The sequence below is a fragment of the Carya illinoinensis genome, chromosome 9, assembly GCF_018687715.1.
Source record: "Carya illinoinensis cultivar Pawnee chromosome 9, C.illinoinensisPawnee_v1, whole genome shotgun sequence".
In the NCBI taxonomy this organism is placed as follows: Eukaryota; Viridiplantae; Streptophyta; class Magnoliopsida; order Fagales; family Juglandaceae; genus Carya; species Carya illinoinensis.
In genome coordinates this window covers 4,255,060-4,369,678 of record NC_056760.1, presented here as the reverse complement: position 1 = coordinate 4,369,678, position 114,619 = coordinate 4,255,060, and the positions used below count along the sequence as shown (strand labels likewise).

Genomic DNA, 114,619 nt, shown 5'->3' with positions numbered 1-114,619 from the left:
AACTCAAACGGTGTGTTTTCACTTTTCATTTTATGGTAACAAGTGAGAGGTGGAGCTGTGGATTCTAATTTTTATAGGTACCTCTCTCTTTGTAATAAGAAAAAGAAAAAAAATTGCATCACGACATCTACAGTTGATTGCAATTTGTAGTCATTTAAATGTGGCTTGCAGTATTCTTAAGGGTTCTTTCATTGACGCTGGAGTTGAAATGGTATCCAAATCGAACTCAATCACGTACATTGTTGCATAAGTAAATCTACAAATTAATATAATTTGATATGTTGTATTAGATTATAAAATTACTTTTCTTGTAAAGTAGATCCATTGTATCATACGAAATTATGTCAATTTATAAGTTTATTTTTGTATGATCTTTGTGTCTACAGCATTTCTCTTCTATGAAATATTCACAACATTCTCAACATTAGGATAGTCATTCTTGAGGGTATAATAAAAGCTATTTTCTTTAGTTTACCGTTTTACCCTTTTTCTCTCAAAAAACCCTACGTTAGTTTTGCTCTGTTTTTGACCCATGGCTGCCGCCGTGGCCCCTCCTGGGTCATCGGCGCCGTCTGGGCGACAGAAATCCCTTGCTGAGCTGGTCGCGCAGACGCCGCAATCTCTTTCGAAGGTGGACCTCCCTTTTCGTCTTGCTAAATTGGTTGATGGGGAATATTCTGTGGTGTTCTCTAAGGATTAGATTGAACGATCGGCTGCCCCTTTCAGATTCTCCATGGCTTTAAAATTTCTCAAGCAAAGACGTTCTCTTGATGTTATTCGGGCTTTCATAAGAAGTAGATGGGGGCTGGATGCTCAGCCTGTGGTTTTGGCCATGCGAAAGCCAAGAAACGTGTTCGTTCGGTTCTCAAACGAATTCGATTTCGTGAAGGCACTGTCTAGAGAAGCTACTGACATTGAAGGAGTGCCTTACCGTGGGTTCCATTGGAAGCCTGATTTTGATGAAGATGCTGAGCCGGAAATGGTACCGATATGGGTTTTTCTCCCTGGATTGCCTCTAAATTTCTTCCATGAATCTTGCTTGAAAAATATTGTTGCTCCCGTTGGACGGTTTTTACGGCGTGATAATGCTACACGGGGTGCTACTAAAACTGATGGGGCTAGATTGTGTTTGGAAGTGGATGCTGGAAAAATGCCTGTTCGTGGAATCTGGATAGGCACCCTGAATCATGAATGGGGAGCTGGTATATTGAAATTGTTTATGAAACTCTACCTGCCTATTGTACTAAGTGTAAAATGCAGGGGCACAATCTGAAGTTATGTAAATGGAAGGATGAGGCACAAATAAAGATGGAGCGGAAATTAAATACGGATGAGAAGCAGCTGCAGGTCTGGAAGCCGAAGCCTCATAGTGTTTCGAAAAATCAGATGAAGACCGTTGGGCCGGTTGTTGAGAGTGTTGAGAAGGCAGGGGAGGATGGTCCAAGTGGTTCGGCAGGGGAGATTGGGAAAGTAGTGACACCAGAAATTGAACCAATCTTGGAGGTGGGGATTATTGGGAGTGTTGACATGAAAGACTCGATGAAGTCGGCTAGTGCGCAGGGGCCTGATGAGCAATCTGTAGGCTTGGAAATAGAAAAGATGAAAGTAGTTTTGTTGGATGTAGGGAACGTGGGGAGGTCTGAAAATCTTGAGCATGTGTCACGGCCAGTTGGAAGCATTGGAAATTCTGAGGAGATTTTGCCTGATTCAGGGACCAGAAACAATGATGTTGGGTTGTCTGAAAATATGGAGGTGGTCTCACCGATAGCTGCAAATATGGGAGCTGAAAATTTGTCAAATATTCAGGTTTTGAATGGTGATACTGGTGCTACTAAGACTGTTGATGATGTTGAGGTTGGGTTCGGTTTGTCAATGATGGAGGTTAGTAATCAACAAAGTGACCAACGTAGGTTGTCTATGAATTATGGTAAGGGGATTGAGGAAGGGCTTGATGAGGTGGAGAATGAAAATGGTTTAGTAGAAAATTCTATGGATGATCATAATGTTGACATGTCAGTGCAAGAGGCTGTGGGAATGCATAGTAAAGATGTTTGTGGGTCTGAACCAGAAAAGGAGGATGGAGAACACCTTGGAAAAAATAAAATTGATCTCTCGGACAGTGATGCTAAAAATGGGAAGAAATTGCCTAAAGGGGGACGCTTACTTAGAAGTTCGACCCGGGTTCCTAGCAAACCCGTTCGCATGAACCTATGATCTGTAATCCTATGTTCTGGAATATCCGGGGCCTCAGAACGTCTCGGAGAAGGGTGTGTAAGTTGGTAAGGAAATTACAGTTGAATTTTATAATGTTAGCTGAGCCTTTTGCTGATGATTACAGGATGGTTAGCTTGCAACATTTGTTGAAGTTTGATTGTTGTTTCTCTAATTCTTGTGTTGGTGGAAAGCTTTGGTTACTCTGGAAAGAAGAATTGCATTTATCGATTATTAGTCATAGTGCCCAACATGTGACTGTTTCTATGAGCATGGATTCTCGGCAAGTTATTATTTTTGTGGTGTATGCTAAATGTAACCATGTTGAACGACGGGAGCTTTGGAGGTTGTTACAACTTGATGCGGTCCAAGATGCACCTTGGTTATGCTTAGGTGATTTTAATATTATTCGTGAGGAGGAGGAACATCGTGGTGGTAGACCGAGATTGCGGGTTGATATAGATGAATTTAATGATTTTATTGACAATGGTGGTTTCGTTGACATGAAAGCTGTGGGGAGTAAGTTCTCATGGTGTAATGGTCAGAGGGGTCTTGCACGGAGTTGGTCGAAATTAGATAGATGTTTAATGAATGTTGTGGTTGCAGGTGTTTTTCCGGACGCCTTATGCAAATATATGGCGCGGACAACTTCAGATCATGCACCTTTGTCGTTTGTGTTTAAGAATGTGGGGAATCACTATGGTCCTTCCCCTTTCAAATTTCAGCAAATGTGGGTGTCTCATAGTAATTTTTGGAAGGTGGTTAATGATACTTGGAGTACTTCGATTAATACTATGGGTCTTCAGGGTCTTACTACCAAGTTAAAAAAAGTGAAAATAGTCTTAAAGGATTGGAATCGTCGTGTTTTTGGACATACGGAGACGAAGATCCAGGAATTTGAGAATAAAATTGAACAGTTAGATAGCCAACTGCAGGAGGGTTTCTCAGAAGACACAGAGCAAGCTTTATTGGAAGCTAAGGAAGAACTTGCAGTTTGGATGAAAAGAGAAGAAACAAGGCTTTCACAGCAGGTGAAGCTTAGGTGGATGGAGACAGGAAAGGCCTCGGCTCAGTTTTTTAAAACTTTTGTTTCTCTTAATAAACCTTTTTGTGCAAGAAATGAGGTGTCCAGATGGGACGTGTTTAAATTCTTCGGAAGATATTCATTCAGGTGCTGTGGACTATTTCAGTTCTTTTTTACAGGCACGTACTCCTAGAGATCTTCTTGATTTGTCAGATTTGGTGCAACATTCTATTTTGGAGGAGGAAAATGCTAACCTCCTTCAGCTCCTTCAATCCAAGAGGTTAAAGAGGCTATGTTTTCCATTCTTGTGGATAGTAGCCCGGGTCCAGATGGCTTTGGTTCTGGTTTTTATAAGGCATGTTGGGATATTGTTGAAGCTGACGTGGTGGTAGCGGTTCGGGAACTTTTTCTTGGTATTCCAATACCGAGGTTCTACTCAGTGTCCTACATTGTGCTCATTCTGAAAATGCAGAGGCCTACTGGTTTTGATAAGTTCCCCCCCATCAGTTTATGTCCAATGGTGTATAAAGCTTTTTCCAAGATTTTGATTCGAAGATTATCGCCTATCCTTAACAGAATCATCTCTTCAGAACAAGGTGCTTTTCTTCTTGGGCGAAGTATATTTGAAAATATTTCTTTGGCCCAAGAAATGATACACATGATTAATAAGAAGGTTAGGGGTGGTAATATTGTTATTAAAGTGGACATGGCTAAGGCCTATGACAGCATAGACTGGGATTTTTTAATCCATGTTATGGCTTCATTTGGTTTTTCTGGGAGGTTCTGCAGTTTGATCAGAAGTTGTATATCGACTCCTTGGTTCTCGGTGGTTATGAATGGGTCGGCTAAAGGATTTTTCTCCAGTGGGCGAGGTTTGCGCCAAGGTGATCCTCTCTCACCATACATGTTCATTCTCGTTGAGGAAGTGCTTTCTAGGCTTTTAAAGCATAAGTTTATGAGTGGGCATATTGTTTCGTTCACTCATCCCTAAGGTACGCCTCTTGTTTCTCATTTATTATATGCTGATGATATTATGTTGTTTGTTAATGTGTTAGGATGCTACGTGTGGAGGAGATCGGAAAAAATGGAAATGGGTATTCTGGTTTCAGGAAGAAGAAGACTAAAGGCAGTATACGGGTTGAAGTGGAAGCTTCGGACTTGTGTTATGTCTTTAAGCTGGAACTCTAAACGACGTAGCTTCATTGGGTCAAACTACAACACCTAGATGTTAGAAGGGAAACGACGCAGCTTTAATAGAAGCAGGGGTTCAATTGTAATAAGGATCCGTTAGTATAAAACGGTGGCGTTGGGTAGTAATTCCAGAATTTGTTAACAGGGACTTTTATGTGTTTTCCTTTTAAGAGTCAGTTAAGTATCATGCCGGAAGGGATGAATATTCATTCTCGAGCTTTTCATCTAGTATCTGAGTAGTTTTATGGAGGAATTGGGGACCTCGAATACCCCAAGGCGTATGAACACTTGAGGTATTTTTCATCAATATCCTACTGTCGTTCCATTGTTCCTGCACTCTATTTCTTATACAATCTGGAAATTCAAGAATAACGTAACAATTGGTATCAAGTCACCGATCCTATCCAAACAGACCCACTCATTTCCTTACCGGCCATTACAAGCTCACAATTACATTCAGCCTAATTTCATTATACAGATTCATCCATTCAGCCTTCACTACATATTTTCCAGGCCAAACTCTAACCCAAACAGACCTATACACAGCCAAACAGCACCATTACCAAACCAAACAGCACCATCTTCAATGGCGGACAACACCAGATCCAAGCAACAGCAGCTCGAGCATTTATAGCATCACGTAGACCTTCATCAACATGAACTCCTGGAAGTAAAAGCAGATGTCAGTGTTTTAAAAGTTGATGTTGCCACGGTGAAAGTGGATATACAAGAAATTAAAGACATGTTACGCACTTTTTTTGCCCAACCACACAATCAGAACCCCCCTTTACCCCCAGTCAACCATGAAATTCCTCAAGACCATGACAATCAAGATCCTAGACGGTTCAACCCCAGAGGGGTCAAACTGGATTTTCCCCACTTTCAAGGGGTTAATCCTGCTGCATGGCTTTTTAAGGCCAACCATTACTTTGACTTCCACCAAACCCAACTACCCCACCGATTATTGATGGCCTCTTATCACATGGAAGGAGACGCGCTTGTGTGGTTCGACAATTCAGCAGCTGCAGGCTTATTCCGAGATTAGGATGCCTTTTCTAGATCCCTACTCTTCCGTTTTGGTCCTACAGCTTATGACGACCCCATGGAGGCTTTGACTAGGCTCAAGCAAACCACCTTAGTGGCTGGTTACATGGCGCAGTTTGAAACATTAACTAACCGTTTAAGAGGGCTGTCGGATACTCATAAGCTAAGTTGTTTTCTCAGGGGGTTGAAGGATGAGATCCGCATTCCGGTTCGGATGTTAAACCCGATGAATTTAAATGCTGCATATGCATTGGCAAAGATGCAAGAGGAATACCTCCCAAGTATAAGGCGGGTTGCTAAATCTATGGGGGACAGGCCAACTACCACGGGAGGAGGGAATTTTTCTGCAGGGTCCTTTTCTAATGACTCTACCAACAAGTGGAAGCCACCTATGGTGGGTGCTAAACACATTTCCTCCGAGCAAATCAATGAAAAGCGCCGCAAAGGCCTATGTTTTAATTGTGATGAGAAGTGGAACCCGTTACACAAATGTAAAACTCCTCGCATTTATCTTTTGGATGTGAGTGAGGAATTTAGTGAGGAAGAAGAATCACTGCAGGTGGTATAAATTGAAGAAAAACCACCACTGAAAATTTCAGATCCTCCTACCAGCAACAAGGAAGAGCTGGAAATTTCTTTGGCAGCTATTGCTGGTACTCCTACCGTAAGAACTATGCGGTTAATGGGAAGTATCCACGGGGCACAAGTGGTGATTTTGGTGGACTCGGGCAGCTCGCACAACTTTATCGATTCAGCCTTGGCCTCTAAGTTGTAGCTGCAAGTGGATTATTCAGTTAATTTGAAGGTGCGGGTAGCTAATGGACAAGGCTTAAGCGGTGATGGGTTATGTAGAACTGTACAGCTGAAAGTACAAGGTAACTTACTACAACCCCCTCTTCATTTACTAGACCTGGCTGGTTGTGATATTGTATTAGGAGTCCAATGGTTAGAAACTTTGGGTCCTATCACGTGGGACTTTGCAAAGTTGCTGATGAGTTTTGTATGAGAAGAGAAATCCATTGAGTTGAAAGGGCTGAAACTAAACCCTTCAGTTGTAGAGGAGGGTGAGAAGGTTTGTAAGGCCTCTGTAGCAAAAGGGAAAGGAGTTCTTTTACAAATTATGTGTGTTGGGGAGATGGAACATGCAGATGGAAATGTGGCTGAACCTTTTTCAAAACTTTTAGACGATTTTAAAAAGGTATTTGCTGAACCTCAAGGGTTACCACCACCGCGTTCCCATGACCACCAAATAGTCCTCAAGGAGGTCACTCAACCCGTGGCAATTGCACCATATCGATACCCGTATTACCGGAAAACAGAAATTGAAAAAATGGTGGCTGAGTTATTGAGATCTGGAGTGATTAGACCTAGTTCTAGTCCTTTTTCAGCCCCTGTTTTACTAGTTCGTAAGGCCGATGGAAGTTGGCGACTGTGCGTGGATTATAAGGCACTTAATAAGGAAACTGTGAAGGCTAAGTTTTCTATTCCAGTCATTGATGAATAATTGGATGAACTCTTTGGAGCAGTGATTTTCTCTAAGCTTGACCTACGGTCGGGCTATCACCAAGTCAGAGTGGTGTCTAGTGACATTCCTAAGACGGCTTTCCGGACCCATGAGGGCCATTACGAGTTTTTGGTGATGCCTTTTGGCCTCACCAACGTTCCCGCCACTTTCCTAGGGTTAATGAATGATGTATTCAAACCTTTTTTGAGGAAATTTGTTCTTTTTTTTTTTTTTTTTTTTTTTATGACATACTGATCTATAGTAAGTCCCAAGAGGAACACGAAATTCACTTAAGAGGGGTTTTGAAAATGCTGAGACAACATTGCTTGTATGCAAAAAAATCTAAGCGTCGGTTTGTGGTGGAAGAGGTAGATTATTTGGGCCACATTATTTCTAGGCAGGGAGTGAAAGCAGACCCAACAAAAATTCAGTCGATGTTGGATTGGCCAATTTCAAAGACAACTAAGGCTTTGAGGGGGTTCTTGGGGTTGACAGGTTATTACAAAAAATTTATAAAACATTATGGGCTGATAGCAGCCCCACTTACTCAGCTATTGACAAAAAATGGGTTTGTATGGACCCAAGAAGCAGAGTTGGCCTTCAAGAAGTTAAAGGAAGCAGTGGCGAACCCACTTGTCCTTGCACTACCAGATTTCTCAAAGCCCTTCATAATAGAGAGTGATGTCAGTGGGAAGGAAATAAGTGCTGTCCTTATGCAAGCAGGGCAGCCTATTACTTTTTTGAGTAAAATGTTGAAGGGGAGGGCTCTACTACTATCTACATATGAGAAGGAATTTTTGGCCATTGTGACAGCAGTACAAAAATGGTGACCCTACCTTTTGGGGCAATCATTCATCATTAAAACAAACCAACAAGCGCTGAAATTTCTGCTTGAGCAGAAAATTGGGACGGAAGCTCAACACAAATAGTTGAGCAAGCTTATGGGCTATGATTTCAGGATTGAATTTAAAAGAAGAAGAGAGAATGTCGTGGCTGACGCATTGTCAAGAAAAGGGGAAGTTGACAATGAAGAGGTTGGGGTGTTTGCCCAGATTTCATTTCCCACTTCAGATTGGGTAGAAGAACTGAAGCTCAGCTATAAGAACAGTATAGAAATGGCCGGGTTAATGGAGAAATTGTTGAGTCAGCAAGAGGTTCCTAAAGGGACAACATTACAACAAGGAATAATTTTGAGAAAGGGACGCATCTTCATAGTTCCAGATTCACCCTTCAAACTGAAAATACTGCAGTTCATTCATACTGACCCTATGGCAGGACATTCAGGGTACTTAAAGACCTATCAAAGGGCCAAAAGGGGCTTCTATTGGCCAGGAATGAAGAAAGACATTAAAAGGTGGGTGAGGGAGTGTGCAATATGTCAAACTTCGAAGTATGAAACGCTGGCTCCAGCGGGTCTCTTACAGCCTCTTCCCATACCCCAACAAGTTTGGGTCGACATTTCAATGGACTTCGTGGAAGGGCTACCAAAGTTTAAAGGATATTCTGTAATTTTTGTTGTAGTGGACCGTTTCACTAAATATGGGCATTTCATGGCCCTCTCACATCCCTACACAGCTCAGGAAGTGGCCAAGGTATTTTTCGGGTCAGTGTTCAAATTGCATGGTTTTCCAAAAACCATAGTATTCGACAGGGACCTGGTGTTCCTGAGTTCCTTCTGGAAGGAGTTATTTGCCCTCCAGGACATGTCCCTAAACTATAGCTCGGCTTATCACCCGCAAAGTGACGGTCAAACGGAAGCAATGAACAAGGTGGTGGAAGGTTATCTGAGGTGCTACGCGGGGTCTAAACCCGCTGGTTGGAGTCAGTGGCTACCACTAGCCGAATGGTGGTACAAAAGTACCTACCACAGTTCAACCAAATTGACCCCTTTCGAGGCCCTATACGGATATCCCCCTCCTAAACTACTCGACTATATTCCAGGTACATCAAACAACCCAACAGTTGACCAACTCTTACATAGCAGAAAACAAAATTTGCAGCTCTTAAAAAGTAACCTTACGGCAGCTCAAGTAAGGATGAAACATCAGGCTGACAAAAAGAGAATAGAAAGACAATTTAATGTGGGAGATTGGGTATACCTTCGTCTACAACCGTACCGACAGAAGACGGTGGCACTACGGCGAAACATGAAACTGGCCCCGCGTTTTTATGGGCCGTTCAAGGTGCTCCAGAAGCTCGGATCGGTGGCCTACCGGCTTGAGCTACCTTCCTCCTCTCAAATACACCCCATTTTCCATGTTTCATGCTTAAAGAGAAAGCTGGGGGAGCGGATCCAGCCACTTGCTACACTTCCACCCACCAACAGCGACAGCGAGGTGATTCCCGAACCAGAAATGGTGCGGGATCGGTGCATTAGGCAGCAGGGAGGAAGGGCAGCAATTGAGGTGCTAATAAAATGGGTAGGGCTCGGGGAGGAAGACAATTCGTGGGAAAACCTTTGGAAGCTTAGGGCTTTATATCCACACCTTGTGGACAAGGTTTTGTAAGGGTGGAGGAATGTTAGGATGCTACGTGTGGAGGAGATTGGGAAAAATGGAAATGGGTATTCTGGTTTCAGGAAGAAGAAGACTAAAGGCAGCATACGGGTTGAAGTGGAAGCTTCGAACTTGTGTTTTGTCTTTAAGCTGGAACTCTAAATGGCGTAGCTTCATTGGGTCAAACTACAGCACCTAGATGTTAGAAGGGAAATGACGCAGCTTTAATAAAAGCAGGGGTTCAATTGTAATAAGGATCCGTTAGTATAAAACGGTGGCGTTGGGTAGTAATTCCAGAATTTGTTAACAGGGACTTTTATGTATTTTCCTTTTAAGAGTCAGTTAAGTATCATGCCGGAAAGGATGAATATTCATTCTGGAGCTTTTCATCTAGTATCTGAGTAGTTTTATGGAGGAATTGGGGACCTCAAATACCCCAAGGCGTATGAACACTTGAGGTATTTTTCATCAATATCCTACTATCGTTCCATTGTTCCTGCACTCTATTTCTTATACAATCTGGAAATTCAAGAGTAACGTAACATAATGGTGGAAGATCTTCCCTTCAAGAAGTAAGAGATACCTTTGAGTTATATGAAGCCTGGTCTGGTCAAGTGGTGAATAGAGAGAAGTCCTCAATCTTTTTTTCTAAGCATTCTACTAATGCTCGGAAAAGGAGATCTCTTCTTTTGACATCGTTCTCTGAAGGTTTCTTCCCGGTCCAGTACTTGGGAGTCCCGCTTATGGTAGGTCGTATGAAAATCTCGTATTTTGATGATTTATTATGCGGCATTCGACGGAAATTGGAAGGATGGCAGAATAGGTTTCTATCTTCTGGTACCCGGCTTCTTTTATTGAGACATGTTCTGGCTAGTATTCCTATTCATTTGCTCTCTGTTTTGCATGCTCCTAAAGCTGTCATGGTAGCCTTAAAGCGGCTTATGAGTAATTTTTTCTGGGGTTCCTGGAATGGTAAAAAGAAGCGTTATTGGGTAAGTTGGAGTAATATTTGTTCCCCTATTCGAGAAGGAGGTTTGGGTCTTCGAAAATTAGAGGAAGTCCAAGAATCTTTATTTATGAAGCTTGCTTGGAATGTCTTGACAGGTGATTCTTTATGGGCCAATTTTTTCAAGCAAAGTATGTGAAAAACTAGCATGTGATATTGGTAGATCAACAGAAAGGAACTTTATTTTGGAAGCAAATTGTGGGTATGTTTCCAAAAGGTTTTAGGCAATTCTTGGTGGAAGGTGCGGGATGGAAATGTGTCCTTTTGGAGAGATCCTTGGCTTAAATCAGGAGCTCTTGTAAACTCTTGTGATATATCTGATCTTCCTTTATTAAAAGTCCGGGAATGTCGGCTTCAAAATGGTTGGGATGTGGACTTGTTACATAGATTGGTGGGGGCAACTAAAATGGAAGAAATTCTGAATTGTCTCGGTGAACAAAAAGAGGGTGGAGACTTATTGATTTGGAAGCCAACTCTGAATGGGGTTTTCTCCTCAAAATCGGCTTGAGATTGTGTTCGTGTTCGTGCACCAAAATCTGAATGGGTTGCCTGGATTTGGCATTCAGCTCTTCCAAAAAAGTATTCGGTTACCATTTGGAAGGCTTTGCACTATAGCCTTACTGTGGATAGTCGGATTAGTTCGTTGGGCATTCCTTTGGTCTCAAGATGTGAATGTTGTACACAGTGGTGTGTGGAAAATCAAGATCATGTCCTCGTGTATGGGAGGATTGCTGCAGATATTTGGAGGTGGGTATCTCTACAGTTAGGGATGCCTTATGACTCGCAGAGGTCTTGGAGAGTAACTATGGAGTTGTGGTTTAGACGTGCTACTCATTCGACTCAAAAAGGTACTCTGCTTGCTCTTATTCCTATTATTGTGACTTGGTCCCTTTGGGTGTGGAGGTGTAAGGCACGTATGGAAGGTAAGCGCGTGGCTGTGAGTTCTCTCTGGGGTTCTATTAAGGCAGCTATTGCATGGGTGGGTGTCAGGTTACGTGCTAGTAAGAAGATAACTGATGGAGATGAAAAAGTGTTAAATTTTTTCACTATTCCAATTAAACATGTGAAGAGGAAAAACTTTCTGTTGGTGAAATGGATGAAACCAAGTCCAGGTTGGTTTAAATTAAATGTGGATGGGAGTTCCTTGGGAAATCCAGGTCGTATGGGTGCAGGGGGCATTATTAGAGATGAGAAGGGGAATCTTATTTGGGCTTTTGCGAAGGAGTTGGGATATGGTTCTAATAATGAAGCTAAGCTCATTGCTCTTTATTATGGCCTTCAATTTTGCAAGGATTTAGATATTGGAAGAGTGGAGATTGAATTGGATTTGCTGTTAGTATTGGTTGCAAAAAGGGCGTTGTGGTATATGGTATCTTGAAGATTATTGGGAAAAGATACAAGTTATAGTTGCAACCTTGGAGGTTAAGTTCCAATATATATACAGAGAAGGCAATGCAGGAGCAGATTTCTTAACCCGTTTGGCGTCTGATCAAAAGAATGGTACATGGAGTTCATACAATGATGTGCCTCGCTTAAAAGGATTTTAAAAGTAGATAAAATTGGTTTCCCGACTATTCGGGTATAGGTTGGTTTTTTGGTGGTTTCTTTTTGGTTGTGTTAGTGTGGGTTTTTGCAGGTTGGTTTTGTTTTTGTAGTCTTGTGTTTTGGCTTGTTGGTTTTGTTTGGTTTTTTTAGCACTTGGTTTGGGCTAGTTTATAGCGAGTTATTGTATGCCCCCAAGTATCTTTTTGTTACCATAGTATTCCTCTGCCACAAGTAAGAGTTTATTGATAAACTTGAGACAGAGCTGCTATATGGGTAGCTACTGGCTCTTTACCAAAAAAAAAAAAAAAAAAAGGATAGTCATTCTCAATACACTCTCAAATATTCTCAACATTTTCATTACTTAACATTTTCAGAACTTCCATCAACTTCAAAATTTTCTCACCATCGAAGACATTATCCTCAACACTAGCAATAGGATTCTTACATACACCGCAACGCATTTATAAGACCCCAAGTTGATCGAACTAACATAGTAATAATGCATGTCCCAACGGCACGGGCCATGTTCAAAATGTGCAATATCTTCCCGAACAGACTACAAAATGCAGCTTAAACCCAGCATGGAGGACTTGGCTGAGAATATATCACGCTATTACACGCTATCCTTCATGCAGATAACCAAGAATATAACAAACTCAACATCCATATTATATTATATATACTCCAAAGCTTCACAAAATTAACTTCTCCCAACTCCATGGATTTCCAGCTCTGCTGAATCCGTAAGCAAAAGCTCAGCTTTGATTGCCTAGAGGCAGTTTTTTTTTTTTTTTGGTTCTTCTTCTGAGTAGTCATTCATAAGCAAAATTTATCATCCTCCTTCCCCTACCATTTTTCCACTCACGACCCATTTGATAGTCATTTCCATGAAACCTTGAAGTTTTATACCTTGACATGTACCGATCAGAGACTTCTTTCTTCTTGCTATTGTCATCCCACATTCCCCAATATCCACCGGCTCTTTCGCCATTCACATTATCTGACTCATTATAACTTTTTTCCCACTCATTACACTTATTTTTCCACTGATTCCATCCCATTGAATCATTCTGATTACTTCCCCATCCATTATCTTCCATGGCCTCCTTACTCTGACCGTAGTTATGTTCCCAAGGATTATAGTTGTTATCCACGACTTGGTTACAATCCCCATATACGGGATGCTGAGCTAAGTCAGTGGCTTCTCTTAAGTCCTCTTCAGCTTCTCCCCATCCAGTGCAAGGAAATGACTGGTTCAAGAGCAGGGAATCACCAAGAACCACAGCCTTCTCATCTTCATCTTCATCTTCCTCAAAAGGAGCCTTGGGTTCCTGTTCCAAGTCCAAAAGCAATTTAGGATCTATGCTAGAGTTCCAATCTACTTCTTCGATATACATATCTGGGTCAGGCAATGATATGTCACAGGGAAGGCCATTAATCTCTGCCCAAAATCTGGATTTTGCATTGTGAAATGCCTCTTTACCAGCAGAGTCATTCCATTGAACCACATTGTCATAGAGGTACATACACTTCTTGGTTTCCAGGAGCTTTCCCCATGGAACCGAACCAATAAATGTGCAGAATTTCTTCTCCCATGGAGGCACAGATGACTGCCAAGTATCTGAAAAAAAGAGGAGCAAAAGGAAAGTTCAAAAATGCATGCAAGGATACTCCATTAATTCATTAATTTCAAGTAAGAAAAAGAATCAGCAGTATGCAGCTCCTAGAAGATAATATCAGAGTTGACAAGAATAGAAAGAGATTCGACAAATACAGAAAAGATCTCCCCATGTCATTGGAACCTTATAGTAAATCACCATATGCAGGGGGGCCGACCCCTTGAACCATTGTAAAGCATCCTGCGTGTAAGTTCACCATTCACAGATTCCATATTCACACCAGCATCATTTGCCAATTTTTGGAGCACTTTCCACATCATTGAATCACTTTTTTCAAAATGACAGCCAATATATATATCCCTACTTTTCTATCATCTTATGCTCCCCAAATGAGGCAACTCTTTGTGTGTGTGTGCAGGAGAGCAAGAAACTAGCAGAAAATGACCATACAAGGATTAGGTAAAATATTAGAAAAGGCAATGTGAGGAAACTCCTTTTGTACAACTTTTTTCCCCTTAGAAATAACACCTTTAATACAATTAACAAAAACACTTCACAGATTCCATGTTCACCAGCATCATTTGCCATTTTTGGAGCACTTTTCCAGAATCACTTATGTCAAAATCAACATGCAATGTGCATATCCATACTTGTTAATCTTAAATTCCGTATATGAGGCAACCCCTTTTATACAACCAGCATAACTAATAGATGCAATATCATGGTGAGCCACAAACTCAAACAAGGTACCAAGTAACCCATCCAAAATCTGAACATCCCTTCAACACATCTCGAATCAAGATTCATCACTAATGGATGCAACTTTTGTTATATACCAATTAGAATATAAAATACTTCAGTCGCATCTGAAATTGTGTTTATATAGATTATAAAATACTTCAGATCATAAAAAAATACAGTCTCACAGCCAAAAACTTCAACAACACCCCCAACTTCAAGAAGGGAGCATCACGATACATGCGATGTAACAACACCTCCAACATCCAATATCCAATCTCCATAATCAAGAAGCAAACGAGACGAAAAGCTCACTACTTAATGATCATAGAAACCGCCTTGATCATAAATCGTCCCAAATTCTGCAAGAAAGACGTTATATGATGACCCAAAACCTGACAACTACACATTTCTGACACACGGAGGCGGCAATTTAAGTTCTGAGAAGAAGACCAAGAAAGCCCACTTTCTCGAAGCAAAATTCATTAGAGAAGAACCATTTATAAAGAAAACAAAAAACTAAATTTTCCTCTAATATCCAGGAAAAATACATATTGAAGAATTATAAGAACCTACATAGGAAACATACCCACGGGTGGCTTCCAGTTCTGTGATCTTGTGCCCGGAGTTTCTTTATGATGAACTCCACCTTGCTGTTTTCTCCAACGACCCATACTTAAAACAGGTAAACCCCAAAGACAAACACGCTCAAAGACCAAATAAAAGAACCCAGAAAAGTGAAGCAAGAGAAAAAGAAAAAGAAAACAGAGTCAGAAACTGGGTTACGGAATCTGCAATTCTCAGATTTTGCAGGGAAAATAGCAGGTGGGTTTGGGGCTAAAACCGCAGGCGTGGTCTGATCGGGCAAGGAGTCGCAGACTTTAAGCAATTGAGAAATTCCCATAAAAGTGATGAGGGATAGGGAACCGTCCGAGGTTTATTGATACGTGTGATGCAAGCATGTTAGTTCCAATAAAAAATTATTATTATTATTATTACTTTTTACCTTTTCTTTTAAAAATGCTTATCCTTTGATTTCATCATTTCAAATTTCAATTACGTCAATTAATTTCAAATCTTCAAGTGATTTTATCAATCATTTATTTAATTAGCAGAAGCAACGGATCCTTTAGACAAATAACATTTAGAATAAAAATAATTATTTTCTTTTTAGACAAATCAAGATTATAATTTATTGCATCTACTGCTTATCGCGTTAGAATTTTGACACTATGTTAAAAAAAAAAATTTGACACATTTGAATTATAGAAGAAGGCACGTCCCTTGTAATCTTTAAGAAATTTATTTTCGACAACAGAAAATTTATATAACAGTCTCACATTTTTTTATATTATCAAAAAATATAAATTTATTATTTTATTTTTTATTATTTTATAATAATGTATTAAATGTGAAACTGTTATATAGCAATGCTCTTTCGACAAACCTTTACTTTTTCAGATTTTTTAAGTTCAAACAAAAGCACAAAAGGTTGGTAGGACAAGACAACCAATTTTTTTAAGGTGTCGTCTCCCGAGGAATTAAAAACACTCTCGTGGGGGAGCGTTTAAGATAAAGGTCTTACAATAATGACATGAAGATGGTCAAAGCATGAGATAGTTCCCCTTTTTTTATTCTCAAAATAGTAACAGACGTGCACGCGGATTCAAGCCCATCATGGCTAAGAATCGAAAGGTACAAGTCCAAATTTAAAGCATTCATTAATTTTCATTAAAAAGAAAAGAGAGACAACATTTATAAAAACTAAAACCTAGAAAAATATAGATGGTATGTTAAGATGGTACGGTTTAAAAAAAAAAAAAGATTTGTATAGTCTCTAACATGTACAAGTGATATATATATATTTTTTAATAAAATATATAAATGCGTTTTTGCATGAAAAAATTTATTTTTTAATTATATGTCTTATTCTTATTAAAAAAATATTTAAATTACAAAATTTATATATTTTAAGATTGTATCTAATATTATTTTAAAAAATATATTTCAAATAATATTGGAATGACTAATAAATTGATAATGCATTCTTGACTAGAGTTTCATCTTATTATCTAACGGTAACCCTCACCTTTTTCCGTATTAGATTTTAAATAAAAATTAAAAAAATTATAATAATAAAACGAGATCAAATGAGTTTTGCTCTAACGAGATACTAATCAACTCTAGCTAATGTTCTATTTTTCACATCATCTGATGCGTTATCTGCCTACAAACTTAAGCAATGGCTGCAGCAGACAAATAATAGCATAACCTATGATATTTATTTTTTCGGAAAAAGAAAAATAAAGGTAGGGGAAAGTGTTTGGATGTGACTGATTTAACAGATACATACCAAACCCCTTGAAACGGCCCCGTAAGGTTCCTACCCCGTCATTCCGTTCGCGGATACCCCCGTCGTGCAACCTCTCTCTGTTCTATCGAGTACGAGAGGCTACGTACGACGACGTTCGTGAGGTTCCCAATTAAGTCCGTTGAAGATGATATTCTCCATCGCTCGCTTCTCTCTCTACTTCCAGTTCGTCTTCCTTACCTTGCAGGGATTCGACGATCACCGAGTGCTCGCCCTACCAAAGACGTCTGAAAATTACTCTCTTCAAATGCGCCCGGGCGCACCATTCAAGATCGCTCTCTTCGCGGACCTGCATTTCGGGGAAGCCGAGACCACCGACTGGGGACCGGGCCAGGATGTGAACTCTAAAAGAGTCATGAATACTGTACTGGACGATGAAACTCCAGGTAAAATCTTGATCTTTTATCCATTCTACCACCTCTGTAGACAAATGGACAATTGAATAACTCTGTTTCCGATGAGGTCTAAGACTCGAGTCATAAAACGCGCAACGCTTTTTTCTAGTTTCGGCTAGATTTATTTTACAGTTGATCATATATAGCTGTGAGTAATGAATCTTAATGGCGGCCATGGAGTTCATGTTCCTTATCGACGCTAATAGTCAGCCACAAGTCTGCTTTAAAGCCTGGTTTCGGACGCAAATTTGGTTATGTTTGGATAGAAAATTGATGATTAAATATTATTAAAATTATATATTTTTAATATTATTATTATTTTAAAATTTTAAAAAAATTAAATTATTTATTATATTTTATCTAAAAATTATAATAATAATATGAAATAATATTAATTAATAATTTTTCACAATTCGAGCTGTTCAATTCTTCGAGTACTTTGTAATAAGGCCGACAGTTTTATGACATCATCCATAAAATCAATATCAAGCCGACAACATAAAACTAATGGATTGAAGTTAGTTTTAATAATATTTTAAGAGAATAAGTTCTGTTTAATATTTTTCCTTGAAATTAAGAGGATATGTTCTGTTTAAGATTCAATTCGAATTGACAAGAGACATTAAAAGTTAAAATATTATCCTGAACAAATCGGGGGATTAAATGAAAGAGAAAAAGATATTTATAATTATGAATTATATAATTATTGTGTAATTATTTTAAGAAAAAATATATATAAAATTTAGATAAAAATTAATTTTTTAATAATAATATATATATATTTTTTTCAAAAAGTAAAATTCACGCACTTTTTAATTATACGTAGGATGAGATTGATTCGTAGAAGGCACGATTCTCCCCTCAAGACGAGCACATGAAAACACGAATTATTGACCGTAATTGCAACCTAATTGGTACCCCAAAAAAATACCAAAGACTATACCCAAATCCTCCCGTTTCATTTCAGCGTTCTTCCGGTTCCCACCCACATGCAATTCCTAGCGCAACCGTCATCTGGTCGACATCAACAACCCATCCGGCATCCGTGCTCTTTTCTCTGCTCTCCGACTATGGAGTTCAGCTTCCCAACCACAGCCAAGTTCACGATCTTCCTCTTCGCCTGCTTCTCTCTCTGCTTCCACCTCATCATGGCCGTCGGACTCGAACACCAAGAAGTGCTTGCCCTACCGACGAGGCCGAATAATTACAAGCACCTCCAAATGCGGGCGGGGGCACCCTTCAAAATCGCTATCTTTGCTGACCTGCATTTTGGGGAGAACGCCTGGACGGACTGGGGCCCTCGCCAGGACGTCAACTCTGTAAAGGTCATGAATACTGTTCTGGACGATGAAAATCCAGGTAATTTTTTTTTGAGTAATGCTACATAGTTATTTTTGCACATTTTTTGTGCACTCCATTTATATGATTGACTGGATTAATTTTTTTTAATATACAACCAATCATATCACTGAAGTGTACAAAGGAGTCTGCAAAAATGACTGCACATAAAATTTTTTTTTTTTTTTTTATCATTTCTACTGCCTCTGATGACCGAGAGTCGCGTATTAGAAATAACAGTTGCAGCCATGAAAATGCAACAGTCGATCAATTATTTTGAAAAAAAGAAAATACTAGCTATTAATTAAAAAGAAAATTAATTTTGAAAATACTTCACATTTTATTTTATTTTTAACAAGTACCATTTGATCACCCCTTCAGCCAATTTTTTGTTTTCTATTAATAATTATAATGCCATGTGGTTTATTAATTTACTTTCAAAAATTTACTTTTGCTCGCTCACAAGAGCAGACAGCAGTGTATCTTTTGGGTTAAGGGGGGCGGTTGTCTGGCATCACAATTCTGGGACAACTGAACTTAAAAACTTGTTCATATGCGTCATAGTGCGGTGCCCATGCCAGAATTAGGGAGTAAAAATGGTTATATTGTTCCTTTCACAATTAGTCTATTCAACATTTCATTTCTAAGTTGAGGATGGAGAGGAGAGAAAAAAAAAAAAAAAAAAAAAACGAAATTTCTTTTTAGGGAACTCGAGAGAAAATGGATAGTCACAGAAAAGAAAAAGAGAAAAAAGAAAAGACTTTTATATGTTATGTAAAATGGTCTCGAGAGAGAATAGAAAAATGTTATATGTGTTTTTTGCTAGATAATTTTTTTTTGTTTAAAAAATTTTCGAGCTCAAAGTTTTATTTTTTTTAAGAAAAAATGAAATTTTTATAAGATTTTGGGGCTAAAATTTTGATTTTAGGAGAAATCTAAATATATGGATTTTTAATTTTATAAAAAATATGTTACTATAAATTTTTAAACAATCCCTGATTATTTTTCTGGGATTGATCCACTCTTGCAACCAGGACATTCTGTAAAGATGATTAGCTCTTAAGAGGAGCACCCTTTTTAGTTCCCTTTGGAGGGATTTCAATATGTATTGTTACACCTCCTTATTTCTGCTCCCACGACTCTTAGTATGGGTTAGCTCTTCAACATGTTGTTAGTGTCAAAGAAGCATCTTGTTCTTTCTAAGTTGGCTCGCTTTCCTGGTGTACCATTTCGTGCGCCCGCAGGAGCAGAAGGCATGCTGGTGTCCCTTAGACACAAAGGATTTTCATTTCCCATTTCTTACAACTTGCCTTTGGAATAGACTCTTGAATTTTGCAGAAAAAAATAAGAATCATCCAAAGGCATGAGAACTCTATGAATTTGTTATTGACCTTTTTCAGTTAATGTATTTCTTTCTCTAAATGTTACATGAAGGAATCTTAATACACCGTCTTAATCTTCCATCTAACACTGTGCTAGCATGCTGCTATCAGGTTATCACCTGTGGTAGATCTCAAGTTCATTCTGGTCGTGTTATTAATATTTCTATTCCTTCATTTTGTTTGTACGTTTGTTTCTTTTTTTTCTTTTGGTTGGTTTAAAATTCTAATGAATTGATTGTAGAGCAGATTTTGTTATATACCTTGGAGATGTCATTACGGCAAATAATATACTAATTGCAAATGCCAGCTTGTATTGGGATCAGGCAATCTCTCCAACAAAATCCAGGGGTATTCCATGGGCCAGTGTGTTTGGAAACCATGACGATGCACTATTTGAATGGCCAATGGAATGGTTTTCAGCCCCTGGAATTCCTCGACTTATTTGCCCAGAAGCGAACTCAACACATTCAGGTTAGCATGAAGTTTGAAATATTGAGTAAATAAGATTGGCAACCAGTCATCACTAGTAACAGAAATCAAACCTTGGGTCGTCTGTGTTTCCTAGAATTATGGTTTGTTTTCATTGTTTCAGGCATCTGCCTCTCAGTGCTGGCCTATTCATGCAGACAATTATAAAGAATATGGAAAGTACAGAAGCAAATGATCTGTCATTAAACCCCCTTTAAGTTGGATATACATTCCACTTTTTAAGTTGTTTTATATAATCCATGATCATAGCCGCAAAACACTGTAGCTTTTTCTAGTCTAAGTAATTAATATAAAAAGTGATATCATGTTAATGTGCAGCAATGTCAATATTATCTCACGGGAGATTTTACAAACTTTTTTGAGGGGTGAGGGGAGGGATTAAAAGAATTTGATCTTATCTTGTCTGTAATGTGATCATAATATTTGGCAGGAGCAGAAGCATGTAGCTTCAGAGGCACTCATCGTCTGGAGTTGATGAAACACGAGATTGACCATAATGCACTATCTTTTTCCAAAAATGGTCCTAAAGAACTTTGGCCTAGCGTATCAAACTATGTTCTCCAAGTCTCATCATCAGACGGTCCAAAGTCACCAGTGGTATACCTGTACTTTTTAGATTCTGGCGGTGGTTCTTACCCAGAAGTTATATCAACTGCCCAAGCAGATTGGTTCCGGCATAAATCTGATCAGATCAACCCTGACTTACGGTACGTGGAAGAATATAAACAAAGTTACAAACACGACTTTCTTTTGAACTTGCTTTAGTGCACCTTATTACCGTAGAACACAATATTTTGGAAAAAAAGGTTTAAATATATAAATTATACATCATTGGTTTCCAAAGAAAAGGAAACAAATCATAGAAAACGAGGAACCTTGGTGTAGATGTTTTTGATTCAAGAGAGAGTGAAAAGGAAAAAAAAGGTTTATTGTGGCAAACAGTTGTAATTGATTAAGCTTAGGTTCACCTATTAGATAGAGTATATTGTGATTTTCTTGATATGTTTTCTCCATTTCCTTGTCCATCGAATTAAGTATCATCTGACAGGGTGCCTGAGCTAATATTCTGGCACATTCCAAGTCGAGCATACAAGAAGGTTGCTCCACGGTTTGGGATACACCGGCCTTGCGTGGGCTTAATTAACAAGGAGGGTGTTGCTGCTCAAAAAGCTGAATTGGGTATCATGAAACTTCTTACTAAAAGGCCTTCTGTCAAGGTAAATTGGTTGTTTATGCATAGATGGTAACGTAATCATTCATTTGAGTTGCACCTAAATCATCAAAACGTTTGACCAACTGAAGTTTGATAATTGTATTTATTTCTCAAAAGCATAAAAGAAGCATTAAAGAATATGTTAATGTCATGGGAAGAAGGTTTAATCCTGATCTGTGGCTTTGGACTGATGGACATAAACGGGTTCATGCGGAGTTGTTTCCCTTTTCATTGTGGCAGGCAATATTTGTTGGACACAACCATGGATTGGACTGGTGTTGCCCCAATGAGAAACTCTGGCTGTGCTTTGCAAGACATACTGGTTATGGGGGCTATGGAGACTGGGCTAGAGGAGCTAGAATTCTAGAAATCACCCAGAAGCCCTTCTCGGTTAAATCTTGGATAAGGATGGAGGACAATGTTGTACACAGTAGAGTCGTATTAAGTCCTTAAGTCCTGTATTACCCTGTGTACAAACATACTAAGGAAGATAAGCCAGTTTGTGTGCTTGTGTATATGCATTTTAGAGTGATGTGACATTTTCAACTATTCCATTGTATCTTTAGTTAAAAATTAATCTTTTAAAGCCACATTATAACCCCTCATTTCTGTCACTATGAAATAAAAATTAAATATTGTTATTAGGTTAAAGTTTAAATCATTAAGTGAAAAATTAATATTTTTATTAAATTACTACACAATTAAAATTAGAAGGTAATATATAATATATTTAATCAAGCTACTGATTTTGATAAAATTACTAGTGTTCTTGTTTTGTCAAATGTTACTTTTTTTCCCAACTTCAGAAGCTCTCTTAAGTGCATCTCTATGCCCTTGTTTCTCTCTGTAATAGGTGTCTTTCTTTCTGTGTATACTTTTATCATCTTAAAGACTTCATGCACCGACCATGGCCTATAGCATCATGCCTCCGCCGTTCTCCATACTTAGAGATAAGATTAATAAAAGAAAAAAATATGAAAGAATACTAAATGAGCATTCTAGAAGTAAGCATCATAATACTACTCCAAATTTTCTAATGAATATCTAAATGAGGTGAAGCTATGCATTAATTTTGGCAAATGAGGGTGTGCGTGCAATCATAATGACAGTGAGGCTATATTACTATGAAATGCTTCTTTTCCCTTTTGATAATCTATAAGAGCCTCTTTGTTATGACAAGTTGGTATTCTGTTTTTACATAATCAAACCAAAGCATATGCAGTTTGATTTTTATATTGTGCATGCTCAGACAGTCATCTTGTTAAAAATTTCTGAGTAATGAAAAAAAGTTGCCCACTATCCCCAATTTCTTTCATAAAAATTTTGCATGGTATAAACCATTTCATATTTAGATTGGAAAAGGTTTAATCTATAACTCTTGATTGAATCCAATGGAGCAGAAATGCTTTTCCAATTCTCCTAGGCTTGCCAAATTGATCTATTCGGTCCCCTTCACAAAAATCACTCACTATTAACAGAATAACGACCATTTACATATATAGCTTGAGCAAAGTTTGAACAATTTTCTTGACATCAGTAGTTCTTTTGCTTACTAAAGTATCCCTTTTACTCTATCATAAAGGGAGAGAATTTTGCAGTCTACTCATGAGAATGGAGGGCTTGAAACGTTGCCCCATTGATAGCCTGCCATTATTGCCACTTGATAGAAAAACGCTTTCTACCAAAAGAAAGAGAGAAGGAGGAAGAACTCTTCTGCATGGGCAATTAACAACTCAAAAGGCACTTTATTCTATTCTCACAAGGACAGCTCATGGTCGCCCAATTTTGTTAGTCAAGTTCCTAGCCCCAAGTTCCTTAATTTTCACGTTAAATTTCTCTACATTAATAGCTCTGTGTCGGGACATTCAGCAGCTCAAAAGCCATTTTGCCCTCTAAGCTGGGCCACAATGGGAAGCTAAAGTTCCATTATCTTGGACAAGTCAAGAACTGTTCACATGGTTAATGATCGAAAAGAAGGGGACCAATGGTGCCATGACTTTGGATATCAGTGATTGTCCCATTATTTTTATCATGTCTTTAACCTAATCTACCTAAAAATTTGGTAAGCTTAACAGATTTTGACTTATTTTAAGAGCTGTTTGAGCTTTTAAAATGTGATCCAAAAAACATTACTTTCTAGTGCAGCATCGCAAAACCACCGCAGAAGAACGGAGAATTCATACCAAATTCCTAATATGCTCACAACATCCTACAAACAGTGTTCCCTTTTCTTCTTCTTCTTTTGATGTGGCTCAACAAGATGGGAGTGAACCCCAACCTGACCCCACCACTTTACCCATCCTCAAACATGTGTTGAGGTCTTATTTCATTTTTTGTTCCTTTTTTTTCCTCCTTTATTCTTCTTTGGTTGGTGCGTTGGTTGGTTGGTGGGGAAGAAACTAAAGAGGCCAATCCAGTAATTTGACATAAACGAACGTTTGAACTGGTCAGGAGCAGGTTATGAAATCGACAGTTGAAACGAGAGAGGGAGGCAAAGGGGACCCTCAAGAAGTTTACAGAATTTGCTCTTAAGTCACCATGCAGCAGTCATCACAATTCACAAAGTATCTGCATAAGCCTCTTCACACCTCACTCCAAAGAGTACTGGGTATGCTTTTCCCTGAACTGATCTTGCTTCCATTCTCACTTCCTGAGCACATATCATTTGGTCTAGAAAACAAGACCAAGCACAGGCTATAGGAAAACGCCCTTCTGGGGTTATCTTCGATAACAATGTCATTAGGATTTATGTACTATCAAGGCCGTGAAGTGGGTCAATTCTGAATTTAGATGCTTTGACATTTACTTTCTTCGATTAATTTATGTTCTTCTTTTAGGTAAATTCAATGGTGCTCTTCTGTGGCTGATACTTGATAGTGTAAAAGGTGAGACTCTGGGCTGCTCCGAAATCAAATTATTGTACTTGATATGTTTCCTATTATTGTTGTACTCCCTTTGTTTGATAAAACACTGACCTTTATGATTCTTTTCCTTGGTTAGATTGAGTCAAATATGTGATTTTAAGGATACCAGTAAGTAATCGTTTTATAATGCATAATTGTCAACTGTGAGTCTCAGACAGAAACATTACTGGTATTAACATTTTCAATTTTGGCACTTCCAAATTTGGTCAGGCCAAAAATAGGTTTAATCGAATGGGCTTGGCAAACTGAAATAGTGTGATAAACAGAACTAATTATCTGTTGGTTTTGTTTTCCGCTGGGAAAAACTTCTATGGATTAAAATGTAATACGGTTGTTTATGGGTTTTTTTTTTTTTTCTCTCTCTCAAATGAAGGGTCAGTTGAAGTGCACATACTTTGATCAAATACGATCTTATGAATCTTCAATGGCCAAGACCAAGTGCTGGTTTGGTTGGGTAACCAGGCTCCTAACTTCCGAGGCAAGAACGAAACTTGAAAAGGTTGATTTACACTCTTCTACTTTCAATAATTGGAAAGATGATTTCCAGTAAGCTTTTTGGTTATCTTCGTATTCCTTGCACTTTTCAGAAATCGAAGAGGTGGAGATGGTTTTTTGGAAAGGTTAAACATAAGCAGTACCCTGCACTCTTAGCACCACGGAGAACACTGAGGGAAGCAACAGAAGAGCAGAGAAAGCATGCTTTGACTGTTGCCATAGCAACAGCAGCTGCAGCAGAGGTTGCAGTGGCTGCTGCACGAGCAGCAGCCGAGGTTGTCCGGCTCACAGGTGCTTCTCAATCTTGCCAGCGCTTCATGAAGCAAGAAAGAAATTTGGCTGCCATCAAGATTCAAAGTGCTTACCGGGCACATCTTGTGAGATTTTTCAAATCTTTGCTCCATCTTTCTCCATAACCAACTTTTGTCTCTAATTTATTTGGATATAGACTTGTGGATCTTCTGCATTCCATTGGAACTTGGTTGATATTGTTGTTGCTCTAGCTTCTAAAAAAGTATATTTCTTTTACCTTCAAATTAATCATGTTTATTTTTTATCACTTCAACTGATATACTAATTAAGTTGGTAAACTCTAGTGAGAATTGGAAGTCATTCAACTGTAAAGATCTCCAGATACTTCAACGCGTTCAAATGCTTCTTAAAATATCGAGTCTTATATTGTGAATTTAAGCGCAATACCAATTTGATTACTCAAACAATCCAGACCGAGTAACATGGTTTTAGAGTTGCCCCATTAGTCCGCCTGCCATGCTCTATTCAAACACAGCATAACACAATGGACCACTCATTGGAGAAGAAGGACATGTACATGCCCTTTGCTCCCCTTTATTTTTTGTGGGATTTGGAGAAAAAGATGCAGGATTATGAGAACGGTTGTTATCTTTTATTGGTTATATTGAACTAAAAGCGCTTCTCATGCCTGACTTGAATTTCAAATGGGAGTGAAACAGGCAAGGAAAGCATTGAGAGCATTGAAGGGACTGGTGAGACTTCAAGCCATTGCTCGTGGACGAGCTGTGAGATGCCAAACAGTCACATTGAAGTGTTTGCCACCCAGTGCAAAAAGACAGGCAGAGGTACAGGAAAAGAGCATCCCTTCTGCAGATGCAAGCCGCAGAGGTTGTTATAAGAAACAATTTGACGGGGCAAAAGATGAGCTTGGAGAAGAGGACACAAAGGTAATGAGATGATTCAAATAAAATATTAATGCCTTTTAAGGTGCTTTCAAAAGAACCATTTAGTAAGAATGAGTGCTGATAACCCAAGAAGAATCATAGAGACCCTTTTATGTCTTTGTTAATGAAGGAACTTACCTAGAAAAAGGAAAAATGTACTACAACTAAGGGGATCCCAAGTAATATTTCTCTGTTTTTTTTGGTATGTATATAAGTTGCATGCGAGTGTTAGTAGATGTTTGTCTTTCAAACTTCAGAGAATTTCTTAACCCATAGGAGGGTACCATTTGTATAGGGGAATGATTGCGAAATAGACCTCCGATCAGTTTGCATGGTGAAGACCTAATGCCTGTGGACTTCTTCACTTTGAAGTTTCTCCTGAATAATTCGGTTATTTGATGATGCTGCAAATCAAAATTGTGCTGATGTTTATTGATTTTGCTGATCTGGTTTACTGAAGATTTGGTTATGGGCAGCTTGAATGCAGCAGTCAGAGAAGTTGGGACCGGAGCATGGTTTTGAAGGAAGACATGGATGCTATATGGTTAAGAAAGCAAGAGGCCATTACCAAAAGAGAGCGCATGAAGAAATATTCATTTTCACACAGGGTAATTATATCTGCTATGAAATTTCCTCTTATGCTTCGGTGGCTGATGACTAGAACCGAGTCATAGAAATCCGAATCCTATATGTAACTTACTACCACGTCATTACCAATGTTGCTTGGTTCCTAGTTTCCTGTTTTACTGACACCTAAAAAGGTAACAAAACAAGTGTCTGGCCTCTTCTCTCGTATCTAATTTTCTCATGACAATTATATGTTTCTTAGGAGAGGAGAAATGCTCAAATGCTGGAGGAATCAGTGGACAACAAGAAATTCGGAAAGAGGAGCTTCCGGCTAGAAGAACTGTTAGACAAAGAGCAGGCATGTAATATGGAAGGAGTGGGTGAAAGGAATGAGCGAAAACAAATTAAACCCAAAAATGAACGGAAGCAAGTTTCTCTAGGACTGGATTCACAGTGGTCATTCCCTAGGAGATCTTTCTGTCATGTGAAACAGAACTCAGCTGGTAATGACAATTTGATGCCAAATTCTCCCATTTTTCGAACTTACATGAGTGCAACAGAATCTGCCAAGGCAAAACAAAGGTCGTTAATGTTGGGAGCTGGTTGGAGACAGAGATGATTCTAAATAAAGGAGAGACGAAATTTAACGTGGTTCGACAATTGCCTACGTCCATAGCTGCTGTAACTTCACTATGAAATGATTTTTACAAAAAATCTCTCTGTAAACTCTCTCTGCTCATCCACTCTCACTTATTTCTCTGCACAGCACTACACGCAGTACACACTACCTATTTTCTCTCTACACTTGTCTGCACACACCTCAACTGAGCTCTCTCCTATTTATAGGAGAGAGCATCCTACAATTTTTTCGGTGCAGTGATTTAGGCAAGAGTTTGAGACGTCATTTGCTGCAGACACTGTGCGTGTCTGCAAGTAGCCCCTAATATGCCAAAGAAAGAAACGGTGGATGACTCACCTATTTTCTCTCTTTTTTTTTTATCTTTTCTTTTGTCTCCATCCGTAACAATCTCCCACTTGGAGACAAATGAGTCTAAATATCTTAATAGCAACCATCATAGCAACTTCAAGTCATGCCTTTAAGTACAGAGGCCAACTGAAGCTACACACAGCTTCAGTTTGTCAGCAGTAACTACTTTTGTGAACATGTCTGCTGGGTTCTCTGTTCCTCGAATCTTCTAAAGTATCAACTGTTCACTATCAAGAAGAGATCGGATAAAATGGTATCGCAACTGTATGTGTTTTGTTTTGGAATGAAAGGCTGGATTCTTTGCAAGAAAAATAGCACTCTGACTATCACTGTGCAGAATACCTTTTTCATTTTTCTTTCCCAATTCTTCTAAGAATGACTGCAACCAAACTATTTCCTTCCCCGCTTTAGTTATAGCAACATATTCTGCTTCTGTAGTTAAGAGAGCAACAATCTTCTGTAACTTAGAAGCCCATGATACAGCTGTACCACCTAGCGTATACACAAATCCAGTAGTACTTTTTCTGCTGTCAACGTCACCTGCTAAATCAGCATCTACATATTCCTGTAGTTTTAAACCTACTTTTGTAAAGCATAGTGACGTATCTGAAGAGCCTTGTAGATATCTTAAAATCCACTTGACTACTTCCCAATGCTGCTTTCCTGGATTACTCGTGTACCTGCTCACAGCTCCCACTGCTTGTGCAATATCTGGCCTTGTACAGACCATGGCATACATAAGACTACCAATAGCAGATGCATAAGGTATTCTGTTCATGCATTCTTGCTCTTCCTCCGTCTTTGGCGACTGATCCTTAGTTAGTTGAAAGTGACTAGCTAAGGGTGTGCTCACTAGTTTCGCCTTGTCCATATTAAAACTTATGAGCACCTTCCTCACATACTCCTCCTGCGAGAGCTTAAGAGTATCATTAGCCCTGTCTTAATAATTCTCATACCAAGGATTTGTTTTGCAGCACCCAAATCCTTAATCTCAAACTGCTTTGACAATTGCTTCTTCAGTTTATTGATCTCCTCGATGCTTGGCCCTGCAACGAGTATATCATCCACATACAATAGTAGGATAATATAAGAGTTGTCAAAATTCTTCATATAGCAACAATGGTCAGCTTGTAGTCTTGTAAATCCATTACTACACATGAAGTTGTCAAACTTTCGGTACCATTGTCGTGGAGCTTGTTTTAGGCCATACAAGCTCTTCTTCAGTTTGCAAACTAGATTCTCTTTTCGCTTCACTGAGAATCCTTGTGGCTAGTGCATATAGATGTCTTCCTCCAAATCACCATGAAGGAATGCAGTCTTCACATCTAACTGCTCAAAATGTAGATTCTCTACAGCCACAATTGCCAACACTAGCCTGATCGTGGTCAATTTTACAACTGGGGAGAAAATGTCTGTGTAGTCGACACATTCCTTTTGTTGAAACCCCTTCACGACCATTTTGGCTTTGTAGCGCTTGCTATCATTGTGCTCTTCCTTAATTCTGTACACCCATTTGTTGTACAAAGCCTTCTTGCCTTTTGGAAACTTAGTTAGCTCCCATGTCTGATTTGACATCAGTGACTCAATCTCATCTTGCATGGCTTTCTCCCACTTGATCGAATCTTCAATTCGTAGAGTTTCATCATAACTTTCGGGTTCACCACTATCTGTTAGCAGGATGTAGTGTAAAGATGGTGAGAACCGCTGTGGTGGCCTGATCGTCCTTGAAGATCTTCGAATAACAGTGAGTGGTGTACTTTGTTCGATCTGTGTATCAACATTCTCTTGATCCTCGTTTTGATCAGTGTTGACTCGAGTAACATCAAAATCAACGACCTCAGGTTTCTTTGTCTGCTCCTCAGGTTCAGCTTGTGACTTAGTTTTGTACAAAATCTGCTCATTGAATATCACATTTCTACTTCTGATGATTTTGCGATTTTTATCATCCCAAAATCGATAGCCAAATTCTTCATCACCATAACCGATGAAAAAATATTTTCTAGATTTGGCTTCTAACTTGTTACGATCAGTAGAATCTATGTGAACATATGATACACAGCCAAAAACTTTCAAATGAGAAAGATTTACCTTCTTTCCGCTCCAGACTTCCTCTGGTAGATCGAACTTTAAGGGAACTGAAAGTTCTCGGTTAATCAGATAGGCTGCAGTGTTAACCGCATCAGCCCAAAAACATTCAGGCAATCCTGAATTTAGTCTCATGCTTCTGGCACGTTTGTTGAGAGTTCTGTTTATGCGTTCAGCTACGCCATTCTGCTGCGGTGTCTCAGGAATAGTCTTCTGAAATCTAATCCCATTTGCAGCACAGAATTCTTTGAACCTGCCATCGATGTACTCTTCGCCATTGTCTAATCTCAGACATTTCAACTTTAAGTCTGTTTCATTTTCAACCATGGCTCTCCACTTCTTGAAAGTGTCAAATGTGTCAGATTTATTTTTCAAAAAATAAACCCATACTTTCTTGCTTGAGTCATCAATAAAGGAAACATAGTATCGCGATCCTCCAAGAGAAGCGACTGGGGATGGCCCCCACAAATCTGTGTGCACCAACTCCAACTTTGTAAACTTTAGAGATCTGTCATTTTTCAAGAAACTAACTTTTTCTTGCTTCCCAAAAATGCAACTTTCACATATGTTGAAATCAGTTGATTCCAACTTTGGTAACTTCCCCTTGGATAATAGTACTTTCATTCATTTCTCACTCATGTGACCAAGCCTTTGATGCCATAGTGATGGGAACCAAGGTGGAGCTACCCTTAAAGATCCATTGCAAATTCCAGATGGGCCAATTACAAGATCAAGAGCCAAGAAGATCAAGGAAGCAATGCAAGGATTGGTGCAATCCACTTGGGATGAAGCTAGGAAGAGCCCAACACTCAAGATGGGCTTCAAGGAAAAAGAACCAGTTTTGATCCACTTGATACAAGCTATGGAAGACATGACTTAGAGATTGGGCCTATTGTTGTTAAGGCTTTCAATTTGTTTAACGGTATTTTATTATTAGTTTAGAAGAAGTGGGCTTGAGGATGCTTGGCCCATGTATGTCTTATTTCTAATGGACTAGGGTTATTTTTGGGAAGGCCTTGTATTTTTGGCCAAGGGTTTATTTGGAAAGTTAAAATTTTATGTCTTACTAGGGTTTCAGAAGTAACTGTAGCGCGGCGTATGACACTGTTCACGCTACAGTACCCGACGCATTGTTTACTTAGGGTTTTTTGGGGATTGTCTATTTAAACCACTTGTAACCTCATTTGAGAGGCAGACTATATGGAATTGTGATTGAGAGTTGAGTGACCTCCTCTTGTTCTTCTTGAACTTCTGAACTTATCAAGGGTAAATCAAAACCTTTGTGGCGTTCTTCCTTTGTAATCTAGGTTCTTGAGACGGGTTCTTCAATGGGTCTAGATTTTGATATAATCTAGGTTCTTTGAACGGGTTCTTATTGGGTCTAGATTCTCCATCCATATACCTGAGTTTGGCTTTCTTGGGGTTGTTTTTCCAGTATTGTTGTTGGGTCTCAAAGCAAGTCTATTGGGGTTCACATCATTTGGTAATCAGAACAAGTTTTCCAATCAGGTGTAATTCTATCTTTTATCTATTGCATCTTTAATTCTAGGGTTTTATTGTTCTAGGGTTGCAAAAAAAAAAAAAAAAAAAAGTGCAGAAATTCGTTTTTCCTAGGGCTGCCAGATTATTCTATCATTTTGGTTTCATGTTTATCAACATTAGGTGGCTAAATTGCTTGTTTGTGGGCTGCCAAAATTTGCAGCATCTGTAGGGTTTGAAAGTTCTGGGTTTCTTGCATCTTTAAGTTTGTCAATTCCTTGGAATGTCGTTTAATTGATTCTCTTCTATTTCCTTGCCAATTTTTATGTGTTTGAATTCAGTTGTTTGATTGTTGCAATTGAATATTGCTATTTTTGACTGAACTAGTGAGAAAAGAAAAGAAAAGAAAAGAAAAGAAAAGAAAAGAAAGGAAAGGAAAAAAAAAAAATCGAAAAAAAAAAAAATCCGAATTTTTATTTTATTTCAAAGGGGCTGCATATATCATTATAGTTGATATATTGTCTTGTGATTACTCTTTCCCTTGTATCATTTCCTTGAGTCTTGTGTCATTTTATTCTTTCAGTGTTTTCTCTTGTTCTTGTTTCTTGGACCTAATTACTAGTTGGAATAAGACAAGGTTGTATTGTCTTGATTTAGTTCAATTAGTTCTGAAAGAACTTGAGTGGGAAAACTCTTGAGGTAAAAGGCAAGAGAGTGTGAGATCATTAACGAAAAAAAAAAGCCAATTAAGAGTGAAACACGAGTGGAGTGCTATTATTCGAGTGTAAACACGTAAGGGAGCGTGTGAGGTCTTTTCCACTAATAGTTTTTTTTGTATGCAGCGTGTACGATGTCTCATAAAAGTGACTCATCACCAAAGGGGATGGCAGATAACTCCTTTATATTGCAGGCTATGCAACAACAGTTTGAACGATTGAACATGATGTTAGGGGAAGTGAGAGATAGGATGGATCAACAAGATGAAGTAATTAAAAATTTACATGGTGGGAGAGATAGGAGGAGACGTGAACCTAGAAGAGAACATGAGTATGAAGATGAAGGAGATGGTGAGGATGAGGAAGATCTAATTTCTGAAGTTGGGATGGGTAGGCATAGAGGAGTCAGGCGTGAAAGAGGATTTAGGGGAAACCCACGGGGTCGTGATGGAGTAGATAGGGACCTTGAGAGCATCAAAATGAAAATACCATCTTTCCAAGGTAGAACTGACCCTGAAGCTTATTTAGAGTGGGAGAAGAAGATAGAGTTGATCTTTGAGTGTCATAACTATTCAGAGGAGAAGAAAGTGAAGTTGGCAGTAATTGAGTTCACTGATTATGCTATTATTTGGTGGGATCAATTAGTGACCAATAGGAGGAGTCATTATGAGAGGTCTGTCGAGACATGGGGAGAGTTGAAAGCTCTCATGAGGCGGAGATTTGTACCTAACCTCTACTACAGGGACCTCTACCAGAAATTACAAAATCTTACACAAGGGTCTAGGAGTGTGGAGGACTACCATAAGGAGATGGAGGTGGCTATGATACGGGCGAATGTAGAGGAGGATAGGGAGGCCACTATGGCTAGATTTTTGTGTGGTTTGAATAGGGAGATAGCTAATGTGGTTGAGTTACAACATTATGTAGAAATAGAAGACATGGTGCACATGGCTATGAAGGTGGAGAGACAATTAAAGAGGAAAGGGACATCAAGGTACACTTCAGTTTCTAGCACTTCTTGGAAACTAAAGTGGGAGAAAGATCATCGAGCTGTAACAAAGGCAAAGACAGAACCACCTAAAGGAAACGATGAAGGAACTAGCAACAAACCCAAGTTGGCATCCCAACCTTCTAGAAATAGAGATATTAAATGCTTTAAGTGTTTGGGTTCAGGCCACATCGCTTCTCAATGTCCAAACAAATGTGTGATGATTATGCGTGACAATGGGGAGGTGATGACTGCAAGTGAGGATGATCGTGATGAGATACCTGAGTTGGAGGATGCTAGTGATGATGATGGAGTAGAATACCCCGTAACAGGTGAGTCCCTTGTTGCCAGGCGTGCTCTCAACACACAAATTAAGATGGATGAAGCAGAGCAACAAAGGGAGAACATTTTCCATACTAGATGCCACATCAATGGCAAGGTATGTAGTATGATAATTGATGGGGGAAGTTGTACTAATGTTGCTAGCACTACATTAGTTGAAAAATTGAATTTACCTACCTTGAAACACTCCCGACCATACAAGCTGCAGTGGTTGAATGATTGTGGGGAGGTTAGGGTGGATAGACAAGTGTTGGTTACTTTTTCCATTGGGAAGTATCAAGATGAAGTGCTTTGTAATGTTGTGCCTATGCATGCTGGCCATATATTGTTGGGGAGACCATGGCAATATGATAGGAGAGTGATACATGATGGATTCAAAAACATGTACAACTTTGTAAAGGAGGGCAAAACAACCAAGCTTGCTCCTTTAACTCCAAGACAGGTCTATGAGGACCAACTGAAACTGAAAAGTGAGGTTGCTCAAAAGAGAAAGAGTGAAAATGAGAGTGATAAAAAAAGAAAGAGTGAAAAAGAGATTGAGCAAAAAAGAAAGAGTGAAAAAGAAAAAGAGTCTGCTGAGAGAAAAGGAAAGGCAAAAGTGAGTTTCTATGCAAGAGAGAGTGAGGTTAAGAGAGCTTTCTTAGCAGATCGCCCTATAATTTTTCTTGTCTATAAAGAGTCTTATCTTAATCTTGATGAAACTAACCAACCTCTTCCTAGTTTGGCTGTTTCTTTGTTGCAGGAGTTTGAGGATGTATTCCCAGAGGAAATGCCTAATGAGTTGCCACCCATTAGAGGCATTGAGCACCAGATTGATTTCGTGCCCGGGGCTGCTATTCCAAACCGACCAGCTTATAGAAGTAATCCAGATGAGACAAAGGAGCTTCAGAGGCAAGTTGAGGATTTGATGAGCAAGGGGTACGTGAGGGAGAGCATGAGCCCATGTGCAGTACCAGTGCTTCTAGTGCCTAAGAAGGATGGGACGTGGAGGATGTGCATTGATTGCAGGGCGGTTAATAATATCACGGTAAAGTATCGCCATCCCATTCCTAGATTAGATGATATGCTCGATGAATTGCATGGCTCATGTATTTTTAGTAAAATTGATCTTAAAAGTGGGTACCATCAAATTAGAATGAAATAGGGTGATGAATGGAAAACTGCTTTTAAGACTAAGTATGGGCTTTATGAATGGTTGGTTATGCCATTTGGACTTACAAATGCGCCCAGTACTTTCATGAGATTAATGAATCATGTCCTACGTGCGTTCATAGGCAAGTTTGTGGTTGTGTACTTTGATGATATCCTAGTGTACAGCAAGGACTTAAATGAGCATATTGAGCATTTGAGATATGTGTTTAATGTGTTGAGATGTGAAAAGTTGTATGCTAACTTCAAGAAATGTACCTTTTGTATGGAGGAAGTTGTTTTTCTTGGTTATGTTGTTAGTACAAAGGGTATTGAAGTGGATGAAGAGAAAGTCAAGGCCATTAAGGAGTGGCCAACACCAAAGAGTGTCACTGAGGTAAGAAGCTTTCATGGTTTAGCTAGCTTTTATCGGCGTTTTGTTAAAGATTTTAGCACCATTGCTGCACCACTCACTGAAGTCATTAAAAAGAATGTTGGGTTTCATTGGGGGGCTAATCAAGAGAATGCATTTGCCACTATTAAGGAAAGGTTGTGCTCTGCACCCGTGTTAGCATTACCAGATTTTAACAAAGCTTTTGAGATTGAATGTGATGCCTCAGGAATAGGGATTGGAGCCGTTTTGATGCAGGATAGGCGGCCGATTGCCTTCTTCAGTGAGAAGCTAAGTGGGGCATCCCTGAAGTACCCTACTTATGACAAAGAACTTTATGCTCTTGTTCGTGCATTAGAGACTTGGCAGCACTACTTGTGGCCTAGGGAATTTGCGATCCACACCGATCATGAATCGTTGAAGCATCTCAAGGGTCAAGGTAAGTTGAATAAGAGGCATGCTAGATGGATGGAATACATTGAGACCTTTCCATATGTCATCCGTTACAAGCAAGATAAGGAGAATATTGTTGCTGATGCTTTATCACGGAGGTATGTGCTTCTTACTTCTATGAGTGCTAAAATGCTTGGGTTTGAATATGTGAAAGATATGTATGCCGATGATGTTGACTTTTCTGATGTGTATATGGCATGTGATAAGGCGGCATTTGGTAAGTTTTACAAGCATGATGGTTACTTGTTTAAAGAAGATAAACTGTGTGTACCTAGTTGTTCTATGCGTGAGTTATTGGTGCGTGAGGCACATGGCGGGGGATTAATGGGACACTTTGGTGTCAAGAAAACCTTAGACATATTGCATGAACATTTCTTTTGGCCTAAGATGAAAAGAGACATCAATCGCATTTGTAGCAGGTGCATCACATGTAGAAAGGCCAAATCTAAGGTTTTGCCACATGGGTTATATACACCCTTACCCGTTCCTAGTGAGCCATGGGTAGACATATCTATGGACTTTGTTTTGGGGCTGCCTAGGACAAAAAGGGGTAGAGATTCTATTTTTGTGGTTGTGGATAGATTTAGCAAGATGGCACATTTCATTCCATGCCATAAAACAGATGATGCCACAAGCATAGCTGACTTGTTTTTCAAAGAGATAGTGCGACTCCATGGTGTACCCAGGAGCATTGTTTCTGATAGGGATGTTAAATTTCTTAGCTACTTTTGGAAGGTGTTGTGGGGAAAATTAGGTACTAAACTCTTATTTTCCACTACTTGTCACCCACAGACTGATGGTCAGACTGAAGTAGTTAATAGGACTTTAACTCAGCTTTTACGCACTGTTGTTCAAAAGAATTTAAAGAGTTGGGAGGATTGTTTGCCATTTATAGAGTTTGCATATAATAGGACCATGCATACTACTACTTCATACTCTCCTTTTGAAATTGTTTATGGTTTTAATCCACTTACTCCTTTAGATTTGATGCCTTTGCCTATTGATGGCAGGAGTAGCTTAGATGGACAAAAGAAGGCAGAGTTGGTGAAGTCACTTCATGAGAGGGTACGGCTTCAAATTGCCCAAAAGAATGAAAGGTTTGCTTCCCAAGCCAATAAAGGGCGACGGCGTGTCACCTTTGAACCAGGAGATTGGGTTTGGGTTCACATGCGCAAAGAAAGATTCCCAGCCCATAGACGGACTAAGTTGCATCCTCGAGGAGATGGACCTTTCCAAATTCTTGAGAAAATTAATGACAATGCATATAAAGTGGATCTTCCAAGTGAATATAATGTTTCTGCTACCTTCAATGTTTCTGATCTTTCTCCTTTTGATGTAGGTGAAGATTCGAGGTCGAATGCTTTTGAGGAGAGGGGGAATGATGGGAACCAAGGTGGAGCTACCCTTAAAGATCCCTTGCAAATTCTAGATGGGCCAATTACAAGATCAAGAGCCAAGAAGATCAAGGAAGCAATGCAAGGATTGGTGCAATCCACTTGGGATGAAGCTAGGAAGAGCCCAACACTCAAGATGGGCTTCAAGGAAAAAGAACCAGTTTTGATCCACTTGATACAAGCTATGGAAGACATGACTTAGAGATTGGGCCTATTGTTGTTAAGGCTTTCAATTTGTTTAACGGTATTTTATTATTAGTTTAGAAGAAGTGGGCTTGAGGATGCTTGGCCCACGTATGTCTTATTTCTAATGGACTAGGGTTATTTTTGGGAAGGCCTTGTATTTTTGGCCAAGGGTTTATTTGGAAAGTTAAAATTTTATGTCTTACTAGGGTTTCAGAAGTAACTGTAGCGCGGCGTATGGCACTGTTCACGCTACAGTACCCGACGCATTGTTTACTTAGGGTTTTTGGGGATTGTCTATTTAAACCACTTGTAACCTCATTTGAGAGGCAGACTATATGGAATTGTGATTGAGAGTTGAGTGACCTCCTCTTGTTCTTCTTGAACTTCTGAACTTATCAAGGGTAAATCAAAACCTTTGTGACGTTCTTCTTTTGTAATCTAGGTTCTTGAGACGGGTTCTTCAATGGGTCTAGATTTTGATATAATCTAGGTTCTTTGAACGGGTTCTTATTGGGTCTAGATTCTCCATCCATATACCTGAGTTTGGCTTTCTTGGGGTTGTTTTTCCAGTATTGTTGTTGGGTCTCAAAGCAAGTCTATTGGGGTTCACATCACATAGGTTGGCATTTGCGTCAACAATTGCAACAGTATCTCTAATGCTTGAAGTCATGTATAGAGTACCTATTTTTGTGCCTCGAGCTACTACCATAGCTTCTTTGGTTATCTTTCACGTGCCACTGGTAAATAGTACCGAATTCCCATCAGCATCAAGTTGTCTTACAGAAATCAGGTTTTTCATGAGCTTGGGAACATGTCGCACCTTCTGTAGCAACCATGCACTTCCATTGGGCAGATTGATTCGTACATCTCCCATGCCTTCGATTTCCAACACTTCACCATCTACAAAGTACACCTTCCCGAAATCACCAGTGACATAATTCTGCATGATTTCTCGGTGTGCTGTAGTGTGGAATGAGGCTTCTGAATCTAACACCCAAGATTCAATTTGGTTGTCGATTGAAAGGAGTAAGGCATCTTGGAGATCTTCGGTTGTGGCATTAGCAGAGTCATGCTCATTCTTTTTCTTTGCTTCATTGCAATTATTTCTGAAGTGGCCAATCTTGCCACAATTCCAGCACTGTACTTGTTTTCTGGACCTAGATTTACTTCTGCCTCTTCGGGACTTTGACCTACCCCGATTTGAACTTCTACTAGCTCCTTTACCTCTCGTCTCGAGATTTAAGGCAGAACTGGAAGTTGATGCTTCTCCTATATCTCTTCTGCAAACTTCCTCGCTAAGAATATGGTCCCGGTTATCTTGATACTTCATCTTTGTTTTGCCATAAGAATTGCTAACAGCTGTTCTCATGGCCTCCCAGCTTTTTGGCAATTAAGCCAGAGCAATCAGTGCACGTACTTCATCATCAAATTCAATCCCCACTGAAGCTAATTGATTAATTATGGTGTTGAACTCATTCAGATGCTGAATAACTGGAGTTCCTTCTGCCATTCTCAAGTAGAATAGCTTGTACATCAAATGCACTTTGTTATTGGCTGATGACTGCTCGTACATGTCTGATAGAGCTTTCATCAAATCCGCTGTGGTCTTTTCCTTTCCCACATTGTGTGCAACTGATCTTGACAGTGTTAGTCGAATGACTCCCAACACTTGTCTATCAAGGAAAATCCAATCTTCGTTGCTCATGTTATCTGGCTTTCTTTCTAGGAGTGGAAGATGTAGTTTCTTTCCATAAAGATAATCCTCTATCTGCATTCTCCAGTAGGCAAAGTCTGTACCATCAAATTTCTCAATATCGACACCTTTAGCTTCTTCTCCAGCCATAACTTTACAAATGAGTTCAAATTTGAATAAACAAAGATCATCGTTGCGTCCGAAACACTTGAATTAGCTGGAAACGAGTCCGGAATCGTCAAAATTGGATCAAAATTGAGTTTAAACAGGCCAAAACAATTTCGGCCAACCAGAGTGCGACAAGTGGCAAGATGATGTTGGCTCGGCTCAGTAACACGACTCAGCTTGGCTCGGCTCAGTCACGGCTCGGCTTAAGAATGCGGCTTGGCTCGGCTCGGCGAGTGCAGTACACGCGCGGGTTCCTCTAGGGCGTGTGGGGAGCGAGTGGGAGTGTGGATTTCACACGTCTTCCTCCTCTAGGGCGTGTGGGCGTGTGAGTTTCAGTCGTCTTCAACCTCGGGTGCGCGTGGGGGCGCGTGAGTTGCAGTAGATACACGCGCCGATCTTCTCGGGGCGTATGTGGGCTCCTCCGTTTCTGATTCCGTTTGCGACAACTGACTCGTCTCGACGCGAGGAACACTATGGAGTTGTCAAAAATTGATTTCGACCAACTTGAATTTTCAGGCAGCTCGAACCAGAGCTCTGATACCAGTTGTTAGGAGCTGGTCGGAGACAGAGATGATTCTAAATAAAGGAGAGACGAAATTTAACGTGGTTCGGCAATTGCCTACGTCCACAGCTGCTGTAACTTCATTATGAAATGATTTTTACAAAAAATCTCTCTGTAAACTCTCTCTGCTCATCCACTCTCACTTATTTCTTTGCACAGCATTACACGCAGCACACACTACCTATTTTCTCTCTACACTTGTCTGCACACACCTCAACTGAGCTCTCTCCTATTTATAGGAGAGAGCAGCCTATAATTTTTTCAGTGCAGTAATTTACGCAAGAGTCTGAGGCGTCACTTGCTGCAGACACTGTGCATGTCTGCAAGTGGTGCCTAATATGCCAAAGAAAGAAACGATGGACGACTCACCTATTTTCTCTTTTATTTTTCTTTTCTTTTGTCTCCATCCGTAACAGTTAAGCACACCAAAGCAACAGATCATAGGGTATTTGGATGGATGCTTTGACCACAACTTTGCAAACAAGAATGAGCAGTATGACTCGTTTTGGTCTTCTTTTAATACTGGTACCAATGACAGTAGAGGTGTTTCTCAGTAGGCATGCATCTTCCTACAGCAGCATGGATCATCCTTGCTGATCAGTCTAAAAACAAGTTCACTCCAATGGCTTTTTCAGAAAAAAAATAATAACAATGTCGCAATTATTACACAAACCTGTTTACGTTCTTAAGACAAATAATCATCTCAAAGTTTATTTCGACTTGGTTTTTGACAGGGAGAGGAATTCAAGTACCTTCATGCCATATTCATCTCACAGCTACTAGCCTACTTTTATATATACATACAATTTATAGTGAACTACATACGAATCTTAGGGTGTAAAAAGAAACGGAAAACCGGTTGAACTGAACTGGTCCGGTGCGGACCAATTCTTAAAAATTGAAATCGGTGCGGTACCGATTTTTATATTTTGAAAATCGATTAAGTGCATATTTAGAATTGCGGTAGGAAATATAACTTATAACTTTAAGATTTATAACTTATAACTTAAATAACAAGCTATGCTATTTAAAAGTTATTTACTGTTTGGTAACTATGTCTCTAAAGTACTTTTAAAGTTAGTTATATTAATTTTTTAAAAATATACAATTAACTGCAGGAGATTTTCAATAAAAGCTTCAATTTGGTGCTTTTTAAAAAAAATAGATTTTTAGCTTTTTTAAGTGATTAAATCACTTTTTATAAATTTACCAAACATATTATTTTTTCTTTAAAAGAGCTTTTAAACAATTAAAAGCACTTTTCAAGCTTTCAAACTCAATTCTAAACATGCTCTAAATCGAACTAGAACCGGTATATATATTATAATTTTTTATATTGTATTATATATATATTATATGTTAAATTGCTAATTAATATAACTTATAAATTTTAATCTTATAATATAAAACTAATATAACATAAAATTTTAATTTTAAACATAAACATTAATATCAAGTTATTAATACAAACTTACTTTATATATATATCAATGATAAATATATCTTTGACATAATAAATTATAATATATATATTTTTGTAAATATTTTTTTACACATTCCATTATACATACTCATATAAAAAAGTCTATAACTTATATAGACTATAATTAAATTCAATATTATACTAGTATGTGTTAATTATTATAAAATAATATATTTATACTATAATATAAATAGACTAATAGTTTAATATATATATATATATATATAAAGATCATATTATTACTAATATAGATAATTTGTGAAACCAGAAAAATTGCACTGGACAGGACCAAAATTGAAAAAATCAAAAGTTTCGATTTCAGTTAAGTTGACTTGGATTCAACGTTCAAGGCCAAAAGAAAAATGAGGAAAGCGATTGATGAATGTTCGATCAAAGTCATCAAAATACAAATTAAATAATACACCAGGGAGAAGGTGTGAATAGTGGTATTTATGGGTCTCATTGAAATGAGTTAAACTTTTTTAAATTGAAATGAATTTAACTTTTTAAATTGAAATGTATGAAATAGGCTGAGATAAGTTTAACATTTTTATAGGAAGTTGATAAGTAATGAGTCTTATCAATAATTGGTTTGAGATGAGTTGATCAGATGAGTTGAGTTTGGTTCAACCTGAGTCTTTCGTCTAAGTGTGGATTTTGTTTAGTCAAGTAATGCTATATATAGTCATGGAGTGCGCAATTGTTTTGAAAAATAGTAGGATCTATTATTAAAAAATTAATTTTTTCATGTAGGTCTTATATTTACTTATTTTTTTTTAAAAAATTGCACGAGATTTGCACGCTCTATGATTGCAAATATCATTTATCACGCGCTAATTACTTTATTATCTCCTCTCCCACCTACCCACCATCTCTCTCAGATAAGGGTGAGCACCATCTAGTCCAAGTGATGGACCGAAATTTAAAATTAAGTGATTTATTAAATGAGAATTACATAATAAATTGTACAATTATTAATATATTCTAGTACTATATATTATAATTATATATTAAAGAATATAATAATACATTGATCTAAATATATATAGTTATAGATTAAGTACCAATACTATAACTAATAACTATACTAGTAGTATTATTAATATACTATATGCTAGTGATAAATCGGTAATACTATATTAAATAATACTCTATGTAGTTATAGTGATTTAATAGTAACTTATTAAGTTAACTATACTAATACTATTATAAATTTATACATATACTATAATTTATACTATAACTCTTATAATATGTTAATATATTAATATATAGTAGTACTATATATTATAGTTATACATTAAAGAATATAATACTTATGTAATATTGTGATATATATAATTAATTTATACAATTATTTATATAAATAATATATATAAATTATTTTTTTATTTTATTTTTAATTTGGTCTGGTTCTAGATGAAAAACTCTTAGACCGCAGGCCAGACCGAATAAATTCGATCATCCCAAAATTAGACCTAGACCGGACAGGACCGATCCGGTCTAAAAATAACCAGTTTGGACTGACTGAATCTCATCCTTAATAGTCTTAGATCCTGATTCGATGTCTCGTTTCTTGTTTAGAACTATTTTGACTCAATTTTCACAATTGACCGATATCAAAATTAATTTAAATCGTATTACTAAACTAAAAGTTTCTTCCCCTTCTGTGATGTCTCATGATTTGCTTATATAAATTTCATGGTCCGGTTTCCAAGTTTACTGTTACGATCTTTATCTTGTGTAATCATCAAGAATTATCCAATTAAGTTGGTGTTCATGACTTCTTAAAGAAGAATTTATTCCTTGGCATGGAAAGCTTGCTCTTTCCAGAAGGGTATACTGTTGTGAATCATATAATTAATTTGCGAGTGGGAGGAAAAGTGATCCAAGTTCTTAATTATGGGGCTTGCTTTACTTATTCTACAATTCCTATTATTGTAGGATAAGTAAAGCTTCTGGCTTTTTGTAAGTAATTAGTATGGAAAGGAAAATATACTAATTTTATCACGATCGAAGACAACATTTATGGGTACAAACACAGAAACTCGAGTTCCTGACATTAGATAGCTATATATAGTAGTAATGCAACCCAAAGCTGTTCTTATAGTGATTCCGAAGGAAAAGTCCAGGTTTGACTTCTCTTATTCACAATATCATAAAACATGAGTACTACTGCGTGGAAGAGTCTCGTCCTAGTCTTATAGTTTATTCGACTGATCTGACTACTTCCTAAACATGTTATTCTTAACTGAAATCAATACCGTATTTAGGCGTTTTATTCGGTAAAAACAGCCCCCAATATTTCTCATAATCTGGAGTCTTCTGGTTCTCATCAAACATGGCAAACACGTAAGTTTCTATAGGGCTACCGGGCTTCTTTGGAGTTCCTCCCTTCACGTGCTTAGCCAGGTTGCTGTTGTAAGTTCTTGCATTATCCAGGTTTGTCGCCTGCCCTCCACCGGACGGCCAACCGGTCTCGGAAACGACGATCCGCAAAGAACCCCCGCCGGCCCTTTCTAGTGCCGAATAGAAGGCATCCAAAATGGCATCGAAAAGGTTACGGTACCCGTACTGGCCATCCTGCACGACAACTTGTGGAGAAGTGAAAAGAGCATATTCAAGACGAATGCTAGCAGGGTTGCCAATGTAACTGAAATATGGGTAGATGTTAACGAGTAATGGGGAGTTGTTGTTCACTAAGAAACGGATGATGGGACCAAGAAGTGCTTGGTATTCGGAATTGAAGGAGCCTCTTGATGGAGGGTAGGACTCTCCGAGAGCAGCTGCAAAAGTAGCAGTGGAAACCTTGATTTTGTTCCCCAGGCCAGCATTAGAAATTGCAGTTTGAATGTTTTGCATGGCGGGGTGAAGATACCGTGCATATGGACCGTTTGGCTTTATTTCATTACCAACCGCAATGTACTTGAAATTCACATTCCCATAATTTTGCACATTGTTTCGGACCCATGCATTTGCAGTGGCTTGATTTGAAGCAATGCCTTGAAGCTCTTCATCCGGGACACCCAGCATGAGTTCGATGTTGGTGCCTCCGAGGGCTTGTTGAGCAGCTCCGTTTTGGCCATATAGTCGCATTCTTCGGATGTTGTATTGTTTATAGAGCCCTACAACTTCTCCTGGGGGTGGTAAGTTGTTTCCCAGCATTCCATAACAAACACCAATCTGCGCAGCTGCGTTAGATTGAAAAAACATGTTAAATTTTAATTATGTCCTCATCCCCAGATCATAAGGCCGGTCATGTTGAAAATGAGATTTTGTTCATGTGAATGAGAAATATGGTATATAACTATATATCGAATAGTATTAATTTGGTACATGGGTGACCGGACATTCCGCACATGATAAGATGCATGCATGCATATTATATGGGACATCGTAAGTACGTTTGTCGATTGAGATCCACATGAAATGTCTATCGAGATCAACATGAAATTCAACAGGTTAATTTAGATCAGATATACAAATAGAAAAATTCTATTCATAAACCCCATACATCATACACTATTTTTTTTGTTATTTTTTTAATTTTTTCCTCTTACCAAATGTGTGGTATATGGATGATTAATAAAAGAATTCAATTATTTTAAGAAGAATAAAACTAAATAAAATTAAAAAAAATATTTAAAAAATAAAAAATTGTGTGTTGTGTGAGGCTTATAATATATCGAGGTTTATATTATAAGATCAGTAATTACAGGTAAGGTGGTCATTTAGTTGGCAAAAGGTTAGGAATCATTCTTTCTTCTTTTCCCTAATTGAGGTCACAAGTTCAAAACGGCTTGTAAGTCTTAAAAGACTTTACATGTTGGTACTTTAGTGGGGTTGCGGCAACGGGCAGCTTCACATGAGGTTGATATAGCTATAACTCAAATCGAATATATCTCAACAAATTGGGCCTTTATGGTCACACTTAGAGAGAATTAAAAACTATACTGGTTGCCCCTCCCCCTAGGCGAGAGGATACTCTTTTAAAAAAAAAAATTAAAAAAAAAAACTACAATTTGATCTTATATTGAGAGAGAGAGAGAGAGAGAGAGAGACCTGTAATGTCCAGGCCAGCCATTAGCATCCCAAAGAGTAGTAGCATTATGGACACCATGGAAGGGCATTTCCTGATTGAATGAGATGTAGCCATATATGGAGGAAATCTTTGAGGAGAAAGGAAAAGTAAAGGAGCTGGCGAGGAAGGAAAGCAATTACTATGCTTCGAAACGCTACTTAGCTCATGCCCTTTTATAGAGAATAGATCAGGCCAGGAAGGGCATATGGCTACATATGCTGAAGATTAGAGTACTGTAACTAGTCAAGCACTTCATGGAACCCAATTAATTTGCACACCATGGACCATTGGAAGGAAGACTAAGCGAGGTAGGCTAGGAAGGAATTTTTAGCAACGCACTAAAAAAAATAAAAAAGAGGAGAGAAAGAGACTTTTCATCGAACATATTTTGTCGCAAAAAAGCTCGTAATTTGGCGGTACCATTCCTCCAAAATTTTAGCCCATCAATCACTCTGCGGAAATTAATTAAGCCATCAACACGCGTTGAGATATATATATATATATAGCCTACGTACGGAACAGGGTTGGCAAATTATGTTTTTAAGTCGTGTTAACAGGTCAATTTATTTTCATACGAATACGTTAATATTAAATTTAAATTTATTAAATAATTTTATATAATATTCGTGTTAAGTTTATAAGTCGTGTTATATATTATATATCACTAGAGAGGATATATCTATTATTTACAAAGTCAATATTGAGGACCTCAAGTCTTTCTATATTTAGTCTCAATAATATTTATTGCTTGTTTAATACTGTTCAAAATATTTATAATTAATGTTATATTATTCACTCGAAAATACATATGAACAAAGGCAAGCAGGTTGCTAGCTAGCTAGGGTTCCATCAATAATATTAAGATCTGGAGAAATATAATTAAATATATATATATATATTTATATGTATAGAGACCTTTCTGGTCAAGCGATCATGTATTTATTCAACAAAAGATATTAGAGTCTTAGACCATATATGAATATTTTTAATATTCGTAAATGCGCAATTAATATTGCATAAGAAACTCTCTTTTTTTCTTCTCCTTGGACTAATCGATCATTTTCTTCCATTCATGTAGAATGTATTGGTTGATCATGGCTAGCTAGCTAGGAGTCTTGATATACAGTACTGGAAACCAATCCAAAATATTCTGAGTGCTACGTCCATTATATAAATATGGAATATTACTAGAAATCATAGATCAAGCACACAATTTAAGGTCCATTTTCGTAATCATGAAATTTCAATTAGATCCAATATATATGCTTCAAGGCAGGCATGGCATGCTTCTTTTATTGGACTTGTTTTAAGTTAGTTTTATTCTGTTGTAGGCCTTGTCCTAAGCCTTAATATTTGTATTTGCATAAATAATAGTTTTAGCTAAGTTATTATTATTAACCATTATTCTACTACAACTAAATTAAGTAATTAATGATAATAAGAAATTAAAATTTTTTTTGAATGTATTAGTCTATTTTGTTAAATGAGATCTTTATTGTATATTTTAATGAAATTTGATATAATTATTTACTACGTTGTTAATTAAAAATGAAGATATATTATTTTCTTGAAAATAATCATTTCATCTAATTAGACAGACGTATTTTGCACGTTGATTATGTCCTAATATATATATATACACGTACGTATATATGTATGAACTATTTCTCTTAAATTTGTCATCGAATTATGCCGTTTCTCTTGAAGACTATTTGAGATGAAAAATTTCCATCCTCATTTTGTTCTAAATTAAAAGTTCATGCCAAAAAAAAATATTGTGAGGCGAAATTATGCTCTAGCTAGACACATGATGGGAAAGGATTTGAACTTTTGGGACAAGAACATGTGAATTTCACAGTAATATTTAATGCCAAGGACGTTGGTCCAAGCTGTCACAAGCAATTAATATTATTAAATACCGTGGGGTACGACGTTGCACAAGACATTGAACGTATCTGTTTCTTTCTTAATTGCAAAAAAATATTCAAGGCAGATCGATCATTGTAAACTCGGATATATCTTATTCATATGATTCTAGACAGCAATATTTCATGCATATATGGTATGGGATTACAAGCAGAGTGTAATTTATTGTCATATTGTGCACCAAAGTTACACTTATTCCACACATATATATATATGATCGATGATCTAATACCATTCTTAACCGAAATTAACTGGGAACTTGGGCTGTTTATTGGGAAGAAAGAGCCCCCAGTGTTTCTCAAACGCTGGTTCTTTCCGATTCTCATCAAACATGGCAAACAAATAAGTTTCTATCGGCTTTCCAGGTCTCTTTGGAGTGCTTTCACCCTTCACATGCTGAACCAAATTCGTGATGTAAGTTTTTTCATTTTCAAGCGATGTGGCTACCCCACCGTCTGAAGGCCAACCCGACTCCGATACAACGACCTCCAATGACCCCCCGCCGGCCTTCTCCAATGCCGAGTAAACTGCATCTAGTATGGCATCGAAAAGATAACGATAACTGAGCGGAGGGTCGCTCACTACAACTGAAGGAGCCGTGAAAAGGGCATAGTCCAGATGAACATTTTGGGGGTCATACATGTGACTGAAATATGGATACAAGTTAACGAGTAATGGAGACCGGTTGTTCACTAGGAAGCTGATGATAGGATCAAGAAGTGGCCTGTATTCGGGCTTGAAAGAGCCTCTTGATGGGGGGTAGGACTCTCCAAGTACTCCATTGTCAACGGCAGTGGAAACTTTGATCTGGTTTGCGAGGCCAGCTGCAGAAACTGCGTTTTGAATGTTTCGCATGGCTGGGACAAGGAACTGTGCATGTCGATCCGAAGGCTTTACTTCGTTTCCAACTGCAATATACTTGAACCTGACATTACCGAAGTTTTTCACGTTGTTTTGAACCCAAGCGTCTGCATTGGCTTGGCTTGAAGCGATGTTTTCAATGTTGTCGTTCGGAAGGCCGAGCATGAGCTCAATGTCGGAGCCTCCGAGGGCTCGAAGAATAGCTTGGTTTGGATCATAGATTCTCATTCTTCGGATGTTGTTTTGTTTACTGAGGGCTATAACTTCTGTCGGCTGTGGCAGATTATCACAAGTGTTCCATAACAAACACCAACTTGCGCACCTGCATGCGTCAATTAAACAACAAATGACCAATGGTTTTACTACATATACATAAAAATGCCAATGCATGCTTTGCCCCCACTTCTTTTGGCACAAACTTTGTGCAGCTTGATCTCCTATAGATAAAGCCTATACGGCATATGGTTTAGTTCCAATTGAAATATGCGCTCAATTTCCTCCTTAATCGTCATCGAATTACTCGTAAAAAATAAACCTGAAAAAAAGTTCTGCTGGTAGAAACACATGATCGAGCTGTGTCCTTAACTTGGCCGATCAATTAATATCCTAAAACACGAAACTAGTGCACATTCTAGTGATCTATATATAGGAAAAATACCCAGTGCCGTGCAGAATGGTAACTGGTTTTTGGGTGTACAGTAGAAAAGGTCCTCGTCTCATCCTGCATAGAGTTGTGAGAGGACAGATCATGATCTTACACTACATTGGGCGAAGTATAGTGTTCCTAACGAGCTATATCCTGAACCTTGGTCAGGCCAGTACTGAGCATTCGAGTTGGGGCGGGCTGTGACGGGTCTTTTGGTTTGAATTATATGTAAGAAATTAAAGAGAGCGAAATAGAAATTAAAAGAAGATCTAGACCTGTTGTGCCTAGAGTAGCCATTAGCAGTCCAAGAACGAGCATTGTGGAAATTATGGAAGGGCTTTTCCCGGCCGAATCGGACTTAGCCATTAAGGAAAATATAGAAGAAAAGGGAAGAATAAGCAAAGAAGGGTAGCAACTATAGATGCATTTTAAAGGGGGCCGGGTGTAAAGGCTTGTGTTTGTTTCTGAGTACGTATTGAGTGATCCTCAGAACTACACGTTAAATTTTAACAGGTCAATCTCAGTTTATGGAAATATTGGTTGCTTAGAAAGTTATCCATTCAATGCACCAAATTGCATCATTGAAATTTGAAGCGGCTACATCTAATTGCTCGTTCTTTTGTGGAACTACCTTTTTTTTTTCCTTGTTGAATAGTCTTCGGTTTTTCGTTTCTTTGTAATGAAAGGTACATTTTCTCCAAATAACCAAGTTCATTACTTGCCTCTCTTCTAGGATAGTGATCGTGTTTCTTTGTGTTGTCCAGATGATATATAACGTCTGGACAACACTTATAATAACTCAATCTTGTTCCAACTTAATCTGTAATTTTCCAGATTTTTATGCTGTTTTATGAACCATTAATGTAGCTAGCCACACGATCACTCCATTACTAAGCGGTGGCAATTTGCAATCATGAAAAAAATTTCCGAACGATCATTTGTCCCTTTGGCTTATAATTTATTCATGCGTTTCGAAATCGAGTAGATCGAACGCATACATCACACACAGTGGACGACACAGTGAAAGTAAATGATGTTAAGATAAGAAATGGAGGGGTACAAATGCTTGACAAAATGCCGTGTGGAAAATTCAAAGATCCAACTGATTTTGTCATACTAGTGGAGTACTTGGGTGTGGACTAGGTCTGCCTGCAGACCTGGCAGGAGTCTTTGATCAATAGGCGACAAGCGCAAATCATGCTGCATGCATGTGATTCAGAGAATAGAAAGGCGGGCTAAAATCAAGCTCCTTTACGGAATGGGAACAGCCTGCTAGAAGATGGGACGAGGAGAACGGAAGATGCCAAGTAGGAGGTGGGTAGGCCTGTTCATATGGGCCGGATTTTATCCGGCCCAGCCCGGAACCCGGATAACCGGGTTTCCGGTTATGGTTTTCGGCCCGGATAAATCCGGGCCGGAACCCATATTTATAAAAACCGGAAGCATCCGGTCCGGACCCGGGTATAAAACCGGGTTCCGTATTATACCCGGTTGCTAACCGGGTTTCTTTATAATGTAAATGTGAATCGTGACTTCAGTCTTCTCTCTCTCTCTCTCTCTCTCTCTCTCTCGTTATGAACTTAGCAGAACTTAGAAACCCTAAGCTCCCTCCGTGAAATCTTGCTGCCGTCTCTCTCTCGCCGTCGTCGCTGGCCGGACTTCGATCAGTAAGTCTCTTTCTCTCTCTCTCTCTCTCACTTCGATAATCCTCTATCTCTCACTTTGATAATCCTTTCTCTCTCACTTCGATCAGACTATTTTGCTAGATCTGCTGTTTTTCTCCGTCTCTCTCTATTTTGTTAGATATGCTATTTTTCTGGTTGTGAAAAAATAGCCTTTTGCTAGATCTGTTCTCTTTGCTTTTAAACGTGGGTTTTTTTTTTTGGGTCTGATTTGTTCTATGATCAATGCCTTTGAAGAAATCTGATGTGGGTTTATTTTGCTAGATCTGATGTTTTTTCTCCGTCTCTCTCTATTTTGTTAGATATGCTATTTTTTGGGTTGTGAAAAAATAGTCTATTGCTAGATCTGTTCTCTTTGCGTTTAAACGTGTGGGTTTTTTTTGGGTCTGTTTTGTTCTATTATCAATGCCTTTGAATAAATCTGATGTGGGTTTATTTTGAATAAATCAAATGTTAAACAAGGTGATTCAGTGTTGGTGACAACCTGGTCAATTCATTTCCTTCTAAAAGGATTCAAGAGTTCTGTTTGAATAATTACTGTGCTCTTTAGATGTTAGGGCTAATACCTGGAGGATAGGCCAGTGTTATTCTTGTCGGAATATCAGTTTTTATTGCCCCTAATTTCTGGAACTTTTGTATGCTAATGGCACTTGTTGGCACTTACCTTAGATGTTAGAATTGATAAAAAGAGGATGGTACATTGTTATTTTTGTCTAGTCATATTGAATCTTCTATCCTGTGTAGTTGGGTTGCGCCCCTCTGCTTGTTTGATAAAATTGCATTACTTGCAAAAAAATAATGATTTGATCCCCCTGCATTCGGTAGCTTTATACTCATGGCATTCTTGGGCAACAACTAGTTATATCTGAAAACTGTATTGTGTTTGCCGTTGCTGAGAGGGTTTTGGTGTTGAACAGGATTATGAATTCACTGACCCAAGCGCTGCAATCTTCTGGAGTTGATTTGTCACAAGCCTGCATCTCAGTGCAGATTAATGCCGGTAAACCTGCAAATAGCAGACTGAATGGTGTAGCAGACTGAATTTCATATATTGTAATTTGTGTTTTGTAATATGTATAAATACAAAATAATGAAATATGTAGTGATTGTATAATGTATTATGTTTTTTTAGATGCATTTAGTTAAAAAAGCAATTAGTTTTATATATGAAAGAATATGCTTTACAACATTTTTTCTTAAAAAATTTATAATAGAATATAGGCTCTTAGATTTAAAAGAAAAATGCTTCTTGAAAGAAACTAAATAATATAGGTTTTTGTTTAAAAAAAAAAAAAAAAAAAAAAAAAAAAAAAAAAAACCAACCCGGGTACCATCCGGAACCCGGATTCCGGGTTTCAAAAAATCCGGATTCACCCGGGTTCCGGCCCAAGTTGTAACCCGTCTATATTGGGCCGAAAACCGGCCCGGATTTGAAACCCGGGTTTCGGGCCGGGTATATCCGGATACCCGGTCCGAAACCCGGATGAACAGCCCTAGAGGTGGGGTGCTTTAATTTGATTGACAGAAACATTTGTTTTCAAATTCATTCAAACGCTACCAGTAGAAAATATCACTCTTCTTCGAAAGTCTGGTAACTTAGATAAAACTAGTTCTCACCCACTCTTTGCAGACCAGTGCCATTGGAACACTATTTCCCAAATGAATTACACGAGGAAACAGAGCTTAAACATTGGATTAGATATATACGATTCCAAATATTTACGAATGATGTTTTTATTGTTCTTTGCTTGTACAATAACTTTACAAGATTTTGTAACTAATAAAAATCACAAAAAGATTAACAAGTTAAAGAGTCAAACGCGAATTAACCCACATCAGAGTTGACTCAGAAGGCAAGCAAAAGAAATCCCACTCAACCGGCTGTCTTCTGAAGTAACAGAAGGTGTCTTTGTTAGAAATATTTTCAAAATAATTAGTTATATATTAAATTTATTAATAATATTTTTGGGTTGTTTTTGGAAGTTGTGAATTATTTTGGAAAGAGAGAAAATATGGAAAGTTTGTGAGGTTTATTATATTTTGGGTCTATAATTGTTCAGAAAACAATAGTTGGCCTGGTGGTGTTGTTGCCTTTGGGTTGCCATGAGGGCTTGATTCCGAGTCACTCTCATTTGTAACATGCCTTGAAACACACTTTCTCTCACTATTTTGATTTGGAGCCCCTTTTGTTCCAACAGTCTGCCGATTATGTCAACTTCAGATGTTGGTGTCCCTGTACGCTCATGAATTCAAATCTAGTGCAACCCTTTTACCTTAACACTTGTAATCTCAAATCCAAACACCCTTCGGGTCTCTCCGTGTCTCCGAAGGTGGCTGGCTCCTTTGACGTCCAGGCTTTTACTATATTTGAATACTACTCATCCACTGAGGACCTAAACTGTTTCTCTTTCTTTCAAACAACTCTCTTCGTAAGATCATGACTATCTTATCGAGGATTCCATTGTTTTCAGCCAAATACTGTTCAGCTTGATGTTTATCACTGAAAAATTCTCCCTTTATTAGGAATTTGCTTCCTTCTTTAATGATGATTCCATGTTCACAAGCCAAGTCCAAGACCTCAGACTCCCAGCAAAAGCCTCTCCCAAATTGTATTCCCAGTTCAGCCATTTTCATCGAAGGTGCCAGGTTATTTTTCACAACTTGTACGCGAACCCCAAGACCAGTTACCTAAAAAGTAAGATATTTTCCAGGAAAAAATTATTTAAATAATACAATACAACCTCAAACGGCTGGAGAGGAAACAGGTCTACGAGATAATAATAGAAACATGAAATGGAAAAAATATAAAAAAAGTAAAAAGAACATAAAAGATGAGATTGACCTTATCCTCCGTCTTGAGCAATGCTTTTCTTATCATCTTCAGTCGTACAGATGCATAGAATTTCAATGCATTTCCACCACATGTGACCTCATCCACTCGTCCAAAACCTTGCCCTGATCTCGGACTTAACCGAACCTGAACATACAAGATAATAACGAAAGGAAAGAGGCATCACTCCTTGCCATAACTGGAAAGATACATGTTATAACATATAAAAAGAAATGTTAAAAATGACTTAGTATACCGACAACCACCTGATTAAGAAAAACAATAAGAGTTCGAGATTGGCTTAATGAGTAATGAATTTTTCTAAGTGCTTGAGTCATTATTCTCGATTGTTCATCTTTGAAGGTGCCGCCTATCGTTTGATCAGGCTCACATTGGGGGATAAGGGCAGCTACCTGAAAGGCCAAACATGCAGAACAGTATATAGGTTAACAGGATGAAATAGAACGTTGTAATGGTATAGGCTGCAATAACAGAGTAACAGAAGATATTGCCACCTGGAGCTGTTAACTTGTTTTCCTAAAACAACAAAAAGGTAATAATAAGTACAACAATGGGTAGAAATTCTCATTCATAACGAAAATGACTTCTACTGAAAAGAGAATTGGTTAAGGACAGTGAAAGTACTCAAAGTTGAACTCCCCCCCTTCCCCCAAAACCCAAATTGTCCCCAGGAAAAAATCATAAAATCCCCCCTCCCCTCCGCCCGTATCGCAAGTCCATAAGGGATCTCAGAGGAGTGAATTAGAGAACCCGACCAAAGCCCAGCGACCCTCCTCTAAAAAGAGTCAGTGGGCCTCTGATTCAAGAACACTTGGCCCATAAGCAAAGCACGCCCAAGAAGCAACCCACAGGTAGGAAAAGCAGACCATAGAGGTCAGATGGGACTACTGCCCTGACAGCCCCCATTGACACCCGACCCTCGAGAACCTGCGTAGGCAAGTGGACGGGAGATACATGAACCCTCGATAGCAATGTCAGTAGGATTTATGTACTATCAAGGCCGTGAAGTGGGTCAATTCTCAATTTAGATGCTTTGACATTTTCTTTCTTCGATTAATTTATGTTCTTCTTTTAGGTAAATTCAATGGTGCTCTTTTGGCTGATACTTGATAGTATAAACGGTGAGACTCTTTGGGCTGCTCCGAAATCAATTTATTGTACTTGATATGTTTCCTATTATTGTTGCACTCCCTTTGTTTGATAAAACACTGACCTTTGTGATTCTTTTCCTTGGTTAGATTGAGTAATATATGTGCTTTTAAGGTTACCAGTAAGTAATCGTAGTTCTCTGAATTTGCAATTAATATAAAAAGTGATATTATGTTAATATGCAGCTATGTCGATATCATCTCATCGGAGATTTTACAAACTTTTTTGGGGAAAAGAATTTGATCTTATCTTGTCTCTAATGTGACCATAATATTTGGCAGGAGCAGAAGCATGTAGCTTCAGAGGCACACATCGTCTGGAGTTGATGAAACACGAGATTGACCATAAGGCACTATCTTTTTCCAAAAATGGTCCTAAAGAACTTTGGCCTAGTGTATCAAACTATGTTCTCCAAGTCTCATCATCAGACGGTCCAAAGTCACCAGTGGTATACTGTACTTTTTAGATTCTGGCGGTGGGTCTTACCCTGAAGTTATATCAACTGCCCAAGCAGATTGGTTCCGGCATAAATCTGAAGAGATCAACCCTGACGTAAGGTACGTGGAAGAATACAAAACAAGTTACAAACACGATTCTCTTTTGAACTTGCTTTAGTGCACCTTATTACCGTAGAACACAATATTTCGTAAAAAAGGTTTAAATATATAAAATATACATCATTGTGTTAAATGGTTTCCAAAGAACGAAACAAATGATAGAAAACGAGGAACCTTGGTGGAGATGTTTTTGATTCGAGAGAGTGAAAAGGAAAAAAAGGTTTATTGTGGCAAACGGTTGTAACTGATTATGCTTAGGTTCACCCATTAGATATAGAGTATATTGTGATTCTCTTGATATGTTTTCTCCATTTTCTTGTCCATCGAATTAAGTATCATCTGACAGGGTGCCTGAGCTAATATTCTGGCACATTCCAAGTCGAGCATACAAGAAGGTTGCTCCACGGTTTGGGATACACCGGCCTTGCGTGGGCTTAAATTAACAAGGAGGGTGTTGCTGCTCAAGAAGCTGAATTGGGTATCATGAAACTTCTTACTAAAAGGCCTTCTGTCAAGGTAAATTGGTTGTTTATCCATAGATGGTACAGTAATCATTCATTTGAGTTGCACCTAAATCATCAAAACGTTGGAACAACAGAAGTTTGATAATTGTATTTTTTTTCTCAAAACCATGAAAGAAGCATTAAAGAATATGTTAATGTCATGGGAAGAAGGTTTAATCCTGATCTGTGGCTTTGGACTGATGGACATAAACGGTTTCATGCGGAGTTGTTTCCCTTTTCATTGTGGCAGGCAATATTTGTTGGCCACAACCATGGATTGGACTGGTGTTGCCCCAATGAGAAACTCTGGCTGTGCTTTGCAAGACATACTGGTTATGGGGGCTATGGAGACTGGGCTAGAGGAGCTAGAATTCTAGAAATCACCCAGAAGCCCTTCTCGGTTAAATCTTGGATAAGGATGGAGGACAATGTAGTACACAGTAGAGTCGTATTAAGTCCTTAAGTCCTGTGTTTCCCTGTGTACAAACATACAAAGGAAGATAAGCAAGTTTGTGTGCGTGTGTGTATATGCATTTTAGAGTGATGTGACATTTTCAACTATTCAATTGTATCTTTAGTTAAAAATTAATCTTTTAAAGCCACATTATAACCCGTCATTTCTGTCATTATGAAATAAAAATTAAATATTGTTTTTAGGTTAAAGTTTAAATCATTTAGTGAAAATTAATCTTTTTATTAAATTACTATACAATTAAAATTAGAAGGTAATATATAATATATTTAATCAAGCTACTGATTTTGATAAAATTACAAGTGTTCTAGTTTTTCAAATGTTTCTTTTTTTCCCAACTTCAGAAGCTCTCTTAAGTGCATCTCTGTGCCCTTGTTTCTCTCTGTAATAGGTGTCTTTCTTTCTGTGTATACTTTTATCATCTTAAAGACTTCATGCACCGACCATGGCTTATAGCATCATGGCTCCGCCGTTCTCCATACTTAGAGATAAGATTAATAAAAGAAAAAAATATGAAAGAATACTAAATGAGCATTCTAGAAGTAAACATCATAATACTACTCCAAATTTTCCAATGAATATCTAAATTAATGAGGTGAAGCTATGCATTAATTTTGGCAAATGAGGGTATGCGTGCAATCATAATGACAGCGAGGTTATATTACTAGGAAATGCTTCTTTTCCCTTTTGATAATCCATAAGAGCCTCTTTGTTATGACAAGTTGGTATTCTGTTTTTACATAATCAAACCAAAGCATATGCAGTTTTATTTTTATATTGTGCATGCTCAGACAGTCATCTTGTTAAAAATTTCTGAGTAATGAAAAAAGGTGCCCACTATCCCCAATTTCTTGCATAAAAATTTTGCATGGTATAAACCATTTCATATTTAGATTGGAAAAGGTTTAATCTATAACTCATGATTGAATCCAATGGAGCAGAAATGCTTTTCCAATTCTCCTAGGCTTGCCAAATTGATTGATTCGGTCCTCTTCACAAAAATCACTCACTATTAACAGAATAACGACCATTTACATATATAGCTTGAGCAAAGTTTGAACAATTTTCTTGACTTAAGTAGTTCTTTTGCTTACTAAAGTATCCCTTTTACTCTTATCATAAAGGGAGAGAATTTTGCAGTCTACTCATGAGAATGGAGGGCTTGAAACGTTGCCGCATTGATAGCCTGCCATTATTGCCACTTGATAGAAAAACTCTTTCTACCAAAAGAAAGAGAGGAGGAAGGACTCTTCTGCATGGGCAATTAACAACTCAAAAGGCACTTTATTCTATTCTCACAAGGACAGCTCATGGTCGCCCAATTTTGTTAGTCAAGTTCCTAGCCCCAAGTTCCTTAATTTTCACGTTAAATTTCTCTACATTAATAGCTCTGTGTCGGGACATTAAGCAGCTCAAAAGCCATTTTTCCCTCTAAGCTGGGCCACAATGGGAAGCTAAAGTTCCATTATCTTGGACAAGTCAAGAACTGTTCACATGGTTAATGATCGAAAAGAAGGGGACCACTGGTAGGCCTGGGCTCTGACTCCGACGGAGTCGGAATCGCGAATTCCGAACTCCGACTCCGACTGGAGTCAGAACTAGAAGTTTACTCATACTCCAACTTCGACTAGGGGTCGGAGTCCGACTCCGATCGGAGGTCGAAGTGCGGTACTCCGATTGAAATTCCGAGGAAAAAGATCGGAATCGGACTCTGACCTCCATCCGATCCGATTTCGATATATTTGGAACCTATTGGTCCAATTCCTAGCCCTAAACTAAAATAAAATAAAATTAAAAAAAATATAATACATAACACATCTTTCAAAAACTCCTATACAATTGTTCAAAACATTGATAATAGTTTAAACAATACATTTCGAACATCTTCCAATACAAAAGTAAAAACATCTTCCAATTAAGAGGTGCTCCAAAACATCTTCCAATATATTATGGTTTGTCGTTGGTGATACCTGAAATTAAAATAAAAAGTCACAATCAATAAAAAGAAAAAAATGATTGAAAAAATTTATTATTGCTAAAAATAAAATGTGATTATCATTTCTCACCAATAAAATTTAAAGGGAGTTTATCAACTTAGGCACACTCCAGGTATTAGTCATCGGCAAGTATGTTAGGGTTCATAATTATATCTATGAAATCATAAAAAGTATAAGGTTAATAGATTTATGAAATCATAAAAATAATTAAATAAATAAATTGAAATACTCAAATAAAGTTACTTGATTCAAGCTTATAGCTATCAGCATCAAAGCCAATGGTATCTAGTCCAATTGGTGTATCACTTAACCAGTTCTGTGTACAAACAAGGGTCTCTACAGTTGACGGTGACAATGAACTCTGGTAAGAATCCAATACTCGACATCCAGTGCTAAATGCCGACTCAGAGGCAACCGTAGTGATCGGAATGGCCAGCACATCTCGTGCAATACTAGAAAGGATCTGATACTTGGTGGAATTAACCTTCTACCAAGTTAATAGCTGAAATACATCGCTAGGTGCCTCGACCTCTTCCATAAAATATCGTTCAATCTTAGAAGTACACTGCATAATATTCCTCGTTGCAACGAGTTGATGATACTGATTCACAATATTGTAACCTCGACGTGGTGGATGTAATGAGTCATCTGAGCTACGGTCATCAAAGAGAGGTTTCGGAATCGAGTGTGAGGTGCCCGCTGCGGATGAAGGCTGACCACTATTGTTGTAATGGAAATATAAGTCATCAAGATCCCTTTTAAGCATTGTAATAAACCGTGCAGCCTTCACTGCCCCCATTGTGGAATTTGCCCAAAATTCTATCAACGCCAACTTATAACGGGGGTCAAGGATCACAGCCACAAAAAGTAATCTATTTATTTTCTCAACATTCCCCCTATATTTATCATATTTGGCCTGCATCCTCATAACCATACCAGATAATATTCCGCAAGGATCAGTACAACCTTTTTGCAAGTGGTAGTGAAGCTTTGAGAGCTCACTGAAGAACAAGTTTGCAGTTGTATATGCAGATCCAGATATCCGCATAGTCATATCATAAAAAACTTGTAAAAATCTCACAAAGTGCCCCACACTAATCCAATAATGTGTGTTTGGCGCACCAAGCCCCTTTCCTGCAGGCTCCAACAAAGCATACTTAAGGCCCCCATCCTCGATCTCCATCCACTTGAATACTTTTTGGTACTTTTGTGCCACATCCAACATAAGGTATGTCGAGTTCCATCAAGTCGGAACATCTAAGTACAATGTCTTAGAACATGAAATCCCAAGCTGGTTTGCTATTGCCTTGAATTTGGATAGCCTTTGAGGGGAAGCCCTCACATACCGCACAATATTGCGGACTCTGGTAATGGAATCGTCAACCTCCTTTAACCTCTCAACGACAATCAGGTTGAGAATATGAACACAACATCGAACATGAATAAATTCGTGGTTGCGGATGACATCAGCTTTCACACTCATATTCCTCTTCAACCATTCAATTGCAATGTCATTGGCACTGGCATTGTCAACTGCAATACATAGAACCTTTTGAATTCCCCAATCCTTTAAACAATCATCCATTAGTGCCCCAATTGATGCTCCCTTATGATCAATAATTTCTTTAAACCCAATAATCCGTTTTCTCAAATTCCACTCACTGTCGATATAGTGTGCTGTGATACACATGTAGGAAACGTTCTGTATGGAAGTCCATGTGTCAATCGTAAATGACACTCTCTGGCCAGTGATAGTGAACATCCTCTTCATCTCTGCCTTCTCTTTTGCATGCTTCTTCATACAATCCCGCATCACTGTATATCATGATGGCAATGGAAATCGTGGCTCAATAGTCTTAACAAACTTTCGGAAGCCTTTTTTTTTTTCTACTGTGGTAAAAGGCATCTCATCTTCAATTATCATCTCAGCAAGCATATCCCTCACCAATTTTTCACTGTATTGAGGGATGACCATTTTCTTAATCTGTGTACCATCAGTGGCTGTAGAAGTTTCGTAACTAAGCTTAGTCTAATCAGTGGCGGACTCTCCCTTCGCTATTTTATACCGCTGGCAACCATTAAGATGGGCTATTAAGACAGAGGTGCCTTGCTTCTTTGAATGACATCTACAGAGTTGCCCACAGTGGTGACATCTCGCCTGTGGGTTCTCACGATTACCAGGAATCTTGGTAAAATGCTCCCATGTCCAAGACCTTTTTTTAGTAGTTCATGGTTAAGGTGGCGTTGCAGATGGAGGTGGTAGATCCCCAATACCCATCTCCTCATCCTCATCTTTTATGTCTACTGGAAGTGGGAATCGACTACTTGCACAAGAAGTAGCTGCTCTAGAAGTGGGTCTAGAACTCGGTGACCTAATTGTGGCAGTTGGATTCCCTGGTGACGGAATTGTGACATTTGGATTCCCTTCCGACCTTCCACTAGGTGAAGCATCCATATCTATCAAAAATAAAATAAATTAGTTTGGAGGTTGCTGCCTTAAACAGTAATAAAATAAAATAAATGCAAAACATCCATTAAATACTGATAGAAAGCATACCCATATACTAGATAGCTTCTCTAGCCTTTAGTTTCACAATCTCCTCCTCAAACAACTTCTTAAAACGTGATAACTACATTTCAAATGCCAAATGAAACATAAGCCATCGAAAATGCAAAACAAATATGGTAGTGAATAAAAATGCAAAACAAATAATTGCATTTCAAATGCCAACTGAAACACAATTAGCTAGGTAGGAGAATTACATTTCTGATGTCTATTATGTTCTCAAATTCAGTGCCATAAATAAGGTTAGGCTGTCAGACAAAATTCAGTGCCATTTTAGGCTGAATTACATTTCTTTTGTTAGACTAATTGCTGTTCTTCTACTTCTTGTTTTGATCGAAAGTGACACAATTTAAATGAATTGAATAGATGTGATTTCTACTGCACAAGTGTTCTGTCCTTAAAGCCTGATACACTGCTTCTCTTGAGTTTTTAGTCTAAGATAGTCAATCTATTGGTATATTGGGGTGAATCTGAAATCAGTTTCCTCTTGAGCTTAAAGGCTTTTAAAAAAATCTAATCAAATATTTAGATCTTTTGCAGCCAAGAGATATGAAAAGTCTAATAACTCAAGGCAGACTGGCTATTGTAAGTTTGTAACAAGTGGCTTATAAAGAGTGGGTGATCTACTTGAATTAGGCTCCTTTTAAAACCTTTTAACACTTGCACAGAACAGAAATGTAGAGCACTATGAACTTGTACACGTGAACACCTAACTTTGGAACATTATTATTTTGAAATAGTTGTTTATATTAATATTTATGCAAACTTGTCCTTTTTCTTCCTTTATTACATTAATTATTGAGAGGCTATGTTACCTAACTTACTTCTTGTGATTGATGCATGCATTCAGCAAATGCATCTCCATCATCAGTTATTTATGCATTTGAAAAACAAAATTAAATGGATTTAGAACAGCTAAGAATTGGTCTCTTCAAGGTCTAGAGTGATCAATTGGATCCCTGGAAAAATACCATTTCTTTTTTGTTTTAAAAGGCATAAATGCCATATGAATGAATTGTCTGGGTGTTTAGTAACATGAATACCATGAAGTCAGCTGTATAATTGTCCCTGACCCCTCACAAACATTAAAAATGAAAATTCCACATTTATTATATGAGAAATGATATAAGGAACCCTTACAGTTACCACATATCTCCACGTAACTAATATATGATTTATCATTTTTGCCATTCTATTTAAAACACACGAATATTTATGATTTGATGAGATGGAACTATTTATACTCATGAACTGTGTACTGTGTAGTATGCGACCATCATGCAAAGTTGAGCCTCTTGAGTATTACAGCCATATTTTGAATGGCGTTTTGAGTGTTCCTTCTTACAGGTAAAATAAAACTTTATTGAATCAAAATAAATTTGGGAACTCCTAATTGTTAAACCAAGAACAAAAAGGCAATTTGACTTCAAACTTTTGGAACAAAAAAAGAAGATTCCCCAAATGAAGTACATTCTAGGCGCAGCATAAGCAAAATAACCATTCAACCATTGAAAGGAACCACCCATGAATTCAATAATCAAAAGAAGCCATCTTGACATCTTATTACCGAACCAATCACAAATATATCAACTATCAAGCCAACAATTCCAATTCTATCTATGTTACATTGTTACCCACTTTTAATTGTTCTTATAATTACAACCACGTCCAAAAGTGCACAAAAATAAATAGAAAATAATCTAATTGAATATAAAATAATATCGACAAAAAACAAAATAAATTCCAAAGGAACAAGTAACAACCACGTCTGTTGCCTTTAGGCTGCAGAGTTCAGAGAAAACAAAGATTGGGCTCGATGATTAAAGTACAAAAATCTACCAAGTACCAACTATGAGAACAAGTAAGATAAAGAAAATACAAACCCTAAGTTCCTGATTTCGTGATTTTGTATTGAGGAGTGAGGCGTGGCGCCGTGGGTGGTGGCACTGTGATTTTGTGAAGACAGCGCCTTGGGCAGCAGCACAGTTTCGAAGGCGACACGAAGAACAAATGAAACGAGGGAACCAAGGGAATGACGGGGAGCGGCTGAGCAAGGGAAGAAGAAATGAAGTAGAAGAAGAAGAAAGGGGGCGATTGACTCGCTGAGCAACAGAGCAACAGAAGAGAAGACGAAATGAAGAAGAAAGGGGCAACGGGTTTATCTTCACGTAGCAAACGACGTCGTTCCTATTTCAAGGAATGTCGTCGTTTAAGTTAGGGGGGGACATAGATGCAAAACGTCGTCGTTTTGAATCTATGTTTTTTTAAAAAGTCGGAGTTCGGAGCCAACTCGGATCCGAACTCCGACTCCGACTCCGATACCATTTTCGGAGTGTCTCTGATTCCGACTCCGTGTTCTGCAATTCTGACTCCGACGGAGTCGAGTCGGAATGGATTTCGGTCGGAGTCAAAATTTTCAAAAATTTGCCCACCCCTAACCACTGGTCATGACTTTGGATATCAGTGATTGTCCCATTATTTTTATCACGTCTTTAGCCTAATCTACCTAAAAATTTGGTAAGCTTAACAGATTTTGACTTATTTTAAGAGCTGTTTAAGCTTTTAAAATGCGATCCAAAAAATATTACTTTCTAGTGCAGCCTCGCAAAACCACCGCAGAAGAACAGAGAATTCATACCAAATTCATGGTCACAACATCCTACAAACAGTGTTCCCGTTTCTTCTTCTTCTTCTTCTTTTGATGTGGCTCAACAAGATGGGAGTGAACCCCAACGTGACCCCACCACCTTACCTATCCTCAAACATGTGTTGAGGTCTTATTTCATTTTTTTGTTCCTTTTTTTTCCTCCTTTATTCTTCTTTGGTCGGTGGGTTGGTTGGTTGGTGGAGAAGAAACTAACGAGGCCAATCCAGTAATTTGACATAAACGAACGTTTGAACTGGTCAGGAGTAGGTTATGAAATCGACAGTTGAAAAGAGAGAGGGAGGCAAAGGGGACCCTCACGAAGTTTACAGAATTTGCTCTTAAGTCACCATGCAGCAGTCATCACAATTCACAAAGTATCTGCATAAGCCTCTTCACACCTCACTCCAAACAGTACTGGCTATGCTTTTCCCTGCACTGATCTAGCTTCCATTCTCACTTCCTGAGCACATATCATTTGGTCTAGAAAACAAGACCAAGCACAGGCTATAGGAAAACACCCTTTTGGGGTTATCTTCGATAACAATGTCATTAGGATTTATGTACTATCAAGGCCGTGAAGTGGATCAATTCTGAATTTAGATGCTTTGACATTTTCTTTCTTCGATTAATTTATGTTCTTCTTTTAGCTAAATTCAATGGTGCTCTTCTGTGGCTGATACTTGATAGTGTAAAAGGTGAGACTCTCTGGGCTACTCCGAAATCAAATTATTGTACTTGATATGTTTCCTATTATTGTTGTACTCCCTTTGTTTGACAAAACACTGACCTTGGTGATTCTTTTCCTTTGTTAGATTGAGTCATATATGTGCTTTTAGGGATACCAGTAAGTAATCGTTTTATCATGCATAATTGTCAACTGTGAGTCTCAGACAGAAACATTACTGGTATTAACATTTTCAATTTTGGCACTTCCAAATTTGGTCAGGCCAAAAATAGGCTTAATCGAATGGGCTTGGAAAACTGAAATAGTGTGATAAACAGAACTAATTATCTGCTGGTTTTATTTTCCGCTGAGAAAAACTTCTATGGAGTAAAATGTAATACGGTTGTTTATGGGTTTTTTTTTTTCTCTCTCTCAAATGAAGGGTCAGTTGAAGTGCACATACTTTGATCCAATACAATCTTATGAATCTTCAATGGCCAAGACCAAGTGCTGGTTTGGTTGGGTAACCTTGCTCCTAACTTCTGAGGCAAGAACGAAACTTGAAAAGGTTGATTTACACTCTTCTACTTTCAATAATTGGAAAGATGGTTTCCAGTAAGCTTTTTGGTTATCTTCGTATTCCTTGCACTTTTCAGAAATCGAAGAGGTGGAGATGGTTTTTTGGAAAGGTTAAACATAAGCAGTACCCTGCACTCTTAGCACCACAGAGAACACTGAGGGAAGCAACAGAAGAGCAAAGAAAGCATGCTTTGACTGTTGCCATAGCAACAGCAGCTGCAGCAAAGGTTGCAGTGGCTGCTGCAGGAGCAGCAGTCGAGGTTGTCCGGCTCACAGGTGCTTCTCAATCTTGCCAGCGCTTCATGAAGCAAGAAAGAAATTTGGCTGCCATCAGAATTCAAAGTTCTTACCGGGCACATCTTGTGAGATTTTTCAAATCTTTGCTCCATCTCTCTCCATAACCAACTTTTGTCTCTAATTTATTTGGATATAGACTTGTGGATCTTCTGCATTCCATTGGAACTTGGTTGATATTGTTGTTGCTCTAGCTTCTAAAAAAGTATATTTCTTTTACCTTCAAATTAATCATGTTTATTTTTAAAAAAATCACTTCAACTGATATACTAATTAAGTTGGTAAACTCTAGTGAGAATTGGAAGTCATTCAACTGTAAAGATCTCCAGATACTTCAACGCGTTCAAATGCTTCTTAAAATATCGAGTCTTATATTGCGAATTCAAGTGCAATACCAATTTGATTACTCAAATAATCCAGACCGAGTAATATGGTTTTAGAGTTGCCCCATTAGTCCGCCTGCCATGCTCTATTCAAACACAGCAATAACAGAATGAACCACTCATTGGAGAAGAAGGACATGTACATGCCCTTTGCTTCCCTTTATTTTTTGTGGGATTTGGAGAAAAAGATGCAAGATTATGAGAACGGTTATCATCTTTTATTGGTTATATTGAACTAAAAGCGCTTCTCATGCCTGACTTGAATTTCAAATGGGAGTGAAACAGATAAGGAAAGCATTGAGAGCATTGAAGGGACTGGTGAGACTTCAAGCCATAGCTCGTGGACGAGCTGTGAGATGCCAAACAGTCACATTGAAGTGTTTGCCACCCAGTGCAAAAAGACAGGTAGAGGTACAGGAAAAGAGCATCCCTTCTGCAGATGCAAGCCGCAGAGGTTGTTATAAGAAACAATTTGACGGGGCAAAAGATGAGCTTGGAGAAGAGGACACAAAGGTAATGAGATGATTCAAATAAAAGATTAATGCCTTTTAAGGTGATTTCAAAAGAACCATTTAGTAAGAATGAGTGCTGATAACCCAAAAAGAATCATAGAGACCCTTTTATGTCGTTGTTAATGAAAAGAACTTACCTAGAAAAAGGAAAAATGTACTACAACTAAGGGGATCCCAAGTAATATTTCTCTCTTTTTCTTGGTATGTATATAAGTTGCATGCAAGTGTTAGTAGATGTTTGTCTTTCAAACTTCAGAGAGAATTTCTTAACCCATAGGAGGGTACCATTTTTATAGGGGAATGATTGCGAAATAGACCTCCGATCAATTTGCATGGTGAAGACCTAATGCCTATGGACTTCTTCACTTTGAAGTTTCTCCTGAATAATTCGGTTATTTGATGATACTGCAAATCAAATTTGTGCTAATGTTTATTGATTTTCTAATCTGGTTTACTGAAGATTTGGTTATGGGCAGCTTGAATGCAGCAGTCAGAGAAGTTGGGACCGGAGCATGGTTTTGAAGGAAGACATGGATGCTATATGGTTAAGAAAGCAAGAGGCCATTACCAAAAGAGAGCGCATGAAGAAATATTCATTTTCACACCGGGTAAATTATATCTGCTATGAAATTTCCTCTTATGGTTTGGTGGCTGATGACTAGAACTGAGTCATAGAAATCCGAATCCTATATGTAATTTACTACCACGTCATTACCAAATGTTGCTTGGTTCCTAGTTTCTTGTTTTAGTGAACTAAAAAGATAACAAGACAAGTGTCTGGCCTCTTCTCTCGTATCTAATTTTCTCACGACAATTATATGTTTCTTAGGAGACGAGAAATGCTCAAATGCTGGAGGAATCAGTGGACAACAAGAAATTCAGAAAGAGGAGCTTCTAGCTAGAACAACTGTTAGACAAAGAGCAGGCATGTAATATGGAAGGAGTGGGTGAAAGGAATGAGCAAAAACAAATTAAACCCAAAAATGAACAGAAGCAAGTTTCTCTAGGACTGGATTCACAGTGGTCATTCCCTAGGAGATCTTTCTGTCCTGTGAAACAGAACTCAGCTGGTAATGACAGTTTGATGCCAAATTCTCCCATTTTTCGAACTTACATGAGTGCAACAGAATCTGCCAAGGCAAAACAAAGGTCGTTAAGCACACCAAAGCAACGGATCATAGGGTATTTGGATGGATGCATTGATCACAACTTTGCAAACAAGAATGAGCAGTACGACTCGTTTTGGTCTTCTTTTAATTCTGGTACCGATGATAGTAGAGGTGTTTCTCAGTAGGCATGCATCTTCCTGCAGCAGCATGGATCATCTTTGCTGATCAGTCTAAAAACAAGTTCAGTCCAATGGCTTTTTCAGAAAAAAAAATAATAACAATGTCGCAATTATTACACAAACCCGTTTACGTTCTTAAGACAAATAATCATCTCAAAGTTTATTTCGACTTGGTTTTTGACAGGGAGAGGAATTCAAGTACCTTCATGCCGTATTCATCTCACAGCTACTAGCCTACTTTTAAATATACATACATTTTATAGTGAACCACATACGAATCTTAGGGTGTAAAAAGAAACGGAAAACCAGTTGAACTGAACTGATCCGGTGCGGTACCACTTCTTAAAAATTGAAACCGGTGTGATATCAATTTTCTTATTATGAAAACCGATATAAACCGAACTAGAACGGTATATATATTATAATTTTTTGTATTATATTATATATATTATATGTTAAATTACTAATTAAAATAACCTATAAATTTTAATCTTATAATATAAAACTAATATAACATAAAATTTTAATCTTAAACATAAACATTAATATTAAGTTATTAATACAAACTTACTTTATATATATATCAATGATAAATATATCTTTGACATAATAAATTATAATAAATATATATATATATTTGTAAATATATTTTTACACATTCCATTATATATACTCATATGCAAAATTCTATAACTTATATAGACTATAATTCAATTCAATACCATACTAGTATGTGTTAATTATTATAAAATAATGTATTTATACTATAATATAAATAGACTAATAGTTTAACATATATATATATATATATATAAAGATCATATTATTACGAATATAGATAATTCGTAAAACCAGAAAAATCAAACTGGACAGGACCAAAACTGAAAAAATCAAAAAGTTTCGATTTCAGTTAAGTTGACTTGGATTTCACATTCGAGGCCAAACGAAAAATGAGGAAAGCGATTGATGAATGTTCGATCAAAGTCATCAAGATAGAAATTAAATAATACACCGGGGAGAAGGTGTGAATAGTGGTATTTGTGGGTCTCATTGAGATGAGTTAAACTTTTTTAAATTGAAATGAGTTTAACTTTTTAAATTGAAATGTATGAAATAGGCTGAGATAAGTTTAACATTTTTATAAGAAGTTGAAAAGTAATGAATCTCATCAATAATTAGTTTAAAATGAGTTGATCAGATGAGTTGAGTTTGGTTCAACCTGAGTCTTCCGTCTGAGTGTGGATTTTGTCTAGCCGAGTAATGTTACATATAGTCATGGAGCGCACAATCGCTTTGAAAAATAGTGAGATCCGTTATTAAAAAAATAATTTTTTTTCATGCAGGTCTTCTATTTACTTATCTTTTTCAAAAAAATTACACAAGATTTGCATGCTTTACAATTGTAAATATCATTTATCACACGCTAATTACTGTATTATCTCCTCTGCCACCTACCCACCATTTCTCTCAGATAAGGGTGAGCATGGTCTAGTCCAAGTGATTGACCGAAATTTTAAATTAAGTGACTTATTAAATGAGAATTATATAATAAATTGTACAAGTATTAATATATTCTAGTACTATATATTATAATTATACATTAAAGAATATAATAATACATTGATCTAAATATATATAGTTATAAACTAAGTACCAATACTATAACTAATAACTATACTAGTAGTATTACTAATATACTATATGCTAGTGATAAATTGATAATACTATATTAAATAATACTCTATGTGGTTATAGTGATTTAATACTAACTTATTAAGTTAACTATACTAATACTATTAAAAATTTATACATATACTATAATATATACTATAACTCTTATAATATGTTAATATATTAATATATAGTAGTACTATATATTATAGTTATACATTAAAGAATATAATACTTATGTAATATTGTGATATATATAATTAATTTATAAAATTATTTATATAAATAATATATATAAATTATATTTTTTATTTTATTTTTAATTTGGTCTAGTTCGAGATGAAAAACTTCTAAACTGCAGGCCAGACCGAATAAATTCAATCATTCCAAAATTAGACTGAGACCGGACAGGACCAATCCGATCTAAAAATAACCGATTTGGACCGGCTGAATCTCATTTCTAATAGTCTTAGATCCTGATTCAATGTCTCATTTCTTGTTAATTTAGAAGTATTTGGACCCAATTTTTACGGTTGACCGGTATCAAAAATAATTTAAATCGTATTACTAAACTAAAAGTTTCTTACCGGTCAACCAAAATTAATTTAAATCGTATTACTAAACTAAAAGTTTCTTACCCTTATGTGATGTCTCATGATTTGCTTATATAAATTTCATGGTCCGGTTTCCAAGTTTACTGTTACGATTTTTATCTTCTGTAATCATCAAGAATTATCCAATTAAGTTGGTGTTCATGACTTCTTAAAGAAGAATTTATTCCTTGGAAAGTTCTTTCCAGAAGGGTACGTATACTGTTATGGATCATATAATTAATTTGCGAGTGGGCGGAAAAGTGATCCAAGTCCTTTATGGGGCTTGCTTTACTTATTCTACTTGTAATTATCTATACTACAATAATTACTACAATTCCTATTATTGTAGTATAAGTAAAGCGTCTGGGTTTTTGTAAGTAATTAGTATAGATAGGAAAATATACTAATTTTATCATGAAGACAACATTTATGGGTACAAACACAGAAACTCGAGTTCCTGACATTAGCTAGCTATATATAGTAGTAATGCAACCCAAAGCTGTTCTCATAGTTATACCGAAGGAAAAGTCCAGGTTTGACTTCTCTTATTCACAATATCATAAAACATGAGTACTACTGCGTGTAGGGCTGTTCATCCGGGTTTCGGACCGGGTATCCGGATATACCCGGCCCGAAACCCGGGTTTCAAATCCGGGCCGGTTTTCGGCCCAATATAGACGGGTTACAACTTGGGCCGGAACCCGGGTGAATCCGGATTTTTTGAAACCCGGAATCCGGGTTCCGGATGGTACCCGGGTTGGTTTTTTTTTTTTTTTTTTTTTTTTTTTTTTTTTTTTTTTTTTTAAACAAAAACCTATATTATTTAGTTTCTTTCAAGAAGCATTTTTCTTTTAAATCTAAGAGCCTATATTCTATTATAAATTTTTTAAGAAAAAATGTTGTAAAGCATATTCTTTCATATATAAAACTAATTGCTTTTTTAACTAAATGCATCTAAAAAAACATAATACATTATACAATCACTACATATTTCATTATTTTGTATTTATACATATTACAAAACACAAATTACAATATATGAAATTCAGTCTGCTACACCATTCAGTCTGCTATTTGCAGGTTTACCGGCATTAATCTGCACTGAGATGCAGGCTTGTGACAAATCAACTCCAGAAGATTGCAGCGCTTGGGTCAGTGAATTCATAATCCTGTTCAACACCAAAACCCTCTCAGCAACGGCAAACACAATACAGTTTTCAGATATAACTAGTTGTTGCCCAAGAATGCCATGAGTATAAAGCTACCGAATGCAGGGGGATCAAATCATTATTTTTTTGCAAGTAATGCAATTTTATCAAACAAGCAGAGGGGCGCAACCCAACTACACAGGATAGAAGATTCAATATGACTAGACAAAAATAACAATGTACCATCCTCTTTTTATCAATTCTAACATCTAAGGTAAGTGCCAACAAGTGCCATTAGCATACAAAAGTTCCAGAAATTAGGGGCAATAAAAACTGATATTCCGACAAGAATAACACTGGCCTATCCTCCAGGTATTAGCCCTAACATCTAAAGAGCACAGTAATTATTCAAACAGAACTCTTGAATCCTTTTAGAAGGAAATGAATTGACCAGGTTGTCACCAACACTGAATCACCTTGTTTAACATTTGATTTATTCAAAATAAACCCACATCAGATTTATTCAAAGGCATTGATAATAGAACAAAACAGACCCAAAAAAAACCCACACGTTTAAACGCAAAGAGAACAGATCTAGCAATAGACTATTTTTTCACAACCCAAAAAATAGCATATCTAACAAAATAGAGAGAGACGGAGAAAAAACATCAGATCTAGCAAAATAAACCCACATCAGATTTCTTCAAAGGCATTGATCATAGAACAAATCAGACCCAAAAAAAAAAACCCACGTTTAAAAGCAAAGAGAACAGATCTAGCAAAAGGCTATTTTTTCACAACCAGAAAAATAGCATATCTAACAAAATAGAGAGAGACGGAGAAAAACAGCAGATCTAGCAAAATAGTCTGATCGAAGTGAGAGAGAAAGGATTATCAAAGTGAGAGATAGAGGATTATCGAAGTGAGAGAGAGAGAGAGAGAAAGAGACTTACTGATCGAAGTCCGGCCAGCGACGACGGCGAGAGAGAGACGGCAGCAAGATTTCACGGAGGGAGCTTAGGGTTTCTAAGTTCTGCTAAGTTCATAACGAGAGAGAGAGAGAGAGAGAGAGAGAGAGAAGACTGAAGTCACGATTCACATTTACATTATAAAGAAACCCGGTTAGCAACCGGGTATAATACGGAACCCGGTTTTATACCCGGGTCCGGACCGGATGCTTCCGGTTTTTATAAATATGGGTTCCGGCCCGGATTTATCCGGGCCGAAAACCATAACCGGAAACCCGGTTATCCGGGTTCCGGGCTGGGCCGGATAAAATCCGGCCCATATGAACAGGCCTAACTGCGTGGAAGAGTCTCGTCCTAGTCTTATAGTTTATTTGACTGATCTGACTACTTCCTAAACATGGTATTCTTAACTGAAATCAATACCGTATTTAGGCGTTTTATTCGGTAAAAACAGCCCCCAATATTTCTCATAATCTGGAGTCTTCTGGTTCTCATCAAACATGGCAAACACGTAAGTTTCTATAGGGCTACCGGGCTTCTTTGGAGTTCCTCCCTTCACATGCTTAGCCAAGTTCGTGTTGTAAGTTCTTGCATTATTAAGGTTTGTCGCCTGCCCTCCACCGGAAGGCCAACCGGTCTCGGAAACGACGATCCGCAAAGACCCCCCGCCGGCCCTTTCTAGTGCCGAATAGAAGGCATCCAAAATGGCATCGAAAAGGTTACGGTACCCGTACTGGCCGTCCTGCACCACAACTTGTGGAGAAGTGAAAAGAGCATACTCAAGACGAATGCTAGCGGTGTTGCCAATGTAACTGAAATATGGGTAGATGTTAACGAGTAATGGGGAGTTGTGGTTCACTAAGAAACGGATGATGGGACCAAGAAGTGCTTGGTATTCGGAATTGAAGGAGCCTCTTGATGGAGGGTAGGATTCTCCGAGAGCAGCTGCAAAAGTAGCAGTGGAAACCTTGATTTTTTTCCCCAGGCCAGCATTAGAAATTGCAGTTTGAATGTTTTGCATGGCAGGGTGAAGATACCGTGCATATGGACCTTTTGGCTTTATTTCATTACCAACCGCAATGTACTTGAAATTCACATTCCCATAATTTTGCACATTGTTTCGGACCCATGCATTTGCAGTGGCTTGATTTGAAGCAATGCCTTGAAGCTCTTCATCCGGGACACCCAGCATGAGTTCGATGTTGGTGCCTGCGAGGGCTTGTTGAGCAGCTCCGTTTTGGCCATATAGTCGCATTCTTCGGATGTTGTATTGTTTATAGAGCCCTACAACTTCTCCTGGTGGTGGTAAGTTGTTTCCCAGCATTCCATAACAAACACCAATCTGCGCAGCTGCTTTAGATTGAAAAAACATGTTAAATTTTAATTATGTCCTCATCCCCAGATCATAAGGCCGGTCATGTTGAAAATGAGATTTTGTTCATGTGAATGAGAAATATGGTACATAACTATATATCGAATAGTATTAATTTGGTACATGAGTGACCAGACATTCCGCACATGATAAGATGCATGCATGCATAATATATGGGACGTCGTACGTACCTTTGTCGATATACGTTTGTCGATTGAGATCAGCATGAAATTCAACAGGTTAATTTAGATAAGATATATAAATAGAAAAATTCTATTCATAAGCTCCATACATAATCATACACTACTCTTTTTGTTATTTTTTTAATTTTTTTCTCTTACCAAATGTGTAGTATATGGATGATTAATAAAATAATTCAATTATTTTGAGAAGAATAAACTAAATAAAATTAAAAAAATATTCAAAAAATAAAAAATTGTGTGGTGTGTAAGGCTTATAATATAACGAGGTTTATATTATAAGATCAGTAATTACAAGTAAGGTGGTCACTTAGTTGGCAAAAGGTTAGGGATCATTCTTCTTTCTTTTTCCTCATTGAGGTCATAAGTTCAAAACGGCTTGTAAGTCTTAAGAGGCTCTGCATGTTGGTACTTTAGTGGGGTTGCGGTAATGGGCCTTTATGCTCCACTTAAGGTTGATATAGTTATAGCTCAAACCGAATATATCTCAACAAGCCGGGCCTTTATGGTCACATTTAGAGAGAATTAAAATCTATACTGGTTGCCCCTCCCCCTAGGTGAGAGAGAATACTCGTTTTTTTTTTTAAATTAAATAAAAAAAACTCTTTAAAAAAAAACTACAATTTAATCTTTTTTTGAGAGAGAGAGAGAGAGAGACCTGTAATGTCCAGGCCAGCCATTAGCATCCCTAAGAGTAGTAGCATTATGGACACCATGGATGGGCATTTCCTGATCATTGAATGAGATGTAGCCATATATGGAGGAAATCTATGAGGAGAAAGGAAAAGTAAAGGAGCTGGCGAGGAAGGAAAGCAATTACTATGCTTCGAAACACTACTTAGCTGATGCCCTTTTATAGAGAATAGATCAGGCCGCCAGGATGGGCATGATATGGCTATATATGCTGGAGGTTAGACTGTAACGTCAAGCACTTCACGGAACCCAATTAATTTGCGCACACCATGGACCATTGGAAGGAAGAGCGAGGTAGCCTAGGAAGGAATTTTCAGCAACGCACTAAAACGCAAAAAAATAAAAAAATGTGAGAAAGAGACTTTTCAACGAACATATTTTGTCACAAAAGAGCTCGTAATTTGGCAGTACCATTCCTATAAAATTTTAGCCCATCAATCACTCTGCGGAAATTAATTAAGCCATCAACACGCGTTTTTATATATACAAATATAAAGAGCCTACGTACGAGACGGGTGGCAAATCATGTTTTTAAGTAGTGTTAAAAGCACTCACAATAAATTTTGTAAAATTTATTATTATATAAAATTTTAAAAAAAAAATGGTATAAAAACGTGCATCTAACGGATATTTCATTTTATTTCTATTTTATATTTATGTACAGTATTATTGCTAGATATAGAAGTAACTGTACACAAATATAAATATTTTTTATTATTTTTTTATCTTTTCTTGTACTTTCTCTCTAAAATTAATTTCTTTTATTATACTTTTTCTCTTATAAAATATTAAAATGTATAATATTAAAATGATATGAAGAAAAAATAGATAAGCTGATATATGATATATCGTAAAAATCAGTATGTAAAATAGAAAAAGTGAGATTTGATAATGTATTTTAAATGATAGGATAAAAAATCCATTGAGAATATTCTAACATGTCAATCTATTTTAATACGAATCCGTTAATATTAAATTTAAATTTATTAAATAATTTTATATGATATTCGTGTTAGATTCACAAGTCGTGTCACATATTATATTTCATTAGAGAGGGGATATCTATTATTTATAAAGTCAATATTGAGAGCCTTAAGTCTTTATATATTCAGTCTCAATAATATTTATTGTTTATTTAATACTATTTAAAATATTTATAATTAATGTTATATTATTCACTCGAAATTTTATCTTCTTCCCATTTCATACACTTAAATTCGATAGAGATTTAAATATTTTTTATAATTAGTAGGGAAAGAATATTAGCCCGTCCATCACTCTACGGAAATTAATCAAGCCACCAACGACGAACGTCAACACACGCAATATATATATATATATATATATATTTATATATTTATGAAATTAATCATCAAGCCACCAACGACGAACGTCAACACACGCAATATATATATATATATATATATATATTTATGAAATTAATCAAGCCACCAACGACGAACATCAACACCCGCAATATATATGGCATACAGGCTGGCTGGCATTAAATTTAATAATATAGCATTCAGAAGTTTTTGTTTGAACATAAAACGAATTAAGATGGGTTAATTATTTTTATGTAAACTAATTTCTTTCCTAATCATTATATTTTTTTTAAAATTTTTATATAAAAAGTAAAAAATAATTTAATTTTTTAAAATTTTAAAATAAAAATTATATTATAACAAGATTTTATTTAATTTTTAATTTTTATCTTATCTCGATCATAATATATAATTATTTATTTTATGGGATGGAGTTATCTCAAATGAAAATACATATGATCAAAGGCAAGCAAGTGACTAGCTAGCTAGGAAATTATATTAATTATAACAAGATTTTATTTAATTTTAAATTTTTATTTTATCTCGACCATAATATATAATTATTTATTTTATGGGATGGAGTTATCTCAAATGAAAATACATGTGATCAAAGGCAAGCAGGTGGCTAGCTAGCTAGGGCTCGATCAATATTAAGATATAGGGAAATATAATTAACAATATATATAGGGAAATGCTTGTACACCCCTCCTATTTGTCCCCTCAAAGTGATTGCTGGTCACAAGTTTTTTTTTTTAATATTTTTTTTACTTAATAATTAAGGAAGTGATTTTAAGTGTATTGATATTTTTTATTTTTTAAAAATGTTTAAATATATTTAAAAAATGTAAAAATAAAAAAGAAACAAAAAGAAATTTTTTTTTACAAAGGGCGGCACCCAGCGTTTAATGCTAGGCGGCATAGTAGCATTGCCCATATATATATATATATATATATTTATATGTATAGAGACCTTTCTGGGTCAAGCGATCATGTATTTATTCAACAAACGATATTAGAGTCTTAGACCATATATGAATATTTGCCTAGAAATATTCGTAAATGCGCAATTAATATTTCATTTACGCCTAACATAAGAAACTCTTTTTTTTTTCTTCTTATCCTTGGACTAATTGATGATCATTTTCTTCCATTCATGGAGATAATCATGTAGAATGTATTGTTTGATCATAGCTAGGAGTCTTGATATACAGTACTGGAAACCAATCCAAAATATTCTGAGTGCTACGTCCATTATATAAATATGGAATATTACTAGAGATCATAGATCAAGCACCCAATTTAAGGTCCATTTTCGTAATCATCAAATTTCAATTGGATCCAATATATATGCTTCAAGGCAGGGATGGCATGCTTCTTTTAATTAAGCGCATGCATGTCCAGATAGACTAGTGCCAGTACTGATCATCCATCTTCCACCTTGCGATCATCATATACAGTACTGTTATGTGGAAAATTGAGATCAAAGTTGTTTGCATGTGAATATTTACAATTGAGATCTATTCTATTATAATAAGTGGTTATCTAACTGTGAATACACTACAACAGATTGGACTTTTCCCGGCGTTGTAAAATCGCCGGCAAATAGGCATAAATCCCCGCTATAGTAATATTCCAGCGATTACCTAATCGCCGCTAATTCGCCGGTATTATTCTTCCACTTTACCTATAACACGGCGAATAAAAAAAATCGCCGTTCTATACGTAATATTTCGCAGCGAGTTTGGTATCGCTGGCATATAATTTGAATAGCGTCAAATTCTATTCCAGCGATTACGAAATCGCTGCTACATTAATTAGCAGCGCTTCCATAGTCGCTGCCATATACTGTCCATGGTTACAAAACATATGGCAGCGATACATGCATCGCTGGCAACTTATTTTGCAGCGCTTTTGTAATCGCTGCCAAATACGCAACCATTTCAAAAATAATATGGCAGCGATAGAAAAATCGCTGCTAAATAGTAAGGCAACGGTTTTTTAATCGCTGCTATATAGTTTTCCTGTTTCACAAACATATGGCAGCGATTATAAAATGGCTGCCATACCATTTTGCAGCGCTAAAGTAATCGCTGCCATATAGGTTTCAATTTCCAAAATCATATGGCAGCGATAGAAAAATCGCTGCCAAATTATATAGCAGCGGTTCCTTAATCGCTGCTATATACATTGCCTGGTTCAAAATGCTATCCCAGCGATCCTAAAATCGCTGCTATATGATATGACAGCGCTGTCTTAATCGCTGCTAAATCCATTTCTACTTTTCAAATTATATGGCAGCGATAAAAATTTCGCTGCTATATGATATGGCAGCGGTTTGTTAATCGCTGCTATATGGTTTTCTGTTTCAATAGCATATGGCAGCGAGATAAAACTCGCTGCCATATGATTTGCCAGCGACTAAACATCGCTGCAATAGGATTTTCTAATGGGAATCTATCGTATTAAATGGTTTTTTGAAATTATTGACGGCGATTAAAAAATCGCTGGAGAAACCTGAAAATCGAATTTTATATAACCTAGTAACCCAATATTCTTAATGGGTTACTAGGTCTCATTTATACTTTCTCCATTCATCGAATAGCACCTGATAGACATGATCATTTAATTTTCCATACTTAAACAAAAATTGAGCTAACCATTTCTATTCAATTCAAAATTTACTCATATGCATCAAATGAATTGACCAACAATCATATAATATCTTTTTACATTGGGTGGTGCATTATACGAATCATATCAATCACAAACTGAGCTACTAATTACTCAAAAGATAAATATCACTAGTATAAGTTATTTCTAGATGACTCTACTCTCACTAAAACCAACAACTACCAGTAAAACATCTCATATTAGTTCAGGACTTTTCAACCAATTAAAACATCCAATTTTCACAAGATGACTTTTACAAAGAAAGGTGGTGAACACCAAGATAACGCCGCTCCCACAACGGTCAGCCCATAAAGGTGGTTGGCCATATCACCTGAAAATAACATGAGATATCCACAAGGGTTCAGAAATTGACAACAGGCCCATCAGAAATTGAGATAGTTTAAGAAAATATAAATGCAGTGGATTTAGTATTAATCATAGAGGCACAAGGTAAACTAACTAATTATGGCATGCTGTTGAAAGTGTATTAAGTCTTGCAGAGATGAGATTTATTTGTTGTTAATGGTGAGACTAATAACTTACTAACATTTGGTCATATAAATCTTACTGTCGGGCGATTCAAGACTTGGACAGAAAGTGGCAAAAAAGTCAGAAGCCATAGAGTGCCCTTCATCTCATCCTATAATAAGCGGTTTGAGGAAGAATCGCTGGCCAAATAAGAAACTGATCCTAGCATTTGGATGACCAAGAAAAACCCTATTATTAAGTTGTTCTTTCCGATAGCTCGCTGCAGCATGCAATTACTAATTGATATGGGGGTTTCTATTGTATGCTAATATATATATTTACTCGGCTGTAATGTCGTAATTGCATGTACACTACAAGTTTCTCTAGTTTTTGTTTTGGATCACATTAAGGAAAAAGCAAAAATCCTTAAATCATGTACCTTAGCCAACTATTTTTTCCAAAACTTGTTATTCCCATCAATTCACCTATTTGCATGCGCCAGGTACAAAATGGGCGCAGCCGTACCACGAGTTGCTTAATATTCAAGCAGCCATGGATGGATTGATCTATGGTGCATGTGCAATATGCTCGAAGAAGCATGAGAATTTTAGCTACAACTACGTCCTGGGGACTCAATTTATACAAGCTCGGCCAAAAAATGATGAAACAAGACTCAATTTATACTACTCGGCCAAAAATCTGATGAAACAAGACTCAATTTAAATAAGCAAAATGTTGATTCAATTTGTTAACTCACTCCCCATGCAGAATCTGAAAAGAATGGCATGAGCAAGGTGTGTATCGATGGTTGTCAAAATAACCCTGATTGTGTCCTGCTTAGGCAAACCATTTCCGTAAATTATTCCATACATGATGAATTAATTGAGTGAGTTAAATGACCAATCAGTTTGGAAATCTGAACGATGTATTTAAGCAAAACTGTGGGCAAAGTTCAGGCCTTATATCTAACCTAGAGTATCTGCCAACCCTTGATGGGTCGATTCCCAATATGCATGCAGCAGTTATACTAACTGCTGGCTGGGGGGGAAAAACATACCGCAAGATGACTCACATACCAATATGTTAAGTCAGCAGCAAAATCAGTACTCAGCAATTAAGTTGAGATATTGGCATGACCAGCTTTTTGTCCCCTTCCATTATGACAGGTGCACCACAACCAAAACTTAAGTTATACTACTGCAGTGAGGGTACTGTAACAGAACTTAATCACTTCTTGTATGCAATCAGTGTTAATGAAGCTTACCATCATTATTTGGGACATGTCGAAGAGCTTCATCATTCAGGAATTGGTGCTCAAAGCCTTTAAAACTGTAAAACACCAACAAAGGAAGTATTCATTGCCTAAATAGTTGATACATGAGACTCATCCAACCAACATTATCTGAAAGAACTAAACACTTGGCACGATACAACCTACAGCACACGCTTGAAAGCTAAGGAAAAGTGTATAACCTGCTATGATTATAAATCTGATTCCACGGGGCTTCCTTAAATACTCTGCCACATTCTCATATTCTAGATAAGCATTAACTCTACTTAAATTTAGTTACACGTTTTTTGCAGCCACAAATTTAAAAAGGTTGTTCCAAGGCAACCTCTTGCCCCTATTTTGAATGAAGCCATTCAGATCCATAAACATGTTTTAGTAGTAAAACATACAATGATAAATAACAATAAAAGCGACATTAGAATTGGTTATGGATCTTACCTTCACTCTATTCCCCGATTGATAATGCATGGTAATTCAAACCAAATCAACAAGTTAGTCTAGTATCTAAAATATAGGGCGCTCATAACTAATTTTCAGGTCTGGTTTCTGTTAATATGTTAATATGTCCGAAGGAGATGGGATTAAGTTGACAAGTGACTTTAATGAGTACCATCTTAGCGATGGTGTTAGTAAATCTCTAACTGCCGTGGAATAGGTTTATTTTACTTTAAATAAACCTACAGCACTTGTTGGGTTTCTTCAGTCCTAAGATGGAGAAAGAAGCAAGATATTTGTAAAATAATAGAGGGGAAAAAACCTAAAACCTGTCTAATGCAGAAATGGTTGATCTCTGTTGAATATCATTAACAGAGAGTATGGGTTTCCACTGGCAACCTCAAGACATATCAATGCATACTTCCCTTCTTTACCGTTGTTTTGAATTTCAATGCTCTTTCATCTTGCAATGCCTTGTTGTTGCAAATGAAACATCCTCCTTTTGACCAAAACCCTATGGAAGCTACTAGTTCTGTTATTTAAGATAATATGTAATATAACTTACATTTATATATAACTGTATGATATACTTGAAGACAATAAATGAGATCTAGAAACATAATAGTATCAGAAGTAAATGTTCTTTTTACTTGCTGGTTTTTACTTCTGCACTATTTTTAATGCTTTGTGCCCAGACTTTGGACTCTGATCACATCAAATAAAGCAAGCAAGCAAGCAAGCAAAGCAAAGGGGCAGTCATTGTCTGTGTAGACACGATTTTAAGTACGTACAGCAGGGCCAGCTGCCTGCCTCAGGCCCTCCAGTACCCCCATCGATCATGGTTACATTTATCTCTCCCCAATTTCCTATATCTATTCACATCAGTTCACTCAAGGTCTTAAGTAATTACTGCTACTAATGCTGCAACTTTCCTTTTGTTTTTAATGGAAATTAATTAATGAATGATCAAGTTGACAACCCTTTAATTAATTTCATCTAAAATTAATTTAAAGTGGATTATTATTAGAACCAAAATGATTATAAAAATAAATTTATAATCATATTAATATATGTAAAATGTCACAAATTATTTTCACGAGTTACAAATTTATAGCAATTTGTAAATTTATTTATTTAGAATTATAACATTTTTATAATTATATGCAAAAATTATAGTTGACGTTTTAAAAAAAAAAAAAAAAAAAAAAAAAAACCCAAATCTGGTCAACCCTTTAATTTCTTATTGAGTTAGCATGGTCAATAACTCAACCACAAACACAAATGTCAAACTGCTCATGTGGCCCTTGGCCTGCCTCTCTTATCAGCACTAAAGGAAGGCTAGAGCCTAATGGTAGAGGCAAAACCCAAAGATTTGAAGTAATGGCAGAGAGAGATCCAGAGGCCTGTACAAAAAGGGACATGACTATCAATTAAGGGTGACCTTCCTTAAAATCTAGATTTGTTGGGTTTCTCTAATAGGGTCGGTGGCCATCGATCCTTAAATCATCAATTTATTTATTTTTCTAATTCAGTTTAACTAATCTATTTCATATAAATAAACAAAAGTATATTGAGTCTTTTGTTTATTAATAAAAATAAATAAAATAAAATCTATATTTCCATTCAATTAAATTTTTATAACAAAAGACTCAATTTTGTTATCTGAGATCCCAAAACGAGTAAAAAGATAAATTAACTTTAAACAATCTAAAATACTAGGATATGATGTTCTATTCTTTTAATCACACTAAAAGTAAATTTGAATAATTCTATATAAAACACACACTAGTTATAACATATATATAACTAATATGTGATATTATAATCAACATATAAATAATCAGATCCCACATTGTACAAAGAATTCATAGGAGAAAAACAAGCTGTTTTAAACAGGCCATATATATAAGTGTAAACATAGAATTGGTCGTTAATGTTTTAGCTCTATATGTATTCATCAAAATACTGTTTTAAACATGGAAGACAAACGGATGACAAAAATAGTATTGAAATTTTGGATTATTCGCTTTATACATGGTAGTCTTTAAAACCAAAAAGTCCATACCAAGTCCACTGGTTTATGCATCTAGGATTTCATGGATCTAAGTTCTTGTACTTTTCTGCCACTCACAGCAAATCAAGCCAGAAAGTAGGCCAAAAATACAAAATCATAGTTACCTATTTAGCAACAACAGTCGCGGCAGGATGTGCGTGATGTTTTAATTGCTATTGCTGCACAATGGCAATCTGCTGCAAATTCAAACCAAATGCAAATTAAAACACACAATTATTTCCAAGAAAGAGACAGGGCCTAAGCAACCAATTATTAAAACAATATTAGTAGTAAAACATATAATACTGCAGGTGTTTCGCAGTTGTTAAAAGTTAAGAAGTGTGCTGACAGGTGATCCCTAATCTCAGAAAAAACTGATGTGGGAAGTTTTACATTAAGTTCATTGCCTGCTTAATATTCTCAAAGAATTAAAAACAGATGATTATATAAGTACAAAAGAAATCAGGACAGAATTTATGGTCACCACACCGCCCCCCCACCCAGAAAAAAAAAAAAAAAAAAGGGAACCATAAAAATAACATGCTTGTACTCACTGTTAACTAATTAGCAATCTTTTGGACAAATCTTCTAGTTTTTTTTTTTTTGATATGAGGAAACATATTAAGGATCTGAAAGAATCTTTTTGTGACCTTCAAAGACATATCATCCTTCCTATGGCAACAGAACTAGTTTTCTTTATTTTTTTGCAGGCAATGGTTGCTCGTGGAGACCTTGGAGTGGAACTGCCCATCGAGGAAGTTCCTTTATTACAGGTGTATTGATGTTAGCGATATGCATCACATCTTTTTTCTCTAAACTTATTCATAAAGTTGGTCAATTTAAATAGCTTTGATGTATGATCTGCCAAATTTTGGTGTGGGTATAAAATGTTTGGGAAGAATAGATTTAACAATCATATGCATGTTCAATATCTCAAGTTAAAGGAAGAACCCCCATACATCTTGATCCAAAAATGGAGTTGTCAGTTTTGTATACTTACTTTAGTTTATAATAAGTATTTCTAGAGAATAAAAATTAACTTTTTTTAATACTTTATTTAATACATATTTTAATACATGTGCACTAAAAGTTAGCAAAGAGATTTACTTTAGCCCGGTAGTTTTTTACTAAAAACTAGTTTGATGTTGATACTGTAACTATTTACAGTATTACAAACTGTGATAGAGTACTTAAAGCAAGCGATATCTGCAAGTAATAAATGTGTAACCTACTCTTAACAAAATAACACAAAAAATGCTATGCCATATTCGCCTATTTGATAAAAACACAAACTGTGGCTTCTAAATGCATGATGCAAAAGTGAGTACTCTTTTGCTGATCTAAGTTCTAAAATAATGATTCAAAGACTCTTCTACATCATATTAGTGATCATGAACATAGAGCAATCAAAAGGCTAAATTTGTCATCCGTTTTCCAAAACTCATATGGCATCCAAAAATGTCTAGCTGGAAAAAACTCTGTTGAACATTTTCCAGCTAACTAACATATAGGTTTTTTATGTTTTTTGATAGATATTATGGATTTTATTCATAGTAAATAGGCATAGCCCAAGTACACGGGTAGTATACAAGAGAATAAACCTAAGTACAATCTAAAGCAGAAACAGAACTAAAGAAAAACATTACAAATGTTGATATCCCTTAAAAGATAACTCGCCCACAAGTTTAAGGTGTTGAGGGAAGAGATAACCCTGATTTGTATGGAATAGTCCCATCAGAAATCATGTAGAGGAGTTCTCTTATACTATCTCTTTTATACTTGTCAAAATTAAAATCACATACCTATTTAAGTGAAAAAAAGAATACTTAACACAATACAAATTAAAAACTGTCTGAAGGCTAGGGAAAATGATCACCACAAACCACCAACATCAAACCAGCCCCACAGGGTACTATAACAGAAACAAACCAATAAAACACAAATCATCCATGCAACAAATAAAGTATAAACCATACAAAGGAACAGATGAGAAGCAAGAAATGTCAGGGACTCTTATATACAGAAACTGGAGAAGCACAGATTTCAAATAAAAACCCTAAGCAACTCGCTGCATAGGCCAAAAACTAAGAAACAGTTCAATAATTAATTTTCCATAGTGATAAAATCAGATAAACTAAATACCAGAGAACAGCCCAGCAGCATTTAATTTAAAATCACTAAAGCCAGTTATATCTATCTTGGCAGGTCGGCTACCATTTGCATCATTATTGAACTGCAATTGGGGGTTTCAGAATGGAATATTGTTTCCATTTTACATTCAAGTCCAAATTTTAAAACTATAGTTCAATTAGGAAGCAAAAAATCAGTTGTTAAATACCGAACGAAAAGGATGGGGCTAAAAAATTATAACTTGAAGTGAACGTGGGTGTGTGGTGAGAAGCAGAGAAGGAGAAGGTGCTTACCAGTGGTCGGAAACTCAGAACTCCAAGCACTTCACAAGCCGTGCAGCACCAACTTTCCCATTCAATCTTCGGTGGAGATAGAGAAGGGGAAACAACTGAATGCCCTAGGATTACAAAATCAGAGGGTTTTCACGAGTGAGAGAGAGAGAGATAGTGTGTGAGACAGAGAGAGAGAGAGAGAGAGAGAGAGAGAGAGAGAGAGAGAGAGAGACGAAGAATGGAACCTGAAGCTTTCAGCCGTATGGACTCTGGTTCAACCTCCGTGGGAAGAAAATGGCGTGGTGGTGGTGTGGCTAAATCGCTGGAGATTTCCTTCGGCTGAAATAGGTAAGCATATGGCGTCGGTGGTCTTTTGGAGAAGGACAGTATGTTTTACTCGGCTGTGGAGAACGAAGGAGCAGGCCGTAGGGAATCGGGGGGTGGGTTTTGGTGGTTGCAGGGGGGGGGACGCGGGACGAGGATGAAAAATAATACTTCGCGCCCAAAGATAGAGGTAAAGTGACGTAGTTTTGGCGCAGGCAAAAGTATATTGCAATATAGCAGCGATTTTATAATCGTTGCAATAGTTATTATAAGCCCCGGCTAGTAAATGGTATTATTAGATCATGAATTTCGCGGGGATTTTTAACTCGCCGGAAAAACATACTTTTGCCAACGAAATATTTTGCGGCGATTATTAAATCCCCGGAATAACCCCGATTTCTTGTAGTGATATATAGTAAATTTTCTTATTTTTCCGTTAAGTCTTGTTTACCAAAAGACCCTTAAGACTTTTAACCATTTGACTGGTAGCTCCTTTGTAAAATTTAATAAATGATTATTTTGCTATTATTACATATATATATATATATACCCCTTAGTGTTTAAGATATGGTTGAATTATTTTTGGACTAATGGTTTACGTGGGCTTGATTTCTTTGATGAAGTTTTTACAAAATTAATAAGTTATTTTATGTTGAAATCGGAGTACTCACGTGAACTTTATTTTTATTGGACTTGTTTTAAGGTACTTTTATTCTGTTGTAGGCCTTGTCCTAAGCCTTAATATTTGTACTTGCATAAATAATAGTTTTATCTAAGTTATTATTATTAACTATTATTCTAGTACAACTAAATTAAGTAATAATGATAATAAGAAATTAAAATTTTTTTTGAATGTATTAGTCTATTTTGTTAAATGAGATCTTTACTGTATATTTTAATGAAATTTAATATAATTATTTACTATGTTGTAAATTGCAAATGAAGATATATTATTTTTTTAAAAATAATCATTTCACCCAATTAGACAGACGTGTTTTGCACGTTGATCATGTCCTAGTATATATATATATATATTTATGTATGAACTATTTCTCTTAAATTTGTCACCGAATTATGCCGTTTCTCTTAAAGACTATTTGAGATGAAAAATTCCCATCCTCATTTTGTTCCAAATTAAAGGTTCATGCCAAAAAAAAAATATTTTAGAGCGAAATTGTGCTCTAGCTAGACACATGATGGGAAAGGATTTGAACTTTTGGGACAAGAACATGTGAATTTCACATTAATATTTAAGGCCAAGGACGTTCGTCCAAGCTGTCACAAGCAATTAATATTATTAAATACCGTAGGGTACGACGTTGCACAAGACATTGTACGTATCTGTTTCTTTCTTAATTGCAAAAAAGTATTCAAGGCAGATCGATCATTGTAAACTCGGATATATCTTACTCATGATTCTAGACAGCAATATTTCATGCATATATGGTATGGGATTACAAGCAGAGTGTAATTTATTGCCATATTGTGCACCAAAGTTGCACTTATTCCATACATATATATTATATATATGATCGATGATCTAATACCATTCTTAACCAAAATTAACTGGGAACTTGGGCTGTTTATTGGGAAGAAAGAGCCCCCAGTGTTTCTCAAACGCTGGTTCTTTCCGATTCTCATCAAACATGGCAAACAAATAAGTTTCTATCGGCTTTCCAGGTCTCTTTGGAGTGCCTTCACCCTTCACATGCTGAACCAAATTCGTGATGTAAGTTTTTTCATTTTCAAGCGATGTGGCTACCCCACCGTCTGAAGGCCAACCCGACTCCGATACAACGACCTCCAATGACCCCCCGCCGGCCTTCTCCAATGCCGAGTAAACTGCATCTAGTATGGCATCGAAAAGATAACGATAACTGAGCGGAGGGTCGCTCACTACAACTGAAGGAGCCGTGAAAAGGGCATAGTCCAGATGAACATTTTGGGGGTCATAAATGTGACTGAAATATGGATACAAGTTAACGAGTAATGGAGACCGGTTGTTCACTAGGAAGCTGATGATAGGATCAAGAAGTGGCCTGTATTCGGGCTTGAAAGAGCCTCTTGATGGGGGGTAGGACTCTCCAAGTACTCCATTGTCAACGGCAGTGGAAACTTTGATCTGGTTTGCGAGGCCAGCTGCAGAAAATGCGTTTTGAATGTTTCGCATGGCTGGGACAAGGAACTGTGCATGTCGATCCGAAGGCTTTACTTCGTTTCCAACTGCAATATACTTGAACCTGACATTACCGAAGTTTTTCACGTTGTTTTGAACCCAAGCGTCTGCATTGGCTTGGCTTGAAGCGATGTTTTCAATGTTGTCGTTCGGAAGGCCGAGCATGAGCTCAATGTCGGAGCCTCCGAGGGCTCGAAGAATAGCTTGGTTTGGATCATAGATTCTCATTCTTCGGATGTTGTTTTGTTTACTGAGGGCTATAACTTCTGTCGGCTGTGGTAGATTATCACCAAGTGTTCCATAACAAACACCAACTTGCGCACCTGCATGCGTCAATTAAACAACAAATGACCAATGGTTTTACTACATATACATAAAAATGCCAATGCACGCTTTGCGCCCACTTCTTATGGCACAAACTTTGTGCAGCTTGATCTCCTATATATAAAGCCTATACGGCATATGGTTTAGTTCCAATTGAAATATGCGCTCAATTTCCTCCTTAATTGTCATCGAATTACTCGTAAAAAATAAACATGAAAAAAAGTTATGCTGGTAGTAACACATGATCGAGCTCTGTCCTTAACTTGGCTGATCAATTAATATCCTAAAACACGAAACTAGTGCACATTCTACTGATCTATATATAGGAAAAAGACCCAGTGCCGTGCAGAATGGTAACTGGTTTTTGGGTGTACAGTAGAAAAGGTCCTCGTCTCATCCTGCATAGAGTTGTGAGAGGACAGATCATGATCTTGGCGAAGTATAGTGTTCCTAACGAGCTATATCCTGAACCTTGGTCAGGCCAGTACTGAGCATTCGAGTTGGGGCGGGTTGTGACGGGTCTTTTGGTTTGAATTATATGTAAGAAATTAAAGAGAGCGAAATAGAAATTAAAAGAAGATCTAGACCTGTTGTGCCTAGAGTAGCCATTAGCAGTCCAAGAACGAGCATTGTGGAAATTATGGAAGGGCTTTTCCCGGCAGAATCGGACTTAGCCATTAAGGAAAATATAGAAGAAAAGGGAAGAATAAGCAAAGAAGGGTAGCAACTATAGATGCATTTTAAAGGGGGCCGGGTGTAAAGGCTTGTGTTTGTTTCTGAGTACGTATTGAGTGATCCTCAGAATTACATGTTAAATTTCAACAGGCCAATCTCACTTTATGGAAACGTTGGTTGCTTAGAAAGTTATCCATTCAATGCACCAAATTGCATCATTGAAATTTGAAGCGGCCACATCTAATTGCTCGTTATTTTGTGGAACTACCTTTTTTTTTTCTCGTTGAATAGTCTTCGGTTTTTCCGTATTTCTTTGTGATGAAAGGTACATTTTCTCCAAATACCCAAGTTCATTACTTGCCTCTCTTCTAGGATAGTGATCGTGTTTCTTTGTGTCGCTGGACAACACTTACAATAACTCGATCTTGTTTCAACTTAACCTGTACTTTTCCAGATTTGCTCATTAATGTAGCTAGCCACACGATCACTCCATTACTAAGCAGTGGCAATTTGCAATCATGAAAAAAAATTTTGAATGATCATTTGTCCCTTTGGCTTATAATTGATTCATGCGTTTCGAAATTGAGTAGATCGAACGCACACATCACACACAGTGGAGGGGTACAAATGCTTGACAAAATGCCGTGTGGAAAATTCATAGATCCAACTGATTTTGTCATACTAGTGGACTTGGGTGTGGACTAGGTCTACCTGCAGACCTGGCAGGAGTCTTCGATCAATAGGCGACAAGCGCAAATCATGCTGCATGCATGTGATTCAGAGAATAGAAAAGCGGGCTAAAATCAAGCTCCTTTACGGAATGGGAACAGCCTGCTAGAAGATAGGATGAGGAGAATGGAAGATGCCAAGTAGGAGGTGGGGTGCTTTGATTTGATTGACAGAAACATTTGTTTTCAAATTCATTCAAACGCTACCTGTAGAAAATATCACTCTTCTTCGAAAGTTTGGTAACTTAGATAAAACTAGTTCTCGCATCCCTCTTTGCAGACCAGTGCCATTAGAACACTATTTCCTAGATGAATTACACGAGGAAACAGAGCTGAAACATTGGATTAGATATACACGATTCCAAATATTTACGAATGATGTTTTTATTGTTCTTTGCTTGTACAATAACTTTACAAGATTTTGTAACTAATAAAAATCACAAAAAGATTAACAAGTTAAAGAGTCAAACGCGAATTAACCCACATCAGAGTTGACTCAGAAGGCAAGCAAAAGAAATCCCACTCACCTGGCTGTCTTCTGAAGTAACAGAAGGTGTCTGTGGTAGAAATATTTTCAAAATAATTAGTTATATATTATATTTATTAATAATATTTTTGCGTTGTTTTTGGAAGTTGTGAATTATTTTGGAAAGAGAGAAAATATGGAAAGTTTGTGAGGTTTATTATATTTTGGGTCTATAATTGTTCAGAAGACAATAGTTGGCCTGGTGGTGTTGTTGCCTTTGGGTTGCCATGAGGGCTTGATTCCGAGTCACTCTCATGTTGGTTTTTTGATTTCTCTTCCCAGCCAAGCACCAAGGGCATGCGCATGCGTGAAGCACCGCTTGGCTCAAGGGGGCACGACGCACTGCATGTGGGGGGCGTGCACGAGGCGCAGCAACGCATCAGTGGGGCTCCATGCGCGAGGCGTTGCAACGCATAAGTAAAAATTAATTTCCCAATGCGCGCGCACGCCATGATTCGAACTGGTGCCAACCAGTTGAAAGGGGAAACAAGGCAACAATTGGACTAAGTCCAACTGATGTGTCGTAAGGCAACAGTCATAATATATATACCTATTCCAAACAGATTTTCAAAAAAACAAAGAATAATAACTTTTCTTTCATATCTTTTAACCATCTATAAATAGACCCATTGGCCTGTAATTTGAGATATTAGAATAAAATTTTGGATTCTCTCTCTCTCTCTCTCAAATATTTTATTTCTTCAAAACTTGTTAAAATCTGTTCGTTCTCGAGAGAACAGATTTCTAATTTCTTAATTGAATAGCAAAATCAGAGGGTATTTAGGGTCTAATTTTATGTGTGCATAACGCAGTTAGACAAACAAAATTGTTCTAGATTTCATTGTATCTTAGAGGCAAATTCGCTTGTAACCCGTGTGCATACTGTAATTGGTGGGGATGAATATTGTCTTAAGGAAAGCGACATTTGTAACGTGCTTTGAAGCACACTTTCTCTCACTATTTTGATTTGCAGCCCCTTTTGTTCCAACAGTCTACCGATTATGTCAACTTCAGATGTTGGTGTCCTTGTACGCTTATGAATTCAAATCTAGTGCAACCCTTTTACCTTAACACTTGTAATCTCAAATCCAAACACCCTTCGGGTCTCTCCGTGTCTCAGAAGGTGGTTGGCTCCTTTGACGTCCAGGCTTTTACTATATTTGAATACTACTCATCCACGGAGGACCTAAACTGTTTCTCTCTTTCTTTCAAACAACTCTCTTCGTAAGATCATGACTATCTTATCGAGGATTCCATTGTTTTCAACCAAATACTGTTCAGCTTGATGTTTATCACTGAAAAATTCTCCCTTTATTAGGTATTTGCTTCCTTCTTTAATGATGATTCCATGTTCACAAGCCAAGTCCAAGACCTCAGACTTGTTGTGCCTAGAGCTGCCCAGAAAATAAACACAGAATAAATAGAGACAATATCTAAGTAGTTCGGCAATTTGCCTATACGTCCACTGGGCGGAAACACTATATTCAAAATAACTCTCTATCTCAAATGGCACTATACACACTTCTCACTTTACTCTCTTCTTCAGGATGGTTTATGCTTCAGACATCCTCTCCTATTTAAGAGAGGATGAGCTCATCTCCCTCCACATATGCGCTGGAATGCAATGCTTAATTCACATGGAAGCACATGTGAGGAACATCACCACATGAGCAACACATGAGCACATGGGCAAAGTATGGGCAACACATGGAGGGACCTTCAACAATCACCCCCTCCATCCAAATGTGTCATACTAGGATACTACATGTTGTATCCTTCTAATAATTGCACCCATTTATTGAAATATTCGTTTGCCATGAGAGATTTTCGCTATCAAATGCGCTCTAAGGCGCCAATGCACTCGTAGGTACTCAGCAGTATGAGATATTAATCAAGTCCAAACAGTGGTTGAACTTGATCCCAGTGACGACTTTCGTCAACATATCTGCTGGATTATCTTCAGTGCCAATCTTCTAAAGTAGAATGTCCCATTTTTCCAATATCTCACGTACGAAGTGGAAACGGACATCTATATATTTTGTTCGAGAGTGATATACTTGATTCTTGGTCAAATGAATTGCACTTTGACTGTCACAGTAAACAGTAACCTCTTGCTGCTTCAAGCCCAAGTCTGTTACCAATCCCTATAACCAAATGGCTTCTTTCACGGCTTCCGTTACAGCCATATACTCAGCCTCAGTGGATGATAGTGCAATTGCAGACTACAAAATTGATCGCCAACTAACTGGTCCTCCAGCCATACTGAACACATATCAAGTTGTCGATCGGCGTTTGTCAAAATCACCTGCATAGTCTGAGTCAACATACCCAGTTACTAGACTATCTTCACTCTTCTCGAATTTCAAATCAATATCTACGGTTTTTAAAATATACCGTAAAATCCACTTAGTTGCATGCCAATGAGTCTTTCCAGGATTATGCATATAGCGACTAACTAAGCTAACGGCCTGGGAGATATCAAGTCGTGTACACACCATGGCATACATTAAGCTTCCAACGACACTTGCATATGGGACATTTCTCATGTAGTCCCGCTCTTCATCGGTTTTAAGGGACTGCAATGCATTAAGCTTGAAATATGGGGCCATAGGAGTATTCACCGGCTTCGTCTTTGAGTCGATGTTGAAGCGTTGCAGTATTCTTTTCAGATACTGCTTCTGAGTAAGGTGAACTATACCTTTCACCTTATCTCTGCTGATCTCCATCCCCAGTATTCTTCGAACTTCTCACAGATCTTTCATGTCAAACTCATGACTTAACCGAGTTTTTAAGTGATTTATCTCCCCCTTGCTTTTACATGCAATTAATATATCATCTACATATAAAAGCAAATAAATGAAAGATCCATTTGCAAGTTTTTTAAAATATACACAATGATCGTATTGGCAACGAGTGTATTTCAGATCCATCATAAAGCGGTCGAAACGCTTGTACCATTGCCGAGATGACTGCTTCAAGCCATAGAGAGACTTCTTCAGACTGCATACCCAATTTTCTTTGCCAGCTTCTTTGAATCCTTCTGGTTGAGACAGGTAAATCTCCTCTTCCAGATCACCATGTAAGAAACCTGTCTTTACATCAAGCTGTGCTAACTCAAGATCATATTGTGCAACCAAAGCTAGCAATATCCGAATGGATGAATGCTTCACAACAAGAGAGAATACTTCACTGCTGTAGTCAATGCCCTCTGTCTGAGTGTAGCCCTTGGCTACCAACCTAACTTTGTATCACAATCCATTTTTAGCAGCTTGATTATCTTTCTGATTGAAGATCCACTTACAGCCAATTATCTTCTTTCCTTTTGGAAGCGGCACAAGCTCCCAAGTCTGGTTCTGGTGAAGAGACTGCATCTCTTCATTCATTGCCTTTGCCCATTCAACTTGTTCACTGGACTGTATGACTTCTCTGTAAGTGGTTGGGATCTCTCACCCCCTTCAGCTGGTAATGCATATGTCACATAGTCTGCAAAATGTGTCGGTACATGTTTCTCTAATCTCAGTCTGTTAGTTGCTATTGATTCAGGTTGTATTGGAGGTACTGTGACTGGACTATCAACCTCATCTTGTCCGTGCTCTCCATTTGTTTCTCCTGAATCCTTTTCGAGTGGAAAACTCCACCTTTTGCGAATCACCAGGTGTTTCGCTATCATGGCTGCCTTTATTAGAATCTTTATGCTTATGTGACTTAAGCATCTCAGATTCGTTAAATGTAATATCTCTACTAATGATCACCTTTTTAGACTTTATGCATCAAAGTCTATACCCTTTTACACCAATACTAAAGCCCAAGAATTTTGATTCCTTGGCTCTAGAATCAAGCTTACTTTCTTTAGCATGATAGTAAGCAGGACATCCGAAAACGTGTAAAAAATCATAATCAGTAGCATGTGTACCTCTCCACATTTTAGTGGGTGTCTTCCCATCATTGGCGGCTGCGGGTAGTCGGTTGATGAGGTGGCAGGCATATGTCACAGCTTCAGTCCAAAATTATTTACTGAATTCAGCATCCAGCAACATACATCGCACTTTCTCTAGTAAAGTACGATTCATTCGTTCTGCCACACCATTCTGCTGCGGCATACCTCATACTATAAAGTGTCTGACAATTCTCTCTCTCCCGCATACTTCCATGAAGGGATTTGAAGTGTATTCACCTCCATTATCAGATCTAAACCACTTGATCTTTCTGTCGGTCTGAGTCTCAACCATTTTCTTCCAATCAAGGAAGATTTGCAACACTTCATCTTTATTCTTCATCGTATATACCCACACACGACGAGAATAATCATCTACAAAAGTTACAAACCAATGTTTACTTCCCAAAGATGCATTTTGGGTAGGTCCCCAAACATTGGAGTGTACATACAATTCTCTGTGTATTGTGTACAGAGGTTCCAAACTTAATCCGCCTCTGCTTCCCCAATACACAGTGCTCATAGAAAGACAGTTTACCAGTCTTGGCACCTTTGAGCAAGCCTTGCTTCACTAGTGTTTACAAAGTTTTTTCTCCTGCATGTCCCATACGCATATGCCACAGACTGGAGGTGTCGGCATCAGTCTCATCTAGCTTCTCAAAGCCTGTGGAAGCTCTTCCATCAACAGTACTTCCTTGCAAGAAGTACAAGTTTCCTCGCCTCAAACCCTTCATAGCCACCTGAACTCCCATTAGTACTTTGAGAGTTCTGTCTTCAATTGTGATTCTGAATCCATTTGAATCCAGAGATCCCAGTGAGATGAGATTCTTTCGTAAGTCCGAAACGTACCGAATTTCTGTCAGAGTCTTGACGCTGCCATCGTGCAGCTTTAACCGAATGCTACCTATTCCCTGAGTCTTACAGGCATTATCATTGCCCATAAGTACTGCTCCACCCTTAATCTTTGTGAAGTCAGTAAACCAGTCCCGATTGGGACACATGTGATAGGTACATCCAGAATCCATAATCCATTCATCAGAATGACAAATGGATGATGAACTTATCAAGAAAAAATCTTAATCATCATCTATGTCCACGACATTGGCTGTGAAGGGTTGATTCTCTTGTTGTCCCTTCAGCTTGGGACAATCTTTCTTCCAATATCCTTTGTTGTGACAAAAGGAACGCTTGTTTCTGGCGAGCTTTCTTCCGACTGATGAATCACGTGATGTGGCTCGGGTTTTTGATTGAAAACCTTTCTTTTCTCCGAGATACCTTGACTGTGGTCTCCTTCTTGCTATTAGCACTTCACTTGATGTATCTAGTTGTACCTACTTATCTTTTCTACGGTACTCATTGCTAATTAAAGAACTAGATACATCGTCAAAATTAATATTTTCCTTCCCATACATTAGAGTAGTAATTAAATACTCATATGTATCAGGCAAGGAATTTAACAAAAGTAAAACTTTATCTTCATCTTCGATTTCAACATCCAAATTTAACAAATCAGCAAGAATTTGGTTATAATTATTCAGATGTTCAGACATAGAATTATCTTCACGAAATTGGAATCTGAAGAGCTTTTTCTTCAAGTGTAAACGGCTTTCAATGCTCTTCTTCATGAACTTATCCTCTAATTTCTGCCAAAGTATCTTAGCATTTGTCTCTCTTATGACAAAATACTTTTGTTCTTTGGCAAGGCATAACCGGATTATACTACAAGCTTGGGTATTAAGCTTCTTCCAATCCTGTTCAATTATATCATCTGGTTTATTGTCCAACGCAATATCTAACTCTTGTTGGATCAAAACATCCATAACTTCACATTGCCACATGCAAAAGTTGTTAGTTCCATTGAACTTTTCAATTTCAAACTTACCATTTGACACTATGGACCTACACCCAGAACTACTGAGATTTCCAGAGTTCCTATCTCCTCCACATTCCATATGAATTTAGAAAAATTTTAACAAAAAATTTTAAAATTCTAACTATACGGATGAGTCTGGAATAATCCAAATAGTTGGAAAGCACTATTTGATCGTTGAAATCGAACTCCAAATGGCTTAGATCAAGCCCAACAAGGTTATGAAAAACGAACGGTGCAGATCACTGGCGCGTGGGATACACGCGTTGAGTAGGGCGTCTGGTCGGTGCGTGGGCGCGTGGAGTGCACGCGCAACAGCTCCTTTGTGCGCTTGGGGGCGCGTGAGGTGTGGGTAGAACACGCGTAGAAGCTCTGTAGGGCGTGGGGACGTGTAACTCACGCGTCTTCAACCTCCGAGGCGTGTGGACGCGTGTGTTTCAGTCGTTTTCTTCCTCTGGCTGTGACTGAGGCGCGTGAATCACACTCTCCAACTTCTAGAGGCGCGTGCGGGCTCCTCCGATGTTCGTTTTCGATGCCGTTTGAGACAACGGATCCGTCTTGACGAGAGGAACGTTGTGGTGTGATCAAAAGTTGATTTCGATCAACTGCAATTTTCTGGATAGCACGAACCGAAACTCTGATACCAATTATTGTGCCTACAGCTGCCCAGAAAATAAACACAGAATAAATAGAGACAATATTTAAGTGGTTCGGCAATTTGCCTACATCCACTGAGCGGAAACACTATATTCAAAACAACTCCCTATCTCAAATGGAACTACACACACTTCTCACTTCACTGAGCGAAAACACTATATTCAAAACAACTCTCTATCTCAAATGGAACTACACACACTTCTCACTTCACTCTCTTCTCCAGGATGAGCTCCTCTCCCTCCACATATATACTAGAATGCAATGCTTAATTTACATAGAAGCACATGTGAGGAACATCACCACATGGACAACACATGAGCACATGGGCAAAGTATAAGCAACACATGGAGGGACCTTCACAAGCCAAGTCCAAGACCTCAGACTCACAGCAAAAGCCTCTCCCAAATTGTATTCCCAGTTCAGCCATTTTCATCGAAGGTGCCAGGTTATTTTTCACAACTTGGACGCAAACCCCAAGACCAGTTACCTAAAAAGTAAGATATTTTCGAGGAAAAAATTATTTAAATAATACAATACAACCTCAAACGGCTGGAGAGGAAACAGGTCTACGAGATAATAATAGAACATGAAATGGAAAAAATCTCAAAAAAGTAAAAAGAACATAGAAGATGAGATTGACCTATCCTCCGTCTTGAGCAATGCTTTTCCTATCATCTTCAGTCGTACAGATGCATAGAATTTCAATGCATTTCCACCACATGTGACCTCATCCACTCGTCCAAAACCTTGCCCTAATCTCAGACTTAACCGAACCTGAACATACAAGATAATAACGAAAGGAAAGTGGCATCACTCCTTGCCATAACTGGAAAGATACATGTTATAACATATAAAAAGAAATGTTAAAAATGACTTAGCATACCGACAACCACCTGATTAAGAAAAACAATAAGAGTTCGAGATTGGCTTAATGAGTAATGAATTTTTCTAAGTGCTTGAGTCATTGTTCTCGATTGTTCATCTTTGAAGGTACCGCCTATCGTTTGATCAAGCTCACATTGGGGGATAAGGGCAGCTACCTGAAAGGCCAAACATGCAGAACAATATATAGGTTAACAGGATGAAATAGAAAGTTGTAATGGTATAGGCTCCAATAACAGAGTAACAGAAGATATTGCCACCTGGAGCTGTTAACTTGTTTTCCTAAAACAACAAAAAGGTAATAATAACTACAACAATGGGTAGAAATTCTCATTCATAACGAAAATGAATTCTACTGAAAAGAGAATTGGTTAAGGACAGTGAAAGTACTCAAAGTTGAACCCCCCCTTCCCCCAAAACCCAAATTGTCCCCAGGAAAAAATCATAAAATCCCCCTCCCCTCGCCCGTATCGCAAGCTCACAAGGGATCTCTAGAGAGTGAATCAGAGAACCCGACCAAAGCCCAGCGACCCTCCTCTAAAAGGAGTCAGTGGGCCTCTGATTCAAGAACACTTGGCCCATTAGCAAAGCCCGCCCAAGAAGCAACCCAAAGGTGGGAAAAGCAAACCATAAAGGTCAGATGGACTACCGCCCTGACATCCCCTATTGATACCCAACCCTCGAAAACCTACGTAGGCAAGTGGACGGGAGATACATGGAACCCTCGATAGCAATGTCAGTAGGATTTATGTACTATCAAGGCCGTGAAGTGGGTCAATTCTCAATTTAGATGCTTTGACTTTTTCTTTCTTCGATTAATTTACGTTCTTCTTTTAGGTAAATTCAATGGTGCTCTTCTGTGGCTGATACTTGATAGTGTAAACGGTGAGACTCTCTGGGCTGCTCCGAAATCAATTTATTGTACTTGATATGTTTCCTATTATTGCTGCACTCCCTTTGTTTGATAAAACACTGGCCTTTGTGATTATTTTCCTTGGTTAGATTGAGTAATATATGTGCTTTTAAGGTTACCAGTAAGTAATCGTAGTTCTTTGAATTTGCAATTAATATAGAAAGTGATATCACGTTAATATGCAGCTATGTCGATATCATCTCATCGGAGATTTTACAAACTTTTTTGGGGGGTGGGGAGAGGGAATTAAAAGAATTTGATCTTATCTTGTCTCTAATGTGACCATAATATTTGGCAGGAGCAGAAGCATGTAGCTTCAGAGGCACACATCGTCTGGAGTTGATGAAACACGAGATTGACCATAATGCACTATCTTTTTCCAAAAATGGTCCTAAAGAACTTTGGCCTAGTGTATCAAACTATGTTCTCTAAGTCTCATCATCAGATGGTCCAAAGTCACCAGTGGTATACCTGTACTTTTTAGATTCTGGCGGTGGGTCTTACCCTGAAGTTATATCAACTGCCCAAGCAGATTGGTTCCGGCATAAATCTGAAGAGATCAACCCTGACGTAAGGCACGTGGAAGAATACAAAAAAAGTTACAAACACACGACTCTCTTTCGAACTTGCTTTAGTGCACCTTATTACCGTAGAACACAATATTTTGTAAAAAAGGTTTAAATATATAAAATATACATCATTGTGTTAAATGGTTTCCAAAGAACGAAACAAATCATAGAAAACGAGGAACCTTGGTGGAGATGTTTTTGATTCGAGAGAGTGAAAAGGAAAAAAAGGTTTATTGTGGCAAACGGTTGTAATTGATTATGCTTAGGTTCACCCATTAGATATAGAGTATATTGTGATTTTCTTGATATGTTTTCTCCATTTTCTTGTTCCATCGAATTAAGTATCATCTGACAGAAAAACGCTTTCTACCAAAAGAAAGAGAGAAATTAGAGGAAGAACTTTATTTTGAAAACTGATTTAAACTGAACAAGACCGATATATATATATATATTATAATTTTTTATATTGTATTATATATATTATATGTTAAATTGCTAATTAATATAACTTATAAATTTTAAACTTATAATATAAAACTAATATAACATAAAATTTTAATTTTAAACATAAACATTAATATTAAGTTATTAATACAAACTTACTTTATATATATATATATATATCAATGATAAATATATCTTTGACATAATAAATTATAATATATATATTTTTTTTGTAAATATATTTTTACACATTCCATTATATCAGTGGAGTGCGCAGAGAGTACACAAAAGTGACTGTATATAGCATTACTCATATAAAAAGTCTATAACTTATATAGACTATAATTAAATTCAACACTATACTAATGTGTTAATTATTATAAAATAATATATTTATACTATAATATAAATAGACTAATAGTTTAATATATATATATATATATAAAGATCATATTATTACTAATATAGATAATCCGCAAAATTAGAAAAATCCGACTGGACAAAACCAAAACTAAAAAAATTGAAAGTTTCGATTTCAGTTAAGTTGACTTGGATTTCACGTTTGAGGCCAAAAGAAAAATGAGGAAAGAGATTGATGAATGTTAGATCAAATCATCAAGATAGAAATTAAATAATACACCGGAGATAAGGTGTAAATAGTAGTATTTGTGGATCTCATTGAGATGAGTTAAAACTTTTTTAAATTGAAATGAGTTTAACTTTTTAAATTGAAATATATGAAATAGATTGTGATAAGTTTAACATTTTTATGAGAAGTTAAAAAGTAGTGAGTCTCATTAATAATTGGTTTGAGATAAGTTGTTCAGATGAGTTGAGTTTATTTCAACTTGAGTCTTTCGTCTGAGTGTAGATTTTGTCTAGCCGAGTAATGCTATATATAGTCATGGAGTGCGCAAGCGCCGCATAATCGTTTTGAAAAATAGTTGAATCCGTTATTAAAAAATTAATTTTTTTTTTCAGACAGGTTTTTTATTTACTTATCTTTTTCAAAAAAATTGCACGAGGTTTTGCACGCTCTACGATTGCAAATATCATTTATCACGCGCTAATTACTTTATTATCTTTTCTCTCCCACCTACCCACCATCTTTCTCAGATAGGGGTGAGCACGGTCTGGTCCAGGTGATGGATCGAGATTTAAAATTAAATGACTTATTAATTGAGAATTACATAATAAATTGTATAATTATTAATAAATAGTAGTACTATATATTATAGTTATACATTAAAGAATATAACAATACATTGATCTAAATAAATATAGTTATAGACTTAGTTCCAATATTATAATTAACAACTATACTAGTAGTATTACTAATATACTATATGCTAGTGATAAATTGGTAATACTATATTAAATAATACTCTATGTAGTTATAGTGATTTAATACTAACTTATTAAGTTAACTATACTAATACTATTATAAATTTATACATATACTATAATTTATACTATAACTCTTATAATATGTTAATATATTAATATATAGTAGTACTATATATTATAGTTATACATTAAAGAATATAATACTTATGTAATATTGTGATATATATAATTAATTTATACAATTATTTATATAAATAATATATATAAATTATATTTTTTATTTTATTTTTAATTTGGTCTCGTTCGAGATGAAAAACTCATAAACTGCAGGCCAAACCAAATAAATTCAATCACTCCAAAATTAGACCGAGACCGGACAGGACCGATCCGATCAATCTGATCTAAAAATAACCAGTTTGGACCGGCTGAATCTCATCCTTAATAGTCTTAGATCCTGATTCGATGTCTCATTTCTTGTTTAGAACTATTTGGACCCAATTTTTACGGTTGATCAATATCAAAATTAATTTAAATCGTATTATTAAACTAAAAGTTTCTTTCCCTTATGTGACGCCTCATGATTTACTTATATAAATTTCATGGTCCGATTTCCAAGTTTACTGTTACTATCTTTATCTTATGTAATCATCAAGAATTATCCAATTAAATTGGTGTTCATGACTTCTTAAAGAAGAATTTATTCCTTGGAAAGCTCTTTTCAGAAGGGTATACTGTTATGAATCATATGATTAATTTGCGAGTGGGAGGAAAGGGATCCAAGTTCCTTATGGGGCTTGCTTTACTTATTCTACAATTCCTATTATCGTAGAATAAGTAAAGCGTCTGGGTTTTTGTAAGTGATTAGTATAGAAAGGAAAATATACTATTTTTATCATGAAGACAACATTTATGGGTACAAACACAGAAACTCGAGTTCCTGACATCAGCTAGCTATATATAGTAGTAATGCAACCCAAAGCTGTTCTCATAGTTATACCGAAGGAAAAGTCCAGGTTTGACTTCTCTTATTCACAATATCATAAAACATGAGTACTACTTCGTGGAAGAGTCTCGTCCTAGTCTTATAGTTTATTCGACTGATCTGACTACTTCCTAAACATGGTATTCTTAACTGAAATCAATACCGTATTTAGGCGTTTTATTCGGTAAAAACAGCCCCCAATATTTCTCATAATCTGGAGTCTTCTGGTTCTCATCAAACATGGCAAACACGTAAGTTTCTATAGGGCTACCGGGCTTCTTTGGAGTTCCTCCCTTCACATGCTTAGCCAAGTTCGTGTTGTAAGTTCTTGCATTATTAAGGTTTGTCGCCTGCCCTCCACCGGACGGCCAACCGGTCTCGGAAACGACGATCCGCAAAGACCCCCCGCCGGCCCTTTCTAGTGCCGAATAGAAGGCATCCAAAATGGCATCGAAAAGGTTACGGTACCCGTACTGGCCGTCCTGCACCACAACTTGTGGAGAAGTGAAAAGAGCATACTCAAGACGAATGCTAGCAGAGTTGCCAATGTAACTGAAATATGGGTAGATGTTAACGAGTAATGGGGAGTTGTGGTTCACTAAGAAACGGATGATGGGACCAAGAAGTGCTTGGTATTCGGAATTGAAGGAGCCTCTTGATGGAGGGTAGGACTCTCCGAGAGCAGCTGTAAAAGTAGCAGTGGAAACCTTGATTTTGTTCCCCAGGCCAGCATTAGAAATTGCAGTTTGAATGTTTTGCATGGCAGGGAGAAGAAACCGTGCATATGGACCGTTTGGCTTTATTTCATTACCAACCGCAATGTACTTGAAATTCACATTCCCATAATTTTGCACATTGTTTCGGACCCATGCATTTGCAGTGGCTTGATTTGAAGCAATGCCTTGAAGCTCTTCATCCGGGACACCCAGCATGAGTTCGATGTTGGTGCCTCTGAGGGCTTGCTGAGCAGCTTGGTTTTGGCCATATAGTCGCATTCTTCGGATGTTGTATTGTTTATAGAGCCCCACAACTTCTCCTGGTGGTGGTAAGTTGTTTCCAAGCATTCCATAACAAACACCAATCTGCGCAGCTGCGTTAGATTGAAAAAACATGTTTAATTTTAATTATGTCCTCATCCCCAGATCATATGGCCGGTCATGTTGAAAATGAGATTTTGTTCATGTAAATGAGAAATATGGTATAAATCGAATAGTATTAATTTGGTACATGAGTGACCAGACTTTCCGCACATGATAAGATGCGTGCATGCATATTATATGGGACGTCGTACGTACGTTTGTCGACATACGTTTGTCGATCGAGATCGGCGCCATGAAATTCAACATGCAGGTTTAGATCAGATATGTAAATATCCTGATGAAAGCTACTGTTTTGAAATTAGTTGACCTTGTACGTATCTTGCTACTGTCAATATTTGATTATTGTCATGCATGATTAACACATGAACGCCAAGTACTTTAAGTAGCATACATGCATGCATCCAGTGCTGCTCTACATTTTCGAAAATGAACTCTTGTTACCGATTTTAATTTTCAAGCTGCATGTTATATAATTCAGGGTGGTACGACTTATAACGAGGTTTATATTATAAGATCAGTAATTATAAGTTGATCGCTAAGGTGGTCGTCTAGTTGGTAAAAGGTTAAGAGATCATTCTTCCCTTTCTTTCCTAATTGAGGTTACAAGTTTGAAACGGCTTGTAAGTCTTAGAAAGCTTTGCATATTGGTACCTTAGCGAGTTGAGGTAACGGGCTGCTCCACATGAGATTAATATAGCTATAGATCAAATTGAATATACCTTAGCGAGTCGGACCTTTATGGTCATACTCAGAGAGAATTAAAAGCTACACTAGTTGCCCTCCCCCTGGGCGACCATTAGCCGCCGAAAAGAAATCAAATTGTAGTTTATATATATATATATATATATTAAAAAAAAATCTCTTTAAAAAAAAAAAAACTCTTTAAAAAAAACTACAATTTGATCTTATATTGAGGTTGTTATTCTACTAGCTAGTTGAGAGAGAGAGAGAGAGAGAGAGAGAGAGAGAGAGAGAGAGAGAGACCTGTAATGTCCAGGCCAGCCATTAGCATCCCTAAGAGTAGTAGCATTATGGACACCATGGATGGGCATTTCCTGATTGAATGAGATGTAGCCATATGTGGAGGAAATCTTTGAGGATAAAGGAAAAGTAAAGCAGCTGGCGAGGAAGGAAAGCAATTACTATGCTTAGAAACGCTACTTAGCTCATGCCCTTTTATAGAGAATAGATCAGGCCGCCAGGATGGGCATATGGCTATATATGCTGGAGATTAGACTGTAACTAGTCAAGCACTTCATGAAACCCAATTAATTTGCGCACACCATTTCATGGAACCCAATTAATTTGCGCACACCATGGACCATTGGAAGGAAGACTAAGCGAGGTGGGCTAGGAAGGAATTTTTAGCAACGCACTAAAACGCCAAAAAATAAAAAATAAAAAAAAAATGTGAGAGAGAGACTTTTCAACGAACATATTTTGTCACAAAACAGCTCGTAATTTGGCAGTACCATTCCACCAAAATTTTAGCCCATCAATCTAAAGCCATCAACACGTGTTATATATATATATATATATATATATATATATATATATTATATATAAGCCTACGGCACAGGGGTTGCAAATCATGTTTTTAAGTCGTGTTAAGGGTCGATCCGTTTTAATAGCAATCAGTTAAAATCAAACTCAAATTTATTAAATAATTTCGTATAATATTTATATTAAGTTTTCGAGTCGTGTCACATATTACATACCACTATAAAGGATATATCTATTAAATACAAAGTCAATATTGAGGGCCTCAAGTCTTTATATATTTAGTCTCATCAATAATATTTATTGTTTATTCAAAATATTTATAATTAATGTTATTGTATTCACTCGAAATTTTATCTTCTTCCCATTTCATACACTTAAATTCGATGGGGATTTAAATATTTTTTATAATTAGTAAGGAAAGAATATTAGGCCGCCTATCACTCTACAGAAATTAATCAAGCCACCAGCGACGAACTTCAACACACGCAATCTATATATAAATAAATATATATATATAAACAATATATATGGCATACAGGCTGGCATTAAATTTAATATTATAGCATGCAGAAGTTTTTGTTTGAACATAAAACGAATTAAGATGGGTTAATTATTTTTATATAAACTAATTTCTTTCCTAATCATTATAGTTTTTTTAAAATTTTTATATAAAAAATAAAAAATAATTTAATTTGTTTAAATTTTAAAATAAAAATTATATTAAAAAATTATATTATAACAATATCAAAGGCATAAACGTATGGCTGGTGGCTAGCTAGGACTCGATCAATATTAAGATTTGGAGAAATATAATTAAAAAAAAAAATATATATATATATATATGTATAAAGACCTTCTGGGTCAAGCGATCATGTATTTATTCAACAAACAATATTAGAGTCTTAAGACCATAGATGAATATTTCCAATATTCGTAAATGCGCAATTAATATTGCATTTATGCCTAACATAAGAAACTCTTTTTTTTTTTTCTTCTTATCCTTGGACTAATTGATCATTTTCTTCCATTAATTCATGGAGATAAGCATGTAGAATGTATTGGTTGATCATAGCTAGGAGTCTTGATACATAGTACTGGAAACCAATCCAAAATATTCTTAGTGCTATGTCCATTATATAAATATGGAATATTACTAGAGATCATAGATCAAGCACCCAATTTAAGGTCCATTTTCGTAATCATTAAATTTCAATTGGATCCAATATGCTTCAAGTCAGGCATGGCATGCTTCTTTTAATCAAGCGCATGCATGTCCAGACTGACTAGTGCCAGTACTGATCATCCATCTTCCATCTTGCGGGATCATCATATATAGTGTTATGTGGAAAATTGAGATCAAAGTTGTTTGCATGTGAATATTTGCAATTGAGATCTATTATATTATAATAAGTGGTTATCTATCTGTGAATATATACTGTGAATATATTTTATTAAAATGCCCTTAAAACCCTTGACTATTTGATGTGTAATTCTTAGTTTATAGAATTTAATGAATGATTATTTTACTATTATTACATATATACCCCTTAGTGCTTAAGACATGGCTGAATTATATGGACTAATGGTTTACGTGGGCTTGATTTCTTTGATGAGCTTAAGTTTTTACAAAATTAATTATTTTATGTTGAAATCGGAGTATTCACGCGAGCTTTATTTTTATTGGACTTGTTTTAAGTTAGTTTTATTCTATTGTAGGTCTTGTCCTAAGCCTTAATATTTTTTTTTTGCATAAATAATAGTTTTATTTAAGTTATATTAATTATTAACTATTATTCTACTACAACTAAATTCAGTAATAATGATAATAAGAAATTAAAAATTTTTTTAATGGATTAGTCTATTTTGTTAAATGAGATCTTTATACTTTAATGGAATTTGATATAATTATTTACTATGTTGTTAATTGAAAATGAAGATATATTATTTTCTTAAAAATAATCATTTCATTCAATTAGACAGACGTGTTTTGCACATTGATCATATCCTAATATATATATATATATATATATATATATGTATGTATGTATGTATGAACTATTTCTCTTAAATTTGTCATCGAATTATACCGTTTCTCTTAAAGACTATATGAGACAAATTTTCCCGGCCAATTCGAACTTAGCCATTAAGGAAAATATAGAAGAAAAGGAAAAAATAAAAAAAGAATGGTAGCAAATATAGATGCATTTTAGAGAAGGGACCGGGTGTAAAGGATTGTGTTTGTTTCTGAGTACGTATTGAGTGATCCTCAGAACTACACGTTAATTTTTGTGATGAAAGGTACATTTTTTCCAAATAGTCAAGTTCATTACTTGCCTCCTTTTGAGGGTAATAATCGTGTTTCTTTGTGTTGTCTAGACGTTGTACTTTCCGTGTTTTTTGTTGATGAAATGTACATTTTTTCCAAATAACTAAATTCATTATTTGCCTCTCTTCAAGGGTAATGATCGTATTTCTTTGTGTTTTCCAGATATTGTACGTACTTTCCGTGTTCTTTATGATGAAATGTACATTTTCTCCAAATAACCAAGTTCATTACTTGCCTCTCTTCAAGGATAATTACTTGCCTCTCTTCGAGGGTAATGATCGTGTTTCTTGGTGTTATCCAGATGTACTTTTCGTATTTCTTTGTGATGAAAGGTACATTTTCTCCAAATAATTAAGTTTATTACTTGCCTCTTTCTTAGGGTAATGATCATGTTTCTTTGTATTGGACAACACTTACAATAACTCGATCTTGTTCTAACTTAACCTGTACTTTCCCGAAATTTGTATTCTGTTTTATGAACCATTAATGTAGCTAGCCACACGATCACTCCATTACTAAGCGGTGGCAATTTTCAATCATGAAAACAATTTCCGAATGATCATTTGTACCTTTGGCTTATATATAATTGATTAATGCGTTTCGAAATCGAGTAGATCGAACGCATACATCACACACACGCAGTGGACGACATAGCGAAAGTAAATGATGTTAAGATAAGAAATGGAGGGGTACAAATGCTTGACAAAATGCCGTGTGGAAAATTCAAAGATCCAACTGATTTTGTCATACTAGTGGACTTGGGTGTGGACAGGCAGACCTGGCAGGGAGTCTTCGATCAATAGGCGACAAGCGCAAATCATGCTGCATGCATGTGATTCAGAGAATAGAAAGGCGGGCTAAAATCAAGCTCCTTTACGGAATGGGCACAGCCTGCTAGAAGATGAGACGAGGAGAATGGAAGATGCCAAGTAGGAGGTGGGGTGCTTTGATTTGAATGACAGAAACATTTGTTTTCAAATTCATTCAAACGCTACCAGTAGAAAATATCACCCTCTTCGAAAGTCTGGTAACTTTGATCAAACTAGTTCTCACCCCTCTTTGCAGACCAGTGCCATTGGAACACCATTTTCCAGATGAATTACACGAGGGAAACAGAGCTTAAACATTGGATTAGATATACACGATTCCAAATATTTACGAATGATGTTTTTATTGTTCTTTGCTTGTACAATAACTTTACAAGATTTTGTAACTAATAAAAATCACAAAAATATTAAAAAGTTAAAGAGTCAAACGCGAATTAACCCACATCAGAGTTTACTCAGAAGGCAAGCAAAAGAAATCCCACTCCCCCGACTGTCTGCTGAAGTAACAGAAGGTGTCTGCCGATTATGTCAACTTCCGATGTTGGTGTCCCTGTACGCTCATGAATTCAAATCAAGTGCAACCCTTTTACTTTAACACTTGTAATCTCAAAGTCCAAACACCCTTCAGGTCTCTCTGCCTCTCGGAAGGTGGCTGGCTCCTTTGACGTCCAGGCCTTTACTATATTTGAATACTACTCATCCACGGAGGACCTAAAATGTTTCTCTCTTTCTTTCAAACAACTCTCTTCGTAAGATCATGACTATCTTATCGAAGATTCCATTGTTTTCAGCCAAATACTGTTCAGCTTGATGTTTATCACTGAAAAATTCTCCCTTTATTAGGTATTTGCTTCCTTCTTTAATGATGATTCCATGTTCACAAGCCAAGTCCAAGACCTCAGACTCACAGCAAAAGCCTCTCCCAAATTGTATTCCCAGTTCAGCCATTTTCATCGAAGGTGCCAGGTTATTTTTCACAACTTGTACGCAAACCCCAAGACCAGTTACCTAGAAAGTAAGATATTTTCGAGGAAAAAATTATTTAAATAATACAATACAACCTCAAACGGCTGGAGAGGAAACAGGTCCACGAGATAATAATAGAAACATGAAATGGAAAAAATCTCAAAAAAGTAAAAAGAACATAAAAGATGAGATTGACCTTATCCTCCGTCTTGAGCAATGCTTTTCTTATCATCTTCAGTCGTACAGATGCATAGAATTTCAAAGCATTTCCACCACATGTGACCTCATCCACTCGTCCAAAACCTTGCCCTGTTCTCGGACTTAACCGAACCTAAACATACAAGATAATAACGAAAGGAAAGTGGCATCACTCCTTGACATAACTGGAAAGATACATGTTATAACATATAAAAAGAAATGTTAAAAATGACTTAGCGTACCGACAACCACCTGATTAAGAAATACAATAAGTGTTCGAGATTGGCTTAATGAGTAATGAATTTTTCTAAGTGATTGAGTCATTATTCTCGATTGTTCATCTTTGAAGGTGCCGCCTATCGTTTGATCAAGCTCACATTGGGGGATAAGGGCAGCTACCTGAAAGGCCAAACATGCAGAACAGTATATAGGTTAACAGAATGAAATAGAAAGTTGTAATGGTATAGGCTCCAATAACAGAGTAACAGAAGATATTGCCACCTGGAGCTGTTAACTTGTTTTCCTAAAACAACAAAAAGGTAATAATAATTACAACAATGGGTAGAAATTCTCATTCATAACGAGAATGACTTCTACTGAAAAGAGAATTGGTTAAGGACAGTGAAAGTACTCAAACTTGAACTCCCCCCCTTCCCCCAAAACCCAAATTGTCCCCAGGAAAAAGTCATAATATCCCCCTCCCCTCGGCCCATATCGCAAGCCCACAAGGTATCTCTGGGGAGTGAATCAGAGAGCCCGACCAAAGCCCAGCGACCCTCCTCTAAAAGGAGTCAGTGGGCCTCTAATTCAAGAACACTCGGCCCATAAGCAAAGCCCACCCAAGAAGCAACCCACAGGTGGGAAAAGCAGAAGATAAAGGTCAGATGGGACTCACTGTCCTGACACCCTCCATTGACACCCAACCCTCGAGAACCTGCGCAAGCAGGTGGATGGGAGATACATGGAACCCTCGATCTCCTAACAGCAGGCATGGAAGGGGTGGACAAGGAGCGTCCGCAGGGTAAAGTGAGTCAAGGAGATACATCGCATTAATGGCGCCACTCCCAAACTCTGCACCGCCTTAATAACGCCACTCCAGGAGCCACATCATATTAAAGGATTCTAACTAAGTGAACAGTTGAAGTGACATGAATCCCCTAAGACGAAGTATGGGCTGTCCCCACCCAAAAACCTAGTATAAAAGCCAACCTTCAGGTACAACGAACTCTCTCTGATTCCTCTAAGCTCTTGCACAAACTACGAAAGAGATATTGATTTAAGTATCCGAGACTACCCAACCTCTACCAAGGCCCCCAACTCTCTGTGTTTTCTTTAGTGTGCAAGTGAAAGACTCAAGACCCAAACCAACCCAAAGGTGTACGAAACACAATGTTAACACAATCGATACACCACAATCATGTGAAATAATTAATCGCTTACGCTATCAACCACGATTACATCTACAGCTCCACTTTTGGTCAGTGTGTTGACTACACCTAACAAACTTTCAGCAGAACTAGGACTTGAAATAAGAAGATTCTCTGTGTTTACACCCATTGCTTCCGCAAGAGAAGGGTCCATTGCATTCTCAGCATCAAGATATGCACAACATCCTGCCAAAAGACAATTTAGTGAGGCAATGAAGACCACAGACTGTAAAAAAGAAGGATAGAACAATAACAACTACTAATAAATGTTACCAATGTAAATCACCAATCAGCGAAGCATGGAAGATGTTAAGATATAATTTATTTCTTTTTTATGATGGGGGAACCACCCCATGATAGAGCCCTTGGGACTCACCCAATATGTTAAGATAAAATGAAAAAGTAATTAAACTTTCTTCAAGAGGGGAAGGAGTGTCATCAATTATCTTAAAAAAAAGGTGATTTAATGCCACTACAAGTGAAGAAAAAATCGTAAAACACATAAAATGTTTGGAAGAAATTTTTACTAATCGGTTAGTCATTTAACTCCTTTTAGCACATCAGTTATTGAATTCTCTGAATTATCGTGTGGAAAAAGAAATGGGAGAGAAACATGCATCAAGTCCAACACACCTTCATAAAATGATAAACTAAGATAGGCATGAGAATCATGCAGAAATATCTATAAAAAACTTTGGTTAGTGTGATAACTGTATAAAAGAACATCAGGTCCAACACCCCTCGATAAAGTGCTAATAACTAAAATACATAGAAAATTTTGCAGAAAGATCTATAAATAGCTTTGGGAACAATCAAGGGTTTCCAGGATCTATGTTAATTGAATGATCTAGATTTCAAAGTAATGGGAAAAGAAGTTTCTGATTTCCTTAGAAACCAAAACCAACTCAAGTCATGCCGAAAACACTTCCAATCAGAGTACAAGAGGACAAAATTAGTATGCACCTCCAAACTTTTGAGCTTCCTTGATGATGTGAAGGGCGAGTGTAGTTTTTCCAGATGCCTCTTGCCCATAAATTTCAACAATTCTTCCCTGCAGTGAGCAGCATAAATCTCTCAGGACAGCTATAATGACACCATTTTCTTTTTTTTTTTTTTTGCAGCTAAACCTAAAATCTAACATTTTTATTTTTGCAGCATAAAACAGAGACTCTTTGATTGAAAGGCAGCATAGACTCATACCAATGGTCTGGGCAGAAGAAACCAAAATCCTTCAAATCACATATCATTAACTTGCATTCTTGAAGAACTGGTTAGTATATTTTTAAGTGTTGATTAGGCAACACATCCAAAAGCTCATAAGCTGGTACTCCATAAATTTATTGATTTAAACTAATGTTTTGCTTTTTTTTTTTTCGGGGGGGTGGGGGGGAATGCACTCTTTGATTGAAAGGCAGCATAGACTCATACTGATGGTCTGGGCAGAAGAAAGTTCAATTTAGCCAACTAACCTGCCTATCTGTGTCAAACAAAATCAAAAACATAATATTTTCCAAACATCTCTAATGGTGTCATCAACCAGGAATTTGCCTCTGGCTCTCATATACCACTCACTACACTTGTATGTGAGTTGTGGATAAATGCATATTTGCATACCATATATGTGGCAAGAGGAAAGTTTTTCTCTGTCAAATGATCACCTTTGGTAATCCTCCAATCCCGAGAGCCATATCAAGCTTTAATGAGCCAGTAGGTATCACAGGTGCACGTCGTGACCTGAAAAACCGCTGCAATGACAACATAGACTCTCTACCAAAATCACCAGCAAGTTGTGAGAGAGCCAAGCGCAATGCAGTATCTTTTTCCTTCGCTTTGACATCATCATAGAGTTCGTCACATTCAAAATCTGAGACTTCAGCTGACAATATGTAAAACATTAAAATTCTCAAATGAGAACAATTCAATCATTCAATACCGAATAAGTGCACGTAAAACTAGGAAATTTAATAAGTTGATGTAAATGCCATCACATTTGCCTGAAAAAAATTCAAAAATATATGCAGATTTGTCTTTAAACCCTGTACATTGACCTATTCAAGGACATTTGTCCTCAACACCATTTCCAGATCTAATGAGTTACACCAGAATTAGCTAGCTCAGCGATATATGAGAAACTGTGAAAGAGACTAAAATTTTGGAACTCTATGCAAGGAAAAAGATGAGAATGCACTAAAAGTGTGTTTGCAATAGCAGGCCATCTGTCAATCTAAATTATTTGATACCAATCATTTGATGATCATTCAAACGGACATACCTTAACATTTGGAATGACGGACTATGGTACCAATGGAAGACAAAATGAGAGGATGTGTTTAATATGGTATGGCCAATGGCCATATGTAACAGAGGTCTGTGAATGCAATGGAGCAAGAGTGGTTATATAATGTGCAGGGAGTAAAAACTGCAAAAACAAAAAGAATAAAAGAAGATGGTTTGTGTGTGTGTTTTTTGGGGGGGGGGGTGTTGTTGTAGAAATTATAGGCAAAGACATGATTATTAAGAGAGAAAACCAAGAGCATGGCCCTAGGCAAGGCTGAATGGCCTTAAAGGATCCACACAGCTGACCCCAATTTGTTGGGAATTTGTAAATAAACATGACTTGAGTTGAGAGAACAATTATTTGTTGGATTATTCATCAGTGTCCATTTGTAATAGCAGAACTTTCTGGACCTCCTATTAGACAACCATTTTAATATATACCATAATTATATATGGGAACAGTAGTAACTGTTACCATCCACAATTAAGTTTAGAGAAATACACTAAAAGCCTACCTAGAACACCATAGCACATCAACCGCTTCAAATATCATAGAGTACATGATTACAAGTACTTTCTGTTTCTGATTCACTAATGGTTCTAACAAAATTAACAATCACGTTTTCAGGCATTTAGGAGGGGCACAGATCAATGAATATATGCATGAATAGATAGAGAAAGGGAGATATGAGCTGTTTACTACCTACAGCAGAAAGGCGACGGATATTCATGCAAATACAGTTAGTCCCATCTCTTCTTCCACTCTGGCAGGGGAAAAAAATTATTACAGTACAACAAAAGCAACATCATTTATATATTTGAAGTAAGTAAACAATTAATTTGTCTGAAGAATGAAAACAGAAAGAATTTAATATTTGAATAAATATATTTTATAGGAGAAGCCGTGAGCAAATTTCTAATGCTCCAATACTTAAAAATATAAATTTGAATAAAGCAGAAAACATAAAAGGCATTGTAGCACAGATATTGCCTACACTGGTGTATAATACACAACATATCAACAGATTTCCCGAGAACTGATACAACAACAATATAAAACAATTATCTAAATTTAGACACCCTGAATTTATAAATTATGTGTTCTTTTTTGTTTTCCCTGTAATCACAGAACCATACACAAGCCTTTGTTCTTTTATTGCACGTTGTTGAGCAGAGCAAACGCAAGAGTTATAATTAATCATTTCCAGGCATGCTAGCTGGTTTTATTTTCCTTTATATCTCATATATATAAGCAAGTATATGTTGTAGTCATTACAAAATATCAAAATAAGCTGCCAATTTTACACTATCTAGGTACTGAGTTTAGAAAATAAAAAATGAGATATAACACGGAGGCAACAGATACAAACCCGCCCCATGACTCCTGCAGCTAAAAACTAAGAGATTTTTTTTTTTATCGGAATGAAATGGGGGGTCTGTCAGACAACCGTGTGACCATCACAACCATGCATTTTCTGAGCTAAAAACTATGAAATTTACAAAGAACCAGAAGTCAAAATACACAAATAACAAAAAAATAAAAAATAAAAACAAACAATTTGATAGAGAGGGAGAGAAACCTTATTGAGAGAGTGGACTAGAGACGAGAGGCGAGGTCTTCCGAACATATTGAGACGAAGGGAGTTTACAAGTGAAGCTGTAAACAACCCCATATTTTGCAGGGTTATTTTTTGTGACAATTTACGCTCTAGGGTTTAAGCAAAGAAAAAACATCAGGTACTTGCGAGGGTTTTTGAGATACGAGGAAAACGCGCCATTTCACAATAATTTGGGTTGTCATTGTCGTTCGTTCTCGATGCATCAGCTTTTGTGCTGTTAATTTATTGGGCCACAAAACACTACGGATATGGGCTCCCCCATCAACTCGGCAAGGCCGCAATAAATCAAGGCCCACGTAAAAATATACCACGGTATAAAGCATCAGATTCTCTATATTTCAATACAATTCATTTAAAATGTGAGATGTAATCACATCACTTTATTACAGACACTTTAACAATTATTGAATGCAAAATTTATTAAAATTATTGTAAATGCATTTGTTGGATCATCATTTCCAACATCTATAACACAAGAGATTTGACGTGAGTGATAGTCTTAGAGGTCATTTGAATTAAGAAACACTCTTAATACATCTCATCTTATTTTATTATTATAATTTTTTTAAATTTATATATAAAATATAATAAATAATTCAACTTTTTTAACTTTTAAAATAATAATAATATTAAAAATAATATTTTAATAATATTTTATTTAATTTTCAACTTTCATCTAAAACCATCTCATATTATCTCACTATCCAAACAACCTCTTAATTTTATAACATTAGAGTTATAAATAGATTTCATAAAATTATAAAATTTATAAACCGACCTACTGTCGTATAATACAATATGAGATTTATTTTATAATAAAAATAATTTTATAATCTAATGTACCATTATCAAATTACTTCAATTTGAAAATTTATTTTTATAAAATTATTTTATGACAAACATTTCTCTTCTTTTAATTATATGGTTATTTGTCTTTAATTTCATAAGAAATATATATATATATATCTCGTATTATATATTTCGAATAAAATAAACAAAAATTATACAGAAGAGGAAAACTTAAAAGAATTACAGCAATTAAAATTGCATGGAAAAGCCACACAAAGCTATGTGTTAATATTGATGGATGCTCCTCGAGCGGTTTTGCATGCAGGGTGTCTTCTTGTCTCTGTCTCTCTGTCTTGCATTTTTTTGGGGATGGGATATGTTTCTGGGTACTAGCTTGCGAGAGGTCGCGACTATAATTAATTCGCACTGTTCGGCCGATCGAAGCCCAAGCTCGATGGCCCCCGATTGATCATATTACATTCATATTCACTTCTACTTTTTTGGAGATATCATCCTATATATACTATGTATTTTTACACGTTCCAATTTGTAGGGTACGTTGTCAGCAGCTAGCCCTTCTTTGGAACAGCTACCGCGCGCCTACCGAGATTTTTCTTAATGATCAGCTGGTCAGTTTGATTCATCGTTTCTAACTTTTTAATGGTACTGTGGATGCAGCTAGCCGACGAAGAAAGTTAGTATTTCCAACAGGTTTTTACGATATTGTTATTAATTAATTATTAGGTATTGCAGTAACTTAATTTATTATTTTTAACTGTATTATTTGTTCTTTTTCTGTTTTTTGGTTTGGCCTTCAAAGTGCTGTAATGCCATGCGTCTTAGACGCATGTGCTGACCTCGGGAGGAAACCCATGCACCGCCAATGAAGTTTGAAGTCGTCTCCAAGTGTTGAATCATGATTAGAATCCGCAAGCTGGGTGTACCGTGCCTCTCGGAGCTAAGAGTTTTGTTATTTATAAATAAAATCGTGTATTAATTTATATATTAATATTAATATTTTTATATTTAAAAGTTAAATTAATATTATTTTTAATAAAATTTATTTTTTAACTAATCACAATAAATTAATATATATATATATTAATACATAAATTTACTTACAAATAGACTTTTATCAAAGCGGTTCGGTTTGGTAATAAAAAATTTTCATCTCAAATTCAAAATTTTTATCTTATCATTATAATTTTTCCAAATACCCATACAAAATATAATAAATAATTTAACTTTTTTTTAACTTTTTTAAATTTTAAAACAATAATATTTTATCTTAAATTTAAAATTTTTATCCCACTTACCAAGTAGACCCCTGTTGTACTCATGCTTACTCATGCATGTGAGTACTTCTGGAGTTGCTGGTGAAGCAGGCCCAAGTTGCGCGCTTATAGTTATATATATCGACACTAAAGCAACTGTTTGAAGACCTGACAATCGCTAGGTGTGCCCTATTTGTAGGGAAACTTCATCC

The 114,619-nt window shown here is 37.0% G+C and overlaps 11 protein-coding genes, 3 long non-coding RNA genes and 2 pseudogenes across 21 annotated transcripts; 6 read left to right on the top strand and 10 right to left on the bottom strand.

Moving 5' to 3' along the window:
• The first annotated feature begins 2,306 nt into the window (after positions 1 to 2,306).
• On the top strand, positions 2,307 to 4,423 carry LOC122275951. The gene is made up of 4 exons (XM_043085300.1): positions 2,307 to 3,242; positions 3,415 to 3,579; positions 3,708 to 4,186; positions 4,291 to 4,423. The coding sequence occupies exons 1-4, from the start codon at positions 2,307 to 2,309 to the stop codon at positions 4,421 to 4,423; spliced, it is 1,713 nt and encodes a 570-aa protein (XP_042941234.1).
• Positions 4,424 to 12,348: 7,925 nt separating this feature from the next.
• LOC122277516 lies at positions 12,349 to 15,293 on the bottom strand. The gene is made up of 2 exons (XM_043087518.1): positions 14,967 to 15,293; positions 12,349 to 13,641 (listed from the first exon to the last, which is right to left on the bottom strand). The coding sequence occupies exons 1-2, from the start codon at positions 15,049 to 15,051 to the stop codon at positions 12,833 to 12,835; spliced, it is 894 nt and encodes a 297-aa protein (XP_042943452.1). The 5' UTR covers positions 15,052 to 15,293; the 3' UTR covers positions 12,349 to 12,832.
• Positions 15,294 to 16,786: 1,493 nt separating this feature from the next.
• On the top strand, positions 16,787 to 22,155 carry LOC122276694 (probable inactive purple acid phosphatase 16). Of its 4 annotated transcripts, none has more exons than XM_043086587.1 (5): positions 16,787 to 17,134; positions 20,110 to 20,334; positions 20,789 to 21,059; positions 21,401 to 21,569; positions 21,806 to 22,155. In XM_043086587.1, the coding sequence occupies exons 1-5, from the start codon at positions 16,876 to 16,878 to the stop codon at positions 22,016 to 22,018; spliced, it is 1,137 nt and encodes a 378-aa protein (XP_042942521.1). In that variant the 5' UTR covers positions 16,787 to 16,875; the 3' UTR covers positions 22,019 to 22,155. The 4 variants fall into 4 exon arrangements, with proteins under 4 accessions (XP_042942521.1, XP_042942520.1, XP_042942519.1 ...); XM_043086586.1 differs by having other exon boundaries at positions 16,791 to 17,134; positions 20,783 to 21,059; XM_043086585.1 differs by lacking the exon at positions 16,787 to 17,134 and adding an exon at positions 17,943 to 18,502.
• A 124-nt stretch (positions 22,156 to 22,279) lies between these two features.
• Positions 22,280 to 27,736, top strand: LOC122276695 (protein IQ-DOMAIN 12-like). 2 transcript variants are annotated; one of them, XM_043086589.1, is made up of 8 exons: positions 22,280 to 23,883; positions 24,017 to 24,173; positions 24,403 to 24,450; positions 24,869 to 24,988; positions 25,077 to 25,361; positions 25,956 to 26,183; positions 26,657 to 26,788; positions 27,010 to 27,736. In XM_043086589.1, exons 4-8 carry the CDS (start codon positions 24,914 to 24,916, stop codon positions 27,364 to 27,366), a joined length of 1,077 nt encoding a protein of 358 aa, XP_042942523.1. In that variant the 5' UTR covers positions 22,280 to 23,883; positions 24,017 to 24,173; positions 24,403 to 24,450; positions 24,869 to 24,913; the 3' UTR covers positions 27,367 to 27,736. The 2 variants fall into 2 exon arrangements, with proteins under 2 accessions (XP_042942523.1, XP_042942522.1); XM_043086588.1 differs by having other exon boundaries at positions 24,863 to 24,988.
• A 15,183-nt stretch (positions 27,737 to 42,919) lies between these two features.
• On the bottom strand, positions 42,920 to 45,206 carry LOC122275370 (glucan endo-1,3-beta-glucosidase, basic isoform-like). The gene is made up of 2 exons (XM_043084397.1): positions 44,866 to 45,206; positions 42,920 to 43,994 (listed from the first exon to the last, which is right to left on the bottom strand). The coding sequence occupies exons 1-2, from the start codon at positions 44,957 to 44,959 to the stop codon at positions 43,051 to 43,053; spliced, it is 1,038 nt and encodes a 345-aa protein (XP_042940331.1). The 5' UTR covers positions 44,960 to 45,206; the 3' UTR covers positions 42,920 to 43,050.
• A 1,676-nt stretch (positions 45,207 to 46,882) lies between these two features.
• Positions 46,883 to 48,788, bottom strand: LOC122277623 (annotated as a pseudogene).
• Positions 48,789 to 49,644: 856 nt separating this feature from the next.
• LOC122277625 lies at positions 49,645 to 51,130 on the top strand. The gene is made up of 2 exons (XR_006229043.1): positions 49,645 to 49,984; positions 50,917 to 51,130. It is a non-coding gene; the product is annotated as an uncharacterized LOC122277625 (long non-coding RNA).
• A 596-nt stretch (positions 51,131 to 51,726) lies between these two features.
• LOC122275950 (DNA repair protein recA homolog 2, mitochondrial-like) lies at positions 51,727 to 53,756 on the bottom strand. Its single transcript, XM_043085298.1, has 4 exons — positions 53,700 to 53,756; positions 53,096 to 53,242; positions 52,842 to 52,976; positions 51,727 to 52,687 (listed from the first exon to the last, which is right to left on the bottom strand). Exons 1-4 carry the CDS (start codon positions 53,754 to 53,756, stop codon positions 52,361 to 52,363), a joined length of 666 nt encoding a protein of 221 aa, XP_042941232.1. The 3' UTR covers positions 51,727 to 52,360.
• Positions 53,457 to 55,625, top strand: LOC122277624 (annotated as a pseudogene).
• An 8,238-nt stretch (positions 55,626 to 63,863) lies between these two features.
• On the top strand, positions 63,864 to 66,545 carry LOC122277816 (protein IQ-DOMAIN 12-like). Its single transcript, XM_043088003.1, has 5 exons — positions 63,864 to 63,973; positions 64,062 to 64,346; positions 64,947 to 65,174; positions 65,650 to 65,781; positions 66,003 to 66,545. Exons 1-5 carry the CDS (start codon positions 63,899 to 63,901, stop codon positions 66,069 to 66,071), a joined length of 789 nt encoding a protein of 262 aa, XP_042943937.1. The 5' UTR covers positions 63,864 to 63,898; the 3' UTR covers positions 66,072 to 66,545.
• Positions 66,546 to 69,203: 2,658 nt separating this feature from the next.
• On the bottom strand, positions 69,204 to 73,227 carry LOC122275164 (glucan endo-1,3-beta-glucosidase, basic isoform-like). 2 transcript variants are annotated; one of them, XM_043084137.1, is made up of 3 exons: positions 73,072 to 73,227; positions 71,176 to 72,191; positions 69,204 to 69,301 (listed from the first exon to the last, which is right to left on the bottom strand). In XM_043084137.1, exons 1-2 carry the CDS (start codon positions 73,166 to 73,168, stop codon positions 71,248 to 71,250), a joined length of 1,041 nt encoding a protein of 346 aa, XP_042940071.1. In that variant the 5' UTR covers positions 73,169 to 73,227; the 3' UTR covers positions 69,204 to 69,301; positions 71,176 to 71,247. The 2 variants fall into 2 exon arrangements, with proteins under 2 accessions (XP_042940071.1, XP_042940070.1); XM_043084136.1 differs by having other exon boundaries at positions 71,176 to 72,194; positions 73,072 to 73,213.
• Positions 73,228 to 81,287: 8,060 nt separating this feature from the next.
• LOC122275166 lies at positions 81,288 to 84,398 on the bottom strand. The gene is made up of 3 exons (XR_006228494.1): positions 83,996 to 84,398; positions 83,772 to 83,875; positions 81,288 to 81,545 (listed from the first exon to the last, which is right to left on the bottom strand). It is a non-coding gene; the product is annotated as an uncharacterized LOC122275166 (long non-coding RNA).
• Positions 84,399 to 85,458: 1,060 nt separating this feature from the next.
• Positions 85,459 to 87,397, bottom strand: LOC122275201 (glucan endo-1,3-beta-glucosidase, basic isoform-like). The gene is made up of 2 exons (XM_043084177.1): positions 87,162 to 87,397; positions 85,459 to 86,573 (listed from the first exon to the last, which is right to left on the bottom strand). The coding sequence occupies exons 1-2, from the start codon at positions 87,250 to 87,252 to the stop codon at positions 85,627 to 85,629; spliced, it is 1,038 nt and encodes a 345-aa protein (XP_042940111.1). The 5' UTR covers positions 87,253 to 87,397; the 3' UTR covers positions 85,459 to 85,626.
• A 2,237-nt stretch (positions 87,398 to 89,634) lies between these two features.
• On the bottom strand, positions 89,635 to 96,248 carry LOC122277548. Its single transcript, XR_006229029.1, has 5 exons — positions 96,107 to 96,248; positions 95,858 to 96,004; positions 95,605 to 95,738; positions 95,341 to 95,451; positions 89,635 to 89,875 (listed from the first exon to the last, which is right to left on the bottom strand). It is a non-coding gene; the product is annotated as an uncharacterized LOC122277548 (long non-coding RNA).
• Positions 96,249 to 99,986: 3,738 nt separating this feature from the next.
• On the bottom strand, positions 99,987 to 102,387 carry LOC122274970 (glucan endo-1,3-beta-glucosidase, basic isoform-like). Its single transcript, XM_043083855.1, has 2 exons — positions 102,186 to 102,387; positions 99,987 to 101,191 (listed from the first exon to the last, which is right to left on the bottom strand). The coding sequence occupies exons 1-2, from the start codon at positions 102,277 to 102,279 to the stop codon at positions 100,248 to 100,250; spliced, it is 1,038 nt and encodes a 345-aa protein (XP_042939789.1). The 5' UTR covers positions 102,280 to 102,387; the 3' UTR covers positions 99,987 to 100,247.
• Positions 102,388 to 106,129: 3,742 nt separating this feature from the next.
• LOC122277703 (DNA repair protein recA homolog 2, mitochondrial-like) lies at positions 106,130 to 112,526 on the bottom strand. 3 transcript variants are annotated; one of them, XM_043087794.1, is made up of 8 exons: positions 112,306 to 112,526; positions 111,429 to 111,489; positions 110,107 to 110,324; positions 109,412 to 109,499; positions 108,462 to 108,634; positions 107,274 to 107,420; positions 107,020 to 107,154; positions 106,130 to 106,865 (listed from the first exon to the last, which is right to left on the bottom strand). In XM_043087794.1, the coding sequence occupies exons 1-8, from the start codon at positions 112,396 to 112,398 to the stop codon at positions 106,569 to 106,571; spliced, it is 1,212 nt and encodes a 403-aa protein (XP_042943728.1). In that variant the 5' UTR covers positions 112,399 to 112,526; the 3' UTR covers positions 106,130 to 106,568. The 3 variants fall into 3 exon arrangements, 2 of the variants coding, with proteins under 2 accessions (XP_042943728.1, XP_042943729.1); XM_043087795.1 differs by having other exon boundaries at positions 108,480 to 108,634; XR_006229095.1 differs by having other exon boundaries at positions 106,837 to 106,865; positions 107,264 to 107,420.
• Positions 112,527 to 114,619: the final 2,093 nt, after the last annotated feature.

What these genes read in the sequence shown, in the direction of transcription:
- LOC122276694 (XM_043086584.1), top strand. Translation starts at nt 18,133, where the DNA reads ATGCAATTCCTAGCGCAACCGTCATCTGGTCGACATCAACAACCCATC. An exon ending in AGCGAACTCAACACATTCAG is followed by an intron (nt 20,335 to 20,782) that starts GTTAGCATGAAG and finishes AATATTTGGCAG; the next exon opens with GAGCAGAAGCATGTAGCTTC. An exon ending in CAGATCAACCCTGACTTACG is followed by an intron (nt 21,060 to 21,400) that starts GTACGTGGAAGA and finishes ATCATCTGACAG; the next exon opens with GGTGCCTGAGCTAATATTCT.
- LOC122275164 (XM_043084136.1), bottom strand. Translation starts at nt 73,168, where the DNA reads ATGGCTACATCTCATTCAATGATCAGGAAATGCCCATCCATGGTGTCC. An exon ending in GGCTGGCCTGGACATTACAG is followed by an intron (nt 72,195 to 73,071) that starts GTCTCTCTCTCT and finishes TTCAATCTAAAG; the next exon opens with CAGCTGCGCAGATTGGTGTT.
- LOC122275201 (XM_043084177.1), bottom strand. Translation starts at nt 87,252, where the DNA reads ATGGCTAAGTCCGATTCTGCCGGGAAAAGCCCTTCCATAATTTCCACA. An exon ending in GGCTACTCTAGGCACAACAG is followed by an intron (nt 86,574 to 87,161) that starts GTCTAGATCTTC and finishes TGACGCATGCAG; the next exon opens with GTGCGCAAGTTGGTGTTTGT.
- LOC122277816 (XM_043088003.1), top strand. Translation starts at nt 63,899, where the DNA reads ATGGCCAAGACCAAGTGCTGGTTTGGTTGGGTAACCTTGCTCCTAACT. An exon ending in GTTCTTACCGGGCACATCTT is followed by an intron (nt 64,347 to 64,946) that starts GTGAGATTTTTC and finishes GGAGTGAAACAG; the next exon opens with ATAAGGAAAGCATTGAGAGC. An exon ending in AATATTCATTTTCACACCGG is followed by an intron (nt 65,782 to 66,002) that starts GTAAATTATATC and finishes TATGTTTCTTAG; the next exon opens with GAGACGAGAAATGCTCAAAT.
- LOC122276695 (XM_043086589.1), top strand. Translation starts at nt 24,914, where the DNA reads ATGGCCAAGACCAAGTGCTGGTTTGGTTGGGTAACCAGGCTCCTAACT. An exon ending in CAAGAACGAAACTTGAAAAG is followed by an intron (nt 24,989 to 25,076) that starts GTTGATTTACAC and finishes TGCACTTTTCAG; the next exon opens with AAATCGAAGAGGTGGAGATG. An exon ending in GTGCTTACCGGGCACATCTT is followed by an intron (nt 25,362 to 25,955) that starts GTGAGATTTTTC and finishes GGAGTGAAACAG; the next exon opens with GCAAGGAAAGCATTGAGAGC.
- LOC122277703 (XM_043087794.1), bottom strand. Translation starts at nt 112,398, where the DNA reads ATGGGGTTGTTTACAGCTTCACTTGTAAACTCCCTTCGTCTCAATATG. An exon ending in CCGTCGCCTTTCTGCTGTAG is followed by an intron (nt 110,325 to 111,428) that starts GTAGTAAACAGC and finishes ACATATTGTCAG; the next exon opens with CTGAAGTCTCAGATTTTGAA. An exon ending in TTATTGTATTTCTTAATCAG is followed by an intron (nt 107,155 to 107,273) that starts GTGGTTGTCGGT and finishes TTGTATGTTTAG; the next exon opens with GTTCGGTTAAGTCCGAGAAC.
- LOC122275370 (XM_043084397.1), bottom strand. Translation starts at nt 44,959, where the DNA reads ATGGCTACATCTCATTCAATCAGGAAATGCCCTTCCATGGTGTCCATA. An exon ending in GGCTGGCCTGGACATTACAG is followed by an intron (nt 43,995 to 44,865) that starts GTCTCTCTCTCT and finishes AATCTAACGCAG; the next exon opens with CTGCGCAGATTGGTGTTTGT.
- LOC122275951 (XM_043085300.1), top strand. Translation starts at nt 2,307, where the DNA reads ATGTTAGCTGAGCCTTTTGCTGATGATTACAGGATGGTTAGCTTGCAA. An exon ending in TCCAGATGGCTTTGGTTCTG is followed by an intron (nt 3,580 to 3,707) that starts GTTTTTATAAGG and finishes CTGAAAATGCAG; the next exon opens with AGGCCTACTGGTTTTGATAA. An exon ending in TCTAGGCTTTTAAAGCATAA is followed by an intron (nt 4,187 to 4,290) that starts GTTTATGAGTGG and finishes TTAATGTGTTAG; the next exon opens with GATGCTACGTGTGGAGGAGA.
- LOC122277516 (XM_043087518.1), bottom strand. Translation starts at nt 15,051, where the DNA reads ATGGGTCGTTGGAGAAAACAGCAAGGTGGAGTTCATCATAAAGAAACT. An exon ending in GAACTGGAAGCCACCCGTGG is followed by an intron (nt 13,642 to 14,966) that starts GTATGTTTCCTA and finishes TCTTTTTTTCAG; the next exon opens with ATACTTGGCAGTCATCTGTG.
- LOC122275950 (XM_043085298.1), bottom strand. Translation starts at nt 53,756, where the DNA reads ATGGGGGCTGTCAGGGCAGTAGTCCCATCTGACCTCTATGGTCTGCTT. An exon ending in ATGGTCTGCTTTTCCTACCT is followed by an intron (nt 53,243 to 53,699) that starts GTGGGTTGCTTC and finishes TTGGCCTTTCAG; the next exon opens with GTAGCTGCCCTTATCCCCCA. An exon ending in TTATTGTTTTTCTTAATCAG is followed by an intron (nt 52,977 to 53,095) that starts GTGGTTGTCGGT and finishes TTGTATGTTCAG; the next exon opens with GTTCGGTTAAGTCCGAGATC.
- LOC122274970 (XM_043083855.1), bottom strand. Translation starts at nt 102,279, where the DNA reads ATGGCTACATCTCATTCAATCAGGAAATGCCCATCCATGGTGTCCATA. An exon ending in GGCTGGCCTGGACATTACAG is followed by an intron (nt 101,192 to 102,185) that starts GTCTCTCTCTCT and finishes AATCTAACGCAG; the next exon opens with CTGCGCAGATTGGTGTTTGT.